General features: G+C 43.3%; 8 protein-coding genes across 27 annotated transcripts in view; 4 read left to right on the top strand and 4 right to left on the bottom strand.

Annotated features, from left to right (window-relative positions):
• The first annotated feature begins 9,931 nt into the window (after positions 1-9,931).
• arf1 (ADP-ribosylation factor 1) lies at positions 9,932-12,822 on the top strand. Its single transcript, XM_076021600.1, has 5 exons — positions 9,932-10,112; positions 10,433-10,596; positions 10,703-10,813; positions 11,757-11,881; positions 12,021-12,822. The coding sequence occupies exons 2-5, from the start codon at positions 10,452-10,454 to the stop codon at positions 12,177-12,179; spliced, it is 540 nt and encodes a 179-aa protein (XP_075877715.1). The 5' UTR covers positions 9,932-10,112; positions 10,433-10,451; the 3' UTR covers positions 12,180-12,822.
• Positions 12,823-13,332: 510 nt separating this feature from the next.
• cunh1orf35 (chromosome unknown C1orf35 homolog) lies at positions 13,333-19,837 on the bottom strand. Its single transcript, XM_076021591.1, has 8 exons — positions 19,485-19,837; positions 18,479-18,629; positions 17,981-18,026; positions 17,782-17,864; positions 17,448-17,520; positions 17,182-17,261; positions 16,966-17,091; positions 13,333-16,241 (listed from the first exon to the last, which is right to left on the bottom strand). Exons 1-8 carry the CDS (start codon positions 19,579-19,581, stop codon positions 15,983-15,985), a joined length of 915 nt encoding a protein of 304 aa, XP_075877706.1. The 5' UTR covers positions 19,582-19,837; the 3' UTR covers positions 13,333-15,982.
• guk1a (guanylate kinase 1a) lies at positions 19,121-27,931 on the top strand. 7 transcript variants are annotated; one of them, XM_076021595.1, is made up of 7 exons: positions 19,151-19,303; positions 22,680-22,855; positions 24,734-24,847; positions 25,336-25,718; positions 26,532-26,616; positions 26,704-26,789; positions 26,964-27,931. In XM_076021595.1, the coding sequence occupies exons 3-7, from the start codon at positions 24,736-24,738 to the stop codon at positions 27,000-27,002; spliced, it is 705 nt and encodes a 234-aa protein (XP_075877710.1). In that variant the 5' UTR covers positions 19,151-19,303; positions 22,680-22,855; positions 24,734-24,735; the 3' UTR covers positions 27,003-27,931. The 7 variants fall into 7 exon arrangements, with proteins under 7 accessions (XP_075877708.1, XP_075877710.1, XP_075877707.1 ...); XM_076021594.1 differs by lacking the exon at positions 19,151-19,303 and adding an exon at positions 20,678-21,170; XM_076021598.1 differs by lacking the exons at positions 19,151-19,303; positions 22,680-22,855 and adding an exon at positions 20,712-21,170 and having other exon boundaries at positions 25,336-25,377; positions 25,483-25,718.
• A 1,814-nt stretch (positions 27,932-29,745) lies between these two features.
• obscnb (obscurin, cytoskeletal calmodulin and titin-interacting RhoGEF b) lies at positions 29,746-78,292 on the bottom strand. Of its 3 annotated transcripts, XM_076021615.1 has the most exons (79): positions 78,167-78,292; positions 75,418-76,513; positions 73,407-73,676; positions 72,836-73,096; positions 72,172-72,477; positions 71,804-72,070; positions 71,586-71,692; positions 71,040-71,208; positions 70,638-70,913; positions 70,266-70,541; positions 69,428-69,703; positions 69,052-69,327; positions 68,683-68,964; positions 67,851-68,144; positions 67,375-67,656; positions 66,956-67,228; positions 66,603-66,875; positions 66,226-66,492; positions 65,876-66,145; positions 65,529-65,795; positions 65,135-65,401; positions 64,933-65,045; positions 64,319-64,472; positions 64,037-64,198; positions 63,850-63,954; positions 62,320-62,586; positions 61,409-61,678; positions 61,061-61,327; positions 60,513-60,779; positions 60,123-60,389; positions 59,758-60,027; positions 59,407-59,676; positions 59,003-59,269; positions 57,636-57,899; positions 57,239-57,505; positions 56,826-57,092; positions 56,345-56,611; positions 55,865-56,131; positions 55,385-55,651; positions 51,245-51,511; positions 50,534-50,803; positions 49,699-49,965; positions 49,182-49,460; positions 48,461-48,718; positions 48,009-48,275; positions 47,585-47,857; positions 46,007-46,273; positions 45,585-45,860; positions 44,890-45,162; positions 44,485-44,775; positions 44,175-44,204; positions 42,748-44,064; positions 41,859-42,140; positions 41,571-41,652; positions 41,356-41,477; positions 41,054-41,251; positions 40,907-40,939; positions 40,740-40,838; positions 40,409-40,627; positions 40,246-40,279; positions 40,058-40,110; positions 39,845-39,943; positions 39,208-39,264; positions 38,229-38,368; positions 37,370-37,570; positions 37,182-37,258; positions 36,931-37,101; positions 36,281-36,440; positions 35,991-36,107; positions 35,735-35,899; positions 35,477-35,635; positions 35,194-35,371; positions 34,777-34,890; positions 34,453-34,620; positions 33,614-33,716; positions 33,398-33,527; positions 33,061-33,154; positions 32,878-32,920; positions 29,746-32,303 (listed from the first exon to the last, which is right to left on the bottom strand). In XM_076021615.1, the coding sequence occupies exons 2-79, from the start codon at positions 76,502-76,504 to the stop codon at positions 31,277-31,279; spliced, it is 18,984 nt and encodes a 6,327-aa protein (XP_075877730.1). In that variant the 5' UTR covers positions 76,505-76,513; positions 78,167-78,292; the 3' UTR covers positions 29,746-31,276. The 3 variants fall into 3 exon arrangements, with proteins under 3 accessions (XP_075877730.1, XP_075877731.1, XP_075877732.1); XM_076021616.1 differs by lacking the exon at positions 67,851-68,144; XM_076021617.1 differs by lacking the exons at positions 50,534-50,803; positions 51,245-51,511.
• A 2,871-nt stretch (positions 78,293-81,163) lies between these two features.
• Positions 81,164-92,139, bottom strand: atg9b (autophagy related 9B). Its single transcript, XM_076021619.1, has 14 exons — positions 91,380-92,139; positions 91,206-91,249; positions 90,833-90,897; positions 90,151-90,321; positions 88,236-88,377; positions 87,164-87,912; positions 86,862-87,015; positions 86,487-86,666; positions 86,155-86,400; positions 85,751-85,983; positions 85,543-85,636; positions 84,849-84,933; positions 84,333-84,493; positions 81,164-83,834 (listed from the first exon to the last, which is right to left on the bottom strand). Exons 1-13 carry the CDS (start codon positions 91,486-91,488, stop codon positions 84,351-84,353), a joined length of 2,415 nt encoding a protein of 804 aa, XP_075877734.1. The 5' UTR covers positions 91,489-92,139; the 3' UTR covers positions 81,164-83,834; positions 84,333-84,350.
• A 67-nt stretch (positions 92,140-92,206) lies between these two features.
• abcb8 (ATP-binding cassette, sub-family B (MDR/TAP), member 8) lies at positions 92,207-96,914 on the top strand. The gene is made up of 16 exons (XM_076021620.1): positions 92,207-92,519; positions 92,873-93,197; positions 93,300-93,455; positions 93,836-93,930; positions 94,015-94,120; positions 94,206-94,367; positions 94,517-94,602; positions 94,787-94,884; positions 94,987-95,092; positions 95,201-95,234; positions 95,319-95,455; positions 95,556-95,650; positions 95,736-95,869; positions 95,961-96,108; positions 96,202-96,452; positions 96,543-96,914. The coding sequence occupies exons 1-16, from the start codon at positions 92,416-92,418 to the stop codon at positions 96,624-96,626; spliced, it is 2,121 nt and encodes a 706-aa protein (XP_075877735.1). The 5' UTR covers positions 92,207-92,415; the 3' UTR covers positions 96,627-96,914.
• A 595-nt stretch (positions 96,915-97,509) lies between these two features.
• Positions 97,510-104,655, top strand: cdk5 (cyclin dependent kinase 5). Of its 4 annotated transcripts, none has more exons than XM_076021590.1 (13): positions 97,510-97,735; positions 98,070-98,158; positions 98,274-98,341; positions 98,428-98,488; positions 98,570-98,626; positions 98,784-98,879; positions 99,013-99,087; positions 100,686-100,782; positions 100,929-101,000; positions 101,137-101,195; positions 101,282-101,362; positions 102,379-104,204; positions 104,281-104,655. In XM_076021590.1, exons 1-12 carry the CDS (start codon positions 97,525-97,527, stop codon positions 102,463-102,465), a joined length of 1,053 nt encoding a protein of 350 aa, XP_075877705.1. In that variant the 5' UTR covers positions 97,510-97,524; the 3' UTR covers positions 102,466-104,204; positions 104,281-104,655. The 4 variants fall into 4 exon arrangements, with proteins under 4 accessions (XP_075877705.1, XP_075877702.1, XP_075877703.1 ...); XM_076021587.1 differs by having other exon boundaries at positions 102,379-104,218; XM_076021588.1 differs by having other exon boundaries at positions 102,379-104,222.
• Positions 104,656-106,848: 2,193 nt separating this feature from the next.
• asic1c (acid-sensing (proton-gated) ion channel 1c) overlaps positions 106,849-131,241 on the bottom strand; it is a 96,750-nt gene continuing 72,357 nt past the window's right edge. For 2 of the 9 annotated variants that reach the window (XM_076021628.1, XM_076021630.1), the window contains exons 2-11: positions 123,391-123,541; positions 120,220-120,347; positions 117,726-117,876; positions 117,550-117,606; positions 116,986-117,139; positions 116,665-116,756; positions 116,330-116,409; positions 115,620-115,691; positions 112,952-113,004; positions 108,693-110,528 (exon numbers count right to left, since the gene is read on the bottom strand). In XM_076021628.1, the coding sequence (XP_075877743.1) occupies positions 110,450-110,528; positions 112,952-113,004; positions 115,620-115,691; positions 116,330-116,409; positions 116,665-116,756; positions 116,986-117,139; positions 117,550-117,606; positions 117,726-117,876; positions 120,220-120,347; positions 123,391-123,541 (1,017 nt within the window). In that variant the 3' untranslated portion in view covers positions 108,693-110,449. The other 7 variants (XM_076021626.1, XM_076021629.1, XM_076021622.1 and 4 more) reach the window with 6 other exon arrangements.

Raw genomic sequence — 131,241 nt, 5'->3', positions numbered from 1 at the left:
TGAGAACTTTGACGCGACCAGACTGCAAGAGGTACCACCCAATAACCATATAAATGGGAGACAATGGGCCTAATTGCAATCAGTGTGCTCTTTTTATTTTATGCCCTGAGCTTCACCCAGACGCTCAAAGGGGACCACTGCATGCATTTCAATAACGTCATGCTGTTGTGGGGCCAGCCAAAGAGACATATACATGGTGAAGTGGCGCAAAGGCCCACACTCAAACGGCACAATGCAAATAGTCCCACAGAAGTCACACTTTTGTTACAGCCAGCAAATATCTGCCTCTTCCTGAAGCCTTTATATGTTTGCCAAGCACAAGAATAACCTGTGACATAGAGTTTGGGTCGTTATTGTGCACGTTTTGTCCAATACTACATTTCATCTGTGTAGAAAAGCTCCAAGCCAAGTTTTTAGAAAGCCAATGACTCCACCGCTAAAAATGAATCCTGTTTGACTGCGCTTCCCAAGAATGCGCTTCTCAATGGTCCTCTTGTTTATGCTTGGGCTCGCACACACCAAAGGTGATGGGCCAAAATAGAGCTACAGAGGGGAGTGCAGTGTGTGGGCATCATCATTTTGTAAATCCCTTTGAAGCCGGCCTTTTGATGTCTGCGTGTTTGCCTGTCTGAAATCAGATCACTCGCTTGGATTTAGTGCCTTTGACACGTTTAACACGTCGGCCCGCTGCAGATTGCAAAACTGTTAAATAGGCATGTATTTGTGACTTGAAACAGATAAATGAAACAGCTATTATGGTCCCAAATTGAAATAGTACTCGCTCAAAACATTGAAGTGATGATATTAATTTTTAACTCTTTTTCTTATAAATAGCTTGTAAGTGTAAAATTCTCGCCTCTATTCTCTAAATAAATGGATCCTGACAGCGCTCACACCTTCAGCTAACACCTCAGCTACTGCTTTATAATTTCAGATCCACCTATGTGTTATTTATCACACAATGCTAATCACTCTTTGGCAACTTTTAGCTCAACATTAGCCAGAGTGCGCGGGGAAAAATAATTCCAAGCAGACAACTCTCCTCAGAGAGACGTAGCGAACGCTTCCCTGTTGGTTGTGTTGAAACATCTCGTCAGTTTGACAGCAATCAAGCAGGCACGTTTTGTGTTTTAACTTTCGCCGCCAGAGAAGGGAACGTGTCAGGTATGTCACATGCCTTGAATGAAGATGATGGGTTATCTGGAGGATTTCTAAAGAGGAGCCCTCCTCGTTGACACCTGTAAAGTAGCTCTGTCCCCTTTTGAAGTGCCTGTTTGTATTGTTCAAGGCAACAAAGGAATTTTGCCACCTCTGGAATAATGAGAGTACATTATTCAAAACCTAGAGATTAGAAAAAGGAAGGCGGCATGGAAGGCACACTCGTGTGCTTCACAGTCTTCATGAGTGTGGATTTGAAAAGCGGCACCTAATACATCACCCAGTATAGCGATGAATGCGTGCACACAAGCCGCACTGGTACTTGCGTGGGGGTTTTGTGTTGGAGACGGGAGAAAGAGGCAGATACAATCACTCATTGGTCACCTTCTCACCTCAGCAGGTTGTCCACCTGCAGATGTATATGACTGAGCACATTCGTCTGTTGTAGGTGTGGTGCATGTCACAGTACACCTCGATGATGTCTAAAGTACGGCTGTGAAATTGTCCATTTGTGCACACTATGAGGCCGCCATGTTAGCAAGTTAATTAATGATGTAGCTTGTTAGGTCTGAGACACTGTGGGCGGCCGTGAAGATGCTAAAATGGGTTTTGGAGTGGGTGGAAGTAGAGCATAGTGCCTGAGAACATGATGACTTTATAGCCTGCTTCGTTCATGTTCAATATGTTTTCAAGTCAGGTCATATCCAAGGTGGAGGAAAACAAATAGCAAAAGAGGATTGCCAAACCATATACCATTTACAAATCTTGCAATACAAGTGATAGATGCAAACAGATAAGACAGCACTTCATCATATCATACATTAACCACACAACTCAAATGAATGCCTGTTAAAAGGTTAAGCATCTTTATTGTCATTATACATGGTGTACAATGAAATTGCAAGATCAGAATCGATGACCTGAGCCACAGAGACTGCAGGCCAGTGTCTGACATGCTTTTGATTTTGATGTCTGATAAAATGAGCATCAGAAAATTAGTGACAGACTTCCAAGATGTCCAAATAGGAAAAATGCATTTTCACTTGCTTGTCTGTGTGGATCCACTCAAAAATTAGAGGCAGAGGTCAAAAAGTATTTAGACAGAGTCAATTTGAGAGAGAGGTTGTTTCTCCAGCAAATTTACTAATGCTCCTCCATCAAAAGGTATCTGTGTTGCTTCACTTCATTCCTCAGCGTTGCCACACCATTATACAGTATATGTCTTTGCCACTGTAGTCTTCATTTGTTTGTATTTACCACTCTGTCTTGTGTGCCATCTAGTATTGTCTGTTCTGGTTAAGTCTGTTTCTATGGTATGTCATTACACCACCGACTACCAGTCTGGCATGCATCCTCCATTGTTTCAGTTGTTCATGTCAACGCAAAGAGACAAAGGAAGGACCCTTCCATCTTTAGTGGCCATGGTGGCCTGGGACACGTCTCCTAGGTTGTTTTCCAACTGTGTGTTGGGAGTGTTGAGACTGGTGGAAAGTCCAGTGGTAAAAGACACAGTGGTTTTAATTCTTGAAAGGACATCTGGAAATAGCAGGACAACACACTGATGAAGCAGCAGAGAATTGGTGATTACGGCAAAATTGGTTGCTTGACGCTACTTGATAAAACAGTATGCATCAAAGTTCATTATCTATAAAAGAAACAAGATGGAAGTTAAGTTGTCTTTTTGATGTATCTGGAAAAAAGTATAAAGCCTTGCACATATGGAAATACTTATTTTTCTTCACAGGAAACAACAAACAATTTGTAGAATTTCTGTTGAACGTTGTCTTTCCTCCTTGTCCTTTCATACATAAGGCCTTCAAACATCATTTTAATTAACCTAATATGAGCCAAAGCAAAATTCAAGCGTTCTTAATAACTGTGAGCCACTCGTGTGCAGATAAAAGTGGACAGGAAGTGGGAGAGATGAAGACGTTTGTGCCAAATGCATCTTCACTATTGAAGATGACTCACCATGAGTGAGTGGGATTGGGTGTATCAATTACAAGGTGACAAGCTGTGGTGAGGAGTGGGGTTATCATTAGCAGGGACTGGCGCTGGCCTCTGGTAGTTCCAGTAATTACCTCACAAAGGGTGGTGCTTGCCTTCCCACTGCTTTTCCCACACTGCACTGCAGGCTCAGAATTCCAATCGGCCCCAGACCTGCAATCTCCTTGGTTTTAGACAGCAAATTACTGACAAGTCTCATTCTTCACAGCACTGTAATTGCTTTTTAGTGCTGCTTTTATTGAGGCAGCCCCAGCCCCCTTACCCTTCCCTCAATAAAGCTAAGTCAGGGAAGGGGCGAAGGGTTAATATAGATAGCATTAGTACCTAATTGGAAGGTCTCAGACATCAGGAACATCCTATCATCTTAATGTTTTCCTTTTTTAAGGGCTATTCTCGAGCAGGACATTAGAAAATAATAAAGATATCATTTGATGACAGGTTTTTTGTGCACTCAGTAGATGTTTTCCAAAGTATTGTGCATTTATTTTATTGCCTTTACATGAGTCTGCTCAATAAAAGCCACGTCTCATCCCATCCATGGAGTGGTAGTGGGCATCTTGGCTACTCCTTGACTATAAACCACTTTGTGTTGTCTTTCCCACCCCTGCGCATTGCTCTCTCAATCTATTACTTTGTGGAAATCATTAGGCTCCATGTCAATACAAGCACAGAGCAGGGAAAACATCTCATTATGGGACTTAAAGAGATCTGTAACATTCTTGGCTCTGTCAAGCTGCTCTTCCTTTCTGCCGTATATAGTTACTTTCTTTTCATTGAAAGGACAAATTCTCAACGTTCCAATGCTGGACAACCAAACAGTCACCATTTGAAATGGTGGAAAAGGGAGAAAGAATTGAAAATGGCCAAGGGATTAGAGGATCTAAACAGGATAAAGGGATAGGAGATTCTTGGTGTGATCTAGTTGGAAAGATGGAGGGTCTTAACAAGGATTTCAGACTTTAGAATTCATTGTTCCATTATTTCACTCCAATGCTGTTTCAACAAAATCGTTTGCCATTTTGTAGCCCTTACAAAGTCGGATTGTAATGACCAGATTTTTTTTCCACATGTACATTTGCATTTATATGTACGTTGCCCTAATTTGGTTTTAAAGAGCCGTTTCCACTTTTCCACTTTTGCAGCTTCTGTTTAGTGTCACAGATGCATTCAATTAGTTTGGAGAATAGGTGGTGGGAGAGTCCAAAGAGTAGCGAAAATGACTCTTTCGCATTCTGTATATCCTCTGCGACTTTGCGTGGTCTTTAATGGGTGAAGCAGTCCTGGGCCAACAACCTGCAATTGACTCAGGTAGCTGGCTAATTCGACCGTGCCTTTATGTGTCTATCCCCCTGTCAGCATGGACAGGTTGACACCTCTGACCCTGTCAGGGTGTCAGATAGCTTGTCAGAAGCCTTCAATAAAGTACAATGACAAGCCCTCTAATACATCACCACACGAGTCCCAGCCAGAAATGAGAGGCTGTAGCCTTTCCAGCCTCGAGGCAGACAGGTGCGTTGTTGAGTAAAACACACACACGCACATGCACGCACACACACAAGAATCACATGTATTATCCCTGGTTATCAGAACAACAACCAACAAAATTATGGGTAAGACGTTAATATGCAAATACATATCGGCATATCTGGAGCAAATGAAACACCCTGGTGAAAAGTAGGAAAACAGCGTGATCACGACTCTCTGCAAAGGGAGGAATCACTTTAAACCCATTTAGTGACTAAAGGATTATCTTTGTGTTGCTTTCATTGGAAAGATCGGTTGTCAGAAGCAATAAAAAACACCTATCATGACCACCTTGAGAGCATGTTATGCCTGTCACTATAGTGCCTCTCCAGGGGCCCCACGGGGCCACTTAGAATCATCTTGTCAGTGTCATGGCACCTGAATGGTGGTGGAAGGAGAGGAGAGCATGTTACAAATCATTCAAATTCAACATGACAACTGAAGAATCCCAAAAGCCAAATCTGGACACTTACCTGGTTTTGATGCCACAGGTTTTGGTTGATGCTGGTTGTCCTCAAGGCTCTGCTTCGACATGCTGTACATTCCAAACAATTATCTACCCCAAGGAGTAACAGGTTCACACTATAATCTTTGATGCCTACTCCGATGGGATATAGCAGGATTTAAAACAGGGAGCAGGCCTGGAACAACCCATAAAAAAATCTGTATACATAGCAAACATGAATCAACTTCAAACCAACCAAAAAAGACTTTCAAAGAATTGTCTTTATCCTCGGCATTGTTTCATCTTGCAATAGCTCGTCATTGCCTCATGTGGATGCTCAAGGCAAGTTTCAAAGGAAGAGGGGCCAACATAGCCTCACGAGTTGCACCCAATGAAATGTCCTTTGGGTTCATAGGTGGTGGTGTAATGCCTTGAATCGAGGTCATTTAAAGGGCGCTGAGGGGTGAGAAGAAATGGGGCATGGAAACCTCACGTCCAACCAAGTCATCCTTTACCAGCAAATCCAGTTCCCTGGCATGGACTTTGTTTTCTTCCCTTACACCTTGCCAGTATATCCACATCCTGCAAGCCAGCGATTCGCATTGTTAATATGCTTCCCTCTCTCACACCAGAGGGCCCCATGTCCTTTTTGAAGAAGTGCGTCGTTCAAGAGCTTGTCTCAACCATCTGTCACGGATGTCCCGGAACGTCCGGCACTGACGCCGAACTTTCAGTCGTATGCTGGACCATTCGTTTCTCCATAAGGGAAAGTGTCATCAATATTTGAATTGCATGAGGCTCAAGGTCCCCGAGATTATTATTTGACATCAACCCCGAAGACAAAGCTAAGCAGGGGTTACAAGAGGTGGAGTTTCGTCTGTCTTACTTTTCTTGTTCTCCAAGTTTGTTTATTGCTCTTTAACCTTTTAACCATAATGCTTTCATCTCCATAAATCGCGTTGTCAAAATCCATGAGAATCATTTTCATGGAGTAACGACTTAATATGGAACATTTCCTCGTGAACTCAGGGCGGAGTGCAAAATGTTATGTAAATCCCCTTAACGACCTTTTCAGGCTTCCGACAAACACCATACAAAGGTGATTGGCAGCCGACACTGGTGCACATTTATCCTTTTGCCCCGGCGTCTCTCTCTGTGGCGCCCCCTACTGTGAGAGGCGTGGGGTAGGGTGCCCAGTGGTACTCTTTGCCAATGGACGAAGCCAGCGTGGATCCTCTCATGGCAGCGATGCTAGCCGTTGTAATAATGTTCGGTTTGTTTCCTCCTTCACACCTCCTTTGGGTTTTCGCCCGACCTATAATCCAGTACATGAGAGCCAGAGGGAGGCATCCCATGCCTGTCCATCCGAGTTCCAGCCGAAACCAGATCCTTTGTACGATTCACACAGCGGCCTTTTGGTTTCCCTTTGGCCGTTTCATAATGTGAGCCTATTATTATTATGATTATGATCACTGGCGTGTATGCAACATTCAAACGTCCGAACAAAGTTCTTGATATGAAGGCCTATAATGCCTTTTGATCAAATTTCTCCCTTTATGTGTCACAATTTATGTGTACACATGTGTTCTTCCCATTTGTCTCCGTCACGCGTTCACGCACACGCACACACACACACACACACACACACACACACACACACACACACACACACACACACACACACACATCAGAACAGCGTTCCCAAGCCCCTTACTGAGTGTTTTTATCCCTGCAAGGCCTTGTCTCAGAGGGGAGTCAGGCCCCTACTGGGCTCTTTACCCGCTTCCTACTGCGAACTCTGTTTGGCTCTTTGGCAGGACTCCTCTTTTCACAAACTTCCATAAATCCATTTTGATGTGACTATGACTGACTGCAACTTTTCTGAGACCTCAGGTTAACATTAAGTTTGTGTTAAACTATACCAAAAAGCCTATTTCTGGCTGAAGAGACAAGTGACGCATTTACAGGACTCAACCATTGCGTTCTCCTCTAAGGTGGTGCATTTGGGTGGGAATAGGTGTTCTGGAGACCCATATAACACAAATGGCACAATGACACATAAATAAGGATTAAAAAAAAAAATAGCATGGTAAACGTGTATGCCTGTGCATATTTGTGCATGCCGAATTGTTAAGTGTGTACCCCAATGGAGTCATCAGAATTTGTTTGTGTGTGTGTGTGTGTGTGTGCGCACGCGCGTGTGCCTGCATGCGTGCATGTGTGTGTGTGTGTGTGTGTGTGTGTGTGTGTGTGTGTACGTACGCGTGAATGAGTGTGCGTGTGCGATATATACACCCCCTACTGTCCCATTTCCAGTTCTCTGTCCACACATCACAACTGTCAGTATCTTGCGAGATATGAAGCGGAAAAGGCGAAAGATGAAAAGAGGAATGCTGCGAAAAATGGATATTACCGCCGCTAACCTGTGGAGCATGAAAAGGTGGATTTAGCCCTACCGCTAGGATCTCCACTGTATCCGCCGCTCGCCGCATGGTACGTTGTAAATGAATATTATCATCATGTCAAGCCACTAAAGCCTGCTTTTCATCTCTTTTTTTTACACACTCCGAATATTGAAATGGAAATCGAGGTCAGGCAGCCGTGAAGATATGGCTGAACTTGTTGACCACTAAGCGTTATTTCTGTCTTCACATGTCTGCTTCAAACTCCACTTGTCATTTCCAAAGACAACAATGATAACTCACCATCTGAGGTTTTTCAGCCTGCGGGTGACTTTTCTGATAAGGCATTATCTCGGATTCCGTGTATTTGAGTTGGCTGCATTGGAAGATTTGGCAGTTATAAAATGAAGTTTTGACAGCTTACAATGCACGTGTTTTCCCTCATCTGTGTCCCTCATCTAGTGTAACACCTGGATGGGGTGCGTATGTGCTTTTTTTTATGTTTTTTTGTTTTGTTTTGTTTTGTTTTTTTCATTTTTTAAACAACAGAGTGGAATGTTTCAATTTACAGATAGGGATATCCGAAGTATTTCAAATCTAATGTTGTTTGGTTTAAGTTTGGTGCAAGTTGCATAGTGGGTTATATTTTCTAAATGACACTGGTGTAGACTTGAGGGGAAAGTCAATCCCATCATTACAGTTCTAATGGTAGGAGTCAGTTGAATATGTTTCGTGTTCATTTATCCCTCATTTTAGGTTGATGGGTGACAGGATGGCTCAGCATTAGATGAAGAACTTTGGCTTTCCTGAGTGCAGTAAAATGATGACCATGTAAGCGTTCATTTTTGTCAGACATCTATTTTCCAACTTAAGCCACTCTTATAGAGCAGAGAACGGTTTTCCAAGAGTAGCCGCCGCACTTGTCATTACCCACTTTGATTTTGAAAACCGTGCTTACCTATTGCTTCTCTCTCCATGTGCAATAGTACTAGTATTCTTAATATTATCATCATTATTATTATTATTATTATCTTACATTTTTCTGACTTTAGCTCTGTCTTTGACTTTGTAAAAGATCAGGTTGGTTCTAAATCGTTTAAACAAAATCCTGGACACCGTTTAATTTTTTGATTATTTATTGAAAAGTTGGTGCAGTGTTTCAATCCAGTTGAAGTCAAACACTTATACATTTGTGACTTCACCAGGCCAAGTAGGCTTTATAAAACATAGCTCGGTATAGAGGTTTTTTCTTGTTTGTTTGTTTGTTTGCTGGGATATGACATTCATTCAACTAAGAATTGTGTTTGGCTTTATTGTGTTTTGGCATTGATGTCCTACACCCAATTCTGTCATTATTCTGGCCCTTCTTTCTTTTTTCCAGAGGGTTGGTGACAAGTAGATAATGTGGAAGTTAGTGGAAGATTCATCATGAAACATAATCATTTCATTTTACCAATCATTGTAAAAGTGAAGACTCTTGGTAATCAACACCAAGTGAATTTGTTGGAATACCTCTCAGACATTTGGCACAGCAAAACGAATGAATTATGGTGGCAGAGGGTAACAGTATTATGAGGCTTCACTGTGTGGTCCGTCACCAGCTCTCCCCTCCTGCTGTTTTCCTCTGCCCTTATCCCCTCCTGCTGCCCCCTCTACTGGGGGTAGTCGGCATAGTTGACCCTAGTTAAAATTCAACCGGGCCAACAATATCTGTCAGGATTTTCCTTATGACCTTATTGGTGTTTGAAACAGAGAGGTAGTGGTGGAGATCAAAAACAGACACCCCTGCACATTTGAATAAATTCAAATTGCGACAAGACAACACAGGTTGTTGCAATTTGACAGTCAACGATTCTCATTTCATCAGCAACATCTAGAGTTTAGACGGTGAAAGTGCAGGGCTTGATTAAGGTGGTTATATTTTATTGTTGTTGCAGCTGGTTATTGAAAAGACTCGCATCTCATGTGGAAGAAAACAGTTATTCACAACTGTTCAACGAAAAACTTTGAATATGCAATTTATCTGTGTTGTAATATAGATTGCAAGCAAAATCTCGAGTATGAAGTAGTGTAGCAGTGACAATATTTGTGTTCACGTTAATTTCAACTCTTGTACCTTCATAAAAAAGTTTTTGTAAGGGGTAATTTAAGTAAATAATCATCGTATAGCCCACATCGCCAACACGGTCTAAGGAGCTGTTTAACAGTAATTGCTCAAAATAGGTGACATTTGTTTCAGTAAACTGGTACGTCAAAATGTGAATATAAAGTTGTGTTCAATTCGCGCATTGACCTCAAGGGGTGACACTTCCTCACCTGGTGATAACGTTGTCTTTTTCTTTCTTTTTTTTTTTTTTTTCTTTTTTCAAATAAACACGGAAGCGCATCCGTATGACGTGTCAAATTCTTTCGCGTTGAATGAGGAAGTGAACGTTGTCAAGACGAAGCGAATCATCTCCGCCAAGCGAAAAAAGGGGATAATTGTCGACATTTCAAACTACCTTGACGGGTGTTTCGCGTTACACAGCCGCTAGCTGACAGTTCTTGTCTGAGACAACTTTTGGCTTTGCTCTAAGGTAAGTTTAAAGTTTTCTCGTGCTCACCTGGGCGTAAGTGTCGTTATTAATGTAATGCGAAGACGTCCTCGCAGTAGTGCACGATATTTAAAAAAAAAAAAAAAAAAAAAAAAAAAAAAAATCCCGCAGCTTCTGCGTCAAAATGTCGATAACTATAAAATCGAGACGTTCAGCTTAGAAATATTTGAACCAACGGTCAGTAATGTAAAGACTTTGGACTGACTTTAGGTTGGGTACGACTCGCCACACACTTTATATTATGCCAGGCCGTCCTCCAGCCAAATCCAAACGTTGTACTGTTTTCCTTTCCACCACCATAGGTTTCCATCACCAGCCGCAATGGGGAAAATGTTCTCCAGTCTGTTTGCTATGTTTGGTAACAAAGAGATGAGAATCCTCATGGTTGGTTTGGATGCTGCTGGAAAGACTACTATATTGTACAAGCTCAAACTTGGAGAGGTTGTGACTACAATTCCCACAATAGGTAAAAAAAAAAATAAAAATAAATAAAAATAAAAAAGAGAAACGTGTTTTATGTTTAAAGTGTCACAGTTTCAATGTGATCTTTTATCTTGTATTTTTCCATGTAGGTTTTAATGTGGAGACCGTTGAGTACAAAAGCATCAGTTTCACAGTGTGGGATGTCGGCGGACAAGACAAAATTCGTCCGCTGTGGCGTCATTATTTCCAAAACACACAAGGTGGGTTTGCTTACACACATTGTTACAATTGAAAATGTCCTGAAATATTAAATGGTTGCTGGATCACGAGATGTTTGCATTTCAAATCTAGCACATCCATCTTCCCAAGCTCCAATAGAAAGAGGTTCCAGTTGGTCATTGATACCCATCACCAGTCAGCTGCCTTTCTAGTAGTGATGACGGAAGGTAGCAAATGCCAGCTGCTACTCTAAAATGCTCCAGAACAGTACGATAAGGTTTTAGCTCTTAAACCTTGATCAGGCATCTCTCCAGTAGAAATAGTTTTCAGACAATATTAATACACGAAAGCTAGTAGGCTTCTTTTAATTGTGGTGAGGGCATATAGCAACTAGCATCAAGCTAGCAACTGTCCTACAAAAGAGAAATATCTTGATGGGACATGGAAATTGATCAATACTAAAGAAAGCTGTTTCAACAAAATAGCTTTTATTTGAATTAGATGGTGTTTTCAGATTAAATGGAGAACATAGCTGAAGGCTTTTCTCAGCGGTCTCCATGCATTCTTATTACTGCAGTCACCCTGAGTTCAAGGGAAAATGCAACTTTAGAAAATGTGTGACTGGATGGTGTCACACATCGAGGCTCAGAGCACTGTGACGCATCGCTTTTGGCACTATGTACAGTATATCATTGGGAGGCCTTGCATAGCTGCCTGGCTAAACAGGTTACAATCAATCTCACCCTTGTGGTGTGGCAGGCTGAGTTTCCTTTATCGCTTTCAGTTAAAGTCAATACAGATCATTCTGACGCTCATTAGGAGAGGTTCTTAAAGGAAACCCAGAACACCTTTGCTTCCTAATTGTTGCCTCTTCCTTGTGATGGCCACTAGAACACGATGAGGAAATTTGCAAATGTATTTGGAAGATTTTTCACTCATTGCACACATATCGCACCTGTTTGACAAATATTGTTCTTGTCCCAGGTGTCATCTTTGTTGTGGACAGCAATGACAGAGAGCGTGTTGGTGAGGCCCAGGATGAGCTTTACAAAATGTTGCAAGAAGATGAGCTGCGCGACGCTGTGATACTTGTGTTGGCCAACAAACAAGTAAGTCTTACTGCGAAAGGGCACTCCTGTCGACTTATCATGTGTAATGACACACAATAAATCAGCAGGAAGAATTCTGTTTCTTCCTGTTTCAAACAGGACCGCATTCTGACATTTTCTGATTATTTATTATTTCTAGGACCTTCCAAATGCCATGAATGTAGCAGAAATCACGGACAAGATGAACCTTCACGCAATACGGACCAGACACTGGTTCATCCAGGCAACTTGTGCATCCACAGGGGACGGACTGTACGAAGGACTTGATTGGCTGTGTAACGAGCTCAAGAAGCGTTAACAATACAATGTCCTCCACCCACGGTTCAGTCTTGCTTTTCAGCAAAACCAGATTTTCTTGTCCATGACTGGAAGCTGTCTTCATCTCAGCTTTTGTCTTTACACACGTGTAGGTTTTGCTGCAGTTGATTTATTCTTGTAAAGCTTTTGGGGTATTTTATGTAATTGGTAATATATTTGGTCAGAGGGCAGCTTGTTTTGTGGTTATAGCATATATGCATTTATATTTATGAATAGTTATTTTTCTCTCTGGTTGTTGTAAGAGGAAAAGAGGTTTCAAGAATTTAAAATCATCTATTGCTAAAAGCAGTGTAGGACTTATTATTGTTATTTTGTGTGTTAAGTGATTCAGAAGAACCCTTTTGGTTTGACTTCTACAAACCAAATTAAAGGCCCAGTGTGTATGATTTAGGAGCATCTAATGGTTACAAAACATTAAGCAGAGAATGTTGATGTGAACCACGGTTTTCTGATGTCCCCCTTGGTCTTGCATCTCTCTAATACCAGCCATGACATCATTGTAAAATTGCAAAACCCATATTGAGCAAACCTTCTGGTCTAGTGGAGGCAAGTGGTGAAATATGGCCACCTCCCCCCCAAGCAGAACTGGGCTTCATCTGAATAAAATGTTATTAGCAAAGAAAGCACAACATTAAATTTACTTATCTTACTTGACTACATATTACTGAGAGCAGACATAAGTATTTTCTCATTGATTTCATGCCAATTGATCCTTTTGAACATTACCCACTGGGCCATGATGCACTAGGTGCAGTAAGTGCATTATCGCTAACTTGAGGCTTTGGCCTCCCTGAGTCACTTTTTTTTGGATTTTTTGAAACACTGGCTACATCTATTTGCACTGACATTCTGCTCTATTAGTACAAATTTACCAGCATATGGTACCTGGCATGTTGGCTTAACTCGCATTGGCAATGTAATCTGCGGATTCCACAAAACGATAAACATCTTTCCACAGAAAACAAACTTCCTATCCCGGTAATTTGTTGTCTGTTTTGGTTGAGGCTTCTGCATTAGCTGTAACACTACAGTGGGTCTAGGAGACCTTAGCCAGAGGTGCTCTTATTAAGCTGTCAGAATAAAAATAGTTTTAGTAGTGATGAAAACCATTTTAAACGGCGAGTTCAAGGTGCCAGTATTTTTTTTTTCTTTAACATTTCTGCACATTGTAAAAGGGAAATGGAAAAAAGCTTTTTATCCAGCACAACTTTTAAAATATCTCTGTATGGAACTGCAACTGATCTTTTTTAATTGTTTGACTATTTTCAATAAAACAGCTTCATTTGGGGTTTTTTAAAACAGCTTTATTCCTTTTTTGGTAATTGTATGGTCAACTTAAGATCTCGTAATAAGAGTTTTATTTTTCCTCCATAACCTAATGTCTGACCGTTTTTTAAATTATTTTATTCTGAAGAGAATATTTTTGACCATGGAGCAATCTTCCAGTTGTTTTTCCCCTGAGCCCGGTTAAGATTCTTCTCATGTAGTGCCTCTTCAGGAGTGGCTTGACACGAGGAATAAGGCACTTGTATTACTGGACACACTTGTCACCGTGGGAGCTGTTGATATATGTATGCATGTATGAAATGTCATGCTCTGTACTTCAAAGAAATATGTTTTTAGATGGTGGTGAAGGGGGGTTATTGGGAGGATCATCACTTCCCTTTGTGACATCACATGTGGCTATTTTTTCCAGCTTGTGTTACTTCTGAGTAATACAAATGAGCTTTTCTCAATTTGGGGTTTATTGGCTTAAAACACAATGTTTTCAACATTGGTGGGGTGAATATTACATGAAAATGGAAGATTGGAATTACATTACCCTAGTCCGACCCTAACCCTTGCCACATTAACAAATGTTCAAATGTGGCAACATTCACAACAAGTTGTATGCTTTGCAGTTGGCACAGAAATATTTCCCAACAGCCAAGCCGAGAACTCTGGGTAAAAGCAGCTTGTCAGGGCTGTCACCCTTGACCTGAGGAGAAATGCGGTGCCCTGAGGTGGTTCAACCACCTAATGTTTGGGTTGAAGCAGTAATGAGAACACACCCTGTCTTACATTGTGCAGGGCTGGCAATCTGGGATGGCATTCTTGCTGGTTGATTACGGTGCTATGGTTAATGCAGCCATGCCTATAAAACATGGTTGGAGAGTATGGCTGTGTTGTGAGGGGAGGGAGCAAAGTCCTGGGCTCCTCCTAGGGTTTCATTGTGTGGCCTCGTCCCCTGCTGCTCCATCATCACGGTTTGTGTGTGGCGGTCCTAACGGTGCTGGCTCATATAAAAGGACCAGCCTGGTTTTTTGCACTCTTCTTTATGAATGCCTTGCTCTTTTTAGTGCGCCCCCCAGGTGCCAGGCAGCAGAATACCCTCTTTCAGACCAATTCAAGGCAAATGCAAACACTACACCCTATTATGGCCGGTGGAGAGCATTCCAATGGTATTGCACTGGTCAGGGAGCCGGACGGAGAGCAGGGAAGGGATTAAGGAGCGATGGCATGACTGGGAAACAAAAAGGATCATTGCTGCTGAGTGGTGCAAGAGGCAGTGAGAGGATGGAGGTGTGCAGTGGTCGAAGTGGTGTCACCAGAATTTTAAAGGAATTTTGGAGAGTTGGCGCATTACTTTGACTCACTCATTTCCAATGTGCAATCGCACACAGCATTTGTCCTTCAAACCATCCATAATGTTTAAATGTCCAATATCACACACACTTTCTGACCTTCACCTTCCAGCCACCTATTATACAGCATATTTAGCCTTCTTATTTTTTCAGACCCTCCTTAGGTGAGGTGTTCCCACAGGGTGAAACAAGAGGAATCAGTCCCCTTGGTGAGGTCACAAAGGGTGGTTTCCAAAAAGTAATGTCTTTCAGTGCATATTTTGTGTGATTGAAGCAAGTGAACAATGTTTTAATTTTTACTCATTTAGGAGTTTACTGACAAACAAAATTCTAATTAATTACATGTAGTATGAGATACTTTAATGATGCATATTTTGATTTGCTGATGACACAGCCGCTCATTGAAAGTTTCAGCTAAATGATTTACAAATGTGCCAAAATGACTTTTCTCTATCTTCTCAGGGTGGTCTGGCTCTCAGATAGGGTGGGACGCTTGTTCAGCCAGAGTAGAGGCACTGCTCCTCTGTGTCGAGAGCAGCCTGGGCATTTGGTGGCACCGGCATCTGGTGAAGATGCCACGTGGGTGTCTTCCTGGCAAGGTGTTTCACGCATGCCCAACCCGGGAGGAGACCTCGAGGCAGACGCAGGGCACACTGGAGGAACTATGTCTCCTAGCTGACCTGGCAATGCTGTTGGAAGTGGCGGGAGATGGGGACTGGGCTTCCTGACTAAGGACACCGTCCTTAGTCAGTTTGAGGTACAAAGACTTGAAAATACAGAAAATTTCAAAAGCCAAGAAAATGATCTGAAATGGTTCAGGTGGATCTTTTACCAAACATCTATACATTCAACGTGTTCCCAGTTTAAAAACAAAATGGTCTATCTAATAAAGAAACTCCAACAGTTGGCATTCCAGCACAAATATTTTTTTTTTAAAAAATCAATAAAACACAATTGAAAACAACACAAAATACACTGATCCCTGATGAGCTTCTTGGGTGAAGAAGCCTTTTCATCTCGCACATATGACCCATCGCCTTCTGCAGGCCACTGTTGCTCTTCAGGGTAAATGGGGTCTGAGGGCCAGTGGAGCTGCTGTAGAGATTTACGTCCCCATTTTTGCGTCTTTGAATTGGAGGTCCGGGGGGTTGGGAGGATATTAGTCGTCCGAGTCTGTGTCGTGGCGCCGCCTATGGCTTTGTGTGGCACCAGCAGGGGCTGTCTTGTGGCTGACAGGGCTGCGGTGAACAGGAGACCCCCCATCAGAGGAGTCTGTGTCGTGGCGCTGCCGCCGGTGAGGGGGGTTGGGGGGCTGTCGCTCGGCCTTTGCTCCCCACCTTGAATGGCTGTCATGGAGCCTGGCTCCGCTCTGACTGTGGTATGATGGATTATGATGGTGGTGGTGGTCCTTTCTCTGTCTGAAGAAAGAAAAGGAACAAATATTTATGTGGGATGGAGTGAGAGGATCCCAAATTTGAGAGCAGATGTACCGGCGCAGACATGGCGACTGATGCAGTGCTGTGGGACAGCAAGCAGCCAATGACACCTGTAGGTGAATACAACTTCCAGGGATGTGTGGACATCTCTCTGTATATCAAGCAATGTATAACATAAACTCAGTGCAACATGATTTCCTGATCCATGGTGAAGCAACATCTTTTCCTGTCAACAGTGTTCTGCCCTGGGTTGCGATTTAAAAGGGTGGAGGACTGGAGGTCCAGAAGCAGCATTTGGGACGGTCTTTTACTGCCCTCTATTGGTGACCAAAATAAGTTTGATCAGGAGTGTGACACATTAAGTACTTGAGGGTCTCGTGTCATGAAAAAATCCCTTTGGCAATTTCCAAAAATGCAGACGTCTACAAAATTTGCTTGAAACATGTAATGCTACAACTTTGGTGTCCAACAAGCATTAATAATACCATTAATACCAAGCATTTTTGCAAGATGCTGAAACAGAGGGCTAAAAATGGTTTGTCTAGCACAAATATTTAGCTAGACATACCATTTTACCTAACGGTTCTATTAATCTTTAAAAAAAATTGTGTGAGGCTGCTTGACTCAAATCCAGGTTGGAAAATAATCCTTTATCGGTAGGACCTTTCAATTGTCAGACAAACAGTCAGAAAGTTTGAAGGTTAACCTCTTTCTGTTGTCATCAGAGTCTGATGAGGACGAGTCTCTTCGTTCCCGTTTCTTTTTCTTTTCCTTCTTCTTCTTTTTCTCCTTTTTACTTTTTTTCTCCTTCTTTTTCTTTTTGCTTTCGTGCCTGGGGTTGATAAAAAGATCAGATTCATTTACATTATTTTGACATGAACCACATTGTCAGACACAAGTGCTTTTTTAAATGTATACTCACGAATGGTCCATTTCTCCCTTTTCTCCACTCTGTGAGGCCTCATTCACCGGGGCTTCCGAGCGCGCCTCTGTTTTGTGATGCTGGAGAGAAAGCATTTTGTAACCTTTCGTCTTGCGATGTGAAATCGACGAACCGTCCTCACTCATCTCAACAATGCATTCCAGAGTTTTCTAAAGGACTTTCTTTAACTGCATCAGTCACCTTTGCAGATCTTAATCATCATCTTTGTAATGCTATTTTAACGGGATGGACAAAATAAAACGTACTGTAAAAACAGGAAGGCCCAGTTTAGCCGCCTCCTTTTCTTTTTGGGAAAGCACCATCTTCCTTGATCCGACACTGTGGACAGACACACACTTCTGAAAACACAGGCAAATTGCATTCTCATACCATTTGTTAGCAACACTGACACTGTCACTTTTTCAGGGAACTCAATGATTTAAAATCCTTTGAGATGGTGAAGAGTTAAATGAAGAGCTTGCTGGGGTTTGTGATTTAAGTGTCTGGACATACTCTTACATGTAACCTATATGTGTATTGATTCCATTTAGTTTTAGATTTGTCGATCTGGATCCCACGTATATCAATCAGTAGTGTCACCTGGAGCTTCCTAAGCCAGAGATGCGGTCCACATTTCTCTCATCACCATCAGGCTCCTCCCTCCTGTAAACGTCTGCAAGGTCCTGTAGGAAATACGGCGAAAATTATTATTGTTTCATCTGTACTGACAGGACATGGTAGTTATATATATTTTAAGTAACCTTTCAAAGCCAGACCAAAAAAAAGGGAAATAGAGCACCTCTTTGGTCAGGCCAGTTGGTTGCCGCTTGATGTTCTTGTGTCCTCTGGAGACAAAATGATGAGCTCATTAGATATATTGTATTAGATATATATTAGATTAGATATATCAAAAAGGTCCCATATTAAACAAAATATCAGAACTTTGTTGTCATCCTGGACGGTGAAGGAGCCTCGCAAAATTGATGATAAAAAAACAAAACAACTCTAGACAACTTTGCTTTGTTGCCGGCCTCCGCATGTTTAAAAGACGACAAAAAACATGGAAGCTGTGAAGTGGTTTCGGAGGGTGGAACAAACATCAAGCTGGGTGTGCTGTCACTAGCCTGAGAGCGGTACCAGTGCCCTTTGTGACATCACACGGGGTTGGCTTCCAGAACTGCATGGAATGGCATTATTTCTGAAACGTCAGGCAAACACACATTCCGTGATGACAACATTGGCCAAATGGATTCTGCATAAAATGGGACCTTCAGTTCTGAGGGCAGTATGTACATACAGGGCAGCCATCAGTGCTTCCTGCTCCGCTGCCTTGACTGCAGCAAGTTCCTCTTCTTTGGTCAAAGGTCTGGTGCCTTTACCGTCTTTTGCATACCATGTGAGATCTTTGCCTTTTTGCCATCGTCCGACCGGTGCCATCAAAGAATTACCTAGAGAAAAGAAAAGCATGACATAAAGACTTGGATCAGTTACAGTTTGTTTAATTGCATGTGTTACTGTTAGTCCAAGCCCCTGCGTTACTCTATACTTATTTTTTTTATTCTTAGTGGTCAGATTTAATTTAGAATTCCGCTGAACGAAAACAACAGAAACAAAAGGACAAGTTCAAAACAAATCAATACGATAATACTTTACACCTGTCACACAAAAACGCTCTGTCCATAAATTCCCCAATTTAAGATAACTAATGAATTATGATCAATGTGCCCCCTATGTATGTTATTTTTGTTTGTTTTGGGTGGACTCTCTCAGCTCTTGTGTGACTTGACTATCACACTGTGGAGATATCTGTAGATTCCTTGGAGGCACTCGCTCCTCTCAGTAAAAAGCCACTGATGATGACAACAAATCTCACGTCGCCGGTTCCAGGTGTGGGTGATTGAGCACAAATGTTCCTCATATCCGAGTCGAATAGCTGCCCATTCTGTGCTACGTGGCGCTGGGCATGTTGGCACGCTGACAGTCAATCGTGTGCGTCCAGAGTGGACAGAGCGGGAGGCTGGGAGCGACAAAAGGTGCACTCTATGAAAAGAGCAAAACGGGACTAATAAGGGTACCGGCTAAAGCAGCACGCCTCGCGTCATGAGGGACTCCACAACCAGAGGTGAGGAGGTGAAACTATAATCCGCTTGGAGTGCCGAGGTACTGGTTTGTAACTTTACTGTGATTTACGGCCATGCTACGGCGGCTGGCGGCACGTTAGCCGAGAGCTACATGTAGCAGCGTGCGCCTCGAAGCGCCGACCATCGGTCGGAACATGGCTGCCTGCGCTGCTCGGGACTCACCGAGATAGTTCTCCCTGTGCTTGTCGACTTTGACGTCGTCCCAGTTGAATTGGTCCTGGCCTCCTCGGGACCCTCCAGATCTCCCAGAACCGAACATTTTGTGCAGACGCCTTGGTCACGTGTCGGGAAGGACTGTGGCGTAAACACACAAGAAACCGCTTTGCTTTAGCCACGCTAGCGCGCGAGCAGCGTAATTTTGGTCAGGCCTTAGGGGTCACTCGTCAGATGTAACGCTAAATTCTGTGCGCGTGCCCAGCAGTGCCTTCAGCTCGCGAGAGTGCGCGCACTTTATATTCAGCGTTCTCCTAACAGGTAGCCGAGGTATAAGTAGAGTTGCAAACCGTCCCTTAAAATATAGAATTGCCCCGTATTTGACAATGAAATGGCGCGTTTTCAATCGATACGGGTTTTGTCCGGTATTTGAGTTGTCTTGAACGCAAATTTGTTTTCGTTCGTTTCTATAGAGTTTGCGTTCAAAACAGTAATCTACGTAGCTGCAATCACAACAACCGTGTATTGTATCAGGATCGCTTGTTCTTTTCAGCTGTATTTATGTAATTCCTTTGTAAAAAGCCATCCATCCTGCACTTTATTGATTGTTGTGTAAAAGTGTGTTGTGTTTAAAAGATTTCAATCCAATTTAATCATTCTGCTTTCTTATGTATACTGGGGATAGCGCAGTTCAAACTATGTGAAGCATATACTTTTTTGAAACCCTATGTTAAGTTATTATTTACCACTACTGGTGAGCAACTGGTCTGTGATGGTCATGGCCGCGAGCACTGCGGGAGGCATCCTATATTTTCTGAATGACAGTTGGCAATACTCTGCATAAGTATTTTTGCTGTCTTGCCTTGAGCAGTTCTAAACCAAGATGTGTATACTCAAAAGGGTATATCTGCCCACATGCTTGAAACTTTAGGTCTCTCGCACATGACTCCATATCGGCTGTTTTTTGTTTGTTTGTTTGTTTTGTTTTTGTTCAACATTTGTACTTTAACTTCATTAGGGACGTTCTTCATTCAGTCGTTCATTCACGAACAACATCATGGTTTTATCTATAAGGACAGGGTCGTACTGTTTCTTTGCATACTCGTGTCTGAACTAGAACCTTCCTTTGATCTTCCAATACAGATTGAGCTATTGAATACTAAACTACACTTCAGTAATCCACTTCCGTGTTTTGCTCCGTACGTCAGGGTTGCTAAACGCCCCACAACACCGGTCTGTTACACACGCCTGCTGATTACCGCCCACACAAGGCAACTTCGCGCAAGATAGGCTATGCTAAGAAACATAAAGCGTAACCCGAGGATTATCCTTTGTTGTGAAGTGTTGTGGATGTCTGACGCTACTTGCACGTTACTTCCTGTTAAGGACTAAACCACAGACACGAAGACTACGTTCACGTGTTTACTGAAAAAAAAAAAATGAGACCGCGTTGTTTAGCCCTAGCACTCTAGAGCTAACCCACACAGCGTTTGGGTCTGCGTTGTCGCGGATGCTTACGTCAACGTGTGTTTCGGCTAACGTTGATGACGTAGACATCTCAGCTCTCGCCGATCAATGGCTCGAACGTCCGAGGCACACATCGGAGGAGAGAGACTATCCTCCCCAGTCGGAACCATTGCCCTGGACTAACGTGCCTCCCGATGTTCATGAGATATTTTGTGAGGCACATGTCAGGTATGTAGGATCAAAGCCATTTCCCGTCTCCTTATAATGACCGTCACCATATTAGTGAAACGAAAGCTTCTATTTATTCATTTCCGGCAACCCAATGGGTTGCTGTTTACGGTGTTGAGACAGATGGTGGCTGGTGGGATCAACTGGCAGGAAGGGCATGCCGATGAAACTTTGCGGGTGTTTCGTTCCACGGTGCTGCTGCTTCGTTGTGGACTCGAACTTGCTATATTCTTCTTCCTGTGCAACGCCCATTTAACGCGTCATGGCGGCATTTCTTGTAGTTTAGTGTTATTGAATGTTAGTTTGACGTCTACCTCATGCCACTTTCCCTCTCTGACAGTAGCTTTACAGTATTAACACCCTGAGTATGTTCCTATTATGCACAAAGTGGGCTGTTGCATTTCAAATGTACTCATTCACTTCTTCATCACTGACTATATGCACACAAAGCAAAGTACTTCCAGATTGATTATGCTGTTGGAAATGTTATTTCACACTTTTCTCTGCTTCAAAGATTTTTATTGTCCCTCTAAATCAGACAAAGTTCACTCCGCATTGATTATATTATGCGTTAGATTATCACGGCACAAGATCACCGGCATGTGATTGTAATAAAACTAGAAATATGGTAGTTATGCTATTCAGTTGTGCAGTTTCTGTTACGTGTGTGTGGAGTTGCAATAGATAATGAGTTTGTGCACTCTTTGCTGGGTGTATGGCTTTTCTAAGTACAGCTCCGAGTGTGTTTGTGTTTTATCCACTGAAGGCTGATGTAACTTGCCATCATCTCTATAAACTAATGGTTTGGCTTTAGAAAGTTGTGGGGGTTTTTTTGTGGAGGCATCGACCCCCACAAAAGGCTTCAGTCACTCACCTCTGTGCTAATTGCTGTGCAGTGATGGATGGGGTCAGGTCTCACATGACTTTGCTGTAGCTTCAGACAAATTTCAATCACATGTGCTTGAGATCACTTGTGATGGGTTGAGCACGCTGCAGTCGTTATCTAGTTGTCGACCTGTGTGACTCTCATTTCCTGTCAGGGGACTTTTGTGTCAGTAACAATGCAAATACACATGTGGTATTGTTAAACATTAGGTGAGTGTGAGTGAGAGAGAGAGAAAGTGAGAGATTTTTTTCATCGCCTGCCCGAAATCTTCTTTTGAGAACAAGTTTATTTAGCCTAGACATCCATTAATTACATAGTCCTACACCAGGTAGAGCCAGGCTGCCTAGCGCAAGCTAATGAATCATTAAAAGGATTTTGAAACAATCTTATTATTATTATAATTATTATTATTATTATTATTATTATTATTATTATTATTATTATTATTATTATTACCATTGATAAGAATGGTAATTATAACAAATAAATCAGCTATTCAAACAAATCGATCAGATTTCTAACTCTTTGGATCCAAGTCAGTTCCAGGAAAGCTGAGCCTTTTTCAGTGTGGAGGGGGGAAAAAGGAAGCCTGCACCTTTAATTAGCCCCACTGTCTTTTGTAGAAACATTCAAGAGGCAATAGAGAACACCTCGTGTCATTTGCACCTGCAAAGACAGCCTCGCTAGAACTAGTTGGTGAAAGAATAGCAGTTCCATTTCATCACTTTTTCTGCATGTTGCCAGACTGCATGGAAAAACCCGATTCTCAGCAGAATCACTCACATTTCTGATGTGTGATGTAAGTAGTCGGCTTTCACTTCCTTCTAGTTATTTTTTTGCACGGTACTTTAGCAGCTTAGTATCAGTTTAGGTCGTAGCTGCAAGCCAGCTGATCTCCCCATGTACCGTTTTTCATTTTTTTTCTCTCCTTCTGTAGAAACAGAAAGATGTGATTCAAATTCACTCCACTTGTGTATCCTTGTGTGTGTGTGTGTGTGTGTGTGTGTGTGTGTGTGTGTGTGTGTGTGTGTGTGTGTGTGTGTGTGTGTGTGTGTGTGTGTGTGTGTGTGTGTGTGTGTGTGTGTGTGTGTGTGTGTGTTATCCTGGCAGTCTAAATGTGACCCACTCCACCCTTTACTTGTTTTGCTGGCTTCACTCGGTGAATGTGCAGTCCTAGGAAGCGACTGCTTTGTGAAGTCACTCACTCACAGCGCTCCAGTGACAACACCCCGACGCAGCTGCTTTTTCCACCCAGTGGCTCTCAGTTTCTTCCTTCTCCCAACATGTTGTCCAACAACAATTTGGCCTGATTAATTATGTCTGAGGGCTCCGTTTTGCAGTCTGGCAGCAGAATTAGACGTCTGGATGGGAATCAAATGGAGGTTTTAAGGACTCTGCCTTTGCCGTGACAACGGAGACTCAGAGGAGGTTCTTCTTGTTACAGATTCACCTGCTCAGTGTTTCAGACCTGGCTCTGCCAGCTCAACCATGTGTTGTTATCGCTCCGCCCTAGTTCTCTCACTCGCTCGCTCTCTCGCTCTCTCTCTCTCTCTTGCTCTCTCTTGCTCTCGCTCTCTCGCTCTCTCTCTCTCTCTCTCTCTCTCTCTCTCTCTCTCTCTTGCTCTCTCGCTCTCTCTCACACACTCTTGCTCGCTCTGCCCACTGTCTTCCGCTTGTATTTCACCACTAATTGATCAACACGATCACACTCCATCTTAGTACCTGTGTGTGTGTGTGTTTGTGTGTGTGTGTGTAGGCTCGTGTTAAGGGAAGGTAAGGCAAACGTGTTTTTTTAACTATGGGATTCTTTGTTGATGTCAGAAGACTGTGTGGCGATTTAAGTCAGTAGCGTTGTTTGCAGAATGCTGCGACTCAGCTCCGTGTCAGGTGTGTGTGTTGGTGGTTGTACAGGAAGTTCAAACGTGGTTTTAGTCCACATATGCAGGCGCCTCGTTGTGTTTCCTTGGCTGACGTGGTGCCTTGCAGCCGTACCAGGAAGAGTAGGACTCTCCAATCGGAGGTGACTTGCTCCTCTGGACGCTCGGCACTTGATTGCGGCCGCTCCTTTGGGAGGAGGCTCTTCTGACTCGTCATTATTTCTGCCACCACTGTTTTGTTTTCCATGCTCGATTGACTCCCAGGAGATTTATCCAGCAGTCCTCCGTCAACAATTTGCTCTCTAGTTTGAACCCTGTTTATTCTCTCCTGCAGTGTTTTTCAACCTTTTTTGAGCCACGGCACATTTGTTTTTACACTGAAAGAAATGTCATGGCACACCACCAAGCAAAAATATTATAAAATGATACTTTGTAGTTTTGATTTATACTCACTCAGTGTGAAACTTGGGCTTGTTTAGATGCAAAACAAAGCTGCTATCATGAGAGGAATTGACTCATTCATTTTAAAGCACTGTCACTCAACAATCGAATGTTGGTGTCTTTCTTAGACCAGTTAAGTGCAATTGGCTCATTTTTACAGCAGGCCAGACAATATCTCACGCTACACTAGTGTGCCGCGGCACAATGCTTGAAGAACACTGCTACACTGCATGTACTGAGCGCACAGACTTTTGTACTTCTCATGACTCATGCCAGAGGATTTCACCGGGTTGACTCGCCGCACCCACTGGTTGCTTCCGCTGAGCCGTCTCCTCTGTGTGTCTCCCTCACTCCCTCAGCGATGGCTGGTCCCAAGCCTGTGGTGCTCACCGGCCCGTCGGGCGCCGGGAAGAGCACTCTGCTGAAGAAGCTCATGAAGGAGTTTGACAACGTGTTCGGCTTCAGCGTCTCCCGTAAGTGTGCATTTGGCGTTTGCTGTTCAGGCGTGAGTGCAGCAAAAAAGGCTTCAGGAGCTTTCAGAAGATGGGCTGCATGTGTGTTTAAAGTTGCTCCAACAAGTAAACCCAGAAAACACAACATTATCTTATTCAGATCCTTTTTCTAGATATTGATGGTCCGTTTTTATCATTGCCATTTTTTCTTAATGTTTTTAAGTTGTAAGGATTTCTTTTCTGTCCGTTTCTTTTAATTCCATTATTCACATAAACACCTTGCATCCAAAACTAAACTCTGGTTTAACACAGCATGGTCATGCGTGCGTCCATCAATTTAAATATGGCAGATTAATGTAAGGACCCATGTTATACAAACTTCCAGATCTTAGTTTTTCAATCCATATTGTGTGTCTTGTGTGTTTGTATTCAACAAGGTAATGAGTTATTTCAGATCTTTATACTCACTTGTGCACAAACTATAACCCGAATGCCTCTCGAACCCTCAGACACAACGAGAAATCCCCGACCTGGTGAAGCGAACGGCAGAGGTGCAGCACAGCATTCAACGCCAAAGCACATTCCTTTCCTCTCAGTCTCTCCGCCTCCTCTAATCTGTAGTCTCTCTCTCTCTCTCTCTCTCTCCCGCTGTTCAGATTACCACTACGTGACACGGGAGGCGATGCAGTCAGGCATCGACAGCGGCGATTTCATCGAGCATGCAGAGTTTTCAGGGAACATGTACGGCACGAGCAAAGCGGCCGTGCAAGCCGTCCAGGCCAGGAACCTCATCTGTATACTTGACATCGACATGCAGGGCGTGAGGAGCATCAAGAAGACTGACCTCAACCCCATCTACATCTCCATCCAGCCACCGTCCATGGAGGTCCTGGTAAGCATGTGGAGATAAAAGGGCTGGTCGGTGGCACTGTGTGATTATTGTTCCAGAGTTGTTTGAAAAAATAAACTTACCGTTCTTTTCCCCCATTGTTTGTTTGTACAATCATCCCACTGGGTTTCAACCAAAACTCAGTTGTCACCCCATTTCCCCCCCGACACCGCCCCCCAAAAAATGTAAGATAGCAGTCTGACTTTTTCATTATTATTTTTTTCCCGAAATTTGTGGACATGTTGAGGTTTTGCAACCTTTCACTCTTGATCATGCTAAGCGATCATATTTTCCAAACAAGTGGAAAGCACAACAAAGGCAGCGGGAAGCTAAACCTGAGCTCCGCAAGGCTCACAAGATCTGTAGTGTTACTGTTTAATTGATCTTGTGTGCATAATCACCATGGAGAAGTGGTAAGTGTAGTGTTTGACCTTGTTGAATATCCTGATCATACGGTGTTCATGACGGGTCGTAGGCGCCTCCTGTACGCAAGTTGAATTGTCTCCCAAGGATGGCTGATGTTCAACACGCTCTAGTATGGACATTTCATTTCATTTGAAGGAAACTATCACAAATGAGTGAACAGGGAATCAAAGCTTGTTTTCAAAAAATCATTTTCTCCCCCCCCTCCGCCCCCCCCCCCCCCCCCCAACTCAACAACCAGTTTATCTTGTCATAGAAAACACACTGCTACCCTACATCTCGACAAACATGCTGCAGTCCCTGTATTTAGCTTCCTATGTGCAACTGGAAACCTGTTGAGCAGGTCCTCATGTTCTGTGTTCATTAAAGGCTTGTTTATTTGTTTCCTCTTAGGAAGAACGGCTTAGAGAGAGAAAAACCGAGTCAGAGGAGAACCTGCTGAAGCGTTTGAATGCAGCCCATGTGGACATGAAGTTCAGTAAGTATCGAAGCGTTCTGCAAACGTATGGTTGTTGTTGTTTTTTTTGCGAGAGATCTAAATGTGGTTGTTTTTTCTGTGCCGCAGGCCAAGAACCAGGCCTGTTTGATGCAGTCATCGTAAATGACAACTTGGAAGATGCTTATGAGCAGTTAAAAAGTTCTCTCATTGAGGTGAGTGTGTGTGTCGGAGACCTTTGCCCACTGAACAAATGGCAATGAGTTAAGCAGTGTTAACCTTACCAGTGGTTTCACGCAAGTCCTTTTTGTTTAACACACAATCACACACTCTGCCCCTGTGAGTTGACATTGCCTGGCATTCAGTCGTGTCTTGTGTTTGTCTCACAGGAAATAAATAACGTCAAGAAAGTGACCATGTCCTCCTAGGAGACGGCCCAACGTCCCGCCATGTTCTCGTCCAGCCACTCCTCATTTTACCTGCAGACCTCCATTCCAGCCGTGAACATTCCCTCAGATGGCGGTCTGTGAGCCTCAGAACAATGAACAGAAGCAAATACATGTTTGGTTTTTTTGGGTGGGACTTGGTTTTTATTAATGTATGACAAACTGAAGACGCTTTTTCTTTTTTTTTTCGTTAAGGCAGGAAATGTGGAGTTTTAAATAACATTTGTTATGAAGATGCTACTCCTGGTCGTGCAGGGTGGTCTGTTGGGGTGTGCCGAGCATTAGTACCACTGTTTGAACAGGTGGTTCAGTAACTCATTCCATCATGTGAAAGTGTTTTTAGTCTATGGGTTAAAAAGACGAAGGGAGACCATCCATCGCCCCTGTTCTTACTGTTCAGAAGATTTGACAGCTGGATAGATTTGAAGGGTGTGTAATGTTTATTGTTTGAATCATCATTAGCTGTTACGCTGCAACACATCACCAATACGGTTGGCAGACAAACACAGAAGGCGTTGTGATATTTACCCACAGGGCCCTGCACATTTATTTCCTGATTAAAGAAAAACTAAAGCACGACAATATTTTGTGGCTACATATGGCTACATGCAAGGCAACTGTACTGTGGACATCTAAAAAAAAAAAAAAAAAAAAAAAAAAAGATTGTCAGATATATTTCATTGTACCTCTGTCATCCTTCTGTATAATGTGTTGCCTTCATTTCTTTGTCTTTATGGACAACTAAATACTACTGTACTCCATTAGGATTAAGTGTTGCCCAAAATAATTTTGTAAGGATAATTGTAGAACAGTGTAACCTTGTTTTACAGTTTTAAACTTGTAACTTTTCTAATGCGTCACTCTTTTTATTTTGCATTTTCACCTGTACATTAAATTGAAGTTCAACTGGCTCTGTCATTTTCCCTTTTAATAAGAGACCATGGCGAGAAAATAAAATGTTTAACTTTTTATTTGTATTTTTTCAAACCAATTTCCTCATGTTATGTTGAATATGTCCTTATTTTCCATTTCCCATTCAGTACATTAGTTTGACTATGACCTTGCTGAGGAAAAGAAATAATTAAGTGTACGTCTTCAAAATCCAGTACACTATTACACTATAAACGTGTTACATTACTGGAAGTGGTGTATTTTTGTGTAATTAAACAAATAGCTGGACTTTAAACTATAACAATGACCCATGTTCTTACATCTGTACAAAAATAAAAGGTTAAACAACATTTATTTCTGTTTTATGTCTTGCCAAGCTTGGATTAAAGTAAGGAAAACCCTTAGTAGAGCCTGATTCTGGATTGCTCGAGGCAATTTGTATTCTCTCTTTCAGTTACATTTTTGCTCATGGATTCATGTGAAGGGTACACACTATGCTTTCAAAGCTATGGAAGACGCACTTGGCTTTAAATAGCCAGTTGAACTTCTGAGGAGTCCGCCTCTCTCTACCTGTGGAAGTGTTCAGCATCTACTTGGTGGCATTAGGTCGGTAGATTAGGTTGTTCTGTCAATGGCAAGAGCTGACTTGTATGAAGCTAAGTTTAAAATAACTATTTCTTTGCTCTGCCAGGTCATTACGGAAGCGCATTCACTGAATAAAAAAAAAAAAAAAAAAATAGGCGCCTAATTTTTTTTATTCAGTGAATGCAATGCGCTTCCGTAGGTCATTGCACGCAACAGGTTTACCATCTCATGCAAGCGTGTGGAAGTTTCCAATTTTACTGCTCTCAATATTTCTAATGCGGCGTTCCTCAAAAATACTTGCGGTAACTCATTAACGGCTTGCAATATGCTGTCCGTCCACGAGGCGGCAGCAAATGTCACACTGTGTAGTCTCAACATTGCCTATACGTTTGCCTACGTTGTTATGTCTTCGAATTCTTTGTGCCATAAAGTAAGACTTAGCAGCATGAAGTGAAAATGAAATTGTTACATTTTATCAAAATACCAGTTTGGTCAAACAGATGTTAGCTGCTCTTTAATTTAAAAAACATACATATCTTTTTTTGATCTCTGGATCCACAGCAGTGGACTATAGTCCGTTACGGCCGCCGCCATGAGGACAACTTCTTGAACCACCAGCAACAGTTTTATTCAAGATGAGGGAGAGGGTGGAAGGTACAGAGCACCAACTGTAGCTCAGAGATGGGGTTGACAGGGTCTGTCAGGGCCTCTTCCTAACCCTAACCCAAACCCAAACCCAAACCCCAACCCCTGCCCTAACCCCAACCCGAACTCCAACCCTATCCAACCGTAACTATAGACTGTCGCTTTCAGTCCCAGATCTGGCCAAAACACACTGGGAAGATTATATGTTATATTCTGGTGTGAAAATAAGTGATAAACACAAAATCTGAATTCATTCCACATGGTCAATTTTTCAGGGGCCAACAAATTTTAAGACTCAGATCAGCAATTTAATGTGAGGTGCTGTGGCTGAGTTTTTGCAGCAGCCTCAGTAGGGGTAAACACAGTGCTGTTCTATGATGGAAGTACGCTTTACGAAAAGTCAACCAATGACAGCACAACAGTTGCTGAGGGTCTATGTGCAGGTTCCAGAAAAATTATCTTGTTTCATTTGTTGACGGTAAAGAAAGTTCTTTGAGGCCTTTGGTAAGGTCATATTGTAACTCTTGATTTTGGTGATGTTTAAATGCACTGCACTTAAATAATTTGTCACAGATACGACAAAACAGAAGACAGGACATAAAAGTCTTTGCAATATATTTATTTAACTTCATTTAAATTAACACTGAAACCATGAATATGTTTCCAAGGACTACTCATGTACAACACAAGCATTGACAAACTGTTAGTGCTTTAATATTCATACATGACAGGGTTCTTGTAGCTGACTACAAAACCTGTGAAATCTTCACACACACACCACAAATCTTCAAGGGACCAGTCTGTGTTCTCTAGGCAGCTGCATTTTCATGCAGTCAAATACCGTGTCACTGACTGCTCAACTGGACTGACATATATTCAGGTTCAGAGAAGCAAATCCATGCAGTCACTCTTATCTAAATATCTAAACCACAAAGAAAATTCCATTGTTATCCTGTAAAGTCACAAGTCACTAAAACGACTCACAACCAATGCCAGAGGCAGGTGTTTTAGTTACTGAGTGACTTCAAAGCCAGTCAAACACAGACATCTGGTGTCAAGCACATCATCACTCGTCAGTCACAAAGCTGTAGAAAAATGTTAGTACCAAACTCAACTCTGGAACTATTGACCATCGAGTCTTAATTGACTTCTTCATGTTCTTTTTTACATGTTCCAAAGAACTTCTAGAAAATGCTGAACAGGCAACATTAGTCATCAGTTCCAATGTTTCCAGTGGAATTGAAGGCACTTGGAATAACCACAAAGTGAGCCTTTTTCTTGAGTGATCAAATCTACGTAAAAAAAATCATTCATTGTCATTGTATTTACTATACAATGAATTACTAATGGTGTGTTTGCATTAGCTTGAAATTATGAATAGATGGAAAGTGATTCATTTCATGAAGATTTTGACATTTTAGACATTTTAAAGGAAATCTGGAAAATCAGAAAACCTTTAAAGGGCCAGTGTGTAATAATTAGCAATAGTGATTACATACCTTATGTATGATCATCTCTCTAATATGCGGTGTGATATCAGGAAAGTTAAAATAATCCCAAAACACCATGAGCACATCCACGTACAGACTAACTGTAATGATGTGGTGGGTCAATGGCATCCTTACAAGTGCACCTGCTCTTTATCAGATTTTGATAAAGAGCAGGTGCAGAAAGAGCAGAAATGCTTCTGATTGGCTACTGAACACACAAAGCCATTTTTCTTACTGACTTTGCAGAGCTAAAATCAAACACATCTATTTCATATTGCATTTTATGCCAAAGGCTTAACTTTTAATGTTACACACTGGTCCTTTAATTACTTGCTCTGAAGCTGTGAAGCACAACTTCAGCGCCGTGCGGCGGTTTCAACAGAGTGGTTCAGGACAGAGTGAAGATTGCACAGCTGGCATTTCTATCTTGTCTAATAAAAAGACCAGATCAGACTCTTATAGAAGGGTTAGCCAGAAGAAATCTGGAGGGAACGGCCCATTTCTGTTAGAGAAGCTGCAGAATGGAATGGTCTGTCAAATGCGCGACATCTTTCTCGGCTCTATATCTCGACTGTCACTGAAGTAGAAACGTCCAGGTTTAAGACTCGAGGGTTTACGGGGCCACTCCGCTGAACTCTGTTGCTCCTACTGCTGCTGATAGTCGCCGATCTGCAGGGTGACGGCTTCCCCCACCGACGTGTAGCTGTAGGTCTGAGTGGACACCTGGGTCTTGAAGCTCTGCTGCCCACCCTCCACCCGCTGCACTCCGGAGCAGTACGAGGGCTTCACCTGCAGCTCGGCCTGGCTCACCTGTATGGGGACGTGCCTCTCAGTCCGGGGCCGGGTCTGCCCGCCGGTCGGAGGGACGGCTGCGGACTGGAAGAGGTTGGCGGAGAGATGCTCTCTGACCCGGCTGAAGAAGCCGCCCTGCTGCCTCGCCGCCGCCGCCGCTGCCGCCACCACGGGACGTCCCACGTTGAGGAGCACTGGCTGTCCCACCGTGGAGCCGCCCACCTCCCTCTGCAGCACGGACACCTCGCAGGGCTTCTCGGCGGGGGGGACCCGGCCGCCAGACAGATAGGTCTCCCCTCGCTCTGGGATGTAGTCCTCCAGGTCCTCCAGGGTCAGGACGCGGCCCCCCTGCGTCAGAATCCTGGGCTCGTGCCTCCTGCCGGGGCTTTGGCCGTCGTCTTCGTCGTCGGGTTCAAAGACAACGGTCTGCTCGTCCTCCGAGAGCTCGAGCGGCTGGCCGCCGCCACTGTCCCCCTGCAGCTGGCTCTGCTCCAGCAGCTTGTTGTTGGAGTTGTTGGAGTTTGGGTTTTCCGGCGGGGAGCGCTTGGCTCTGGACGGGGTGGCGGCCCGATCGGAGGTGGCCGGCGAGACGCCCCTCCTCCTGGGCAGCCTTGGGGACTTGTTGACCTTGTACTCGATGACCTCCTCCACCTCCACCCACTTGGGCTTGCCGTCCGCGCCTCTGGCCTCGGCTCCCTCCGCCTCCGTGACGTACAGGGTGGGGATGGTGCTCTTCCTCGGAGTGGGGATCCTCTTCACCCGGGCTGCCGCCGGCTCCGGAGTGGAGGTCTCTGAGCGGTGGGCGCCCACCAGGGGCAAGCCCGGGGACCTGTGCCTCCTCATGCGTGGGTTCTTCACCACTGTGGTGATAGTTTCCTCGCTGGTGCAGAAGAGATGGGGTGGTTGGGAGGAGGTGGGGAGAGAAAAAACACACGTCAGCGGCACAAAGAGGACGGACGACGTTCGAAAGTGAGCACAGGAGGAGCTGCTGCGACTGAGCCAGGACGCTCGAGAAGGTCACGTCCCCTCTGAAGACCGCCCGTCCTTTCATCATGCTCAAGAGGAACCCTTTGCACAAAGGCTTTAAATACTGCACAGCAGTGCACGTGGGGGAGAAGCCAATGCATGCAAACACACACGCACACACGAGAGAGAGAGAGAGAGAGAGAGAGAGAGAGAGAGGGAGAGAGAGAGAGAGAGAGAGCAAGAAGAAGACGGCAGTTTTCTCATGTTGACACTCTCTCACAATTAACGCAATTAACACCTTAGCTACAATCTGATCCATTTGACCTTTGTTAAAATTCACACAAAAATAAAAATGAGGCTTACAACTCACTGCATCATGACAGTGTAAAAATAGTTTGATAGGCCACCATAGTTCTTCACCACAAAGGAGAGACCTTGGATGTTCACATTTTTAGCAAACTGTGTTCTGCTGCTCACTCGACACTTACATGATGATGGTTCTCTTCGGTATTCTGGTTTCCTGCTCTGTCACTTCAAAGAGAGGCACAATAAACAGACGTTTAGAGGAATATTAGACGAAACTTGTTTTTTTCTTTTCACAGCAAGATGTGCAAAACATAAAGAATAAAAGCTGAAGTTGCTGTTTGGAGCGATAATGTCTCCGCCCCCACCTTCAATAGTGATGGCTTGCTCTCCAGTTCGAGCAACAGCAGAGGGCGGGACTAAGTCAGCCGCACACTTGGCACTGCCCAGTCGGTTCGACAACTGGAAAAGATCAGGCATATATATTTTTAGCTTTTTAAACGTTGATGCTAGAAATATAATTGCTTGAAATATAATTCACTCCTGCATCCAAGTTATCAGGTGCAATTTTTAGACCAAAGCCAAAAGGGTAATTGAGACTGAACATCTCTATGTGTTAAGTGATCATCAACGTGTTGCCACTTCAATAATTAAAACCAAACTGACGTTCTGCTGAGGGACTTTTCAGATTTTTTCTCAACCGACCTCACACTCGTAGTGTCCCAGATCTCTCTCGGTGAGGTTTTTTATCACGAGCACCAGAACTCCACTGCGCGGCTCGCTGTACGTCTGATACTTTTCCTGATCGGTGAGCAGCCGTCCCTCCTTGAACCACCTGCACCAGCAAGCACAGGAAGACGTTTGCACGGCGCATTTTAGACAAAACCTTCAAGTGTTCTGTGTCACGGCTGTGTTCATCACCTGATCTTGGGAGTGGGAGCGCTCTGTATGACGCAGGTGAACTGAGCGTCTTCACCCACCACGCACACGCCGTTCCTCATTTTGTTCACAAAGCGCGGAGGCACTGTGAGATGAATGCAAATAAGAACACATGTTCAAACAAACAGACCATAATGCAACTGGGTTGTTGAGTTAACGAGACAAACACTGATTTATCTCAAAAGACATTTTTGTGTTGTTTTTTTTTTTACTTCTGCAGGATAATCCTGCAGAAGTCATGTACCTGTGTGACTGAACAATAATGCACAATTATGATTGTTTTATGATCTCACTAGGCTGCATTAGTGCCTAGAAAATGGTGAGAGAGTAGACTTGGCTACAACACCTAAGATATGAAGTTAGTTTATATATATGTGTATATATATATATATGTATATATATGTATATATGTATATATATATATATATATATATATATATATATATATATATATATATATATATATATATATATACATATATATATATATAGATATATATACATATATATATATATATATACATGTGTGTGTATACATGTACATATATATATATATATATATATATGTATATATATATATATATATATATATATACATATATATACATACATATATATGTATATATACATGTATATATATATATATATATATACATATATATATACATGTATACACACACAGTGTATATATCTTCCTCTGGCAAGAGCTTTTACAATCTTCCTGTATCTCAATTTTGCGTGGCTAAAAGCTATAAGGCTGCGTTACTATCAAAGCATTCAGTAGTTACACCACAGGTTTGGTATGTGGTCGCATTATTTACCCTGGACGGTGATCTTGCCCAGAGTGCTTGCATTGCCGGCCGAACTGGTGGCAAAGCACATGTATTGGCCGGAATCATCCGCTGTCATGTTGTCCAAGATGAGCGTGCAGGAACCATCGGGGTCTTCGATGATGATGTGGTGAGGGTCCGCCTCCACGGGACGGCCGTCTGAGTCCAGCAAATGACAGCAAGGCAACCTCTTATTCCGCTCGAAGGGGGATTAAACGTCTGTTTAGGGCATGCATCAGCACGCCACATTACATTGCGTCTATTACATAGTATTCAGTGAAGCAGATGGAACATTATGGAACGTGCAGTGCGTACCCTTGTACCAAGTGATCATGGGTTTCGGGACTCCAGTGGCTTTGCAGGCCAGTTTAACAGTCTGTCCGAGCTCAGCGGTACAGTTTGCCAAGATTTCAACAAAGTCAGGTGGACCTGTGGCAGTGAAGTCATGGTTAATAAACGTTGCTGTTCTCAGCAGAAGAATACCATACACTACTGTGGTGAAAAGCGAAAGCAGCAATACAAAAGTGGATGCAAGAAAGAAATCTATATTTATTACATTTTTTTGGATAATTTCTTCATACTCAAGTTTTTGTGAGAAAAATAATTACAATTTTGAGTTTCTTGCAGGTTAATTATGCAGAAAAAGAAATTGTAGTATACTACATGATGATTACACACTGTAAGGCACACACTGTTTGTGTGTGTGCATGTGTGAGTGTGTGTTCCACTCACTCCAGGCAGGCATGGTGTATCGCTGCTGCAGCTCCCTCAAGTCTCTCAGCCACGAGTTCTTGATGACCACCGTTCGGGCCTGCAGGGTGTATTTCCTCACAGAGTCCTCACGCTCGTGCCAAATCTCGAAGGCTCGGTCGTCACCCTCCACCGTCTCATTCACATCGATGTTATTCAGCTGCAACATGACAGAGAGAGACAGGGAAGAGTTAAAAAAGAAAAAACAAACGCTGTGGTGAAAAAAAAAGTTCTGGGAAGAAAAGTTGTAGTTAGAGTGAAATACCTTCATCATGTTCTTAAAGACATATGACTGCGTGTCAGTGTTGCTGTCTCTCTTGGGTTTGCAGATGATGCAGTAGTTCTTGAACAGGAAAACGTGGCGGTGGTGCCCCCGAGTGGATGTCCTGATTCCCGGAGCCCCTTCCCACACTTGGAAAGGCCCCTGGTTTATAAAAAAAAATTAAATGAAAGAAAAAATAAAAACAAACATCAGTCACTTGTCAAATTCGCTCACTAAGAATGCCAACGTTACTCCGCCTACCTGTCTGATTGGCTCTCCCAGCACCTCCAGCGTGGCGGGGTAGTTCTCAATCATGGACACGTGGTGGGAATTCTCGGAGCGCTGCGGGAGTGCAGACACCATGGCGTAGGCCTCCTCCAGCAGGCAGCAGTTCTGTCCGTTCCTCGCCTTGTTTCGAATGAGCTCCTGCGCGCGACAACAAGTTGGAATTACAGTGCGAGTGGCGCGCGACTCACCGGTGGAAGAGCAGAAGCCAGTTGGGTGTGGAGCGTGTCACCTTGAGGATGGACTTGTACTTCTGGATCCTCTCCAGCGGTTGCTGGAGGTAGGCGTTGATGCTGCGCACGGCAGGATCTGAAGGGTCTGCGCTGGCCTGCGCTTTCTCAGTGCGCTCCTACGATTTAGTGAGAAACACATTTATGGATTAACTACTAGCATTTCTTTATTTTCAACTAAAAACTTTTAACAGCAAATCTTGAAATAATAAAAAAATATAGCGGCACAATACCAAATAAGTATTTGAAACTTTGCTAGTAAGTCAAATAAACAGCGGATTGGCTGTACAACCTTGAAGAAGTGGTGGACAGTCTTGTCACTGACAGCAGACTCTGCCTGGCCCTGGCCCACTAGATACAGTAGGTACTTCTCAAAGCCCTCCTTGCTCTTCAGGAAGCACATGGCCACATCATCATCGGTGTCGCAGTCGCTCAACTTAGGGGAGAAGGTCCTGAAGATAGAGGGTCAATAAGTATGAACGCATTTGGAACAAGTGATTTTTAACCCCCCTTAAACCAGTAAAGGCCGACCCATCAAAAAATAGACAGTGTTTTCTTTGTGAGAACTGAAATGTTTGTGATGATTTTTGTGTCACATTTGATACATTTGGTGTCTTTGGCAAGTTTGTAGAATCTAATCAATGACATTTTGGTCATTAATTAATCAAAAAGTGTGTTTGTATTGTAGTAATCATACCGTAGATTACATTAGAAAAGGTCATATGACTATTGTGGAGAAAAGCTCCTTGCTTTCCTGCAGTATTAAATTTGATACATTTTAACACACTTTTACTGTGAAACATTGAATAACTTACTTTGTGAATATACATTCTCTCAATGTGGACAATGTTTTTTTGTTTTTTTAAATCTCTATTCCACACTCCACGTGTGTTGATTAGATAGAGGAGCGGCACAACGTTCAGAGTCAAGACGTGAGCTCACCTGCTGTGGAAGGATTTGATGTCATCGATGTTCCTGAATATGGCGTCCTTCTGGCTGCTGACCTCTGCTGGTGCAGCAGCACTGTTTGCGTCATTCAGATGGTGGAGGGTGAACAAGTCTATCTCTTTCACAAACTCTGTCTCACTGTTCACCAGCTCCTGGATGAGATGGCTACAAACACGAGAGGTCAGGGTGATTAGTTGTTCTTTTGTGCCAGCAATCCATTGGCAGGTGTGGCTAAATTCACTCACAATAACTTCTTCTTGTATTCTCCCTCAGAGACCTCCTCTACATTAGTCTCTGGAAGGTCAGCCGTATCTGCGGAGAGCTGCAAGAGCACGCATCATTAGTGCCTTCAAAACGTTCCTGAAGTTGAACTCAAAAACGATAAGATGGGATGTCAGAGTGGCGGGTCTCAAACTTTGGATGGGAGCCGTACCCGTAGCTTCTTGTCCAGGTAGGCAGGCGACACCCAGCCTTGGCGGGACGGCGTGGTTTTGGTGGGTTTGGTCCGGACTAACCATTTCAGGGGGTGAGCCGAGTCCAAAACCTCGACATACTGTCCCTCCTTCAGAGAGATGGACTCTTTGCTGGCCATCTGGGGATTGTAGTCAGCTGTTGCTACGTAGATGTCAAACATCTGTAAACGTGTAAAGAAGGCTTGGAATGAAAAACAAAGCTGTCATTTATTTCTATGTGTGTACGAGAAATAAACACAGGAGGTCTTTGATTACTTTAAAATGCATCACTAGATGAAATGAGGTTGTGTGTCTCTACATGTTGCTTGTGTGGCCATCATTCTAGCATTTTTTGCTGCTTTTTTGCCGTTTTGCCGCTGATCTTCTGCACCGCTAATCATGTTAGCAACAAACACCTCCTGTCTCGGAGGCTACACTGGATTCTCTGGCTAGAAACATGCGCTCAAGTCACTGTTCAAGACAAAGAGGAAGGTTTTGGATTCCGCAGCATGGAGACGTTTTGTTTTTCTTCTGCTCTTCATTTCCATTGGAATACACAGCCCCCAAAAGTGTCCTTTGTTGCAGTTCATACCAATCATGAAACTGAAAAGTAGTTCCAAAGATTGGCAAATGTCACTACTCACTTACTACTGTATTGACAGAGTGTTGAAATGAGAATTGTGATGGGACTAACCTCTGATTATACTATAAAGTTTGCAGACATATGGCAGCAAGTTAAAAACATGCAGTAACATTTCAGCTTAATTGTGCAAAAACAGATGAATGAAAATGTAAAGTCCCAAGGATCAGTGTGTTTTTGCCCCCTCCCTTAAATCTCACCTCTCCCCTGGCATCCCCTTCATCAGACTCAGAGGAAGAGTCAGCAATCAGGGAGGGGGGCCGAGAACGGCCGTGATGAGGCGACGGAGAAGGAGTCTTGGTCTCATCATCGCTGTCAGCACCTGGTACACGTAGCGAAGCTGGGACACATGGATGAAGGCACGGTCATGGAAGGAAGGAGACAGCAGTACATACAGTGCAGTACTCGAAAACAACTGTACCACGATAACAGTCTACAAATGAAATTTATGAGGAATGACAAAAATGGAACAACATACTTTTTTTAAATGAAAAAACAAAACAATTTGACTTAAATTTGGTTATAGTTATTGGCATCAATTTCAATCAGTCTGCCAGGACAAGGCCCAAACGGTTAATCTCTCTGGTCGCTTTACTTGGTACATGATGCAAACTGGTCTTCTCGAGAGGTGGTCAGTGTGTGTGGAAATCCCAAAAGATCAGCAGTTTCTGAAATACTCAGACCAGCCTGACTGGCATCAACAACCACTTCAGCCAAGTCAACCATTGACCTTCAGCAAGTCGGCCGCCATGAGTTGCTGCCCTGTTATTGGCTGATGATTATAATAATAGTGTTTAATCACAGACCTGCACCTGGGTAAAGGAGCCAGTGAGATGGTAAAACTGGATAAGGACTCTTTTCAGACATCGACTGGTAGTTTGTCTATTCAAAATTTGGCAAGAGCAAAATCAACAAGGCCTATTATATTTTAAGAGATTTGCTCTGCTTGTTAGTGTTGTACACCCATGCAAGAATATCTTATACATTCAACTCTAATCTTCACAAACATGTCTGTGGTCATATTTTCTGAATGGTAAAAGTAAAAAAAAAGTTTGCTTGTTCGTTCATTCATTTATTCATTGAAAATATGCAAATAAAAATGTGCTGGAGTGCAATCTTCCATAATGTAATCTCTTTGAGATATTTTTATCATTACATGACGTAAAAGCTGATACATACTGGTTGTTTTGGGCCAAGATTTCATCCACTGGAGCACTTCTTGATTCTGTGCACTGTCTGAATAACACATTTATTATTGGATGAGCTTTTTTGGGGGGTAGAGATGCTCTCCTGGATTTTAAAGTGATGATGAAATGATATGTGGATTAAAATGTGAGAGATTTGATGGGATAAACTGTCAGACAAAACAAAACATGCATGAAAAGTTATGCCCCACAAGTCAACTTTGGTGTCAACCCTAAAAAGAAAGTCCCTTGGCATCATCCAAAAAAGGGACTGGGTATGTAACAAAATACTGTGTCATGTGCAAAAGATGCATCAGTAGTTAGTTTAGTTCAAATACAGTTAAAATGCACACACACACACACACACACACACACACACACACACACACACACACACACACACACACACACACACACACACACACACAGCGTACAAACAAAACAATACTGACAATAACAGAGGACATTGATGTTAGAAATTATATCAGGACAGGCAGCCAGTAAGATCCAAGCGTCCAAGTCCTTTCAAAATAAGAGCTTTGTCTGGGATGCCACACACGTCTTTGCACTGCTAACTTTAATGTACCGCGAAATAAACCCAAATACAGAAAATAGCTTAAACCTCTACATACCTTGGGTAAACTTTGCTGACACCATTTCAGTGATCTGGGAGGTGAGCTTCATGAGGAATTCCTCTGAGCCTACTTCACCCAGGTAGGAAGGCTTACCCTCTTAAGGCACACATGAAGATGTTGGAACATTGACAATATTGCATGTGTGAAATATACTATGAACTAGATTATAAATATTGATTTTACTAGGAAATGAAATATGCAATGTCTCACCCTTTCCATTGCCACTCTCCTCCTCAGGAGGGCTGATTTTAATTTCAAGATCCCTGATGAGGAATAAATGTTGAAATTCAATGAAACAGTATATTTGTAAAAGCTGAAATTCTACTATTGTCACAATAGCCTTCTATGCTAATTCTAAATTCATTTTTTTTTAAAAAACTAATAAAAAACAAACTTACTCTGAGCCTTTGGTCTCTTTCTTTGGTTGTGGTGCTGAAGAGGAAGAAAGTAAACAGAGGTGGAATTACTGGAGGTCAATGCAAACTGATCAACAACTAGGGCTTTTCAGCTAAAAACAACAACAACAACAACACTTTCCCCAATATGATTCTGTTTCCTTACTGTCATCAACCTCCAGGTGGGCGGTGCAGATGGACTGTCCGGCCCTGTTTGTGGCGATACAGGTGTAAGCACCAGTGTATTCTGTGCCCACATCCATCAAGATGAGGCTGTGGTGGCACCCTGAGGCGGCTATCTTGTATCCTTTGGTGTCGGCTTTGATCCACAGGACATCTTCTACTGATTCCTCCTTTAACCAAGACACCATAGGAGTCGGAGACCCTGGAAACGTCAAGTTGCATCGAGAAGTTTTTAACCATCAATAGCATGCAATAGCCCAAATGAAATCATGAAGGGATGTTTTTCACAACACCAAACTGAACACACCACACACCTTCCACTTTGACAGAGAGGGTGATGCTGGTCCCTTGCTTCACCTTCCTGTTACTGAACCTCTCCAGGAAGCGTGGTGGCACCAGTGGCTCCTTGGGGTCTGTTGAAATATGGCGTCAAAGCAGGGTTGACATGAGGTCACATATTGAGGAGCATGCATCACATTACCTCTTTTATCTTTTGGCATCATCTCCCCTGGACCTGTTGCAAAACACAAGAGTTGCTCCATCATTAAGGATCATTCAGAGATCTTAGCGACATTGTTTTGTTTTTTTAATGGAGAAACGTGGTCTCTTGACTGTTTGCAAGACGTACTCAGGACAATCAGCCTGGCAGAGGAGTAAGCCGAGCCGGCCTCATTGCTGATGTAGGCAGAGTACTCCCCCATGTCCTCCCTCCTCACCCCCCGGATCTCCACGCTGTGGACCTCTCTGTCTGCTCGCAGCAGGATCCTTTCAGAGGACCTCAGAGGGTGGCCGTCCTTGAACCAGTACACCCGTGGTTTGGGGAAGCCTGGAGGACAGCAGAGTGTTTGCCAGTAAGTCGAGCTGAGGACGACGCCGTGCACGACACTGTGCACGACATTCCGACCATTTAGCAGCGTTTGACAAACGTACCCTTTACTTTGAGCTGCATCTTTGCAAACGGTGAACCTGGACTGACGTGAACGTCATGAAGATCATCCACGACTTGAGGCAGCTGGTCGTCTTCAGTCACGGATTCAAAGGTCTCAGTCTCCCTATATAAAGACAATGTAATGAAAAATGAGTGTGCGTTGACGGAAAAAAAATCTTTTAACGATCAAGATTTGGTTTTGAAAGCTGCAAATCACCTGGACACGTAGCCAATGGCACTGACATAGGAGGACGTCTCTGTGGCATCAGCAGCAGTGTCGTAATCTGAGCTGCAAGACACTGAGGCACAAGATCAATTTACAGCAGTTTTAGTCGCAAATATGTTTAATTTTCACACCAGCGCTTTTCGAACTAAATTTCTCCTTTCTTGGTTACGTAGTCGGTTCACTTTCCCTATTTCATAAATATTCTACAGTTGTAAAAAATACATTTTACCCAATCTCAAACATAATCATGAAATGCTTCATGCATCCATGTGTACTCACTGTCAACCCTGAGCTCAGCCTTGGTGGAGGCGATGCCACTGCTGTTCTCGGCTGTGCAGCGGTAGACGCCCATGTCAGTGGGCAGCACAGTGGTGATGATGAGCTGGTGGCAGCCCTCCTGGTCCTCGTTGATCATGTAGTGGTCGTTCTCCTCCAGCACTTTGCCATCCTTGTACCAGCGCACGGTTGGGGGAGGCTTGCCGATGACGACACAGTCGAAGCTGACCGGGTAGCCATCAGGGATGTCCTGACTCTGCAACTCTGTCAGGAAGACCGGAGCAGCTGGGTGGCGGGAGGACATGTCGAAAACGGTTAGAGGTTGACGCATAACATGTTGGATTCTAAGAGACGCATCTGGGTGTGAAGAGTATTAAAATGCATTAATCATACTTGAGAGAAAAAATAACTCACATAATAAATAAATGTAATACATTTCTAAAAGTTACATCCAGCTGTATGATAGGACAATCGTTATATATGTTATGGTCTGTTTAGTGTTTCCTCTTTTATTTTGATAGTCTCGTTTCCCCTTGTGCATTCTGTACTTTACTTGCTGTTCTTGGTTTTCTGCTTTTTTGTTGCCCCATGATTTTCACCTGTGCCTCGTTGTCAGTCCGGCCCTTGCTTGTTCTCACCTGTGTTCCCCTGCCCTCTGCAATAATAATAGCATAGTCCTTGTCTCTTTGTCTGTCTTTGTCCGGCTGTAATCTCATCCACTGTAGGTTGTCTTATTGTATCTATGTCAAGTCCAGATCTTTTGTCTGTTTCAGTTATCAGTTTAAGCCCCCGTTTTTGATTTGTTTATTTCCTACCCCATGAGGGCACCTTTGGTTTTCTGGTACTTTTCTGTTCTCCACACGCTACTTCCCAGTGACAGTGTATTTCTCACCTGGTGCGCCGCTCAGCAGTGCAGGAGGCTCTCGGTCCTGCGTGGGAGTCTCCGTGCCGTCCTGCGTGTAGCCCATCTTCCTGATGCGCAGCTCCACCTTCAGGTGTCCCGCCTCCAGGATGGTGGTCTCCACCGGAACCCCGTGGACCGTGAACATCTCCTGGAACCTCTGTGAGGCCACCTCGGCATCGGTGCGCGAGTCGAAACGGATGTAAATGTAGGTTTCGTCCTCCCGGTAGGAGTGGGGGTCCGGGGGTTTCAGGTCTCCCTCGTCGGCGCTGACAAACGGCTCCTCCTCGACGTCGGGCGGGAGGCGCGTGCGCAGCAGGCGGCGGAGGCGTCGGCTCGCGCGCCTCAGCGACTCGTCCATCTCGCTGCCGGAGGAGCTCTCGGCTTCGCTGTCGGCGCTGTAGCCCACCGTGAGCGGCCGCCGCCCCGATGAGTCTCTCGCCGTTCCCACCGTGACTTTGCCGCTGTGGGAAGACACGCCGAACTTGTTGGCGACCTCACACGTGTAAACCCCTGTGTCTTTGGTGGTGATGGCGGTGACGACCAGCGAGCAGGTGCCGTCGTTGTAGATGTCGATGTGGTGGTGCTTGCCGTCCGCCAGCGCCTCTCCATCCTTCAGCCAGCGCACCTGGTCAGGTCTGCCCTCTGTCACACACTCCAGGTGAATGGTACCGTTGGGTTCCTTCGTTTGGTCCTTGAAGGCCTCTTTGAAAACAGGGCGCAGGTCCTTGCCGGGCTTGTGGCCTTTCTTGCCGGCATCCTCTTGTTCGGGCTCACTCTGCTTCTTGAGCTCCACCACTTTGATTTTGTCTGCTGACGCCTGCTGTTCACGTTTCTGCACGACCGTGGTTGCTTCTACCCTCGTCTGCTGCACGGTTCTCTCCTCTGCCATCTTGAAATGCTCATAAAACCTCTCCGCGGTGAACGTCTCCACCTCATTGGTGGCCGTGACGGTGGTCACGCTGCTCTTTTTTAAATAGGGTACGACCGAGGCCACCCTAGAGACAGACTCATCCTCAGAGCTGGCATGCTCCGTCTTTTTGTTGGACACAACGGCTTGCTTCTTCTCCTCTGGCTCCGTTTCCACCTTCTTAGGCTCCTTCGGGACCTTCTGCTCTGATTTCTTTTGAACGCCTTTTCCATCTTCCTCAGGTTGTTCAGAGATGGAGTCCAGAGTCGGCTCTCGACTCAAGGGACGCTTCTTGGCCGATTCTGCCCACAGGTCATGCAAGTCGCTCTCCTCTGCAGCCTCTGGAGGCAGACTGGGCTGCCCCAGTTCCTGACTCCCTTCTTGTTTGGCTTCTACAACTGCAAATACAAATGTTAGTTAATGGTCAAGAAAAAAACCTAATCATTCAAAACTTATGGCTGAAAGAAACTGAGAAAAAAATCCACAGAACCATGGAACAACGTCTCACCTGGGGAAACAGGTGCTTTTGTGGCTGCCTCTGTATAACAGGAAGTAATTGAGAATGTCATTAAAACATTTTTAGATAATTCACCTTTAAAATAATATTAGGATCACATCAACCATGCCAACTGTAAACAAATGACAATATAATAACCACAGACGCGCATTATGTTGAAGGTGAATACTAGCAGTGCACTGGTGAGCACTGGTACCAGGGGCCAGAATCAATACCGACAAAAAACTGCAATGCCAGAGCCCTGGTGAAAGTGGCACACCCAACAGCACCATTTCATGAAGTCAAGCAAAAATCCTCTCACCGAGCTGCACAGTCTGAGGCAACTCGACGGGCTCCCCGATCCCAGCTCTGTTGATGGCGGCCATCCGGAACCTGTAACTGCTGCCAGAGCTCAGATTTTCAACCAGAAACTCTGTGTTGTTCACCGGTTGGGAGAGACAGGGGAGCCAGAGGGCGCTGTCCACCTGCCGCATCTCCACCCTGTAGCCCAGGATGGGACTGCCTCCGTCGTGCAGTGGAGTGAACCATGAGAGGCTCACCGAATCTTTAGTCTTAGTTAGGACCTCGGGGTCTTCCGGGGGATCGGGTACGGCTGTTTGGGTGGAAACAGGTGAAAGTCTGTACTTTTCAGAGTATTTAAATAAAATCCCTTATATTGGATAAAGATTCAGAGTAAAATGCATTGCAGGTTGAGACAAATACTGACTGATGATGGTGAGCTTGGCCATGGAGATGGCATCTCTGGCAGCAAATGTGATTTCCTGCTGTGGTAGCAGTGGCGCCTGTCTGAGGACGAGGCGATACGAACAGCCGTCGGCCCTCATGGTCCAGAGGTCGCTGGACTTTATCTCCACTCCGTTGACATACCAGGCTGCCTCTGCAGCTGGGACAGGCTCAGTGAGCTCCACACTAAACTCCACCCTGTCACCCACCGCGGCCACCTTGTCCTCCAGAGCCTTTGACACATCCAGCTGCCAGCCTTTTGTGGAAAGAAATGTTAAAGTTGTTCAGTTCAGGTTGATCACGATATATTTATATTTACTTACTTTCTTTCCCTACAGTTTTACAATGACCCTAACCCTAACTAAGTGAAAGAGGGAGCACGGTGTATATTCCTAGCAGATGCTGCTATGTGATAAATGCTGTCCTATTATGCACATTATCTCCACAACCATCAACACATAGGATGATGCGGGGCCCAAAAATCCCATTGAGGTCATATCAGACGTCTAGCACTCTAACGCTTAGAATTAATCTCGGTCATTATTATTTCAATTTTGTGGTAATGAGCAGTTTTACGTGTAACTAATTGATAAATAAATGTTTTATGTCTGAAAAAAACCCCACATTTTTCATTTTCATTCAGTCTTTTTTTTTCATTCGTTGGTTCAGCTTATTCACCTTTGACAGAGAGTTTGGCACTTGTGGTTGCTGTGCCTGCCTCAAAGGTCACCGTGCAACTGTCTTTGAGGGACAACTCCTTCAGCAGGAGCAGGTGCCGGCGGCCGCTCTCAAATGTCACAATCTCAGCACTGGGAGATTCCTTCACTGGTTTCCCGTCCAGGAGCCAGCGGCAGTTTATGCTCTCGGGACGAGACAGGGCGCACTCGAACAGCGCTTCGCCTCCGTTAAAGGTCTCTGCGTCCTCCAGACCCTGGACAATGGTGATGGGTTTGGCTGAGGCAAACATATGGAAAAGAAGAAGTGAACATTTGAGAAAGGGCAGCGTTTTCCAACGAGGAACAGTATTTGGCAGTGAGCTATGAGAAGCAGAGGAGACTGTGGGGGGGGTTGGTGCTCTTTCCATGTGGAGGGAAGCTCACCTTCCACATGAAGCGAGGCCACCACACTGGTCCCCTCTGCCTCACAGGAGTATGTGCCCCTGTCGTCAGCGGACACATGGCTAAAGTACAAGCGAGCCACATTCCAGTCCTGCTCCACTACCACCCTTCGGCCATCGGGCCTCAACGGCTGCCCGTCTTTCTTCCACTGAGCTTTGACCGGCCTCGAGAACTGGCAGATGAACTCAGCAGGTTGGTTTTCGACCACCCGAAGGTCCTCCATATCGCTCACCACTTCGACTGTGGGATCTGAGGTTAGGGGTCAGGGGTCACAGAGTCAGGGCTGGGCCATATATCATCATACGAATGAGACATGCCAGTTCTATGCGTTTACAAGAAAGTATTTGCAAACCAGCACTAGCTGCATGTGCAACTGTAAGGCATCATGACTCTACAGACATTGATTTGTATGAATTTCTAAGCATTTATTAATAGAGTGTAAAAAAGCCCAGGAGCCAAGATTTCGTGCCATGGTCACAGTCAAGGGACCAAAAATTGTTGGCAGCCAGGTTAGAGGTTATAGTGATTAATGGTGATAAGCAAGGCTGATGGGGTGGGACAATGGGGATTATTTAGCACTAGGCGGCCTGCATGGATGGGTGGAGCAGCACTTTTTTTTTTTAACAATAACAAATAAACCAATGTTCCCATTCAGTGATTCACAACTCGTCTTAGCTTGACTGTCAACAGAACAAACCAGCCCACTGCTTGTATCAGATTTAAACATCACAATCCAGGGTTTTACAAACGTTTCAACACAAAACAGTCACAACCATCATTTATGGCTCTCACAGTAAAAACCTTTAACTTGTAGGGTCCCGAATTGCCAAAGCCGATGGCACTTTTGCAGAACTGTTGTGGCTAATACAAATATTCACTAGCACTTGCGATTCCATGAATGCAGTACCAGCACACCACTACTGTATATGATAACAACACTACAATTCTATGACAGTTTATGGAAAAGGTATTTTCGAACTCAATGGGTGTGTCTCCACGTTAATTTTCAGCAATTGAAAACTGGAGATAAGCACTGGACAAAAAAGTGGCTAAACATCAGAGCAGCAGCAGCATGTTCACATCAGCTGTGCTAACAGCTAGCAGCAGCACCAAGTTCTGGTTCCCAATTCTAACCACATAGGTGTCCATGTAAATTTTCTGCTTGCTGAAAAGGCTTGCAGAATCTTGCAGAATGAAGATTTGAGGACTGAGTTCAACCTAAATGCACAACAAATTCCAGTCCCAGCTCACTGGGCAACACAGAGTCCACCCTGATCGGTAATCACAGAGCAGACTAAACAACCATGCATGACCACATTAAACACTGACATCCAAATAACTGCAACATGAAGAATGGGAATAATGATCGTGATCAGCAGTAATTTTTGCTTTCAATTATTGCATATTAAAAAGAGAAAGGTAGTAGTGGTGCTGCACCCAGTTGTGCATTGAAGATGGTGATGACTTGAAAGCATGAAGCTTTTTTCATGCACAGTAAGGCACCGAGCCTGCAGTTAGATTGTCTCAAACTCCACTTAAACATAATCTGGGCCATGATACCTTTGACTAAGAGCTTGGCAGTTGACATTAGATTGCCAGCTTTGAAGGTGACAGTGCCCGAGTCATCGGTGGCCACGTTCTTTAAGGTGAGCGTGTAGACGTGGCCCTGGCTCAGCCCTAGCTCACTAACGGGGCTGTTCTCCAGCACGGTGCCGTCCAGCCACCACTGGACTCCACCAGGTGGCCGACCGGAGAGCTGGCAGGAGAAGGTCGCCCACTCACCAACAAAGACATCGGTGGTCTTAAGCCCATTTACAATAAAGACCTCCTTCACTGCAGAGTGAAACATACACATTTGCACAGACTTAGTACCTGGATTACTAGCAGCATCAGTCTGTAGTGGAAAAAATGTAAGTCTGGCAGAAAAGTGTTAAAACAAAACAAAAAAAGCCCGGACAGATGTATCAGTTTCAAATATGACTACCTTGCACGACCAAAGATGCCGTGGTGAGCTGGTCTCCTGCGTCACAGGTGTAGTAGCCATTGTCTTCAGGCACCAGGTTCCGTATATTGAGCTCTCGAACGCAACCTCCCTGCCTCATCTCAAACTTCTTACCGGGCTGGAGGACCATGCCTCCTTTCCTCCACTCAACTCGCACGCCTGGCTTAGACAGTTCACAGCGAAGGGTGACATCATCACCCTCTGTGGCATCCTGGTTTTTGAGCTCTTTACGGAAGAACACGGGGGCACCTGGTGAGAGTTTAAAATGTGAAATGTTTGTGTCAGATCATTTTTTTGTTTGTTTTTAGTGATGCCAGACTGGAATTTGGGGTGAAAGATTAAAGATTAAGATTAAATTCAGTCCTATCTCGGGCCCTCATTGTTGAGTCTGGTTAACAGCAGTTGTTTTCTGTAAGTATGACATTATTCTTTACCTTCCACAGTCAGAGTAACGTCACACTGTGCATCTCCAGTGTCACAGGTGTATGTTCCCGAGTCTTCGGGCATCAGATTGTGGATACGCAGGTGGTGAAAGGCTCCGTTGCTCTTCAGGTCATACTTGAGACCTGCTTGGATTGTCACATTGTTTCTCTTCCAGGTCAAAGTGGCCTTGGAGTCAGAGATGGTGCAGGCCAGAGTGACAGTTTCCCCTTCTAAGGCCAAAGTGTTATGTGGCTTCTCTAATATTAGCACTGCAAGTGTTGGAAAGTAAAACTAGTTTTAATAAACATAGCACAGTATTTTGAACATTACTCTACTTGTGCACCGCATGCCCTCATACATATTTTTTATACTAAGTTGAAAGTTAGAAAATTGACAAAAACATATTCTAAAAACGCATTCTATCATTGATGGTTATATAGAAAACGGAGATCATGTTTTTATTTTATTTTAGATACAATTATTGTACATTATTTTTCAGCTAAGGTTAAGGTTGATCAACAAATCAACAATCATAGAGAATGCATGGTTGTTATTATTTGTTAGTCTTATTTTGACACCATATTCTTTAAGTCAGTTAGATTAATGTTGGGAAAAAGAAGATGTTTTCAAATTAGGATGACAGAGACAGCAGTGTCAGCAGGTTTCCATTCACCCAGAAGATGCTTTGTGGTGAGTAAAGGCATTCTTCCACGTCCACGGCGTCAATGTTACCTTTAGGCTTCTCCTCCACTACGAGACAGGCCACACTCTTCTCCTCTCCCAGGACGAAGGCAATATCCCCTGACTCATCCGCAGTCACCATCTTCAGGGCCAGGCGGTGCACTCTGCCCTGGAAGCTCATTTGATTCAGATCGTTGTTCTGGAGGAGGTTGTCTCCGAGCCACCACTCAGCGTTTGTGATGCCCGAGTGTGACAGCTCCACCTCAAAGACGGCATCCTGCCCGGTGGTCACGGTGGAGTCGCACAGTGGCCGGAGGATGCGCACGCGCTCTGCGGGCAAACGGGACCAAGGTCAAAGGTAACTCTCCGAGGGGTCACAGTCAAGACCACCCAGACAGTTCAGCCTCAGGCAATAGATGGAAGTACATTTTACAGGAAACACCCAGCTATTTTGGTGACTGCAGCTACATAAAAATCAACTCCCTTCATCTTCTGTGTTTTCCAGTGGAACGAGGTGATGAAACCATCCAGACTTTGGTAATGGGAGGGACGAGGAGATGTTAATTACCTTTCACAGTCACGGAAGCAGAAGTTCTCTTGTCCCCAGTGTCACAGGTGTACTCTCCGCTATCCGTCACGTCCAGCCTGCGTATGGCCAAGGTATGGGTGGTGGCTCTGTGCTCCATGCTGTACTTGTTCCCTTCAGTGAGCAGTGTTGAGCCCTTAAGCCAGGTTACTTTGCAGTCGGCGCTCGATGTCTCGCAGGTCAGGGTGACTTCATCTCCTTCTTTGAACTCGCAGCTTTCCAGCTCCTTCTTGAATGTTACCGGTGCAGCTGCCGGGAAGAACCGTTACACGTCTGGATGAACGACTTGATGAACGAACGATGTCTTTGGTGATCAAGGCCATCACAGGACAACGTGTTCTCAAAAGCAAGACTCTCAAATCCACCATTTCCATATTATAAGTTGGTTTAACCAAGAGAATGAAAAAAAGCCTTTTGAATGATATAACGCTTTTTACCATGACAGTGATAGGATTTAACCTTTGATTAAAGCATGTGCAATGCAAAGGTGACAGGAAATTAGAACTGAGAATGTGAGAGGTCAATATCAGTGTCCTGTCCCAGCCATAAAAATAAAGCCTTTTTAATCTACCACAGTCAACCATTCTTCCGCTAGAATGAACATCAAGGTAGGATATCGCAAAATACCTGGGTAAAAAAAGTGCAATGCACGAGACATCTGGAAGAGCATGCAGTAAATTTCAAGCCAATATGTATCACAAGAGTGACTCATTTTGAAAAGGAGGCCAGGCATACCGCATAAAAAAAACGATGGATGAACGCTGCAATTATGAAAAAAGGTGCAAGTTTTCTTCAGTCCCACAAAGATTAATCTTACCTCTGACGGTTAGAGAAGCGGTAGAGGTGTGGTTGCCCACCGAGAAAGTGACTGTTCCAGAGTCAGCTTTGGTGACACCCCTGAGCGTGAGACTGTGTGCGTGGCCCTCGGCTTTGATCAGGTTCATTTCATTATTCTGGAGTGGGACATCCTGAAGTTTCCACAGGGCCAGGGGGGCCTCGGCGTGTGAGACCAGACACTCGAAGTGGACGTCTTCGCCCTCGAACACAACGCAGCTCTCCAAGAATTTCTGTATGCTGACCTCCACCTCTGTTTGACACAATATATTTCAGCGGAATGTTTTAATGGTTGCCGTGTCAGGTGCAAGACACCGTCAGGCAGTGCAGAAAGTGAACAGGGTGTGATTCAGTAGAATAAGGAAACTCTGAGAAGATGTTATTGTGGGTGTTAAGAGAAAGACAAGAAACACGGTGTGTCGAGTCTCGTGAGGAAAGACTGGAGACACAAGACCAGTGGTCAAAGTGAAGAGGAAAGCGTGAGGGAAACATCAAGTGTCTTTAAAACACAAAACACAGGATGGAGACTAGATGCTGCTAGAGTTTTAGGTGGATTCAAGGAGGAAGACTCTACCGGGTAAAAAAAGAAGATGCAGGTCATGTTATTGTGGCGGGACGACCAAACACATGCAGGAAGACTCAAGGACTCAGGGTGGTGAATGAGAAGTACGGTCTTCAAGTGAACAAGTCCTACCCTGTACTGAGAGGACAGCCGATGTCCTCTGGCTGCCTGTGTCACACGAGTACTCTCCCGAGTCCGCCGCCTGCAGCTTATAGACGACCAGCTCCACGCTGGTGCCTTCTTGCTTGAGGTGATACTTGCTGCTGGATGCCAGAACTTTGTCCCCAAATCTCCAAACTACACAGGCTCCCGGCTTGGTGGTCTCGCAGCAAAGTCTAGCGCTCTCCCCGGCCTGCCTTTCAAGCTGCTGCAGGGGGGTTTTGAAAAGCACAGGCTGGGCTGCAGGAGAGGGAGTTAAGAAAATACTGATGACTGTTTGCTGATTTTTTTTTAGAAAAGGATGAAAAAAATGTTTAATAGTAATAGCGAGTCAAAAAAAGACAAAAAGTCAAATTCACTCTAAACATAATTGCTTTTGTTTTCACGTTAGGCACAACAGATTGATTAATATTGTCCCGTTATGCCCTCATATTTTGATTCTGCTCTGATTTTGATCTACAATATAGATCAAATCACAATGGCATTTAATAAGATATATCTACCTGCACTTTTCTTTGCTTTCTTTGTACTCCTGTACGTTGTACAATTGTACTGGATTTATTACCCACTACTTTCTTGTACTACTGTCAAAACCTTCCTGCACACAGTATATATGTATACAGATATATACGTATATCTATATATGTATACATGTATACATGTATACATATATATATATATACATATATACATATATATATATATACACATATATATATATATATATATATATATATATATATATATATATATATATATATATATACATATATATATATACACATATATATATGTACATAGACACAAATATATAACATGTTTATCAAATAATGTGTATATGCTGTACATTTATATTTAACTCACTGCTAAGCACTTCTGGTTGGATGCTATGACAAAAAAAATCTAATCTAATCTAATCTAATCTAATCTAATTTAATCTAGAATAATATTTACTTCACAAGAATTCTAAATTGAAGAGTTGTTAGCTTACTTCAAAACAGAACAATACTGATCAAAAATTTTTTTCATAAATCACGCATGGGCAGATCAGTATTTAGTCATGATGTGGATTGACTTGCTAAAAGGTACCAGCCAGCATACCCTTCACAGCTAGGTGTGCAGTGCTTTGACTGACGCCCGTGTCACATGTGTAACTGCCTGAATCCTCTGGATCGACGTCGTGGATCACAAGTGTAGCCTGCTTCCCTGTTTGCCTAATGTCATACTTTGCACAGGGGCAAAGACAGAGTTCTCCTCTCCTCCACTCCAAGGGAGCACCAGCTTTGGAGAGCTCGCAGCGCAGGCTCACACTGTCCCCTTCCTCCGCCGTTTGGTTTTCAAGCTCTTTAGTGAAAACAACTCTGGCGGCTGAAGAACGAAAGGGGAAACGATCATAGTCTTACATGGAGTGCGGGTTCAAGGATGACAACGAGGAAGCGTTGTTCGGCGAAAGAAAAGTGGAGTAATGAAAGGATGAAAGTGGGATGAGAAGATGAACATGGTCTTCGTCCTACCATTCACTACCAGAGATCCTGAGCTCACTGTGGCCCCTGAACAGCAGGAGTAGCTTCCAGAGTCTTCAGCTGACACGTTAGAGATTTGCAGCTCATAAATGACTCCTCTTTCTACCATGTGATACTTTTCTCCATGTGTGAGGATCAGCGTAGGCCCTTTTCTCCATTCGACGAGGAGTCCAGGCTTAGAAAGTTCACACTGAAGAGGGACAGTGGCTCCCTCCTCGGCTTCATGGTTTCCCAGGTCTCGAGTGACCAGGATGGGAAGAGCTAAGGATTAAATTAGAGCAGGTGCTGTGAGGTAAGTTGCAGTAGTGTTGTGTTGTGTTGTGTGTAAATGTTGGTTGACAGCATGACTTTTGAACTTACCCGGCTGTTCTTCATAAACATAAAAATAAAAGTGAAAAATTAAAAAGGTGCAATGACTGGCTGCTTACATCTGCACGCACACATACTCACTGTCACACAAAAAGTGAGATTGATACTCGAATTTACAACAAGATGTTAAAGAAACATTAATCTTCTAAGTCTTGTTAATGGCTCCTTTTTATATATATATATAAAAAAATCCACAACAGACCATAACACAAATCTGACTTTCAAATAAAAACGCAGATAAAACATCCAGATCCGCAGACTAGAAAACTCAACAATGGGAACATAATAAGACTGTCAGAAATAAACTACAACAACAGCTAGAGAAGGACTTTCTTCCCCTCACTCTGTTTTACGTTGTTATCATCACTGCTTCACAAACAACAGACTCTTCCATCAGACCATATACACTGAGCTGACTGAAATAGCACCAACTTTGGTTGCAACAGACGTCTAGTAACTGATAGCCACAAACCCAAAGAAAATACCACATCAACAAGAAAGATGACGCTAAAGCAAATACCAAAAACAGAATTCCCAACGGATACACAAGCAGCAACGTCACTTTTGTTGGTGGGTTTTCTGTAAACCATCAGCACATACCTTCAACTTTCTTCTTGGATTCCCGCTTCTCTTGTTCAACTGCAGAGGCCCCTGGCGAGGACGGGGACTTCTCTACTGCCACTGCAGCTTTTGGTAGACAGACGTCATGTGTTTTAATCTGACATTCAAAAGCTACTGATCAATGTCGGTAGACCACAACGAAGACACAGACCAAAAGCAATGGACCAAAGAGGTCCTTAAGCTTCAAAGTCCTGCAAAACATGGCCATGCAGTGTGCAAAGCAGTCAATAACAATTTTTGCCAACGAACATGTTGAATAGCATCTTACACTATATAAATGTTCAAGTGGCCTCATCTCCTCCTCTACCACCTGCATATGTATAATTGACTTGTAGTTCTAGAGTACCTGTATTGAGCCTTGCCCACCATGTGATACAAGACAACAAGAAAGCACAAAGCCAACAAAGAGCTACGATCCCTGAGGTACCTTCTTCTGGTTTTCTCGTCTTTTGCTTCTCTGTGTCTTGCTTTGCATCTTTTGCAGCTATTTCAACTAGAATTGAGAACAATATTAACCTGATAATCACTAACTGATTCAAAAAGCTAGTGACAGAAAAGACACGCGTGCGCGCACACACCCACATCACACACTAGATGAATGAAAAAAGGAACGTCACAGACCAAAATGTTTGATAGCCAACAAAATTCAATACGTTCTCCTCCCACTTGCTGTTTAGGAATGTGTCCAACAGGTGGGAGAAAAAAAGTCAGCCTCCACACAACAAAATAATCCAGAGAGAGCAGAGCAGAAATGTGCAGACTCAGACAATCATTCAATGATAAGTCAATAATAAAAGCTGTATAAAACACCACGTAAGCCACGGGTAGCGCGAACATCATCAACGGACCTGCTGTAAACGCTAGCACAGGGAACAGCCTGTAAATGCCAGAAACCAAGAGACTGACTCAAGCCAAACATACACCATTTTGCACATGTTCACTCCAGCCCACAAGTACGATTGCCCAACCACACAGTTGAGTCACAGGCGGACAACAAGCTGCAAAATGCCATCCTGACAGAGACAGCGGGGCGAGAAAATGTGTGCATAGAGACAAGTTTTAACCATATTGTCAACATGCACAGATGTCTTCCAAGGGTAGCAGGCAGACTGGGCAGAACAACATAAAGCTCAGTATTAAGTCTCTGTATTGTCACTATCCTTCCATACCTTCCTGTATTACTTTGACCTGCAATTCTGATTCCCATTTAGCAGCAGGAGGAGAGGTTGAGAGTCTCACAGCTGAGAGGAAATGATTTAGAATGGTGTCACAGGAATTTCACCAAATTGCATTGGCTTTCAACAAGGACGGGTATTGCCACAGTTAAAGACTGCCATTCAAAAGAATAAAAGAGGGTCACCTAATCAGGATCATAAACTCTGAAAAGACAGAGTGTGGTGTGTTTGCTAGGGTTGGGGTTAGTTGCCTTTGGTATTAAATAAACACACACAAACCTTTACTGATAGACAATGAATGTCTAGCAAGAGGGAGATCAAGTCAAAATATCACCATCATGGTTTACAGAAACCAAAAAAACATTAGATGCATTTTTTTGGATTAAAAAATTGACAATCATCAATAATAACATAAACACTGTTACCCTTAACATTGAGGCTGGCTGTGGTCTTCTGGTCTCCACACACACAGCTGTAGTCTCCACTGTCTTCTGGTAACGCTTGGCTGATCAGGAGCTCAGTCACTGTCTCCTTCTCCTTCATCTGGTACTTTTCTCCAGACTTCAGGACCTTTGTTCCTTTCTTCCACTCCACTGGAACTCCAGCTTTAGAGAGCTCACAGCGCAGAGTCACACTGGCCCCCTCCTCGGCCTGCTGACTCTCCAGCTTCTGCTTGAAGGTCACTGGTTGGGCTGAGCAGGTATTAGTTATTTTAGGAGTTAGTGGCAGGAGATAAAGGAAAAGAATATCCATAAACCATAAAGCATAAGCATAACAGCTTTTTTTTTGTGTAGCATCACCTGCAGCCTATAAAAAAACAGGTCTCATGGATGAAACTAACACCTGTCGCAGAGTGTTTTCATGAAGTGTACCACCAATAAAATCTTCAAGAATCTTCTTCCTACCCTTAACATTGAGGCTGGCTGTGGTCTTCTGGTCTCCACACACACAGCTGTAGTCTCCACTGTCTTCTGGTAACGCTTGGCTGATCAGGAGCTCAGTCACTGCCTCCTTCTGCTTCATCTGGTACTTTTCTCCAGACTTCAGGACCTTTGTTCCTTTCTTCCACTCCACTGGAACACCAGCTTTAGAGAGCTCACAGCGCAGAGTCACACTGGCCCCCTCCTCGGCCTGCTGACTCTCCAGCTTCTTCTTGAAGGTCACTGGTTGGGCTGAGCAGGTATTAGTTATTTTAGGAGTTAGTGGCAAGAGATAAAGGAAAAGAATATCCATAAACCATAAAGCATAAGCATAACAGCTTTTTTTTTGTGTAGCATCACCTGCAGCCTATAAAAAAACAGGTCTCATGGATGAAACTAACACCTGTCGCAGAGTGTTTTCATGAAGTGTACCACCAATAAAATCTTCAAGAATCTTCTTCCTACCCTTAACATTGAGGCTGGCTGTGGTCTTCTGGTCTCCACACACACAGCTGTAGTCTCCACTGTCTTCTGGTAACGCTTGGCTGATCAGGAGCTCAGTCACTGCCTCCTTCTGCTTCATCTGGTACTTTTCTCCAGACTTCAGGACCTTTGTTCCTTTCTTCCACTCCACTGGAACACCAGCTTTAGAGAGCTCACAGCGCAGAGTCACACTGGCCCCCTCCTCGGCCTGCTGACTCTCCAGCTTCTTCTTGAAGGTCACTGGTTGGGCTGAGCAGGTATTAGTTATTTTAGGAGTTAGTGGCAAGAGATAAAGGAAAAGAATATCCATAAACCATAAAGCATAAGCATAACAGCTTTTTTTTTGTGTAGCATCACCTGCAGCCTATAAAAAAACAGGTCTCATGGATGAAACTAACACCTGTCGCAGAGTGTTTTCATGAAGTGTACCACCAATAAAAATCTTCAAGAAACTTCTTCCTACCCTTAACATTGAGGCTGGCTGTGGTCTTCTGGTCTCCACACACACAGCTGTAGTCTCCACTGTCTTCTGGTAACGCTTGGCTGATCAGGAGCTCAGTCACTGTCTCCTTCTGCTTCATCTGGTACTTTTCTCCAGACTTCAGGACCTTTGTTCCTTTCTTCCACTCCACTGGAACTCCAGCTTTAGAGAGCTCACAGCGCAGAGTCACACTGGCCCCCTCCTCGGCCTGCTGACTCTCCAGCTTCTTCTTGAAGGTCACTGGTTGGGCTGAGCATATTTTGATTTGTCAGCAGATAATGATCAAGGAGTTGGGTGAAAAATACTTCATTTCCATGAATCGCAAACTCAACACATCAAAATTCCATTAAAAGAAGCTCAGCCTTTCCAAGTGTCTTCAGGCATTCTCTTCCTACCCTTAACATTGAGGCTTGCTGTGGTCTTCTGGTCTCCGCACACACAGCTGTAGTCTCCACTGTCTTCTGGTGACACCTGGCTGATCAGGAGCTCCGTCACAGTCTCCTTCTGCTTCATCTGGTACTTTTCTCCAGACTTCAGACCCTCTGTCCCTTTCTTCCACTCCACTGGAACCCAGGGTTCAGAAAGCTCACAGTGCAGAGTCACGCTGGCCCCCTCCTCGGCCTCTTGGCTCTCCAGCTTCCTCGTGAAGGTTGGTGGAAGTGCTGTAATTGAGGTCACATTACTTCTTTTCAGATGGCTAAAGACAAAAAAAACTTTTCCAGTAAAAAGCTCTTTGGTGAAGAAGAGGCCAAACAAAGACATCAATCAGAAGAGGGCCTGAAGGCTCCATACCGTTGACTTTCACAGATGCAGATGTCTTCATTTCCCCACAGACACAGGTGTAGTTGCCGCTATCCTCCACATTCAAGTTCTTAATCTCAAGCTCACAGAAGGCCTCCTTCTGCTTCACCTCGTACTTCCTCCCAGTTGTGAGGACCTCAGAGCCCTTCTTCCACTGAACGGCAGCAGATTTTGATAACTTGCAAGAGAGCGTAACAGTCTCACCTCTGTTTTTTTCCTGGCTCTTGAGCTCCTCTGTAAAACTGGCTGGCAGGGCTAAATCAAAACAAACATTGGCTTGTTGACGGAGTGTGGGAAGTAATTATTGCAGAGCTAGTGAACTAATTGTTATCCAACACTGGCTGAACAGTGCACTTCATGAAAAGATGGTGAAAACTCACAACACAACAACAATGAATGGTGCATCATTGCAATTAGTTAGAAGTCTTCAAACAAATAAAACAATCATTTGTAAGGGAGGACATTCAATTGTGGACAAGACGGTGCATTTAGGGGCAATTCACTTCAGAATCTAGATTTGTTGCACAAAATCTAAAGAAAGAGACAACCACAGCACAATAACATGGATTAATACATGAATGCGGGTTAATCCTGACAGCAAAGAAGATGTCTGTGCTGTGCATAAGACACTGGGTTTTGTGATCATTTTTTCCAAAGTGATCAACAAACAACCTTAAAACAATAACATAGTCAGAGATGTAGAAGCAAACTTATACTGGTGGTTCTATTTAACTGGCCTCATGCAATTAACCCTCTAGTTCCGACTCTGCACCCAGCAGTTTCTTTGTAAGTATATATATGGGAGTATATGTGAGAAAACTGCAATCAGCAAAGTGTGTAGTGCGAGTGAGAGAGGAACAGATGAAACGAAAGTGCTGGAAAATCTGCAAGACTGAGCAACTTGCCTGATGCTTGAAAAATAAATGTTGTTTTCCATTAATAGACCAAGCATCACAATACAAGTGCAATAAAATACCATAGATTTTAACATATCATATATACCTTCAATTTGTCAAATGAGTTACTCCATTCATCTACATTCATCTATCCATTTTCTGTCATTTATCCTGCACTCCTGCACAGAATTGCAGAAGGACTGCTGCAGCCTATCCCTGGCCACATAAAGGTGAGCCGTACTGTGGCAGAGATGCACGTTCATTATGGGGCTGACACAGTAATCATTCTGACAGACAATTAACAAGTGCTGCCAATTTGTTTGCATGGGATTTTGAGATGTAGGCAAGAGGTTTGTGCGAGTGCCTGGAAATAATTCATCAATTCTGAAAACATACATGCTAAATATTCTAGTCGGGCAGGACAAATGTCTGTCAGGCGCACATCCATCGGCACATTCTTACCATTGACAGTCATCTTTGCCATGCTCTTGGCTGTGCCCACATCACAGGTGTAGATATCTGAGTCGTTTTCCTCCAGATGCTTGATGGTGAGAGCCAAGACCTTCTCTTTCTGGGACATCTCATACCGACCTCCGGCTGTTAGCTCCGTGTGACCTTTGAGCCACGCCACACAAGATGGCGTTTGAACCGTCTCACACTCGAAGGTCACAGAACCCTTTTCCTCCGCCCGGCTGTCCTTCAGTGCTCTGGTAAATTTATGGATCGGTTCTGTTCAGAAGAATAAATGCTTTCAAATTTTATGCAGCGATATATTTCATGGTGGTATGACCACTGAAAACTCGTACTTGTGCTTGCAAAATATGCTAAATTCCTTGGAATCAGAAATCCACAACATGACTCGTTACCTTTTATTTCAAGCTTTGCTTTAGTTGTTGCACCTCCAACAACTTCACAGCTGTACTCCCCAGAGTCTTGGGCAGTGACGTTACGGACTGTCAGCCTCATGACCTTGTCCTCTTGGTTTATGTCATATTTCTGACTCTTTCTAATCAATTTGCCCTCCTTGGCCCAGTTGACAGTAGAACCAGTCTGTGTCACCTCACAGGTGAACACGGCGTCTTCACTGAGAAAAGCAGTAACATTCTCCAGGCCTCTCGACAGGGACGAAGCTTTGCCTACACGCAGGGACAACAGCATTGGGAGTTTTTCATACTGACATTTTATTGCCTGGTCTGTTTCCTGACAAAGACACATACCTTCAACCCCTAGTGTCGTCTTTGAGCTCAGGTCTTTGATGGTGAAGACCACCTCTCCGGCATCAGCAGGAACAACGTCCTTTATGGTCAGCGTGTATTTACGACCCTTAGTGGCAATTTTAAAGCGCCCTCCACTTGTAATGGCCTGGCCATCGAGGCTCCAGGAACTCTCCTCTGCACTCTCACGGGACAGGATGCACTCAAAGGTACACGTCTCCCCCTCAAACACTTCGGCGGCCTTCAGCCACTTTGTGATTCCAATGCCGATCTCTATGTTTGGGACAAACAGCATGTATTGTGTTATTGCAATGCCAAGCAACATCACGAGGAGCAATGCAGGTTATTGTGTATCTGAGAGCACTGACCTCTGACAGTGACCTTCGCTTTAGAGACCTCTGTTCCGAGGTCACAGCTGTACTCTCCGGCGTCTTCTTTGGTCACATCCTTGATGATCAGTCCCAAAGACTTGCCCGTGTGAAGGAGCTCATACTTTGGTCCAGCCTTCAAAACCTTGCTTTCCTTTCTCCAAGTTGGAGAGACCCTGGGCTTGGACGCCTCACACGCCAGAGTTATCATGCCCTTCTCTTCACCGATGACGTCGTCAAGAGACTTGAGGAAGACAGCAAGCTTCTCTGGAGAGGAAAGATTGTGATTCATCTGAGCAATTCAAAAAAGTAGCATTAACCTGTGAATTCTGGGTTTAATGTGTTACAAAGTTATCTGTTTTTTCATCTATCCATGCACAAAGATCTTACCTTTAACTTTAAGTGTCACAGACTCTTTCACCTTGCGCACTTGAAAGGTGATGGTACCGCCGTCCTGAGGTGCCAAGTTCTTCAGCGTGAGCTTGTGGACCTTGCCTTCATGGGCGATGGTGTTGACCTCGTTGGTGAAGAGCACCTTGTCGTTAAGGAGCCACTGCACCTCCTCGTCTGCGTAGTTGATCTCGCTGACAAACACTGCGTCACTGTCTTCGTCCACCTCTACATCGGCCAAGTGCTTGGTGATCTTAATGTCACGCACTGGGTAGAAGAATTGCAGCTAATTTAGTTTGAGACGCATTCATTATGAAGTGACAAATACTTAAAAATAGTCACTTCTGAAAGTCAAGCTGAATCAACCAAAGGTTTGGGCGAAAACAATGACACCAAGCTGAAGCAGCAGCTCATTGTGTTTTTGTTTCCTGGCAAGATTAGGGAGCTCACCCTTGTCACCTCTACAAACTCACTGCATTTACAAACTAAAACAGAGGTTGAATTACTAAATTAAATGTGCCTGGCCAATGTAAAGGTCGGAGCTGTACCTTCAACAGTGAGTGTGCCTTTGGAGACAGCAGGTCCAGACTGACAGCTGTACTCTCCACTGTCTTCTTCAGCCAACCTCTGGATGGACAGCTGAGCCCTGGTACCGTCCCGCTTCATGTTATACTTGTCCGATGCCTTTAGTGGTGCCTGACCTTTGAACCATTGAACTTCCTTGGGTGAGGCTGAAAATTTGCAGCTGAGCATGGCCGAGCTTTTCTCCTTTGCCTTCACATCTTTGATCGGCTCCGCAATCTCGAGAGGACGCTCTGAGGGTGAGGAACAGAAGGTTTGTATGTACTTATCATCACAGCAGCAGTTCATGCACTAATGTGACACAACACGTTTACCTTTGACTGTGAGTTGTGCAGAAGATTTGCTCTTTCCAGCTGTAAACTGCACAGGCCCTGTCATTGACGCTTTGGTCTTTTTGAACGTGAGACGGTGCATGGTTCCCTCCTTCTCCAGCTCCACGTCAGCACTCTCCTGCACAGCTGCTCCGTTCAGAGTCCAAATGGGAGGTTTCACCAGCTCCATACTGATTTCAACCTCAAAAACTGCCGCAAAGGGTTCCGTCACCTCCACAGGGCTAAGCTCCCGCACAATGCTTATGGACTGCTCTGGAGGGTGGACACAAAGAATCAGTCACAAATCTATAGAGCAATATTTAAAAGTGCTTCTGACAGTATGCAAGACACACAGTGCACTGCACACGGAATCTTCACACAATGTTTCTGATTTACTTTGGATTTAGTTTTGACATCCTGTTTTGGACACATGAAATAACTGTTGTTTCACAGGAAAAAGTTTTTTATTGATACTGTCTATTGCTGTTATGTTTCAAGTTCAACACATCCGCGGTCCATTTGCCTTGTCACCTTCTAGTTGCCTGTGTAATTACTGCGGCCAATTTTGAATAATTCATTAAAGTCAGCAGCAACTGAAAACACAGCAATCAACTACAAAGGCAATCAATCAAAATGTTGTTAATTTGTAAAGGACCAATTAGTACATTAATCAGTATAGAGGGTCAAATCAACACAGGAGCCTTTAAGCGTTTCTTCAACACTGAGAATTTTGTACAATATCTCATCTTTCCTGATAAATACAAAAACACAAAAAACAAATCTCACTGATTGGAAGTCTGATGGCTTGTTCAACTTAAAGAACATTGCTGATTACAGTCATAACCATGAATGTCTTACAACTGATGTATTTGGCGCCAAATACAAGCAACCGTCGTCATCTCCCATTGTGTTACCTTCCACAAGGAGTTTGCAGGATGTTTTGTCATCGACGGCGTCGCAGGTGTACGTGTCCTCATCGCCCTCGACCACGTCGTTGATGGTTAGTTTTCGGTACACGTCCTCACTTCTGATCTCGTACTTCTCGCCGGCTTTGATCTCCGTCTTGTTCTTGTACCACCTCACTTTTGCGCTGGCCCGAGACACTTGGCACTCAAGGTGACCGCGGTGTTTGTACATGGCAATCTTATCCCTGAGTTTCTTCACAAACTTGACGGGCAGCTCTATAGCAACAACAATACTGAATCAAAGAGAGAGTATGTGCCAAGAGGGCGGCCTAAGTCTATTTCAAATTCCAATCTTTGGCACTACGCAGACCAAAAAATGTATATGGTCCCATCATGCTTTCACAAGGGGAGTTCAAGCAATTGCTGGGAAAGTGATGTCCTCTGAAGAACTCTCAGTACAGCGCACTGATGTAACCTCGTAGGAGCTCATAGCAATCCAATGACATCCCAAAAAACAGAAGGAATTTCTATTTAGATGACTGTAGGGTGTGAACAAGCTCTAGCAAACAAAAGTGTGTCTTTTATAATTTCCAACTGAGCCAAATGAAATGCAGAGACAAGAGTTATGGTAAGAATTATGCTCCAAGCTCAGATGGCTACCCAGCCCTAAAACTGGACCATACACCTCAATATCTAAGCGTAAAATTAAAAAAAAAGTGACTGTTTAGATGTAGTTATTAATATCGTGACTTACCGTATTTTCCGCACTATAGAGCGCACTGGATTATCAGGCGCACAGTCAATAAATGGTCTATTTTCTAACTTATGTAATATATAAGGCGCACCGAATTATAAGGCGCATTAAGCGAAACAAAAGCATCAGAGATAAGTCCGTCAGACTTTATTAACTGCGTTCACAGTAACTCTAAAACTTGTTTGTAACAAATAAAAAACAGAATGATACCGCTAGAAATATGTTACCAACGCGAGTTGAAATCCACCGGAGGTTCTCTACCACGGTTCGGAAGGTGTTCGATTACGTTCCATCAGTGCTTGATTCTACAGCACCGCCGGACTCCTGAACACTGTCTCACTTCATCTACGCGATCTTCATCTTCATCTTAGTGTATAAGAGGCTTATGTATTACTCCGCGATAGCCGTAATGCTGCGAGCGGTGCGGCTTTGTAATTTACCTAAGTCGTACTACGGTAAAACACTTTGACAGAGCGCCGTGTACCTCTCAAAATTGCTTCGACGTCAGCAAGCACAACCAGAATCAATCCATATATAAGGCGCTCCGGATTATAAGGCGCACTGTCGTTTTTTGAAAAAAATCAAGACTTTTAAGTGCGCCTTATAGTGCGGAAAATACGGTACTGCTAGACTTTGTCATAAAGAATAGAAATCATCATGCGCAACCACACAGAAACATTGTGACGCTGGTGATGGTTAGAAAATTAATGCAGCGATATAAAGCGTGTTGTTACATGAGTTATTTGCTGTGATGTTAACATGTACTGCATTACAGCCTCGTTTACCTTTCACTTTAAGCTTTGCAGCTGAAGATGCCTTTTCAGCTGTGAACTTGATCTCACCCATGTCTTCGGGAGAGACGGACTTAAACAGCAGCACATAGGTTCTACCTGGAATAAGAAAAGTTCAACTCTAGTAAGGTGCAGTGAGTACAAGGTCGGATGATTTACAGTGGATTCCTCGGAGTCGTACCCTCTTGTCTCATCTTGATGTTTTCGCCAGCTTTGAGCTTGGTACTTCCTTTATACCACTGGCAGTCCACTTCATCATGGGAGACCTCGCAGACAAACGCTGCACTCTCCTTCTCCATCACTTCCACATCCTCGAGCTTCTTAACAATCTTAATTTCCCTGGCTGCAGAGAGAAAAAGGTTGTAAAAAAGAAAATATTTCCACAGGCTTGAAATTGTCATGGAATAACTGATTTTGTAGGAGCTGATTGAGATGCACGCTTGACAGCATCAGTCATAATCACCGTGAACCGAGAGCTTGGCAGAGGTGTTGTCGTCGGCAGTGCGGCACACGTATGTGCCTGCGTCCTCCCGGGTGCATCGGTTAATGATCAGAGTTCGCTTTCGCCCCAAGGAGTGGATTCCCACAGTCTTTCCTGGTTTCAGTTCAACGTCATCCTGCAAATGCGGGGATGTTAAACACTGATGTTAAAAGGATCCTAATCTTTTCTCCTTCATCTACAATACAACGGAGGAAAGTTTTTAGACATTCATAGAAAAAAACAAAAAACAATATTGTGTTGAAATTACTTTCACCTCTCCAAATGATTTTTTTTTTTACAGTGACCAACAATTAATATTGTACACATGTACGGTTCTGTCCATCTTGGAATTGATTATTTTAGTGAGATAATGGCCCTCGCCACAAATCCAGTGCAAGTGCAAGAATTCAATTGTTGGTACTTTTCTAGTTAACAATGAACCCAAAAATCATTTCAATCAGCTTACGGCAACAGATTTTAAACTACAAAAGAGGTTTTCTTTTGTCCAGATATTTTACAATGATAAGTGAAATAGTGTAAAATCTCATGGGTGTCTATAAAAAAAATTATTCCACTTTTCCACTACTATTTCTCACCTTAAACCATTTAACATCCGCGTTCGTTCTGGACACTTCACATTCAAAAGTAGCCTTCTCCTTCTCTTCTGCGCTGATATCCAGGATGGGCTTGGAGATCATCGCTGGAGGTTCTGCACAACCAACATGTTAGTTAGAATGGAACAAGGCTACGACTCTCGATAAGCAACAGTTTAACCAGCCGACTATGCGGAGCTCTCACCTGTGACAATCAATTTGGCAGACACGTGTATTCCTTCTGCTTGGAAGGCAATAGTTCCTGCATCCTCCATCTTTAGGCTGGACAGGGTTAAAGCGTGTTTTTTCCCCAAAGCTGTGATGCGGCAGCTTCCCACTGACTTTAACCTGTGTCCGTCCCTTGTCCAGGAACCTTCAACATCAGCCTGGCTGAGTTCAACCTCGAGAGTGACCGTCTCTGTCTCGTGCCCCTTAGTTTCTGTGAAGCTCTTGATGACTTGGATCTTCTTCACTAAAGGGGGAAGGAGAGCTTTGAGTGTTGACATGCATGCAGAAATGTGTCAATGGTAATATGACTGGGAAACAACAGGGGATATTTCATATTTGTAATATAAAAAAGGGATATATTTGGGTCTTACTCTCCACATTGAGTTTGCACTGAGTTTTGTCGTCCAGCGTTTCGCAGGAGTAGATGCCCCGGTCAGCCTGTGTCACACTCTTGAAGACCAGAGCCTGTTTGGCTCCATCCAACTGAATCTGCAGGTTTCCGGCCGGCTGCAGCACCACGCTGTTTCTCATCCACCTGACTTCCTCTGAAGACTTGCTGAGCTCCACCTCCAGCCTCACAGCACTCTGCTCCTCGGCCGTCACATTTTCAAGCTTCTTCTTGAACGTCACAGGCTCGTCTGCATGGAAGATGTGCCAATTAGGGAGGGAGTTTCACAGAATTCCACAACTCACTTCCATTTAAAACCTTTATTCTTACGCTGCACTTGAAGGGTGGCTTTGCAGCTTTTGCCTTCTGCGTCGACGCTAATTTCTCCGGCATCTTTTTGGGTGACGGCGGTGACGGTAAGCGAGTGGCTGCCGCCGCCCTGCTCGATCTTGTACTTGAGGCCCGCAGTGACGGGTACGCTCTTGTGGAACCACGTCACGTTGGCGTCTGCCGGTGTAACGGTGCACTTGAAGATGGCGTCTTTTCCCTCCATCGCGGCGACTTTGTTCAGCTTGACGGTCAGCCGCACTTGTCTGGGTGCTGAAAACACATGGGACGACTTGTAATCACACCGAGCGGAACGTTCTCTGCGTTTAGAGCTCCAGCCGACGATGAACTACCTTTTGTGGACACCTTAGCCGAGGTCTTGTCGTTCCTGCACTCGCAGCTGTACTCGCCCTCGTCCTCTTTGGCCACGGCAGTGACGGTGAGAAGCCGCCGAGGACCGTCCGTCCTGACGCAGTGCCTGCCTCCAGGCTTGACCTCATGGCTGTCATGCTTCCAGACAACATCTCCCGAGGCTTGATTGAGTTCGCACGACAGACTGAGCGTACCACCCAACTCCACCGCAGCAGGTTTCAAAGGGACGACAAACTTCACAGCTGGCTCTGAGGCAAAAACACAAGTTGTAGACGTAAAAAAAAGAACAACAACGTAACTTCAGAGGTTTATATTAACCATGTATGATGATGTTCTTAATACATGTTGAGAGATTTACCTTTAACTTGAACTTTGAACTCTTGTTTGTCGTCAGCGGTATGGCAGGAGTACGTGCCACTGTCCTTGGATTCTGCCGCTTTTACAACAAGGGTGCGAGAAAAGCCCTCCTTTCTCATTTCGTACTTGCCGCTCTCTTTCAGCTCCACGCCGTCTCGGAACCACTTCACACTGCCGCTCTCTGCAGTCAGCTCAGTGGTCAGGGTGACGTTTTCACTCGCGTTAACCACAACTGCGTCTTGGCTGGGCTTCTTTTGGAACTTGACAGCCACATCTGAAAAAAAAAATGGAATCTTTTCAGTGCCTTGCGCGGACGAAAATCAAACCTGCGTCAGAATATGAAATCAGTGTCACCTGTCATCTGCAACTTGAACAGCAGCTTCTGTGTTCCTGCTTCGCATGTGTACTCTCCCGCGTCTTTTCTGTCCATTTTTTCAATCACCAACTCGCGGGTCTTGCCCTTGGACTCCATGTGGACAGCTTTGGTAGAGGTCAGCAGCTTGCCGTCCTTGTACCACCTCACCTCCGTCGTGGAGTCAGACACCTCGCAGCTCAGGGTGGCCTTCTTGGAGAGAGAAGCTTTCACTTCTCTCTGCAGTGACTCCTTGGCAGAGAAGCCTGGCGGGGCTATAAGAAAGCAGAGGAATACTTGATTTTTATACCACATCCACAAAATAGCGGATTAGAATGAACAGATATTCTAGTCGAACGGATTCTTTTGGTGTGTAACACAGTAACAAAACTGCGTTAGTGACACGTCACGTTGATCCTACCTTCCACTTGTATCTTAAAGACCAGCTTCTCCGTCCCAGCCTCACAGATGTATTCTCCAGCATCCTTTTTCTCCAGGCTTTCGATCACCAGCTGCCGATTTTTTTCCTTCGCCTCAGCGTGGATGGCCTTGGTGGATGCCAACAGCTTGCCATCCTTGTACCATTTCACTGCCGTCTTAGAGTCAGCGACATCGCAGCTCAGAGTGGCTCTCTGGGAGAGAGTGGCTTTCACCTCCTTCTGGACTGATTCCTTACTGGAGAAGGCAGATTTTACCTGCATCTCTGCAAAAGTAGCAAAAGTGGCATGTCACTTCCACATAACTCAACAAAAGCATGATACAAGTAAAATTATTTTACAGTTGTATTGAATTAAATACTATAAACTGACAGTGGGTATATTGTGCTGCTAAAAGAACAACAAAAAACAAAAACAATAAAATAAAAATCACCTGCTATTGCCCTCATAGACATCATACCTGTCACCTGCACTTTAAATGCCAGTTTGTCAGCCCCAGCTTCACATATGTATTCTCCAGCGTCCTTCTTCTCTACGCTCTCAACAACCAGCTGGCGAATCTTGCCCTTGGAGTCGACGTGAACTGCTCTGCTGGGAGTCAGCTGCTTCCCATCTTTGTACCACTTCACCTCCGTTCTGTTGTCAGCGACCTCGCAGCTCAACGTGGCTTTCTGTGAGACGGCAACTTGCACCTCCCTCTTGACGGACTCCACGTTGAGGAAAGCAGACTTAGGCTGGGCTTGTGGACGCGTGCCTATAAAGAAGCGCGGTGGATGTACACTTACCCATAGAAAAAAGACGTCCCACTAACTATACATCATGTGAGCGCAGCCAAACTAGGCGTAATGCACCAAGCAAAGCTGTTGTCTCTCCAAAGAAATGCAACAGATGGAGCCAATCAACTCGTAAGCTGAACACTAATTGGTCATTGCAAAATGCTGAATGTGAACAAAAGCTGACAACCAGCGGAGCCACAAGAAACAGGAGATGCTACGTCAAGCAAATCCATCACAAAACATTTCAACCAAAGTGCATAAGATCACCAGATAATCACAGGACACCAAACTTAGCTCGCATTAATAAAGCTAGCGTGCTCTTAACCCAAAATATCCTGACTGAGGCAAACAAGAACACAGCCAAATCCCTCTCAGACAGACAATCACGCACCAGTAATATCACAATAAGAGCAGATGTCACAAAAAATGTGCACATTTCACAAAGTAATACGAAAAACGCACACATGAACACTGTGAATGTGTCAAATGCAGTATGACATGCTGCATTTTTTTTACCTTCCACATGGATTTTGAAGAGCAGCTTGTCCCCTCCGGCTTCGCACACGTACTCTCCGCCATCCTTGGTCTCTACGCTGTCGATCACAAGCTGCCGGGTTTTACCTTTGGACTCGGCGCGCACTGTCTTGCTGGAGGTGATCAGTTTGCCATCCTTGTACCATTTCACCTCAGCTTTGGTGTCATTGACCTCGCAGCTCAGACACGCCCTCTGGGACACAACACTCCTCAGCTCTCTCTGAACAGACTCCTTGTTGGAGAATGCTGCCTTGATCTGGGCCTCTGTGCGGAGGAAAAATAAAACACTTGTGTTAGCATTTTGCAGTGCTATTCATGTGCACGAAGCTTTGATACTGTGGTCCTACCAACCTGCCAACTGGAGTTTAAAGACCAGCGTCTCAGTCCCAACTTTGCAGAAGTATTCGCCGGCATCTTTCTTGTCCACGCTGTCGATCACCAGCTGACGGCATTTAGCCTTGGACTCTGTGCGCACAGTCTTGCTGGAAGTCAGCTGTTTGCCGTTCTTGTACCACTTCACCTCAGTCTTGGAATCGGCCACTTCGCAGCTCAGCGTGGCTTTCTGGGAGAGAGAGGCTTTCACCTCCTTCTGGACTGACTCCTTGTTGATGAAGGCTGATTCTGGCTCTGGGAGCAGAGATGTGAGAGGGAAAAAAGTGTTTTGTTATATCATAATTAGGAGCCAAACCTGATGACTGCTATTCTTTAGATATATATTTGTCCTTACCTGCAACATGAATCCTAAATAACAGTTTGTCAGTGCCGGCCTCACAGGAGTACTCTCCAGCATCCTTCCTCTCGACGCTGTCTATCACCATTTGTCGACTCTTTCCTTTAGACTCGGCATAGATTGCCTTGCTGGAAGTCAGTAGCTTGCCATCTTTGTACCATTTGACCTCTGTGTTGGAATCAGCCACGTCACAGCTAAGAGTGGCTTTCTGGGACAGGGTGGCTTTCACTTCCTTTTGAACCAGCTCAGTGTTGAGGAAGGCTGACTGGGCTTCTGGGGTTTGCACAGACGGGAAAGACACAGTAACTCAGTGAGATTAGTATTGTAACATATAAAATAGATATAAGAAACTCAGCTGATTCATTATATCTTCAGGTGTTCACAACAAAATCTAAAATGAAAAAAACACAATACAAAAACTATGATGTAGGGGGTTAAATGTAAACACAATAAATACAATGGTAAGGAAGGAAACTGCAAACAATGTTGTTGAGCTTGTTTTCCTGTGATCCACATCATCTAATGTCTCTCCAATACCAAGTACAGTAAAATGATGAAACCAAACGCAGATCTACAGTCTGAACGATTACAGATTCATGACGGCACAAAATGGCCACCCCCTTACAACTTGTAGTAAATGTTATTAATATTAGCAAATGAAAAGCTATCAATTATCAGAAAACATATGTGTTTTGTTTTACTGTCCATTTCATTCTGCTGCATGTTCTACTTGGCCTCTGAGTCAATGATACTTGACTTGATGATACTGCAATGATATTTAAAGACTGTTAAACACTTCAGTGTATGAAACAATTAATGACTGACACCCTAGTACCTGACACCAAGATCCTGAAGACCAGCTTGTCACCACCTGCTTCACAGTAATACTCTCCAGCATCACTCTTCTCCACCTTTTCCAGCACGAACTGACGAGTGCTGCCTTTGGTCTCTGAGTACATCGACCGACTGGATATCAGCAACTTGCCGTCTTTATACCATTTCACTTCAGTCTTGCTGTCCGAAACGTTGCAACTGAGAGTGACTCTTTGGGAGATGGAGGCTTTCACCTCCCTCTGGACTGACTCTTTGTTGCAGAAAGCAGCTTGAGTCTCTAGCAAAGTAGAATTAAGAAAACATTATGTGCATAACATGTAATATGTGTATATAAGCTGCATACTGATATCGCAAAGTTAGCACAAATTCTCACCTTTAATTTTGACTTGGAATGTGACCTTGTCGGTTGCTGTCTCACAGGAGTAATGGCCTTCGTCACTTTTCTTGGCATTCTTGATGATGAGCTTCCTCTGAGTCCCTTTGGAGACGAAGCTAGTTCTTTGGTCCTCGGTAATCTCCACCTGATCTTTCCTCCACACCACGACGGCACTGGCAGGAGATACCTCACAGGTCAGCTCAAGATCCCCTTTGAGCAAAGACGACATTCCCATGGGCCCTCTGGCTTTGTTCAGAAACTTGGCAGGCTCATCTTGAAGAAAAAGAGAAAAGGAAAGAAGAGGACGCGAAACATCAGTAGTGTTGTTAAAGTGAAATTAAAAGCAGCATTCCTTTGACTCTGCAATTACATTAGAGCAGTGATTTTGATGAGCCACACCTCTAAGAGCGAGTTGCAGGGAGATTCTGTCCTCAGACAAAACGCACTCATAGATGCCAACATCTTCCTCAGTGACGTTATGCACCACCAAGATCCTCTTGCGGTCAATGCTCACATACTCGTACTTCTTTCCTATTTTCACCTCTCGCCCATTCCTCATCCAGACCACCTGAAACACAAGCGCAGTCAATAGAGGGACAATGGGATTAAATGAGAAATTTATTTTACTCGTGGTTGCATTCATAAAAAAAGACTATTATATTACTATCCCAGCTGGTTTGTTCTGTAGAAAATATGGAATGTACTTTTTTGTTTTATTAATAATTTTGCTGACATTTCTTCTCCAAATTTAAAACACCATTTAAATTGTTTTTAATTAATATGTGCAAAAATATCAGATTCAAAGTAAACCATCAAGATTCTTCTCTATTTTGCCGTTCCTTCTCACTTTTCTAAGCATATATGCATCAAGAGACTCTATGGATCTTTAAAATAAAGCATTGAAAATGATATGAAAAAAATAAACAAACAAATAAAGTCACAGACCTTTGCATCGTAATCCGACACCTCAACAGTCAGCTGGGCAGTGGCTTGTGCGCTGCAGGTCACCACCTCCAGCAGCTCAGACTTGTTGGTGAACCTTACAGGAGGAGCTGAAAATACAGATGGAATTTAACTTACAGGAAACTCATTACCTAATGAATAACCAATTATATTATATAAAACATAATGCAAAGTGTTAAAGTATATGTCATATTTTATACCCTTGACAGACATGGTGCAACTGGTCTGCGAGCCTCCACCCACAAACTTGATCTGCACACCATCCATCTCCATGGTGATGAGACGAATAAGCAACGTGTGTGTGTTCTTGGTCCTGGTGATGAGGTAGTCGGCACCGCTGCGCAGGAGGCGCCCATTCAGGGACCAGAAACCAGAACAAACCGCGGACAGCTCCACAGACACAGAGAACTCCTCGCCCATTATTGCCGTGCTGTTCACCAGCCCTTGTTTAATTTCAGCGAGAGGCTCTGCAGAGGGAGCAGACAAACCGCAAATAAGAAGACAGCATTCAAATATGTCAAAGCAACGGCATCTAAATTAAGAAATGTCACCGAGTGATCAGTCTGACCCAAGTAGAAGCTTCCTGGCACGTCCAGGTAAGGACTCTGGCCAAAAGCATTGATGGCAGAAATGCGGAATTGGTAGGTGGCCTCCTCGGTGAAGTTGGAGATGCTAATTTCTGTTGTCTCAACGGCCTCTCCAGCGTTGCATCTCTGCCATGTCTTGGTGCCAACCTTCCTCCTGTCCACGATGTAGCCCTTGATAGGCACAGGGCGGTCGCTGTCAGGAGGAGACCACTGGATGGTGATGGAGGACTCAGTCTTGTTCTGCACCACGGCGTCCACTGGAGCGTCCGGCGGATGTTTCCTTGCAGCTGGAGCACAGAAGTCAATTTGTGCTGTTTATCTGAACTATTTAAACTGGGTTTTACTGCTGTAGCTTGTATCAGTGAAGGTCTAACAGCAGATTGTGTCTCTTTGGAATTTATTTGCTGATTTCTATCTCAAACAAAGCAGGCCAACCAGCAATGACAGCATTTTCTGAACTCTTATCACAATTAGATTTGTGTTATTTAAAAAATTAGACCTGTGAGATATTGTCCAGATTGACTGCAGAAAATAGTTAAACCACTGACAAACTACAAAACTACAATAAATAATAACAAACAAAAAAATTGAAAGACCAAATAGCACTGTGCTAAAACGTGATTTTGACTCGTGCTTCATCCTCACCAGTGACAGAGAACCACGTTGACGTCTTGCAATCTCCAGCCACGAAGGCCACTTCACCTGAGTCATCAGCCTGGCAATCTCTAATAGTCATCGTATACTGTCTGAGCACGCAGGCGATGGAAATTCGGGAATCTTCCTTTAATTTCTCGCCATTGCGGGTCCAGTATGCATCTGGGAAGGGGTGCTCCAGTTCCACACAGAAGATGACGGTGTCACTGACAGGAACTATGGTCCTCCGAGGGAGCTTCTTGGTAATGTTGCCTGGAGGAGAAGAGAAGAGAATAGAATAGTATCTTTATTGCTTGCCAGTCTGGGAAATTGACTTTAACCCACTTACACATAATATGAACTACTAGACAAATGGTAATCTAATAAAATAGCGAGTAAGTAGACAAGATAAGAATGCAGTAAAACCAAAATATGGCAAAAATAATATGTTAAAGTATAAACAGAGTGTGTTAGTGTGTAATTTCTATTTAAAACTAAATTATGTACAATAAAAAAAAAATCTCTACAAGTATTACACATAACTTCACAAGTCAACACCACTGGACCATTGGACCAGACATACCCAGCACAGTGAGTTCAGCCACAGTCCGACTGCCCTCCTTCATCTCACAGATGTAAACGGCGTCATCGTTGGTGGTGACATTGTGGATGGTGAGGCGGCGCAGGGTTCCCTCTTGTTCCATGTGGTATTTGTTACTTTGCTCCAGCCGCGTCTCCTCCATGAACCAGCTAGCTTGTGTGGAGTTAGCGGGCAGCTCACACATCAGCATGGCCGACATCTTCTCTTGTACCTCCACGTCCTGCAGCTTCCTCCTGAACGGCACCTTGGGCTCTGACACAGTGAACTCACAATCAGCCACTTGGCACTTTGCTAATATCAGCCAACAACCCCAGCATAGCTTTCCAAAAGCTACTCCAGACTGTCCATTGTATTTAGATATAAATATACACGTGCATTAAAGATAAATAGGAAAGAGGATTTTACATTATTTTTAATCACAAACCCAACACAGCGTCAATAATCTTGTGATCTGATTTAGAAATGTCTTACTATTCTTTTTTTTTTGTTAAAGCCATTATTTGTCCCTCCTGATTTAGACTTGTTGAAATAAAATAAAAAATCAAATAATAAGTATTTGTTTTGATAATTCAAATATATCCATATTTTTTCATTTAATTATACTATAACATCATTTCTTATTAATTATATATTTTCATACAGCTTTTTTTATTTGTAAACAAGGTTAATTTGCTTAAAGTGCTCTGGCACCAAAAAGCGAGGGATCCCCGCAAAGGACAATTTGGGTTTGCTGTGATTCTGGCTTTCCTCAAAGCCTTCTGTAATACAACTCCAAACATAAAGTACATCCAATCTTGGACCTGAGCCAACAGTTTTAACTTGTGGAATCCAGTGTTGAAACAAGGACACACCTCTGTGATTTACAGGCCTTGTAAACTGAAGTCTGCCTCCAACCAAAGCAGAAAAAACAAGTACTTTAAAATAGATGGCATATTGCCTTTAAATAATGAGTTTTTTGTTAGCAAATGTAAGGGTAGTGAACCATAGTGAGTCGAATTATTTTCAGTAAAGTCTAACTATTTTTCTTTTCTTTTTTTTTATTAGATTTTTTCTTCAGAACAATATTTTCTGGAAGTATTTTATCAGTATCATTTTGTTATTGATTTTATTCAAACGTTACAATTATGCAAAGTGGAAAAAGTGAAAAATTACCCTTTAGATCAGCAGAAAGGTTACGTCTAGACCTCAGCGCCACACTCAGTGCAGCTCTACCAGCGACCAGTAAAGAGACACAACTCTACAACTTTCTCCTTTCTTCACCTTCAAAGTCACACCTGTAGCGGTGCCGCTAATCTGCTCCAAGTAAGCGAGAGACCATTTTAAGAACTGTGAACTACTCCTCACTGACAGAAAATAGATGCAACGCTAGACCCCCCTACTGTATGAGCTAGAATTCAATCTTGGAGTGAGAATCCCGACACATCTAGAGGTTTAAATAAGGCTTTGGAAGGAAACTCTTGCAGTGGCCAAGAGCTGACACTTTTCCTCTGCACAAAAAAAACATTTTCATTGCCAGTACAAATAGATATGGCTACATTCAGCAACAGAGTGAGAAGCAGGAGCGCTGCAGTACATTGTGTGAAACAGTACAGTCCCAATGCCATTGGCTCTGTTTTCACTTTATTGAGTCACTAATATATTGCGTGTGTTGTGTTTTATATCCAAAAAGGGTCCCAAACACAAAATCATTAAACATTAAACATTAAACATTAAACTTTTTAACGTTTTATTCTCCTTTGAAAAGCTCTCGGGATTCACTGGCTCAGGAATCACACAGCACTAGAGGTTGGCAGGTTGTAAAGGACAAACACTGCCTGCTCAAGCGTTGTGATCAGGGCAAAAGTCAGATGCTTCCTTTGATTCTATTTTTAAAAATATGCTACATACTGTAGAATGGCAGTAAAGCAACAGCCAGCTCCATGATGTAAGACGGGACAGTTTCCCAGTGAGTAACTTCAAACAGATCACTATCCATATTTAATAATTGTCTTACCTTTGACTGTGACCAGCACCGCGCTGTAGGTCTGCCCAGCCATGTTGGTTGCGTTGCAGGTGTAGAAGCCGTTGTCACTCTGCTTGCAGTACAGGATCTTGAGAATGAAGTTCTCCGCTTGGTCTTCATAGATGACGTGTCTGCGACCCTCGCTGATGTTCGTCCCGTCCTTCCTCCAGGTGATGTGGGGTTTGGGGTGCCCGGTCACAAAGCAGCTGAGCTTGGCGTGCTTGCCTTCGGTCACCGTGCAGGTGCGGGTGAAAACACCCTTGGGCAGCATTGCCAGCGCGGACGCCCTCAGCTCGTGCTCCAGGCTCAGGGAGCTCAAGCCGTCCCTGATGTTGGCGGTGGAGGACAAGGAAACGGAGGAGATTTTCTCCTCGGCACGGTAGCCGGAGATGTCCTTCTTCATTTGATCTTTGCGCTTCTGCAGGTGCGAAAGGAGGGAGAGGCTCTTGTCGACAACCTGCTGATTGGAATTCTGGGCGTCGACGACGAGAGCCGCCGCAGCGTGCGCTCGGCCAACGGCGTTCTGGGCCCTGCAGGTGTAGGTGCCGCTGTCCAGGTTGCGCACACTCTGGATCCTCAAGATGCTGGCGTTGCCCTCAGAGACTACCTTGAGTCGGTTGCTCTCGCTCAGGTAGCGTCCATCTTTCTCCCAGTCGAAGGTGGCGTCGGGGTGGGCGGCGACCCGGCAGACAAAAACAGCATCGCCTCCCAGGCCGACGTGTGTGGTCACAGGCTTGTCCAGGAAGACAGGGGCCCTCTGGCTCATCTCCGTTGGCAGCGCCACCTTCAGGGTCACGGCGGCGTAGGCTTCCCCGACGTTGTTCTTGGCCCGGCACATGTACTGGCCGCTATCTTCCAGAGTTAAGTCGTAGATGGTGAGACGGTACACGTCTCCATCGTCCACAGTCTTAAAACGCCCCCCGGACATCAGCTTCAACTTGTCCTTTTCCCAGGTGATGAGTGGAGTGGGGCTGCCCACGATGGTGCAGCTCAGGGTGGCATCTTTGCCCACACACCATGAGAAAGCCTTTGGACGGGTTAGAAACCTGGGGACGCCTCCGAATAAGTTTGGATCCATTGTATGCTCCTGTAGTGGAAAACAAGAGACACACAGAAGATGAAGAAGGCTGTACTGCAACTGGTTTTGATGGTATTTTACAGTAAATTGTTGTTTGAAAAATACCACATTTTGTGTACTTCTGTGTACTGTACACTGTACTTTTATGTATTATGTGTAGGTGCAATTTTGAGTTGTTGCTATCTTTACATAATTTGTTTTTCTGCACTATAATTTTTAATGTTGGAAACTGTTCTTTTTCAGATTGTTTTAAAAAACAAAATGTACTACATGAAGTTTAGTTAAATCGCGCTCTCCCCCTGTGTGTGTGTACACACACACACACACACACACACACACAAACACATACATATGTACGTATAAAAACATTTCCATATTTATATATAAATATGAATGGATGAGTGGATAACCTATGCACATAATAAAAGGAAAGTCATTTTGCAACGTAATTTATCCACAGCGACTCTGAAAGTGGATCTGCTCTGTATGTTTGATAGATTTTACTAGGGGATACTGTCAAACTGAAAGCATGGATTAACATAACATTAAAAGGTTGGCTGTAAAAGTAAAAGCAAAATCTGCCAATAACACAAAAATTGTGGTAAAAATATAAAAAAGATCATTTTGATCGACCAAGGCCATTTGTTATTTGATAAATGAAGCAAATGTATATCCCAGCTATGAGGCCTTGAGTGATTAAAAACAAAAGTGACCATTTGTTTAGCAGCATTAGAGCTCTAACGCAAATGCTGTTTTTCCAATGTAACTTCTGGCAACACACTAAATAAAGAGGAAAGACAGGTCACAAGCAGCCAAACTATTGGAGTTTGTTACATACACTCTATAAATGTGTTAAGATGCGAAAATAGACAAAGCCAGTAGAGGTGGGCACATTGGCTGGCTGACTGGCAGCCACAGTGAATGCCAGTGAGCAGCTCACTGCTGCCCTGGCTCTGCAGGCATTCACCCACAACTTCAGTAACTTCGTGCCAGAAGTGGCAGCCTGTTTAAAAGGAAAACAGTTTGTTTACACAATAACAAAGAAGAAACAAAACAAGGGCACAAAACGTGTTTATGTGCCTTTCAAATAGTGACATTTGGCAACTTTGTCACCTCTATCGCCCCGGATAGCCTGTCCCCCCAAAATAACCTCAGCTGTCAGGGCCCGTCTCACAGACTCTCGGTCCATTTCCATTTGTAGAAGCGAAAGGGACATCAGCTGCTTGATAAAGCTGCCACGTTAATAACGCGATGTGTCTCCCGCAGAGATAAACGAGGGTTCGACAGTTTCGACGAAATTCAGGTGGAATTCACACGCGTGTGTTTTATGAAACTTGAGAAGAGGGAACGAAAAATCATCAGAAGTCGCGGCGTGTAATTTACGTCACATTACACAACGCTAGCTTAGCCGCACTGAAGTCCTCGGGTAGAAGACTACACTTGGTTTGGGTTATTAACGTCAACATTTTTTTGTTTGTTTGTTTGCTTGTTTGCTTGTTTCAGTTCTACACGTTGGCTTAGTTTTTTAGCAAATGAATTTAATTACACTCATTTAACTTTACTCAATTAGCAACAAGCAAATGCCCAGCCCATCACGATAGAACTAGTAGCACACATTAGTGTCAAATCTTTTCTATTCAACGTCTGACTGTAACTTTTCACCTGGGATCTTCAGTCGCTCAGGTGAAACAGGCGCTGAACCATGTAGTCTGTCCAAGATGTCCGAGTGGCGGGTTATAATCCCAACATCAGGTTAAGAAATCCGAGACAAAAACGGCACAAAAAAATGTCTTCTTGTATCTCGTATATCCGTGAGATGGTTGTAAATTGACAGCGGAACATCCCCCGGTCTCCTGCGGTGGGCGGCGGACTAACGTCGGGCTTGTGTATTTCTTTCTCTTTTTTTCAACCTCTTGTCCGGTGGCCTGTGATGCCACATAGCTGACGTGCTTATTTTAGTGCAGCCTCCTTTCCAAAATAGACATGTCATTTACTGTGTGGAGATAGGAGCTGTAGTGGGTGAGCTCGGGGGACCAGCAGGGCCTCCAGTCGCAGTGAACGAACGGCGTTCATGCTGAAGTTTATCGCCTGAAGTGATTTACACCTGTGCAAGGACGCTGGTGATTTAATGTGACAGCGCTTTATCGTTTGATTAGTGGGTCATTTCGAAAATGAGCACACTGATGCGTTTCTTCTTCAATCAAGACAACTCAGTTGTTAATCTACAAATACTGCAGGGCCTTGTGAGCAAATTTAATTTGTTCACAGATAATTGGGGGAAATAATATCCCATTAATTCATTCATGTTTCATTTGTTAAAAACAAACATCTACAGATAGATAGATAGATAGATAGATAGATAGATAGATAGATAGATAGATAGATAGATAGATAGATAGATTCCCCCCCATAGTCATAAACAGTATCTGTATTGATCTCCGCACTGCACTGGCACATAAACTTTGCACAGGCTTAGCTGCCCCCACACATTACAACACCAAGCATACACTGACTTAACTCTTATCTGAAAGAAGTGAAATATGTAGTAGCAGATTAGGGCTTTCATTGAAAACTGAGTGGGATTCTTTTTATTTATTTATTTTTTTTTTAATTTATCATGTTAATTGGCAGGTGTGCCTAAGATAAAATCAACATAAGCTTCCATGACTTACTTCTGTTACATCTTACAGTAAGAATTCCAAAGTAATTTTTTCAGTACAATACCGTCTCTAAAACATGTCATGGGTCTGTCATTATTCCTAAAACGCTGATTGTATTACTTTGATGTGAACATCAGGACGTTAATCTAAAATAGTCCACAGAAGTTAAATTCAAATGTATACAACCTTGATTTGATAGCTGTTAAAGTTGTCATCACCTTTTGTTTTTTTAAATGTGAACATAAAAATAAAAAAATATTTAATATATGTGCTTCCATAATCCATCCATCCAATTATTTAGTGACCATAGCAGCATTTTCTGCGACAAATTAATTGATTCCTTAAACAAAACACCCCACTGTTATTTGTAGAAACTAGACTGTTTTAAACAAATACCAAAAATTTATATGAATACATAAATGTTTATAATGTATATGTCAATACACTTTACGTATATGAATGCATGTGTGCATGCATGCACGCATTTCCATCTTTTGGATTGAATGTAAATGTGATCTGAAGTTTTGGAGTGGACCCTTGGCTTATAGTACAATGTATTCAGTAATCACCATGTTGACAGCTGCAGTGGCCAAGTGGTCAGTTCCAAAATTAGCTTATGACTTTAGAATGTTCAAACACAGTAATAATGGCAATGAGATAAAGTTATCTCCGATTACCTTGCTGCAATGATGGAAACACTGAGCAATCTTTGACCATGACATAATCATGACACAAACTCTGTTGCATTGGACTGCCACTTGTATGTATTGCATGTATGCATTTCTACATTCACTGCAGATCTTTTAAAAAATAAAATGTAAAGACCCTAAAAGAAAATGGGACCGAAAAAGTCTTCATTCTTTCTCCATGCTCTCTCTGTCTTTCCAAGTGGGATTTTCCCCAGCGACAGTGACTGACAGCAGCAGGTCGCCTGGACCCTGATTTAAACTCCCGAAACTCTAGCAGACAGTAATCTACTGTTGCTATTCGCCTTTGCTTCATCCTGTTCGAGCAACAGTTTTTGTTTGTTAGTTTTTGTTGTACCTTAAGCGTACACATCAACAACAACAACAATAATAGTAACACAAAAAAAAACAGAAGTTGTAAATGAAACATTTTGCAGAAACAAGTCACTTATTTTCTATTTCACAGATTCTGTTTTTCTAAGCATTTTTTTTTTATTTCTAAATTGTTAAGTAAAAGAGACGCAAACAGTGAATTTAATTCACAGCACAGAATGTAATCACCTATGGAAAGTCTTTCTTAGCCAGCCAACAGCCCCACACGTCACATGAAATACAACACAGTGGTTGGCAGAAAGACAGACACACACAGGAGCCCAATATGTGGCACTGCATGACCTTCAATCTGACTCCTATCCATTTCAAGCAAAGGACATGGTTGTGTCATGATTACATCCAGAAGACGTGAGAAGCAAGACATGCAGCATCAAATAGTGATGACCAAAAATAAACAGCAGATGGCGATGTCTAGCAAACTCTCGGTGGAGGAAGGGATTTTTTTTTTTTTTTTGAGGTTGGAATTCATGCCCAGAACTGTTACAATAGCAAATAAATGAAATACAAACAACAGGACAGTACCATATGCATTATAGATGGATTACTACCAGTCGTTGCCAAATTATGAAGTTTTCAAAGTTTTTTTTGCATCAGTATTTTCAACATTTTGTACAGTTGTGCTACTGAATCCAAAAATGTAATTTTATTACTGTCTATTAAATTATTTTCCCGCATAGGGGTGGCCACAGCCAATCACTTGCCTTCATCAGCGTCCTCTTTTCCCACACTTTTTTAATTTTTTTTATTTTTATTTACTACATCCATAAATCTCTTTGCTCTCTCTGCCAGTTCCAACCTCAGCAACATTCGGTCGATATATGTACCCCCCTTCAGTCTCGTCCGAAAAAAGGTTCGAAAATTAAAACTTATTTTTATTTTAAATAAATATCACACACAAAACCACACATGACATAATTAAATACACTCAAAATATTTTTTATTTGCCTCTCTACTCTCACACAGAAAACAACACATAATGTAAAGCTGTGCAGAAAACAAGTTCTTTTGGCATGTTTCACTTTTTCAGCTAGTGTTCCTTAATTTACAGAACAAAATAAAAACCACCAACAACAACAACACACACGCACGTTATGTTTTAACATTTTAGGATGAAAACTTAGCACCTTGTTCCAGCCGCTGTGATTCTTGGACTGGTGGATAGTGGGTAAGAAACCACAGTACAGTTTGAAGCTTGGCTGTGGTGACAATGCCAGCCGCAAGGCAGACTCCTGCTCTTCTGAGGATACTGAGGAACAGTGCAGTGCATCTTTGGACACATGATGAATACGTGTGCTGTCAACAGACTGACACAAGATCTCAAGTTTGCAACCCATTTCGTGAGGACTTAATGACACCATGAACGCAACAGAAATTGAAATACTGTACACTGGGCGTGCTGCTAAAATGTGAGAAAGGAAAGCCTTTGCCACGGGATGGCTTCTAAAAAGGGTGTACACCAAACCTTAACACTAAGGCACTGCTTGAAAACAAAATGACAGAGAGGTGTACATGTGGAGCCTGTCTGCTGAGCTCAAGTGTCTCTATGATAATAGGGTCACCGCACAAACGGACAGCGGCAAACGACACCCATGTATGCATATCGAGGATTGACAAAAACCCACACAACCACCCTTTCAGACGAACGTTTACTGAGCAGAGGTAACAATGACCCGGTCACAGTGTCTTCAGGTGGCTGATGACATCACAACACGATTCCGATGTGGTTTTTTTTTAATATTTTTTTTTTATATACATATATATACAAACAATGGTAAGAGGTTATTCAGGATGGAGAGCAAATCCTTTAGATACCTGCCTCTTCTAAAATGTCAACTGATGCAAGTTCTTTTATCCTATTTACACACATTTTAAAGAAAAATATTTAATGTCAATCAGTGCAAATACTCGGATTTCCTATCAGCTTAATTATGCAGTTGCTGAAAGAAATTTCTCCCACAGATGCACCCACTAAAGTTTCTAAACACGCAAAACGGCAAAGTTTCACTTATATTATTTCAGGTCTTGCAAGCACGGAGGATGAGGTGTTATTATAGTGATCTATGCCGCAAGTAATGAAAAGAAAAGAAGAAGCAAAGTATAGCAATGTTCTTGCAACCAGATTGAGATTGTATCCAAGAGCCAATCCCATTCATCATTAGGCTGCTGGACTTTACATTTTTAAATTAAATTGGACAATTTTATCTCTTTCTTTGTCTAAAAACATACCACATTTTAGTCTAAGATGGTCTGAGCAAATAACCTAAATATTTCTTCTTTTTTAAATAGATAATGGTCCTAAATCAATTAAATAAAAGGGATGGGGAGCTGGGGCACGGGATGGAATAAATAAGTCAATTTGGAAGTCAAGCCAATGCTGAGAGAACAGCCATGCAATGAACGATGCAAACCTAAGCCCAATGCCACAAACTAAGAAAAAAGCTGTTCACAACAAGGACGATTTTTTTTCTCAGGCATTCTGGGAAAAGGGATACTTATACCAAATGCAAATGTGCACTGCAATGGTTTTACAAGCAATTCACCCTGTTTTGCAATAGGAGAAGGGGGCAACAAGAAACAGACATTGATGATCAGTTGCTGTTCAAGAAAAATGGGGTGACCATTTCCCCATTTCAAATCACAAAGTAGTTAAAAGGTGCATCTGTACATTAATGAACTGATAATTTACACAGGAATAAATACAACGTGGAGGTATTGCAATGAGTATTGTTTTTCTTCTCTACTATTACTGAGGTAATAATGACAACCACAATTTAAATATGCATGTGTTTATATTGGTGTTAAGGCATTTGGATGACTTGGTTCCCAGCTCAAGCAGCCTTCAGAGACATTCTAGATCACAAGTGTATTTTGGGCCAATCAATTCAATTTTAGGGAAGGTGATGTGTCGAAACATCCGCTGGGTTAATATTAATACTGAATTGGTTCTGTATTTAGGACCACTAAACAGACAGCAGCATAAGAAGAGCATGTGCCTGCTGATCATTTGTCAAAATCATAAGTTATTTTTTGCCAGATACGCAGTCATCTCTTTATAATTATTATCTTCTATATATATATACACGTATATATAAAAGAACTGTGTCTTAGTATAAAATGATACCTTAAAAAGCATGAGTCACAACTAACAAAAGTCTATTTGCAAATCCTCAGAGTCTAATAGCACAACTTAAAATATTGAGTTCACTTCTCAGGCGATGCTTATATTTCAGGCAGCTACAACTCGCTCCGCAGTCTGAAGTCACCACGACAGCCCGACGACTTCCATTAGGCCTGTAAAAATCTGATACTTGCATGATTCCTGTGCCCACCGTCACATGGTGATCTTGGCAAGAGAGTCTCTCCGTGCAACTTGCCTGTATGAGTAACTGAGGAGACGAGGTGGACGGAAGACATATGGTTTCCCTGATGCCTGACGTGACAGGATGAGGTGTGAAGGTGCAGGGAAAGTGGTTTTTCTTTTCCTATGTTGAAAGGTGATTTTTTTTTTTTTTTCAACCACATGGTCCATGCTGAAATTCTCCATGACAATCTAAGGCCACAAAGCTCGTAGAATAAAGTAAAATGTAAACGCTGGAAAAAGACAGAGAGGAGAACGTTTTGGTTACATATTCAGTGGGGGACAAAAATGATAAATGGAATAACTGTTGTAATCGCACACATAAGCAAAATTTATTTTTACCCCCCCCCCCCCCCCCAAAAAAAAAGCTGGTCCTTTCGTCCAGATGTAAACATGTTTATAGGTCACTAAGGTTTGAGCTTTCAGACAAGTTCACTTTAAAACCAGCGACTGTTTGGGCATTTCTTTCTTTCCCTTTTACTTTTGACACCAATTTTGTTTTCTTTTTTTCTTTTGTTGCAACTCTTATCTCCAAAAAGAAACAGCAAATAAAAGGCATAAATAAGACATAACTAAAACAATCCTAGTTATACCCTTGTACTACTCTAAAGATAAGACTTTCCAAGCCAGAGGCTAAAAGGGAAAAAAAAAACAAAAAAACAAAACGCATACATGTGCACAAGGCCAAGCAGTCTCACAGGAAATAGAAGCAAAGAATGGTAAATATGTACCTTATCACGAGAGGCACTTCAAAAACCACTCTGAGTGCCCCATTTTGGAGTAGAACCACTGTTGATCTCCTGCTCCTCTACATCTTCCTCCTCTTCCTCCTCTTGCCAGCGAGTGAGATGGACAGGTGCGGGCGTGGAAATGCTGCCGCCGAGGCCGGGACCTGAGTGTTGAGAGAAAGTCTTCCTCATACCTTGCCGACCTCACACAAAGTAATGACTTAACACTAACCTGGCTGTCTTTTTTAATCCATCACAAATGTGACATTATGTTGCCATATTTGACTATGCTGCTTGTTGACAAAGTTTAAAACACGCAAGAAGCTGCAGTGAGCAGCAGGCATGCCGCTCTGATGCTTGGCTTTACTGTGAGGGTAAGTTCTGCTTCTTGACATTTCTGTCTTGTGCAAGATTAATATAAATATTAAAGCAGAACATCCAACCTTTAAAATAACAGTTGTTTATTTTGCATAGCAACTTCAGCTTGGTTAGATGAAAATACCCAGCCACGTTATTTACCAGAGTGTGCATGCAGATCTCTCAGCGGGAGTGGATTCTGCCAGTTCCCTGAAGGTCTCTGTGGGTGGGAGCTCAGCTGGTGGAGCTGTCAAGAGAAGCAGGCATCACCGCAGTGCACAACTAAACCATCCGCTGAAAGCCTACAGTGTTCAAACTACAATTCACTGACTTAAAAACATATGCCCTTGAACAATCAAGGCATAAAAAAAACTTTGAACTTGCATTATAAGTGAACCACAAAAAAACATGAATAAATTAAAATACCAAAATCCTACTTCAACGTGTGTTTTAAGTCAAATATGCTCCACCCTAGAAATGTGAGAAGTGAGTGTCTGAAACACCTGCCCTGCGTGACATTAGGTTTAAATTGAACAAGTCAAGTAATTAATACATTTAATAATCATTTTACTTTGATTATTTTATAGTTATTAGAGTAGGTAGGCAAAATCCTAACTAAATTAACTACCCCGGTCTTAAAAAAGCTGGAAATGGGTCTGGAAAGTGAGTTGCAAGAGGAGGATAACAATTGTGGATTTATTCAAACTCCTGATCACAGCTCAAGACCTGGCTTTACATCTGGAAAAACTGGCTGCATGCTCAGCAGTAGTCGGGAAATGGTGCTCATTCATTTCAATAAATAACAATTAAAGACATAGAAAATCCACAGTCGCAACAGCTCACGGCAGAATGTTACCTCATGCATGTAGATAGCATGGAGACTCATTTCTGCTGAGGCAAACTCCGAGTGCAGTGTGTTGCTTCGCATGTAGGAGCCACTGTTAGTCATACTAAAAAAAAAAGGGGGAATAAACAGAAATGTTGAAATCATCCTGTCAGGTGTTTAACATGTTAACGGCTAAATAAACACAGCAATATGCGTGTTTGGGATGTGCAGAAAGTACCTGTCGGTGACGGTGCGATCACTGCGGTACATGGTGCTCTCGGGGGGGAGAGAGGAGGGCATCAGGCCGTGAGAGCGGCCGCGACTGGGATGGTGCGAGGTGGAGAGAGAGGCCAGGACACTGGCAGCAGCAGTGGCAGCCGTGTTGGGTGAGATGAAGCGGTGGTCACGCCCTTGAAGTCCCGAAGCGGTCAGGACTGGGTGGGCCAGGACGCTCGCCAACAGGCTCTCGGGCTGAAAAGAGCAAAACGACATTAACACTAAACAAAGAAGAACAAAACTGAGAATGCAGTTATTTTTTCTTATGTTTACGTTTTCCTTCTAAAAATGGCTTTATATCTTAAAATGAACGCCTGAGAAAAAAAAAAAAACAACTAAAACTGAAAACTAAAAAGAAGTTCTTACTCCTGTTGCCGACTCATTAGATTGCAGAGACGTGCAGAGAGGAGCCTGTGAAAGCAGCAGCTGGGTGGAGGGGCCGCCCTGGGCGTCGTGTTGCACTTTTTCCTTCAGGTGGCTGATAAACACAGAGCTCTCCTGAGGCGGCTGCCAGCGTGGGTTCTTGATGGTGAAATGCATCAAAGACAATTCCGTCTTGCCATTTTCAGCCTGCTGGTATATGGAGGCCTCAGTCTGGGCACCCGAAGTCCACTGTAAAGACAAGTTAAGATTAATATGAATGTGAACTACATCATGGTGCTGATAAAAGCCGAAATGCAAACGCAGTGAAATAATACCGTCGGGTTGCCGTGACGCCTGATGTCCATCTGCGCAAAGGAGCAGATGTCCCCAACTCCAACCACCTCCACTGTGAAGTTCCTGAAGAAGTCGATGATTTCCAGAGACTTGTTCCTCAGGTGGAAGATGAGAATGAAGGGCGTGATGATGGGACTGAGCAACTCCTCCAGGATGAACACCTGATTGGACAGAAACAACTTGGAATAAGAAACCCAACACGTCTTCACACATTGCCATATATGAGATATTCACAACCAAGCATCTGTGCTTTGAGACGGCAACCAAGTCGATTCAAACTTGTCCAGGATGAGTATATGAGCCAATTTTGTCTTTAAATATGTTGAGTAGATTCAGACAGTTTCTGCCGCCCTCACCGCTTTGTACTGGAACAGCTGTGCCACCTCGTCACGGGTCTCGCTCTTGTTAGCGTTGCCCCTCCAATGATCTGGCATGTAATGAATGTGTGCCAGCATGCACTGCAGCAGCTGTTCCGGACACCACACCATATGCTCATCTGGGATGAAGGACCTGGCACAGGACAGGTGAAAAACAGACAATTCAGAAAAAAAAACATTCCCATTAAATCAAATAAAGAAAAATGAGAACAAGTGAAAAGCACTTTGCCTACTGATGGCTTAACTTAAAGGGGAAGGAAAACACAGCTCAGGAAGCTCACCTGGTGATAGTGATAACCACTCCCAGGACAGTGATGGCCGTCAGAATGTGCTGTACTGTTAGAACATCCTCATCATAGACTGTCAGCGCGATGAGCACGGCCAGCACGGAGCCCGAGAAGAAGGCAATGTTCTTTGCCAGCACGGTCAGCAGTGGTGACGTGAAAGAGTTCATGTATTTGGAGGTGGGTTTGTAGCCGCGGCCTAAACGTCCGTGCAGCTCGTGGTTCAGCTCGTTGAAGTGTCGCAGGTACAGTCGACCGAACAGCGACCAGCGTCTTGCACCCAGGCTTCCGGGTTCCCTGCGGATCACTTCCGTGTAGCTGAAGAACGCGTACAGGATCTGCCAGACCAGGATGAAGGGACACAGAAGCAAGTTGGCCAAGCCAATCAGCAGAATGACTCGGCTGAGCTGCTGCGCCAGCTCCAGGCGGTTCCCGCTCTTCTTGTACTTGGGGTGAAGGCTCCACTTGTTCTGAAACAGTGAGCCAGGACCCCAGAAGAGGATAAGCTCAAAGTTGTACTTGAGGCCCTGGGTGAGGAACACCACGTTGCCCAGCAGGGGGAACTGCAGGTGCACTGGCAGCACCGACTTGTTGATCATTGCCACCATGTAGTTCTTGAACCGCAGGATGCGGTGATAGATGTCGAGCTCCGTCAGCTCTTTCTTGTGTACGCACATTTGCTGCTCGCGCTGCAGCAGGATGAGTTGGTTCTGGACTTCCTGCCATGTGAAGTTGCATAGTTCATCCTGAGACAAGGAGACAAGGAGACGGTGCATAATGATGGAGGAGAACTGAACTGAACAGAACTTATTACAAAATAGAATAAATCTTTACTGCCTACAGAGGAGGAAAATCTTTGGCTCACTAAGACATGCGAGACATTACTGCAAAAGAATAAATGCAGATTCCCAAAAAGTTCAAATACAGTGTGAGACAAAGTGCAATACAGCAAAGCAATTCAGGCCATTGTGTCTAGAATGGTTGCCGGATCAACTTCTGGTATGTTTATCTTCATGCTATCCAGATGTCTCTTTACAATAAGTAATACTAAAATTCTCTATACACTTACCATTCTGATCTTCAGTGCTTTGATATAGAACTGTCGGATCTCCCAGTAGCTCAGGACGTTGCAGAAGACTTTCACAAGTCTATAGACCCAGAAGATGGCGGCCATGATGAGGAGGAATATAATCCAGCCGTCTCTCTGTATGCTGGAGAAGAACAATGAAAGCTACTTAGACGGCGTCATTCAGGCGTGAGCATTGACATGGATAAAAACAGCAGTGGATCTTTTTTTAATTCAAGCGGTCACTCATAAAACTTCAAAGCAGCAAATAAAAAGGTAACAGCATCAACACTACAGTGGTAGAAAAAAGTTTTGGGACACATTATGCATTTGTGATGTACTGTATTGTGCTAAGAATCATTCTTAAGTCTCCAAGAGCACTTTATACTAGTGCAGTATGTGACGACCTCTTGGCCTTTGACCTACTTTCTATTTGGAAGCAAGGGATCTGGGAAGCAGCTCACCAGGAGAGCTGGTCAACACCTGCGTTGGTGGCAAGGCTCCGGGATAAATGGAGCCCAGCTTTCTTTTTCCTTCCCTGCTTAAGGTACTGAGTTTGTGTGAAGCTGTGATCAGTTCTCTTTTTAGATTTTTACCAGACGGTTTTACTGACTTATTTACACACTACTGTGGAATTGACACACAGACCTTATTAATTCTATATTAGATAATCAAAATTGATTTTCTAGTTTAAAGTCATGTGTGGTCTCCATCTTTAGTCCTACCTTAGAGTCAGCTCGTGACAAGTAGTACAAGAATTTTGTTTTTTTCATTTCTCTATTAGCCAGAATCAACAAAATAATTTCCATTTGTTTGTGTGCATCTGATGCAGCCAAACATTTTGAATAACAATAAAAAATCTCTAACAAATATTTAATGACAGTAATTAGGATTGAATAAAAATGTAAGAGTGTCCGAAAACTTTTTCCCACAACTTTATGCTGTTGTTTGCCCAAAGCCGTGCTGGATGGAAAAGGGTCATGATTGGCCTATGCTCTACTGGGAGGTAGAGGCCTCAGAAGAATGCTGTTGTTTACAGGTTCAGAATGAGGCTGTCATTTTGCCGTTAGGAAGTTGTGCAATTTGCCATTACATATCATAACAGGCACTCTGAACTTTGTTCATCATACCTACAAACATACACGCTCCAGTTTCCACATCTGTTTCAAGGTCATTTGAAGCTTTAAACCTCGAGAGCATTTCATAGCAGGTCATTTTGAGATAGAATCGACAAAACATATTTTGTGCTTAGAGCATTTGGCTTTGTAAGGGAAACCAGAGAGGGTGGAATGAAGATGACGGAATAGGATCCAAACTATGTGACAAGCTGTTCTTAAATTAGAATTCCAAACTGCTGTGCAACATTAACATTCATACAAACAACTATTGAGCCATCATCCTTGAACAAATAGAAGAAAACAAGGAAAAAACTGGAGTGTACCTTCAGATTAATTTGAGCAGACGACATGTGACAAAATGGGGCTTGGGGAGACTGATTCCCCTTCTTTGCAAGCACCGTCATGTGGTCGTTGGCTCACTGGTCTGAGCTTGTGAGTGTTCCAGTGTGATGTTATAAGCTATCAATTACATTGCCCTGTTTTTCAAAGCCACGCTCAGTGCAGCGTCAACAAACGACCCTCCACGTTATGAAGCATTGTAGGAATTTTAAAAAACTTCAGAAAAAAAAATTCTGTGTTAAAACAGGTCTTGCTGCTACTGCTGCTGCTAAACGCATTTCAGTTTAACCAGAAAAAAAATCAGCAGACACTCAAGAAGTGGAGAAGAATTAGTCTGATTGTGATGAATGTTCAGGAAAATCCCTGTGTCTCCCTCCACAAACTGGCCTTTAAACTTAATTCATGACCCAGAGGAAAAACCCACTGACGCATTGCATAACACTGAGAGAAACACAGGATACCTTTCAGTGCACTGCTGGGTTGGAAGGATGGCATCTGGAATCGTAACCTTGTTTCGGTCCAGGGGGTTCTGGCCTGGCCCAGTGTGGTTGACAACCCGATTGGCAAACAGGACATCGTAATCCACGCAGGTGACGAGAAACGTTGTGAATGTGACCACAAATAAAAATTGACTGTTGGAATGAGATAAAAAAAAAGGGGGGGGGGGATTCAAAAGCATGTTATTATCATTATTCTATTACAGCATCATTAGCATTACAGCACTTCCTAATAAAAATTCATTTGATTATGGAACTTTCCTGTTTTGCTTGTGCGCACAAAGAGAATGGTTGATTCTGCAGATCATATTATTTAAGATCTGATATGATATGACAAGATATAAAGTTTTCCCATACAGAGTTACAGTGCAAGAATTGTGAAAAAAAAATTTAAAAATATGAATAATAAACGATGACATAAAATGCAAAAAAGGATCCTGTCTGCAATAGACTTAATGTGAATTGTGAGTAGACGCTTTGAGGTGTCAATTCTATGCCTCAACCTGTCCATGGTTAAGGAAGGGCACACTCAGCAGGAACACCACTGAAGTTGCAAGTGAGGCCTGTGCCTTACTATGCACAAGCTTCCCTGCTCGTATCAAATTCCAATTCCAATTACACACATCAACTATTGCACAATACTTACACAAGTTCGAAGACTTCAGTCAACAGCATACAGGAAAAACCATTCTTTTGATGAAAATGATAAATGTGCATAGATTGGTTAAGGAAAAACACAAAATACAAAGTTATTGGCAGCACTGCAACTGTACATACACATGAATCAGACTTCAAGCGTACAAGACAAGTTCTTTCCCCAATGACATTCACACAAAGTATATATGCAGACATAACACAGACACTCAGGGTGCAAATTATTCAGACTGCATTTATGTGGCAAATAGCCAGTGACTAATAAACACACACGCGCACACACACACACACACACACACACACACACACACACACACACACACACACACAGGTATTAACTTAATGGGTGATAATAAAAAGGATATCCTGATGAAGAAATTATCCAGGTTCTTGATATGGTGCCATGAGTCTGTAACAGAAATTAAGAAATTAAAGAGCCAGAAATAGTGTTGGGATTTAGCTATAATAGATATATTTTTTTAGGGGTGAGGGGGGCTTCAGAAGTGAAAAAGATCATGTAGTCTTCAAAACATGTTTACCTTTCAGGCCTTCGGGCACATGCAGCAGTAAATCCTCCTCCCCTGCTGGCGACTCCTCTTCCAAGTCCTCTATTCTCTGGTACTGCTGGTATGTTTCAAAGTTGGCCATTATGCTTCACATGCTCATGGTCTCTCCCAGCTGACGGACTTCTTTGCTAAAAGCTGTACCGCGCGGAATTCCCTCGCCCTTCCTTAGTGCATCATGTCCGCAGCTCGACGAGTTCAGCTCAACATACGTTAGCAACGGCTAACAATTAGCTGGCTAGCAACAACGCGGATGGACAAAACCTTGTGAAAACGCTGCGCGAGCGCGACTACATTTGATATACGTACAAGCCGCCGAACACAAAGCTCACTGACCTCCTAAATACTAAATAAAAACGCGTTGGCTACACGTGTTACATGCCACAATCCAGCTGAGGTAACAGTCTGCTGGCTAGTTAGCCTGTTGATGATTCAGCCTCTCTTGCAGTCCTTGGTGATACAGTTTGTTTTGTCCAGACGTGGTCCTTTCATCCACGGGTCTTTAGTCTCGGCTCAAAGTCAACTGTGAGCCAGACGGTCGGTACTCGAGAATCTGAATTGTTTTCACGAAAGATACTGCGATCGTCGGCCCGCCCCTACATCTCTTTGTCGCTTTCTTCAAATACACCTTGCCGAGAGTGTCCACTGTTTTTGTCTTCCACAAATTTTGTCAACAAACACCATTTACGTCACATCCCATTTCCTTGACGCAATTTCCGGTTACAGTGTATTACATATATTTCCACTGAAATTTTGTTTCTTTTGGGGGCAGGTCCATGTCTAAGATGCTGAAAAATTAGTAATTATAGATGATAAAATTACAATTATGAAAAAAATTGAAAGGTCTGCGTCTTAAACAGTTAATCACAAATCTATGACCTCCTCGTTAGACGCAGAAATGCACTCTGGGTCAGAGTCAATATGGCAACCTACTGGTTGCCCGTGGATTACTGCAGGGCTTAACGATATACAACGTCTAATGGGCTTGTAAACTCATCACTAGGAATCAAACATGTTTTATTTACTGTGTTGTAGAGCAAGCATAACTGCTGCGGTGCGGCCATTGCAGTTATACCCGCGTTACAATAAAACAGCTGACTTGAGGAACGTCTTAAGGTACAGTAACATGACCGAGCTCCTCCTACCCACTACCCGTATAGCCGTATTAAAGTCCACCTGTGCTGTGCCGTTATGGCATTTGGTACTGGAGTTAGAGCAGTTACTAGTAACAGTTCCAGTTTTCACTTAATTACAAACGATCGGCAGACACCAAGTGTATCTTCTTTGATACTCAGTAAATGTTGTTGTGCTTATGTTACACCATGACATTCACTGTTAAAGTAAATACTGGACTTTGTACATGACCCATATATACATTTCAATTCCTTTACAAAATATTGATTGATAAGAAAACTGTTATTTTTTATTTGGGCAAAAGTTATTATTCTAATGTTCTCTTCTGTATACAGGAATCACACATCTGGGTCTAATGCGTGCAGCTCCTCGCAGCGGCCCCAAAATGCCGTCAGCCGTTTCTGGAGCCTCTCCCAGAGAGCCGTCTGCCGGTCCAGTCCAACATCCAGACACCCCAGGGTGGCACTCAGATTCATCCTGGGACCGGCAGTGCTCACTGTCTCCACACGATGGGTCACCTCCGTGGCCTACTGTGAGGCGGATGTGAATAACAACATCCCGGTGGCAGCCACATCTAAACACACTGCGCCTGAGTTTAAGTGGCACATCCTCTGGGAGTTTGTCAAACCCCAGTTGTTTGCTCTTATCGGCGCCATCGTGGTGAGATTCAAACCGTTTACTTAAAAAAAAAAAAAAAAAAAAAAAAAATCATGCTACCTTGATGCTGTTTAAATGTGCATTGACCTGTGTTTTCTTTTTCAGCTTGCGTTTGGTGCAGCCATCTTGAATATCAAAATACCCTTATTGCTCGGGGATCTGGTCAACGTTGTGGCACGATACCTGCGAGAACACACTCCAAGTTATGTCCAAGAGATCAGAGGCCCCGCACTGAAATTACTCGGCCTGTATGGTCTTCAGGTAAGCTTTGGAAAGGAAAATTAATTTATTGCTCTTTGGTTTTCAAATAAAGGGACTTCAGCTATATTCTAAAGTAACCTTAATTTGATGAGCAATTTATCAGCAGTGAGTCTTGTGTGTTGCATGTATAATAAGTAGCTCATTGAACACAATGACAATAAAATGCATTCTGATGTACAGTATGCTCTTAGATTCACTTTGTGAAGCATATAATACATTTCTTTTCAGTGGTTGTCAGATATGTAGCATGCAAAACTGTGGCATGTCATTGACTGATTGATAATAAAGTACCATTTACTTTCTTTTATCTGATAACTTTTCTCCTGCATAAAGTCAACATCACAACAGATTTCACAGCTGTATCTTTGGTTATTTGCCAGGGATTGTTAACCAGTGGCTACATCATCCTGCTTTCAAGGGTGGGAGAGCGGGTGGCGGCAGACATGAGGAAAACCCTCTTTGCATCCCTACTCAGGTACAAAATCACATAAAACAGGACAAATGCAAAGGCTTGCAGCCTGATGTTCTTCAGCGTCTTTTCTTTTTCCTTTGTTCTCAGGCAAGATGTCGCCTTCTTTGATGCCAATAAAACTGGACTGCTGGTGAACCGTCTCACAGCTGACATCCAGGAGTTCAAGTCATCGTTTAAACTGGTCATATCTCAGGTATGAGGTGCTGTTTTAAATTTGTGTTGTGAGGTAGCAAACTCTAAATTTTAAGCTGTGTAACACCTGGTTTCCATGCTTGCAGGGCCTTCGTAGTGTCACACAGACGGTGGGATGTTTTGTTTCCCTCTACATCATCTCCCCCAAACTCACGGGCTTAACGGTGATTGTGCTTCCCTGCCTTGTGGGCGCCGGCGCTCTCATTGGCTCCTTTCTCCGCAAACTGTCCCGCAGAGCGCAAGAACAGGTGACGGAGCGCTGCCGCCTCACTCAGAATCTTAAAAGGCTTGCAAAATCACAAGGCACATCATTAAACCAGATGTTCTATTGCAAAGAAAACCAAGCTGGTTGTTTTCCAATTGAATTAAGTGAGCTTCATGCATTATGTTGACAAAGGTGGCAAAAGCAACAGGGGTGGCAGATGAGGCACTTGGCAACGTGCGGACAGTGAAGGCTTTTGCCATGGAGGAGCGGGAGCTTCAGTAAGTAACAGTCAAAAATATGAATACATGCTTTATTTGCCAACATTATTCTGGAAGCAGTTAAGATTTATGTTTTCTTAATGATGCTTTCCTTTAACCTAAGTGGGAGCTCGACGCGTTCGTCAGCACAATTGTCTTGTAATTATGCTCATAATGACTAATGTTCTTTTATTTTCCCTCGCAGGCTGTATGCGTACGAAGTTGAAAAATCCTGTGAAATGAATGAGAGTCTCGGTGCTGGGATAGCAGTTTTCCAAGGACTCTCAAACGTTGCCCTTAACTGTGAGCCGGAGCAGACAGAGCAGACTGTAAGATACTACAAAGCTTGTGGTATCGTCCTGTTGATGATTTTTTTCTCTTTTTTAAATTTTTTTCAATGAACAGGCATCGTCCTCGGCACTATTTTCGCTGGAGGGACTTTAATTAGTAATAATGAAATGTCGGCTGGGGACCTCATGTCTTTCCTAATCGCCTCACAGACTGTTCAGAGGTAAAAGACAACGCTTGTTCCACAATCTTTCTCTTTTTCTTGACATTCAAAGATGTGTGTCTGTTGCTGGTGGAAAGTTGTTGCTTAGTGTGCCTTCTTCATGCCCAGGTCTTTGGCCAGCATCTCGATCCTGTTTGGACAAGTGAGTGACGGAACGTTAAAAAAAAAAAAAAAAAAAAAGTGATTCTTGTTTGTCATCCCGGTTAATCTGTCGCATTTGCTGCAGATGGTGAGAGGGATCAGCTCAGGGGCTCGGGTTTTCGAGTACCTGTCTCTGAAGCCGACCATCCGGATCTCAGGAGGAGGTCGCATTCCGTACCATTCGCTAACCGGAAGGGTGGATTTCATGGACATTTCTTTCAGGTTCCTTCCAGAAAAAGAAAAAAAATTTTTTCAAGAGTTCGTGCCATTTTACAGTAACTCGGTAACTCTACAAAGCAATCAATTTCTTCTTGTGCTTCAGCTACCCAACCAGACCTGGACATCAGGTCCTGAAGACCTTCAACCTAACGCTGCCTCCGTCTAAGACTGTTGCCATAGTGGGAGAATCTGGAGGAGGTAATTCTTATGAAATGACATGTATGGCTGCCATGTGGCTAATGTGATGTTTTGTGTTTAGTAAGAGTTCATTATTTCCCTTCAGGAAAATCCACCGTGGCCTCCCTGCTAGAGCGTTTCTACGACCCCACCAGTGGTGTGGTCATGCTCGACGGCCTGGACATCCGCACACTCGATCTGTCCTGGCTGAGGGGGCAAGTCATCGGATTTATCAATCAGGTATTGGCTGATTGATAAATCTGAAACAGTCGACAGTACTTATTAATAGCTGTTTAATTCTCACGGCTCCCTCCGTTGTGTGTTTGCACAGGAGCCGGTCTTATTTGGATCATCAATTATGGAAAATATCCGCTTTGGGAAACCGGAGGCCACAGATGCCGAAGTCATTAATGCGGCTAAGCAGGCCAACGCTCACCGCTTCATTACAGGCTTCCCAGATGGCTACAACACACTCGTTGGTGCGTGATTATTGTCCAACATTCTGGAGGGTTACATTTGTTTGGCACGTAAATTTCAAGATCAACACTCTTGGGGGCGGGGGGGAACCACAGGTGAAAGAGGCGTGACGCTGTCGGGCGGCCAGAAGCAGCGTATCGCCATCGCCCGCGCCTTGATCAAGAACCCCAGCATCCTGGTGCTGGACGAGGCCACCAGCGCCCTGGACGCTGAATCAGAGCGGGTGGTGCAGGAGGCACTGGACAGAGCCACAAGGGACCGCACCGTGCTCATCATAGCCCACCGGCTCAGCACCATTCAAGGGGCCGACCTCATCTGCGTCATGAACAACGGCCGCATCGTTGAGGTTAGGAAGCCGAGTGTTTGAGGCGGGTCTTGCCTCCACCCGCAGATGTAAATTCATGACTTATCTAATAACGTTCTCTTCTCTCTTCAGGCTGGGACTCATTCGGAGCTGCTGAGCAAAGGTGGACTTTACTCCGATCTTATCCGCCGGCAAAGAACCGAAGGCCAGAAATGAACCGAAGGCCTGAAATGAACAAAAGGCTTCTTGACTTCCATGATAAGACTACTATGAATACTGGAGTTTTTTTTTTTGTTTTTCTTTAATGAAATTCATAGAAACGGGTTCCCAGAGAAAATGTGTCTGCATAGATTTGCTAGAACTCTGTCTGGTTTTATACGATAGGATCTTATATTTATGCAATTAAATATAATACATGGACCAAGTGGATGGGCATACAGCGATTAACATATCACACTACTGTACAGTATTACACTTGAATAAAAGCACCACTTCATCACTGTCTCTTTTGATTGTGGATGAATAGATTAAACTTGGGTATCAAACAATGCAATGTTGTTTTCATGAGTAGTTGACCGTTTCAGGTTAGGACATATATCATTTGAGACAAGTACATTTGTTAAGTTAAATGATGTCCATGAAGAGATTTTTTATTTTTATTTTTATTAGTCAACACAAAAGCCAAGTGCTTGACATTATGATATGGTGTGGCCTTTCTGGTTGCTTTTGCTTCTTGAACAGTGCCACCGTTCTTGCTTGATGGTGAGCAGTAACCACAGGATGTGCCTGTTTAAAACGAATCATAGCTAAACATTCCTGTAATTGAAACAGGGTAGTTGGAGTGTATCAATTAAAAATGGGTCAACCGTTTCTTATTTTTAGATGATGGTGAACATAAGTCAAACTATTTTAAGAGTGAGTTTTCAGCACATCGCAATGCCATTATGGGAAAAACACCTCACACTCGTGCAGGTTAAAACTCAGAGAACCTGCCATTTTCTACACAACCGAGTTCGGCTATTCTAATGAGTTCAAATTAAGAGAAGGCTATAAAATGTCTTCCTCTGCATTTTGCCTGTATTGTCTTGCATTGGGTCTGTTGCAGTTCACCGTCATGCCACTAGATGACACCACGACAAGCGTTGCTGCTGCTGCTGCTGCAGACTGCTCTGGAGCAGCAAGTGCTAAGGCTAGCTACCGCTTTCACAACATTATCGGCTCCCTCTGTGGCTTTAATTACAAGTCATTGGTTACCGAGCCTGGTAAAGGCCGGCTCCCCTGGCCAACAATGCAGAAATATGAAAAACTTGAAAAAATCGGAGAGGGTAAGTTTTCCCCACTTTTATATCGGCATCTATGTGTGTTTAAACTAGCGTTTCAATTGTGCTAGCTTTAGCCGCCGATTGCACGGATAGGGTTGACAGGGTTTTATGAGCTTTAAGCCTGTGTAAATTGAGCGTTCAGCCTGTTCGCGATATCGAATGTGTCATGTGCAATATTTACTCACACGAATATGCCATTGACAGGAAATGCCAGAGAATTATCAGGCCATTTCTCACGACAGTGTTGCTGGCTAATGCTAGCGTGTTTGTACGTTGCTATGCGATTCATCGAGACTGTAATTGTGCTCATCGTCTCTTTACGTTGTCTGCTCCACAGGCACATATGGAACAGTGTTCAAAGCGAAAAACAGGGAAACACACGAGATAGTGGCTTTGAAAAGGGTTAGGTTGGATGACGACGACGAGGTACTTTATCCGGATATTATTTACATTTCGTTGCCTGTTAGCGGTGTGTAAGTGGGCGAGTGCAAGGGTTAGCTGATTTTTTTTTTCCTTTTTTTTTTTTTTTTTTTTTTTGCAGGGGGTGCCAAGTTCTGCTTTAAGGGAGATCTGTCTTTTGAAGGAGCTGAAGCATAAGAACATTGTCCGGTCAGTCTGTTCACTTCCATAATGCCAGTGCATCATCCCTCCTGTATTAAATCAGCATCAATTTAAAACATTTGTGTCTTCCACAGATTACATGATGTTTTGCACAGTGATAAGAAGTTGACGTTGGTTTTTGAATATTGTGATCAGGTGAGATGGAGTCCTTGTGAGCTTGCACTTTATTTGATGCATGCCTTGTTGTGCTCAAGCCTGTCTCTTCACCGGTTGCAGGATTTGAAGAAATATTTTGACAGCTGCAATGGGGATCTAGATCCAGAGACTGTGAAAGTAAGAAACAAGTCCATGACAACCATTCGGTTTGACCGCATGCATGTGTTTATCAGAGCAGTCACTTACACGCCACTGTTTTCTTTTTATCTTTTTAATCGTCTTGCGGTACTCAAAGTTAATGTCTTGATTTTCTTTCCCCTGCTCCCTATTGCAGTCATTCATGTACCAGCTGCTGAAAGGCCTCGCTTTCTGTCACAGTCGAAACGTCCTGCACAGAGATCTGAAGCCGCAGAATCTTCTCATAAACAGAGTGAGTGTTTGCAACGGACGCCGCTTCAGAGTCGTCGTTGTCGTCGTTGTCGTCGTTGTCGTCGTTGTCGTCGTTGTCGTCGTTGTTGTTGTTGTTGTTGCTTACTGACTGTCATGTGCGTCTCTGTCCTCAGAACGGGGAGCTGAAGCTGGCTGACTTTGGGTTGGCGCGAGCCTTTGGCATCCCTGTCAGGTGTTACTCAGCAGAGGTATGTTGTCCCGCATCTGGGTGCATTTACCGTAAAGCCGCATGCACCGGCCAAAAACGCAGTTCAATGCATTACACTACACATGCTAAGACAATTTATTTCTTTTTAAAAAGAATTCAGCCTGGAATGTGGCAAAACAAAGAAACCCCGCAGATCAGCATCACACAATGTGTGTCCCCTCCACTGCACATTAATCACACAACTCTACCAACCTGCCATGAATGTAGCCTTCACAGCAGTATTTTGACACTGCATTGTTTTTTTAATCCAGTCATAAAATAATCTATATTATGTCATAAACAATTTTAGCTGGCATATTATCACGGGGACTTGACTTGCCCCGGGGTGACTATAGAAAATATAATGAAACACTTTGAGAATGTGAAACTGCACCATGGTGATGAGATGCATTACTCTCACAGTAGCATTACTCATTTCAACTATCGGCTTGCACTGTGAAGTTAGTGCAGTGCTTTTAAGATATATGCAAATAGAGCACTTTTGCAGAGCTCCCTGACTTATTGCAGTGCAAAAATGTGTTATTCAGATGACTTCCCCAAAAGTGGGCGTCTATATCAAACATGATGAATTAGGCCTAAGTCTTCATGGCTTGCTGCAGCAGTTTTCAGAATTGTATATGTATATATTATTTAGATATCGGCGTTCTTCACTCATATAAACTGTATCACACAAAAAGCACATTTAATTAACAAAAAAACATCATGTTCTTAACTTTACTTATAAATGAAGTCCATGCACTACTCTTTCTGAACAAAAGCATTGATAACTTCATCATAGAAGCTCACGAGTGCCCCCTACCATGAGGCAGGAGAACTGCGTGCCTCACTGGCTCTTTGCAACAGTTTGATGATCACTCGGCACAAGAAACAGTAACACAGGCACACAGTTGTTGACAGAAAACACTGTACATTGGAAATTTAGTTCATATAGCAAAAGTGTTTAAACATTTTAATAGCGACATACAGAGAGGCAGAAATACGTCTCACTGACTGCAGAGCACGCCAGCACAGTGAACGAGTCATTGCACCGTCTATGGAGAGGCACAGCAGGCTGCTGCCTCACCACACGTCTCTTCTCAGTATTTGAACGGTAAATGTGGAAAATCCAGCGATTTTGAATAAAAAAAAAACATTTTAAAACTGGTGAAGTTAACTGAAAAATATGATTGAAGTACAAATCACTGGATATACACACACACACACACACACACACACACACACACACACACACACACACACACACACACACACACACACGCACGCACGCACTTCCTCATTGTCTCTGGAAATAGAAACTTTCCGTGGTTTGCTTTTAATTTTAGCTCGGTCTGTCTGAACAAGACTCACCAGCAGTTTGCTACAATGTCAGAAAAAGAGAAGGCAATGGGAACCAGATGGCCGTTCAGAAATGACCGTTTAGTGACAGTGCTGCCAAATTCCTCCCTGGGAAATGTGCTTGAGTAGGAAATGACACCCAGAGGACTTCGGGCTCACACAGTTATGGCGACACCAGTTTGGTTCTGATTAATTTGCGTCGTCAGTGCCCCTCTTGCATCTCCATCTCTTGTTTATGTGCAGGTTGTCACGCTGTGGTACCGGCCTCCAGATGTGCTTTTCGGTGCTAAACTCTACTCTACCTCAATTGACATGTGGTCCGCTGGGTGCATATTTGCAGGTTCGTTAATGGTTGTTGAAAAAAAAGGATGCAAATATATCTCCCTCATCTGTTTGGAGGTTTTTGGGGCGTCGGTTTACTCGAGTTTTGTGGAAATGTGTCCAACAAGCCGCAGTCTGTGAAACGCTCACTGTTCCCTCATTCAGAGCTGGCTAACGCTGGAAGGCCGTTGTTCCCCGGGAACGATGTGGACGACCAGTTAAAAAGAATCTTCAGATATCCTTTAACAGAAGTGAATAGGTTATCTAGAGATGTATATGTACTTTAATGTATAGGTCATCCAGACAGAGCTGATGAACTGCTGTGAAGTCCTGACAGGGCGGCCGCACGTTTCTCTTTAACTTTGAGTTACATTGCTGGGAACGCCGACTGAAGAGCAGTGGCAGACGATGACAAAACTGCCAGACTACAAGGTAAATGATCAGCTCGAGTGGATGCTCCTCTCACTGTCACGCTATCCACTCCACCTGCTGAAATACACTCCCTTCTGATCCTGCAGCCGTATCCCATGTATCCAGCCACCACCTCCCTGGTCAACGTTGTTCCCAAGCTCAGCAGCACAGGACGGGATCTCCTCCAGGTAACATCGGCTCACATGAACCGCATTCGTGCAGACTTCAGCATGCTTGTCCTGATCCTGCTGTTGATCACATTTAGCACTCAGTGTTTTCATGCGCACACAGAAACCTCCATATTCATGCCCCTCTTAGCATAGAAATATTGCTATCCTGATCCTTTCTGATCTGGTGTGATTTCCTCATCTTATTTGCACGCCTGCCCCTGTCTCACGGCACAAACTATGCTAACGTTTGCACTACCAGTCAAAAGTTTGGACACACCCTATGAATTTAATGTCTTTCCTTTCATTCTCACGACTATTGACCTTGCAGTTTCTCACTGAAGGCATCAAAACTACGTATGAACCAACACGTTTTATATTTAAATTCTTCAAAAGAAGCCACCTCTCATAAAAAGAATGTTTGGACTTATTTATTATGTTTGTCTTTGCTGCATAATTACATATATCTCGCTCATATATTTGATGTCTTCAGTATCTATCTGCCGTGTAGAAAGTTGTAAAGATAAAAAAAAAAATTGCATGAGAATGTTTGTGAAAACTTGTGACTGGTAGTGCAAGTTCAGCACAAGCAGAGAAGCGTTGCTTATTCCTGGCTTGGCACTATTAAATACCTACATGACTGCGCACCACTGGACGTGGTGGCAAAATGTATTGTATGCTTGTGTTGCTGGTCACTTGACCATGACTGCACATGCATCTATGTTTCTTCAGACTGCTCCATGCAATAGCATTCAGGTTTCTGAAAACCATCATGAAGTCTTAGACCAGTCTGTGATCAGAATGTGATGTTGGCATTCACATGAACACATAAATCAGTACACTTGGATGTCCTTCTCAGAACCAGGGTGCTCAAAGCCATCCAACTATTGTTAATAAAAAGTTGGACTCGACCAAAAATAAGAGCAAGTATTATTGTATTTTGCCAAAAAAACAAAAAAACCTAACTCCACATCATGCTTGTAAGAAACGTAATGTTGTTGCGCACTCACTTGATGTTTCCTGTGTTTCTTACTCAGAACCTGCTGAAATGTAACCCTGTCCAGAGGATTTCTGCAGAAGAAGCTTTACAGCACCCCTACTTTGCCGATTTCTGCCCACCCTAAAGGCCACACTGCTCCTCCTGAATGGCGCGGCCCATCCTCTGCCAACTCATTAGCTCCAGTCCCAACCAAACAGAACAAATCCCCCCCGGTCCTCAAACAGACTCTCTCCTCCCCGCTTCAACTCTGCTGTGCCTCAGTGTACAACTAAATCCAAGTGGCTCTGCAAGGTTTTAGCTTCTTTTAGGTGACAAGTCGCATTAAATTGGTATGTTATTTTCTTCCAGAAGTATGAAGTGGCACAGCGTGCGCTATGTCTTTCACTGTATTTTATACCAGTACCAATGGGCATCAACAAAGAAGACGCAACGGGCTTCTTCTAGCAGTGAAGTTTGAATGAAGGTCAAACTTAAGATCTGTAGTTATTATTCTTTTTTTAAAAAAAAAATCTTTTTAGATTCCCTTAAAATAAGCTGACCAATACTAGATCAATCATTTATGTTTGATAAATTAGTAAATGTGATCATAATATATGAGCAATAATGTGTTCTTTATCAAATGAAATACCAAACTACTAAAACTTGGTTATTCCAGCCTCAGTCTATGGCGTCTGCGCAGCTGAAACTCAATTCCCCCTTTTTAAAATCAATTGATTTGACGTTTTCATATCCACAAAAGCTGGAAGAAATTCTGAAAAAATAAACACATTTCTTCTTTTTGTGTGTGTGTAACTAAATCCATTCCAACATGACCTTTACATTTGGTACTGATCTCTGCATCTAAACAATCTCTGGTTGAGTTGCAGCAAATTTCAATGGCACACTCACCTTTATAAAGCACCCCCTGGCCCCCAATGCATTGTAAACAGTATGCTTGCCTATTAGCATATTTTGATTTCCTTATTGGTTATAACTTCACTGACTAGACTAAAGTTTTGCTGTTTATCATTATCAGCAACAAGTGAGAGCAGTTGAATCACTTCCACAAGTTCAAATCATTCTCCTAAACAAATTCAGCAATACTGGAAAACACACCTGAAAATGACAATTTATGATGTTATTTCCTGCAAAGACGGCTTGTATTACTGATGTTTCACATATCAACAGTTCAACTCACTGCCCCACTACCAATTACAAGATTGTATAATAGCGTGGGAAGCTAATTCATATTTTTTCCCCCGAAAGCTTTTTATGTCTGCTTTTCTGTTTGTCATTTGTGCACTTTGTAACTGACTATTTTGCCATTATCAAGATTACCGCATACATTATAATGTTCTATTAAATGCATCACACTGACAACCAGGATAGTGTCCAAGGCGGACCAGAGAACCACTGTTGACAAATCCTTATCAGTAGTACCATCATTGTTTTTGTTTTTGTTTTTACCGACCTTTAATCTCACAATGCAAAACAAAACAAAACTATTTGCTCTTTATCTTTAACCAATGATTGTTTTGCGCTATCAGTTGTTTTCAATCTGTTTTCATTTCGGATTGTTACAGTTGCTTCCTGCCCTGAAAGAGCCCAAATAATCAGTTGCATGGGAGAAACGTGAAGAGGATTTTCTTTTCATTTGCCAATGTAAAACAATGGATGCATGTATTTATTAACAATAGAATGTAAGCTTATGGTTCTTTGTTTTGCATCTGTTTTAAATGTAGCAGCTTCATTTTGGTGCAAAAAACTTTGGAATGACTGTGATACTCTGACATTTAGAATTTAGAAGGCTCCTTCAGGATGTATTGTTAGACAGGTGTGTGTGTGTGTGTGTGTGTGTGTGTGTGTGTGTGTGTGTGTGTGTGTGTGTGTGTGTGTGTGTGTGTGTGTGTGTGTGTGTGTGTGTGTGTGCGCGTGCGCGCGCGCGTGCGTGCGAATGAAGTAAAGATGGAAACAAATGAACAATAACTCGCATCATTTCCTCACCTTCAGACCAACTGCTGTAGACCTTAGACCGCTTGCTACTTTTGAATGGACAGTGGGGTTTGCACTTTCGCTTGTACATTTTAGAAGAGCAGAGTTTAGTTCCTTTCACCGTGTTTGTTCCCGCCAGTAGTAGAAACTTGTTTGCTTTTTTTGAGATTGGGGGTTGTTCATTCTTGCAAGCAGCGGATGACCGGACTTTCCCCACAAATGGGTTTCTCATCTTTCCTCCTCAAGCGGAGCCTGTCAGTCTGTTGTGGAAATGAGGATGTACATATTTTCTTGTTCATGCTGTGTTTAATGATTGAGATGAAAAATAAACGTATTCTCAACAGCTATGTGTTCTGACTGGTTGTAGGACTGTCATGTCTTGAAAACAACTTGGAGCAAAATGTCAAAGTTTTTCAGAAGAGTGCAATCTGTCTCAGTCTTAATTAAATATACATATATAATAAATATATATACATATATGTACACAGATTTTTTTTTAAATCTACATTCTTCTGGCTTAATTGTTTCTATGGTCATAACATAGTCATAACAGAGATCTGCAAATTTTAACATTCAGAGGGATTATTCAAAATGAAAGGAAATAAGGAAAAAGAAAAAAACCAGAAGAGATCATGTGGCGCATTAGAGGATGAATCCTCATCCTCTCATGTCAACCCTCATCAGCTTTCTGCAATGTTCCTGCCATTTATTTGGTTAATGTGTAATGTGTGAGAACATGGCCACAGGCAGAAGGCTGTACACGATGAATATTCATTTATTTTGCAGTATGTTTTCTTACCACTAGATGCTGCTAAATCTCGCACACTGGGCCTTAAGCAAATCAAATATTTTCATGCATCTCATATCATGTATGCATCTATCCTGTCCATTTCAAAGTGTTGTTTTTTTGTTTTTTTTTTTCAAGTGGTGCAGCCGTAGCTGGCAGGCAAAGCTGAGTTGGACCCAAATACTTGCATCTCATAGGGAAACCTATGTTGACAAGATACAACATAACACCTGTTTGAACTACCAGCTAAAGCTGATGCTGTGTGAAGGAAAGACAAATGTTTTCTGGGAAATCAGATGTAGGAGTTATTTCAATGATTGTCAACGATTCAATTTCAACATTTAGTGATTTCAATGGCTGAGAAACATTAAGACTACTTGTAGCGAGATGGTCTCCAGTCCATCCCTTCCTCCTCCCTCTCCTGCCTCATCCACGTCATTGTGGATCCTCAGTGCTGATTGTGGGGTGGAGCCGCCCACATGATGTAGCCGTCCAGGGGTGTCTTTTCTCGGTTGCTCTCGTCTACCTCGGGGCTGGTGTCCATGTGTGGTGCTGTGTGCCAGACCTTCTCCACGTCTCCACAGTTAGCGTTGGTCTGCTTGCTGGGTGTTGGGAAACGGGGTTGTTGGTGCTGTTGGTCCGTCCTGTGTGGTCCACTCTCCTCAGCGTTGAATGGCGCCCCGCCACTCTCCCTCTCCTCTGTGGCCCGGTTGGACCTGGCTGCGCTGCGGTGCTCCATTCATTGGCTCCGCACCAGGTGCACTGGGACACTGCTGCGGTCTTGTTTATATTGTCTGCGTCTCATGACGTGAGGTTTGGTCCCTCTGGCTTGTGTTTATTCCCCGAGCTTATTTCTGTTTATCATCAGTGAGGCGCCATAATAAGCTGCCCCTCTCTGTTACTGTGCTCTGACCGATAATCAATAATCTGTAGTTGGGTATTTGGATCAATTCATTTCTTTTTTTGATTTTTGAGTTTGCATGTTTCCTTTCTTTGAATGAATGTTAACTCATTTGTTTGTGTTTTCGTCTGTGTTTTTTTTTATTTATTTTTTTTACTATTTTGCTTTGATTGTTTTATTTGATTAACATTTGGCTTACTTCATTTGATTAACATTTTGAATTGTCTTATTTATTTTCCGGAGTCCACCACTCATTTGTTAAAGTGCATTTATTTATTTTTTTGTTAGAGTATATGCGATTGTGGTGCTACAGCATTAGAAGAAAAAAACAAACCCTAAACATGATGGTTGAACTGTCTGAAAGTCCCTTTAAAATAATTGTCTTAAATAAAAAGTATATATTGTTGCATATATCTTGAACCCACATCTGTTGTCTAATTGAGTGCAACCAACCCCCAGGTGGCGTTGTCTTGCCAGCACTATAATTGCTTTAGGTCCAATTAACTAATTCTACTTTATTCTAAACCCCCACCCACTGCGCCACATAATAAAAAACAAAATAATTGGAAAGTTTGTAAGCAAGACCCATTATGCCACTTTGACACTGTGAATTTAACACGCCATTTTGCTCCATTTTGTTTGCCTTTCCTAAGTTGAACTCAACCCACTTAGTGGCTCAGAGGATCCAGGATGGAAACACAGATGTGGGGAACAAAAATCTCCATTAAAAACAACCAAAAACTGTTCATGTTGTCTTGTAAATAATTCCAATGTGTTCCTGCTGAGCACGCAGTGACTCCAGTGACTTTTTGTTGACTTCAGACCAACCACCTCACACAGTGTTGAATCTTAACTATTTAATGTACAGATCAAGTTAAAATCACATATCTACAGAAGAATGCACAGGATAGCGCACGGAGCCACATGAAGCAAGTTTCAGTTCCCCGGATGTTTGTACCTGTGAAAATCCTGATGGATGGACCAACTTTGAAGGCACAATTAAGCTTTACCTCCAGTCACATCTGGCGCACTTAACCCATAGAAATAAGCATAAAGGTATTTCAACCTTTTGCCAATGTCTCTTTTAGGGCTATTCTATTAGCCCTAAAAGCATTTTTTTTAATGCTGTTAGGACTGAGTGTGGAGAACACTTTTGTTTCATCTGGCTCCAGCAATACATCAGGACTTTACAAAGTGAATAACATGGCTAAGATTACACTGAGAGAGCAGAGGATAATAGGATAATACACATGGCCATGCAGAGAAGATAATGGGCTGATGTGGTATTGATCAGTAACTGGAAAGTGTTTCAAATCCATGTGGTGGGCGACCGAAACAGACAATACTGTCTCATATTCAGCCGTGTCTGACCACATTGGCCAATTCACATACACTCAGCTGGTCTCTGACTGGTAGTAAGGCCAAAGGGCTGGGGTGGGGGGATTATCCACATGTCACATGTCATCCACAGTGTGCAGCAACAGGAGTCGTCACAGCAACGTAGCATCATGGGAATAGCATCATTGTGTCAGGTGAAATTGGCTTGTGCTGACGTAGCTGGCTAGCGGTGGTTAGCATACAGTTGTCGTATCTAACATGAGGCTGTGGTCATCTACAGTCCATCCGCAATAACTATTCAAGTAGGAGGCGAAAATTAGGGAGAGCAACCTCTGCTGGGTGTGAGTCAGTGCACTTATTGCTCTTTACACATCAAAAGTGAATCTTTCTCTTTTTTTTGTTGTTTCCCGAAGTCCCACTTCAGTTCTATCCACAAACTTATCGGGCCATTCCCATTCATGCTGCACCTGTTAACGTGCCACATGTAACAGTGTGTGCCATTAAAGGGATAACCCACTGAAAATTGGAATGGATTCCTTATTTACCACTTGACCCCATGTTGATGGAGGTTTTGAGGATATCTTTTGGAACCACATGGCTAACCTCGAGTTTCACAGAGGGAAAGAATTCCACCCAATGATAGATAGCCAACCATCTCATGCAGAATAGCAGCTAGCTAGCTAGCGTACCTGAACTTTTCCATCCTCACAAGAGCCACGTGAGTGTGGCCACAGCTATGAATGTTGCTGTGCATATTTTGGCTAAACACACGGGGTGGCACCAGTTCAGAACACCCAATTGGACTTGACACCTTGTGGGGTGTTTAGAAAAGACATTTTTCCAATATTGTTTGTTTTTTGCAGTGATTGACCGCAATTTACATCTCTTGGGTGGAATGCGTTACCTGTAAGAAAAAACCTCAAACAAAACAAGAACATGTATATGGATTAGAAAGTGCAGCAAAGCCTCAATCGTCGATAGTAAATGGGAAATATTTCAATTTTAGGTGCGTTATCCCTTGAACACCAGAGCCATAAAAGGTAGTTACGACCACAGATGTCCCGTCATTGGCTTTCAAGTGATGGCTGATCTCCAAAAGGTTTGTGCTTAACATCAACAGTCATCTAAAAGCACAGAAAACAGAGTTATAAAGCTACAGCGTCGTGGCACTATTCACTTGGCTGCCACGATGTAAGAACAACACAGCTCTTCTGAGGAGCCTCGGGGCCAACGGCGAGGATATGTAATCGTAGAGGTCTGTAACTGCAGAGTCCAGGATCTGAGTAGCAGCGGACATTAACCACGAGAGGAAGTACACCCACACGGAGGTAAGAAGGAAAGTTGTGTACGGGAGTAAGATGGGTAAATATAGAGTTTATTATAATCGCTCATTTATACATCACAAACTTGTCTTTGTGACTTATTACATGTTGGTAGTAATAATATTAATAACAAAAGGACACAATGGTTAAATTGTACAATGTATCTTTGTTGTAAATCAACTGAAGTGAATGAGGCTGCGGGGCACTTGATGTTTTGAGGCAGAGCTAATGAAAAGTTTCCGCAGTCACGTTACCATCATGGGAAACTCACTCACCCCCCCACCCCCAGAATACAAAGTTCAAATTCCCTCTGATTTTAAGAACAGATGAAAAAAACAAACACTTTTATATATGTTTATATTTATATTTATATATATATATATCTTTATCGATATATAGAGATATATTTTGACCAATGTCTGACATGGGTGGTAGAGAATTTCTTCATGGCATTAAACTGTTGGTATTTACACATTTCTGGCGGAACACGGCCGCTGCCGAGCCTTGAGGTCTGTACCTGTGTCTCATAGACAAGAGATCACCATCAGAGGGGGATTGTGCTAATACACATCTTTAAGACACAGCGATGGGAAAAGTAGGAGAGGACTAATGAACTAAAAGGCAATAAAGAAAAAAATTTAGGAAAAGCCTGATTGTTTTCGTTGTCATGAGTTCATCTTTTCAAAATAAGCTTAGAGCTTGCATTTTATTTTGCAACAGTCGGCACTGCAACACACCTGTGCCGCCCACCCAGCCCTGAAAAGTAAAATACAAAAAGAAGCAAAAGAAATGCCAGCTATATAAAGATAAAAAATATACAATCAACAGCCTTTCATTGGCCTCCTTTTTTTCTTTATTGGAGCTTAATGTATGTAAAAAGTGACGCACCTTAAAATAACCCCCCCCCAAAAAAAAAAACCAAAACCATCCATATCTAGTGTCTCCGTTGTCCTGGGATTCAAGTGGAACAAAACCAGATGTTTGAACACACACATACAGTCAAGCTCCCCTGCTTGCTTTTCATTAAATCAACACAGTCTTAGGAATGAGACTATTTTGTGCCCCATAATCAGCAGAAGGCAACTATGAACACTTGTCTTGCGTTTTGACTCAGGAACGAGCTGCTCGTCTCACCAGCCACCGCCACTTTGAAGGAAAAAAAAAAATTTACACCGAAAAAAATGTTTTCCTCCCCCTACAGAGGGCTCTCCTGTTCAAACTGCAGACAAGTATAAGGTCACTCAACGCAGCATTTGTCAGATGCCGGAGACGAACGTAGAGAGGAAACCGCATTGCTACAAATACTAAATTCACACAAGTCCACACACGTCAGAGAGCCACTTTCAGACACGCCAATCTTCATCGACTGCCGTACTTCCACAGAGGAGAACGCAAAAAACAGAGACATGAATAAATAAACAATGACGCCTCGACATGGCAGTTAAACCTGAGTTCTGTTTTGGAAGTGGTCTCTCTTTCTCTCATTTTTACTCTTTTTTTTTATTTTATTTTATTTTATTTATTTATTTTTTTAATTTTTTTTTCTTCACGATAGTGTTCTACTTCTAATCAGGCATTGATAAAAGTCTACTACTGTTTTATGTGTTTCAGCTGTTTTCTGTTTAAATACATACATTATTTTCACAGTTTGCTGTCCAGTCCCTGCCCCCCCACCCGCGCCCCACACCGGTGGGGTGGGGGAGGGGCGAGGAGGGTGGAGGGGTTGGGGTTTGGGGAGGGGCTCTACTGCTGCCGCCACATCATCAACAGGCGAACTCCTCAAAGTTGCCTAGAGTCGGGTGACGAGGTAACATGTTCGGCGTGAATCCGAGACTGTCCGAGTGACTCCGGAGGGTGTCGCAGGTGCTCTGCGGAAAAACAGACGGGGGGAAGGAGGGAAGACGAGTTCAAACGGGTTAAGGGAGGGGGCGATGGATGAGGGGGGGGGGGCGGGGGGGGGACATGGTGGGGGCGGGGCACAAATAAAAATGGAATCACACGCGGCAGCGCCAGGTGCACGGCGGAGAGAACAGAGAGGGGACGGACAAATCGGGAATGGGGAAAAAAGAAAAAGGGGGATGGCATCAGACACGAGGTGCACAGAAACATATGAGGTCGTCAATGAGGCAATGAAGGCAACAGATTTGTAAGGTCAGCCACGGCGCATATGTTTCACAGGTGAGAGGAGACAGAGAGGTGGGTGGAGGGGAAGAGGATGAATGACAGGAGGAAGAGGGGGAAGAAAACAGTAGACTTTTAGTCCCGCTGTCGCACTTGTGTTGCCATTCACCATTATCTTTACGGCTCCACGGGGAGGTTTACCGCTGTCTCGCGGATCACGACCATCGTTGGCGCCACCCAGTGGACCAGGACCATTTTTTTTTGTATCGCCTTCAAAGTCGATAGCATCGAAAGAAGTAACGCGACGTTAGCGATGCTACCTGGCTGTCATATAAAATGGACCCATGTACTGCTATGGGGGAACAAACAAGTCTCAAATGTCTCTTTTCTTTTTTTAACCAGTCAGCAAATGTGTCGTTAGTTCCCGCAGATTTGCCCTGCCTGGGGGAGAGAAAGGACCATTATTCAACGCGGCGCCGCAGAGGCGTTTGCGTTCCCCTGGAGAATCCAACCAACTCGTGTCATAAGCTGAGCCGACAGATACAGGAACACACCGAGGTGACTTGATGTTACTGCAGCGCCGTGTAGTTCTTCTGCCTTGACATGATGGCTCCAAAATCAATAATGAAAAAAAAAATATATATATACATATATTTGTAGCAGGGAGAATGGCACCCCAGCCACTGGCGCAGCAGCCCTGGCTGGCCTGGTGTTTGACTCACTGGCCATTTATTAGGAACAGATTGGTAGAAAGAAAGTGTCTAGTGAGCCTGTTGTATTTACAAGGCTGAAGGCGTTGATCCTATTTTGCGGACCTTGACTGTGGTTGTTTGAGTTACTGTTGCCTTTCTATGGTCTCCAACCAGTGTGACCTCTGACCCCTGACATCAACAGGACATTTTCTGCCACACAACTTTCTGTTTTTGCGATCATTGTCTGTAAACGGTAGAGATGGTTGTGATGTGGTGAACCAACCAATTGACCAATAATATGTAAGACACAGAACCAACAACCCCATGTACCACATTCAAAGTCACTTAAATCTACTTTCTACCCTCCTTCTAATGCCCAATTTGGACTTTAGCAAGTTGTTGGCAACTGGCTATTTGTGTCAAGAAGCAATTGAAGACACCACTAATTAGAACACACTGTCGGGTCGTGCTTTGCTGCTCTATTCTTCTCTTTCTTCACAGACACTGTCTTCTTTGGTAATTCTGCCAGTGCAAATGTTGAGAAGCAAGTGTACTAGCCAGTTTTCATAGCAACCAAGAGGTGTTTTCTATTGTTGTATGGAGTGTTGCCACTAAGCAGGGTGTGTTTATTGTGCTGGGCCGGCAACCAAAGGCAACCAAAGTTTTTTGTGTCAATGTATTGACTTTAACTACCTCTCTAATCTTAAACACTATTTGGTCCAACTTACCTCTAAATGTCAAATCAGGCAGTTCACTCAAACTTATTTTTCCGTCCCACGTACAAGCAATCAATTTGGTAGAAATGCATCCATGTCCAAAGCTCCAGCTGATTGGAGTCACCTTCCTGTTGGTATTAGATCATATTCATCCTAAAGCTGCTTTAAACAAGCCCTTTTTCCTCTTTGGAACAACTTGTTTATGCTTTCGCTGAATCTATCACCAACCTGAGGTTGGCAACTTGTCTGACTGATTGTTTGTTTGTCCTGTCTTTAATTTTATTTTTCATTTCGGTATCTGTATTTCGATTTATTGTATTGTACTGTTTCTTATTCTATGTGTTGTGCTTTATTGGGTTGTACGTATTTCATTTTTTATTTTTTGCTTTATTTGTTTTGAAATTGATTGACTCTCTCGAAAATGAGTTGCGCCAACTCAAGGATAAACCCCTTGAGTTTATCCTACGAAAACAACTTTCCTAACTTTCCCAATGGCAGGGGAGACATTCTTGCCCGTGCACAAGCTGAGGAATAACAAAAATGATTTTGAAACAACTGCGTTAAGGCAGAGAAACTACATAGTGCTGCTTTAACAAACGCTGACTACATTTGGAAGCCCATTTGCCTTCTGTGGTCGACGGCTAGCTAAAGCCAAGCGAGCGCTGTGCAGCCAGTAAGGGAACGATGCGTGTGGCAGCAACAGGTGTGTATGAAAGAGGGACAGCATGGGAGGGAGCAGCTATTATCGATGGGGTGTGCTACCTGGGGGCATGATTAGGCGTGACACCAGGGCTGGTTGGGTTCTCTGGAAACTCCTGGAATAGACATGATGAAAAAGAAAGATGGGTGAGGGTGACTGAAATGAAACTAAAAGACAATGCAAGTGCTAATCCATGAGACTCGTGAGGGGAAACCGCACCAGCATCTGTCTTCCTCTTTGGGAAATATCAATGAATTACTGGGATAGTTCTAATAATTTGCAAGGTGAGAGAAGGTAAACATGGAAAAAAATGTTGCGTGAGTGTCGGTGGTTAGTAAAAAATATGGAAGACAGACTTAAAGCAGAGTCGAATAAACCTCCAAATGCTTCTCTTTGCTCTCGGGTTGACTGTGCGGAGACGTGACAATTGACTTTGTTGGAGGGGGGAAAAAAACATGAGGTAACAGAAGAAGGGGAGAAGGATGGTGATTTAAGCAGGTGAAGATGTGACATGGATGAGGCAGAAGACAGTAAATGTCAGACTATGAAGGACACCAGAAAAAGGAGGACATTTTCCAACGATCAGGCCGTGGGAATAAACACCGCCATGAGCGCCCTTGTGTGTAGAAAAACTGCTGCTTCAAGAAAAAAAAAAAAAAAAAAAAAGAGCTGACAAGAATAACCTGGAGTATAATTGTGGAAACACATCCCAAACTCTTCTTCATCTTTGAAAACAGAATTAACCACTCTTCTAAAAGTTTGCCAGCGCAACAGCGATTGAACTAAATTCTGAACCCCAGGGCAGCGGAGCATTCAAGAACACAACACTCAGAGGCAAACCTGCATCTCTGGCACCGATATAAAGGAAAACAAGGAGAGTTTCTGCTGGTGATGGAAACTCTCGGGTTTGTGCGACAACACAGCTGCAGCAAACTGGTGCTCGGCTTTCTGTGACGGTGCTCGTTAGACTAGACGCAAACTGGCAGATGCAATAATGTGAGACTTAAAGCACCTGGCAGGGTTGGACTGCGTTCAGCTGGCATGCTTTGTTGAAACAGCACCAGAGAGGAGAAAAGTGCCCGAGATGAGGCTGCCTGGCAGTTTCAGTGCCTTTGGCTTTAGTTTTGTTCATCCATAACCACTGGTTCCATTGACTTTGTTTAGAGGATGATTAAAGTTAAGGCTATGACACTTTATAAATATATATATATACGCATTCCTCTGATTTTCATTTTATTTTATGTGCGCTAAGGACATTTTAATGATGTTTTCCGAATCTGAACTACATTTTTTATCGGCATGGGGAGCAAAATGTTCATTGATTCGTACGAGCGTGGCACTCTAAATCTTAAGCAGATAGATTTCTCCGCCTCAGCCCGGCTGTAAACTTTACACACAGCTTGAAGAGCTTTACAGGGTGCAGCAAATGATTTTGAAAGAAAGGAAAATAAACTGGACTAAATCAATGTCCTTGTGGGACTTCCTGGTAATTATTTATCTGTCTATTAGCTACCAGAGTAAATGCTTCCTGCTCGGGCAGTGAGGTTTAGCCCCTGTAGTGGCCGAACCAAGAGGACATTTGCACAGTTGGATGAAGCACTGACTTAAGGTGCATAAAACCAATCTGTTTAATAGTTTTTCATTAAAGAAGCAAACTGATGTGTGAATAAAATGCACATATCCTTTACAACTGCGGCCGTTTCCGTAGCGGACGTAGTTTGTTGGTAAATGCGTGATATTAATGAGGCAATTTTAAGTGTGACACTTGCCCAGCAGTGTGCAGGAAGAGTGCAGATACCGCTGTGTTAAGGCCACCGTGCTCGGCATTACCATGTGATTTAATGGAGAACATACACACCTCACATCACTCCTGTTTCCATTTCGCTCTCAAAATGGGTTTGACTCCCTCAAAGGCTTTGACAATGAATTGATCATGAATTGTTAATAAAATACGCCAGACCTTTATATCATTTTCTGCCTTCGACTCGTTCTTCTTCCCTCAGTGCCAATTTGCTCTGATCGAACCCGCAGACGGGAAAAGATGAAAAAAAAAAACTTGACTAAAGTAGACTGTAATTACATGGCTGAGGGTGAAGTACGCAGCGTGTACAGCTAGGTAGCATAGTTTGAATACTAAAAGACTGGCTAGTGTGTGGATGAACAAAGCAATATAATGTCAGATAAAAAGCAAACAAAGAAAATACTCACTGGATTCTATACATTTGCATGTCGAGCCCCAAAAGTCGACTTTTAATCTTTAGATCAGAAAATCGAACAAACTCAAAAAAACCAAAACCCTGCCTATTTGCTGCAGTATGGAGATGCAGTCATTGCTATAATATATTATGTATATATGTATATATATGTATATATATATTATAGCAATGCAATTTTACAAGGACTTGTATGTACTTCATCATTTTACATATAAAGAGCACAGAACTGTAGTATACAGATTATTACGAACACACACACACACACACACACACACACACACACACACACACACACACACACACACACACACACACACACACTTTTTCAGCAAAAATAAAATATTATTGGGAAAATGAGGAAACTAACTGAACTGTATTGTGGCTCTCTGGTGCTGGTTCACTGAGAGCAGGCAGCCTTTTGTTGTGTGCTGCTGCCCTCCAGTTTATCTACTCGCTAATTTAAAAACCACATGTGCCTCATACAATTGAATGTTTTCCAGGAAGGTGAAATTACCAGATTGTCGCTCTGACAACGTTGTGGCCGTTTCTTTCGTATGAAGTAACCCAAAACCTTATCCTTGAACACCTGAAAGCATGAAATGGAGAAAAACAAACACAGCATAAACATTTTAAAAGCATTGACAATGAAATTCAACCCACATAAAATAGCCAAAAGTCAGAGAAAAAAGTGAAAACACATGAACACAAGTTGTACTTGTTTCGTAGATTGTGTGCAACTGACTTATTTCTAATACTATGTATATACTGTACAGAGTACATTTAATAAAGATCTATCTATCTATCTATCTATCTATCTATCTATCTATCTATCTATCTATCTATCCTTTTAAGCAGGTCTGGTACAGTTAGCAGTTTGAAATGTGATTCAACTTTAATTCCAAAATATAAGTTCTATCAAACAAAGCATGTGCACAAGTACATTAGCAGATATAATCATAAACCATTTAAAGGTCCAAATCTCTTATTTTCCTGTTTTATTTATCACCACCTTGTCTTTGACAGTCTTAGAGGGAGGCTGTATGAGGCTAAATATGTTGTTCTGTGGTCTACAGTGCTTTTTTTAATGAATTGTGTGAAGCTGCTCTCCTGGAGTTGGGGGTGAATGATAGAATTTAAAAAACGGGGTTTAATATGGAACCTTTAATGAAGGAATTAAAATAAAATATTGAATTTCAAATTCATAGAAAACAAACAAAACTTTACCTCATACAGGTAGTCAAATATTTCTAGTATTGTTAAAACACTGGCTCCGATAAAGAGCCCCATCTGACCTCCAATGTCACCTAGAAGAAGAGAGATAAACACATATTGACCGTCACTGAACATTGGCGTATGAAATCACTCCCCTCACTGTCACTTCAATCACAATAAAAATGTCATGGCCTTAATAGCACTGGTCCCTTGCAAGGAACATCAGATTTTAATAATGTGTTTGCGAGTTCAAAGACGCCACCTCAAAGTGGAGCTTGATCTAAAGTGTGCGGCAGGGTGCTCGCTCAGCCAGCCAGGCTGAATGACAGTCAGTGTGGGAGTCTTACCGAGCAGCCCTGCAATTTCATAGGCCTTCTTCTGCTCAATCTTCTCATAGTTCAGAGCTTCAAAGAAGATGTCCAAGACCAATATATTTTCTCTGCAGAGAAGACAGGAAAGAGCACGCAGAGATTGTTTTTTTTTTGTGTTAAATCTCGACTTGTATCACAAGACGGCTTCACACATTTCCTGTGTCGCTATCTCTCATTATTGTAACATTGAAGGTGAACGATGGAGACCCAGGTCATGTGATGCCACGCCACCATCCATCAACAGAAAAAAAAAAATTCTAATACATAAATGACTGACTGCGACTAAACGATACTTACCCAATGTATTGTTCAGTTTTGTTGAATTTCTTAGCCAGATATTTAGCAGAGGCCTTACTGGGGATCTTAACCATGGACAGCTCCTTGCCATAGCGAGTCATGTTGCAGGGGGTCTGACACACACAGTAATCGTTGTCTTTCTCTACCAAAAAGTCTGTGGATGATCAAAGTCATTCAAAACAATATCGTGATCACAACCTGCACACAAGCGGACCTTCATTGGCCGCCGCTCAAAACGCGACAGAAGGGACAACGTATTCGCTACCATCGTTCACTTTCCATGAAAGCAGGTAATGACTGAGGTTAAAACACTGAGGGGCGTGGAGGGCTGCGGGATTTATTGGAGATCAGCCGAGCACGGACACGTCACAAATCCTCCTAATGGAATTTTTAAACAATGGTTTTACTTTATCACCCTGCTCTGGAGCCACACTGAGATTAAAACAAGTTACAGAAGTATAATGCATAGGGCGGCGTTGGTCTAACGGCCCTGCCACTGATTGAGCACTTGGTTGAAATTCAGACATTAATGCAAATGAGGAGCGGCAAAGTGGTGGGGCTTACCTAAAGCAGGGTCGGCGCAGTCTTTGTACTGCTCAGGTGTGCAAACTGTGGAGGTTCCTGTTCGACGTGGCATAAAAAAAGCAAATATTTACCCCAACTGAAAGTCAACATTGAGCATTTGTTTTAATTCCCCTTTTTGAACATTTGGTATTTCAGGCCGTTCTCCGAGTCCCTACCAGGCATGTGAACCATCCTGCAGTTGCAGTTCTCCAGCAGGTAGCGGGTTTCGCAGTCAATGCGGCAGGCTGAGATGCTGTACGTGGAGAAGTATTCAGAGTCTATGGGGGTGGATTTGCAATCTCCCCATGGTGGTGGGAGGTACTGAAGCTGCGGGGGGGCAAACAGAAAGTGTCTCATAATCTTAAGTAACAAAATCGGGATGAAAAGCATCCCAGCAAATCAAACGATGCAGGCCAGTTACAGCAAATAAAGTTAGAAGAGTTCAAACTTCACAAAAACCACCACCAATACCAACAACGACGTGAAAATAAAACACAGAAGCATCTCAATGGAAACATGTGCACTGACATAAATACTGGCACTAAATGTCAGGTCAGACCAACATTACTTGTCATGTGAGGCGACAGGCAGACGTCATGCAGAACGGTACTGATGCAGGTCTAGTCCCCGGTAGAAGGCAGAATACCATGGGATTAGAGACAAGCTTGGAGGGGAGAAAACTTTCAAAATGTGTTCTTTTCAGACAGGACACCACAAATTAATGGACAAATTTCGCCACCCCGAGGACAGAGCTCACAGAGGTAAACAGTTCACAGTATTAATTAAAAAAGAAAAAAAGAAAAAAAAAACGGACGTCACAAATACATGACTGGTAGAATTTAACAGAAGTCACAGGGAGATAATTATGTATTTTTTATTGTAAATAAAAGAAACAAATAATGAGAACTGAAATGAGAACACGTTGTCTTTATTACTATTACCAGTGTCTTTTCTTAGCCCGTGAGAGAAACCACTTCAACGATGAGGTGGAGGGGTGGTTAGCGCAGAGTGTGCCATCTCATTACAGGTTAATCTAATTAAAAGGCGGAGAGCACTCACGGGCAACCCAGGGAATTTTAAAATATCCTAATGAGGGACGACTACTGGCTGAGCTTCAAATATTTTGGTTCATCTCTAAACGGCGGTGGTGCTCTCTGGAATTTCTGTGCATCTATTCAGAGCTCTTTCACACTTTAAAGCTCCCTTATGATTGCCATGTTCAGATCTTGATTTTACAGCCAAGACTCTGGTTGCACAGCCTACTCATCCTAAAAACTCTACAGACCTCCATAAAACAGCATATTTAGCCCTCTGTTTACAGCCTCTTGTAAAGTTTAGCTCCCTGCTCACGCTGACGCTTTGTTCCAAGACTGTAGCTGGCCTTCAAAAGCACGTGGAAAGTCCACGAAACACCCGGCTGGATTATTTCCCTCATCTGAATGAAGTTTCCCAGAGGCATTCCCGTTAGTGAAGGGTGGATTTCTCTCATACTGCTGTGTAGTCCACTGACGATGCTAGAGACATACTTTATGGCTAGAAAAAGTGAATTGGGACAGTATGCAGCTGAGCTAATTTGTGTTAGGTTACTAAATATTGCGATACAGTTTTGTACCTGTACCACAATTTATGACTAACTTTTAATTTAACTTGTATACATGCTTTAATGGTAAAAAAAAAAAAAAAAGAAAAAAGAAAAATAGTACAGATGAATTTAAAGACACTGCTTGAAGCCCTTTGGCTTCAAATATTCAAGCAAAAGTATATTTATCCCTCTGTTTAAAGTCTATTGCAAAACTGCTGAGTTTAAGCATCCCGTGAAAAAAACAAGGTTGCTGTGTTGGACCTCCCTTTGCAATTGGACGGACTTGTATAGTCTTACTTAGAGCAACTTTTAGGAAGACCCCAAACCGAAAGTCTTGTTTGACCACGTGACTTCACACGACAGGCTTCATGCTGACAAACTTCCCCAGCAGCGCTGCTGTCACTGCGCGGTTCACCGTAATCTCCACCAGGACCACTCTGGCAAATTGACAGTCATTTATTCAATGCAAAGTGACAGACATAGAGCCATATTCACTTGCAATGGACTTCTACTGCGAAACCTAATTAGGCTGTTATTGAAGTCCGCCTGGAGCCCACAGAGTCTCATAACTGGAGGTACAGCGGGGATAAAAACCATGGCGCAATAAATGCTAAGACTTCAAAACCGATGCCAGAATCCTCGGAAGTAATGAAAGCTAATCAATCACATGGTCCAGGTCCGTCCAGATGACATCAGGGAACGTTTCAGCAGGGAACACATAAAAGCAGAAAAAACGAGACGGAAAGAAAGAAAGATAACACAACTGGTCGAGGACGTGGAAGGGTGAAGCCGGACAGGCTTTAATGACGATACAGACTCAAACAAAAAGAAGTTCAGGCTGCAAAGGTTCACACATCGGAGCTGCTTGCCGGTATTAGCAACATGGACAGACTGCAAAGGTTGCATGTGGTTGCTTCAGCCACACAGTTGAAGGGGACAGATGGATCCATTCCTCAGGAGGTGGTGGGAGACAGAGGGGGAGGGAGAGTTGCAACTGAAAGTGGATGAACTCGGTGATGGGTGTGTAGCTGTCGGGACAACACAGTATTGTTGTGGCATGCAAGCAAGTCCAGGCAGTCATACGCTACCCGCTGCTCTTGGGTGGAAACAAAAGTTTGGAAGCCGGGGGCGACGCCGAAGCCCAGCTCGTGGAGGAAAGGAGGCTCTGACTGAGTGTGAAGCTGTACCTTTATGCCGGCCTCATAGGACGTCTCATCTAGGGTGGGCGGGGGGTGGGGGGTGGGGGTTGAGGTAGGGAACACAGCCCACATCATTATCAAGGTAACAAGAGCAGCAGAAGCGCAGGCCGCGGGGGCACAGCAGTGAGCAGAGTGACGTTGCGGCAGACGTCATTCGGCCTCTCGTTGGCTGCGTGCTCCAAAGTCTTGAGACTGGAGGACGCCACTCAGCTTTTCACCACTTACCTATAATTCCTGCCACAAAAAAAAAATGTCAGGGAGTCTCACTCAGCCCACGGACCACGTCAGGAATTAAATGTCTGCGACAGGAGCTTCAGAAATGAAAAGTCTTTGTCAGCGCTGAGGCGCTGCGAGCAGCGTCGGCGCTCCCGCCAGAGAACACCTTCATGACAACTTCATCATTTCTGCCATTTCTGTCTCTCAGCCCGTAAACACGCCCTCGAGCTGTCGTCAGCGTGGCCCTGTGATAAATAGCAAACCTAATGTTTGGTATTTCTTTTCGTTACTGATATTCTTCATAAGGCAGGGTTCGTTTTTTTTTTTTTTTTTTTTTTTTTTTTACAGACATTTGAATGATGATAAACTCAATTTGTTTTTACAACTTAAAAAGGATGTGCAGTACATGTTTGAAAACAGTTTCCCCTCCAAAACAACATTTGTCCTCTTTGTGGTGTCCAGGTGCCTGTATTAATTTAGACCAATCATGAGCTCCAACCATCCCATGTTATTCTGCTAAAAAACAGACAAAGAAGAAAGAAGAAAGGGTGGGAGATTTCTGTTAGATTGCTTCACTCAAGTTCATGACTTTAGTGAGGACGTTACCTTCAGGAGCAGAATCGTACAAAGCAGCCTCGCAGTAATGACACTGACTGGCTGCTGGAGTGGCTATTATCTCAAGAGTTCACTGGCAGTCACTGTGGTCTGGAAATTCAAATGAGGCTGCTGCCAATACGATAAGATTTTGCAGTGCCAAAAGTGGCAAATTTGGAATATTTTCTGATGTCCTAACTGTTTGGCTTACATGCTGCTTGAGCCCAGAACATTATTTAAAAAAACAAATAAATAAATAAATAAAAAACAAAATCTGACGTCGACTTGGCAACATTAACTGATAACTGATTCACAGCTGCATTGGACTTCAAAAGGCAATCCATGTAGGATCACCATTTGTTGATTTTGCACACTGGCATCCTCGATAATTCATTCTTATCTCTCCCTGATTAGACTTTAATGATATTCCTTGTTGTAAGCAGGGCTCTACTGTACCCCAATTATGATTTGAATCGCGCCACATTTGTAATGCGATCTGCTGCAATTAGTTCATCTTTCCACAAGATGACAGATGTGTGTGGAAATCCTTTGCCAGTTAATTTCAACTTGACAACATTTGTTCTTGTTCCCTTGTACTGCAGTGCGTCTCGTCAGTGAAGCATTCTGAGAGACTTTTAGTCAGCCTGATTGTGCCTGAGTGCGACAGCCAGGAGATCATTTTTTGCAACAATGCCAGTGATGCAAATCCTTCATTATGCGTAAAATTAATTTACCCTTTCTCGGAAGGGTGTAATGTTCTCCATGTTGTCTTTTAACATTCTTGATTCTCATTACTTTTTGCCATTAATGAGCTGTTAATGGTTTAATTTCCCACCGTTTATTCCTGGCTTCCCTGAAGGCATCAGTTGCACAGTCAGTTGTGGCAGCTTTCGACTGAGGGTTTATTTCTGGACTGCGTGCTAAAAATACTATGAGTGAAAATAAACTCCATGCTGCCAGATATTCTTGCATGCTGTGGAGGTGGAGTTTTCTTTGGCTGAGTTAAGCACAGTGAGTAGTACCACATCCAATCATGACTTGGCCCTGCTCTGTAAATATTTTTCTTTTCACTGCAGTGTCAGCTCTGCTTCACTGGATTACGGAAATACTGTCTGTCACCTTACTGTGCAATCAAGGCACTCTTACAGGAAAACAATTTGATTTTCATACAGAGAGGTGACGAGCACGAACCGGAGTGGATTTTGCAGACAAACATAAAATGAGGCGGAGTGGAAAATAAAAAAAGAAAATCGTGGTTGGAGAGGAGGAGGAGGCTGAATGTTAGATACCAGTTGCTGCTGACAAGACACAAAAGTTTGAAAACCGGGGGCCACACCAAATCCCAGTTGGTCAATGAAGGGCGGCTCGTCTTGGCTGTGGATCTGAACCTTGATGCCTGCTTCATAGGAGGTCTCATCTGTGGATACAGCAGGCCATAAAATGTAACAGCAAATTATACGGACGCCCCTGGAAACCTGCCTTTGGGCTGTGGCACCCAAAGCCAAGTGCTGGTGAAGCCCGTGCCGGTGAAGCCAATTAGCGGCCACATACTCACGTGTTAGCCGGGTGGACCAGTGCAGAACAGCTCTACAACCCGTGATTTATTACAGGATGTGTATTTTACGAACGCAGGGCTCAGTGGCGCGGTTGTCTGCCGTAAATTAAAGACAAAGGGTCGGTGAACGCACTTTATTAAACATGATGTCAGTGGCGGATCTGGTGGAATGTATCAGGAGAAAATGCGATTAAACGCGCTCGTTTATCATCTTGTGCCCGTGTAAGTTGTTCAAACATTTAGCGGCCAAGTCGACAAGGTGAAGCCCTGTGAATTCCTGATTTATATGGTTGCACATGTGGCTTGTTCCAACTTGCAAACCACTGCACTGAATAATTAATATTTTGAGTGTGGAACGATGAACACCTCACAACTCGAACAAGCGCAATAATGGTGTCATGGGGGAAGTGGCTTGAAGGCGTGTGTGTGCTAGCTGATGTTACTGTCTGCCAGCAAGCTAATGTGTTCTTTGCTATCGAGGCATATTTTATTCAGGCAATGGGGGTGGTTGTTGCTTGGTTTATGACTATAATTAAACAGAAGGCACTTTATTGGTCACATATACACTAATTAAAATAAACAGTTGTTCCCTGCATTTGACCATCTTCAAAGGAACAGCGGTTCGCTGCTGCTGCTGACTGCAGTTGCAAAGAGTTTACACCGGAAAAGAGGTCAGATTGGAAGACTGCGCTGACCTGTTTCTCCCCAAACAGGGAGGTACTCGTCCTGCTGGATGTCCAGCATGATCTCCAAGCCGTTCCCCGTTCCGCCTTTCAGTGTGGTCAGCAGAGGGTTGCCGTCTAATCCCGAGTTGAAGGTGTAGCATTTTCCGTAGCGGGTGTAAATCTGCAACACAAAGAAAAGAGGCATGAGGATGATAGACACAGCTGTGTAAATACAGTCGTACCCTCTGTACTGCTGCTGGGTGTATAACAATTCAGCGTGTAATCGTGCAGAACAGATAATCATGGCAGAGACTTTTGCAATTATCAGAGAAGTAGGCTTGAATTCAAAACATGCCGCCTCTGATTGACTAGAATTAATGAGCTGTCTTCAGTACGAACTACAGTAAAGATCAATCTTTATCCAATTTTACTGCAAATTTCCTATGTGAGCATCGGAATGACTGCATTATTTTGCGATCATTATATAAAATATATCCAAGGCATACACTTTGAAGACACACATCTTTATCGACAAGTAAATCTACAAATTGGCTCCGTAAGAGACAATCCAGTGGGTTCACTTACGGCCTCTGGTGGTAGATTTTAAATCTACCACTGAAGCTCATCTGTGCTTCCAACAGCAGGTTTGTTATGATGTATATATGTTTATATATATATATATATATATATATATATATATATATATATGTATATATATATATATATATATATATATATATATATATATATATATATATATACATATATACATATATATATATATATACATATATATATATATATATATATATATATATATATATATATATATATATATATATATATATATATATATATATATATATACATATATATGTATATGTTTGATTTTTTTAAGTCCAGCCTGTACCCAAGCAGGAAAAATAAATAAATAAAGAACTGAACTTCATTAAAGTAGTGGGCATTTCTAATTTATTCAATAATTTGGATAAAAGCTAAGAAAGTTTGGAAAAGACCTTGAGGCATGGGGTAAATTTATGATCATAAGTCCATAAATTTTGAGATAAGGCCACGAGACTGTGGGACTGATTAGTTCTGCAACACTCTGGCTGAGGAATTTTAATGGCTATCCTTCAAGCTTTTGAACAAACCTGCATTGATTAAAGCCACGCCAGTCCTATGTCACGTTTAGGAAGGGTCGCACGGTAACTGACGACCCAGATGATATTTGCATTCCAGTCATAAAGTTGCTAGAATGAGGAACCATTTAAATGGTGAGGGGCCTAAGAAGGGTCTACAACAAAATATTAGACTTTTGAATACCATCTCGTCAATAATGTGGTTTTTGATTTTGTTTTCCAGGTTGCATGTTTGAGCTGAAGAGACTGTTGTTGTCATAGCAATACCTGGATACACTTTTGTTGCAGGCAGCCGTCCAACAGCAGTCAACCTGTTCGTTGGCTTCCTACCAAGACTGACCTGTGGCACTGACTTGAAACCGCTAATTAAATGAATCAGTATGACGTCTTTGGCTTCCACATAAAACCCCGTGGAACAGATTCGATCGGAGGTATTACTATGACCTAAGTTGGCAAACAGACCGAGGTAACACACATCAGAAACACTTGCGACTGCTCTGAAGGCTCCATAACAATCCGACCGTCTGGTTCTGCCTTTACTACACACAATACACACTTTACAACTCAAACAAGGTTCCACTGGGAAGGAGGTGGCAGTAACATGGCTGCTGGTAAAAGTCCAGCCAACGCTGCAGAACTGATCTCCGGAGATCAGAGCCAGTCTTCCGTATCAATTCTCTGAGAGACTAACAGGCATTTGACAGATAAGACAGCGCTCCACTCCTTTCTCCCCCTGCTGGTGATATAATGAGGCAGGTCCGCAAAGTGAGTCCTTTGCGCACAAGCAACCAGCCGCTTCACGGCAGTGTAGGTTTGCTATGTGGTCGCCTTGTACACACGCTGCTGTTGTTCACAAGTCTTTGCAAAAGTAATGTGGCCTTTATTCATCCTGATCTCATAGTTCAATGCGTTGCACACAATTGACACGTTTGTCATGGCAGTGGGTATATTGAGTAATTTCGTTGGCCATTTCTCTTAAAAGTAAATTAGTGAATTTCCCATTCGGCGTAAGAAAACTATAGACTGCATGTATCCACCACTTCTGCCTTGACTGTTATAGATTACTCTCAGTGATGTAAATGAGACACTGGGATGAATTTTTAAACAAGGCCGCATGCTGCCGCGTTGCCTTGCAATGTTTAATTAGACACGCTAAAATTTTAATTTGAGCTGATTTATGACGTCTGAATTATTAATCAGTGGAGGAGCAGGATGAATCGAGAACTCACCGAGTGGACTGTGCAAAACCATGAAGATTGAAAAAAAATTCTGTTTTTTTTTTTAACAGCGATTCATTTTTACTCTCACAGTCAGGTAGCAATGAATTGCTTCTCTTGAATAAATTGAATTTAATAAGGAGAAAAGCAGAAAAAGGTAATAACTTTAAGACACCTTGAGAGCGCCTCCTGAGGGCTGGCTGCGAAATGGCTGCATTAATTATTAACACACCTACATACAAATCCTGCCAAACACCTCTGCTGTTTTTTTTTTGTTTTTTTCCCCGGGGTACATACAGTGCTGAAGTTTTTGGGAGTGCATGTTTCTCCGCGGTACCGGCACCCCAGCAGCATGTCCTCCAGCTGGTGTCCCAGCCGTCCCAGCATCTCCGTGGTGTTAACCTGGTAATCGGGAAGTGGGCTGTAGTTGCTGAAGTCCAGCAGGCTGAAGAGCCCCGGCTTGCGGCTGTCCCTGATGATGGACACGCTCTTCTCCATCAGTGTGTGGTTAGGGTACATGAGGTCCATCCAGTAGCCGCTGTGGTACAGGTCGTCCCTGGTCAGCGTGGACACGCGGAACACATTCTTATTGCAGAAGGTGACGGCTGGGAAGGACATGTTGTGAGCCCACACCATGTAGATCTTTGTGATGGCTGGGTAGGACATCATGTACATGATCCGATTCCACGACCACGTGCACAGGAGACCGATGCACACAAAGAAGGCCATGATCCAGGTGACTCGCTGCAGTTTGTTCTTGTTCGGGGAGAAGATGAACTTCAGACCGTGGATCTTGGTCCTAGTGATGAAACTCACCGTGATCTCCTTCCACGTCGTCTTCCTGAGCTCGGACTTGTTACTTTTGAGGGGCGTCTCTTGAGCATCCGCTGGCCTCCGTGGACCCGGTGAGACACTTTCAGCCGAGGGTGCTTCAGCCATGATTGCCTGAGTCAAGCCAGCCGGCCACCTCTCAGCCTCTCAACACTTTTTCCCATCAATTTAAAAGCCTCGCTTTGCACATACTTGTGCTTGTCCCCAAAACAGCGACGGGAGTCTTTCAGCATGCAGACGTTTGGCTGCTCAGGCTGGAGAACAATCTTCCGTAAAGGCGGGAGGAGAAGCAGCAGCGTTGTTAGTGAAATGAATTTTTACGTTCCAGATTCCTTTGTGAGAAAGTCAGCCCAATTATTCCACTAATGAAGTCCACCATCACCATCGCCGGGGCTTCATCCATCGACAGGCGGGCGTGACAGCAGCCGATACAAGCGACGACTTCACTCCCGCAGGCACCCACTTTGAAAATCCAGAGACGCTTACCCCTGTTGCTCAGATCTTCCACTCCTCCATCTCTCCCTCCAGAGCCAGGCAATACTTGGCTGCTTCCTGTCCTTGCGCGGCACAAGCTGCCCAAAAAAACACAAGCCCTCCCTCCGTTTTTCTTCCCTAACACACAGACGCCTTTCCAGCGTGTTGACTTGCAGCCCGCAGAAAGAAACACACAGAATGTTGCCCCTCCGCCCACTTTCTCTCCACAGCCGAACGGAGAATGAGGTGGAGCCAGTGGATGAAATTGTTTTCCCCCGGTGATGGAGTAGACCTCCAATGGTGGAGAGAGGCGGAGAGATGGTATCAATCAAACTAGAAATAACTGCGATAAAATTTTTTAACACTGACTGTGTGAGGGGTAAATTTTCCTAAACAGCAAAGGACCCGCAGCCTGTTCGTAGATTCTTTTTTCTTCATACGCTGATAAGCAACAAGAGGATGAAAGCAGTTCTTAAATAGCACAATACCCCCTCTCTAGAACACTTTAGATGTGTCCAATTCGTCTTTATGAAGTTTCTTATTTTTTCAAAAACCCTGCAAAGCGTGCTGACATATCCTGCAGCGTGCAGGTGTGACTTTGTCTGACGTTTAGTCTGCCTCGCCTGTTTAGGCGAGACTATCAGAGGACTATGCTGGCAAAAACTTCAGCATGAGCCTCACAGCGTTGTTTTAACAATTATGTTGGCTGGAATCTCATCAGTCCGTAATAAGAGAATTGGCTGCAGCTGTGATGTATGCAGTAAGGGGGTATTCTTGGAAAAAATATGATGATGATGATTGTTATTATCATTTTTTATTGTTGTTGTGATTGTTCTTCTTCTTGATAATAATAATGATTATTAGCAAGATTAAACGATAGATTAAAGAACACATTGAAATTATGGACAAAGGTACGTATGCAAATAAGAAAGTAGGTGTATCTGACATAGTTTATAGCCAAGGCAGTTGGAGATGACGGGAGACACTGAATGAAATCCATAAAAGGAGCTGACAGTTATACTTCCCTCATTCAGCGTAAGCAGCAATAGCGATTCAACGGAGAACACTAAATGAGAAAAAGGATGCTGACCTTGCAAAATAAAAAGAAACGTGTACAATTGGGTTAAGGGGTTAAATAAGTCTGAATAGAACAATGGGATGTGGGAGGAAGCAGACACAGGGAGAACATGCAATCTCCACACAGAAAGCCCCCAGGCCTGTCAATCTAATTCATAACCTTCCCACTGTGAGGTGACAGTGCTAACAGTCCATTCACTTCATCTCCAGCCAATTTAATCAGAACTGAATTTCATAATAAAGAAGAGGGGGAAATTATGCAGAACAGTTTCATGTGTTTCCACAGTTGTGATCATCACGCACTGATAACATTAATGAACGGCTAAATTATGACAAGAGGAGCCAGATCCAAAATTGTGGAAAAAATCTTCCATCTTTGTGCTCTCAGCACTTTTTGGCAGCAAAACAGCCCAGTTAATTACCGGAATCATGCTCCACTCTGTGCCCAGGCCTCCCCCTTCCCACATTTCTTTTTTGGGGCGCACTTTATTCATGCTTTCTTTTTCACTATTACTAAATTAGACTTTTTGTGTCGGCTTGTAGTTAATCTTTCGGTCGGAGAAAGATCCAATCAAACCGAACAATAAACTTTTTTTTTGGCATCAACAAGGATGACTATCTCTCAGTCCCAATAACAAAAAGAAAAACACAAAGGCTGCATGAGCGGCAGACAAATAAATACATCGCACAATGCCATCTTATCAGAGTTGCAGCCCGCTGCCTGCTCTCCTCACTGATCGACTCACAACATTGATTTCCTTTATTCCGGATTTCTCTGGAAACATGTCGATAGATATGGGGCACAATTAACTGTTGAGTTAAAGGCTGGAGCTCTTTTGTCCTGCACAGGCCCGATGGAGGCGGGAGGTTCAATGAGACCGCGTCAGCACTCTGATCTGCTGCTCAATTTCATTAGTCACAGCTCCAGAGGTTAGCCGGGCAACGCATGACAATCATCATTACTCTTCTCAACATTATGCCCTGTCGTTAGCAGCCACTCTGCACCAACGGGCTTTAACCTCAGTCTTTCACTGCCTTCCGCTTCGCAAGTCTACCAAAAGGAACAAACTGCTAAGAACCATTCCATTTACAGTTTATTTATTTATCTAAGGAAATTACCTTCATTTGACTGAACTTTGTATCTGAACTTAAAACAGAAATGACCACATTCTTAACTCGTCAGGGACTGCACTTAAAAAAAAAATCAAACAGATTTGCATTTGTTTTGCCCGAAAATATGGAAATACAGTATATGCAAAATGAGTAATAAAAGCAACTCAGTCTAATGTAAAACAAAAACAATAAATCAACCAGCAGTCCTGTGGCTCTGTCATTGGCTGCAGACAGGAGACCTTTGAGACAGTGGTGGAGAGGAGGACGTTGAACAAACTGTTATCCATCATGGAGAACCTGGAACACCCTCTCCACCGCACACTGGACAGACAGCGGATCATCTTCTCCAAAACACTGAAACAGCTTCTGAAGGAATGCTTCAGGAATTCCTTCCTGCCTAGAGCCGTTACCGTCTGGAACTCTTCCCCCTGCGTGACAGATCATTTTCTGGTTGTTTTCTGGACTCACTGGCAAACATTGCACAAACGGTTTATGTACAATGCATCTGCTCTTGTTTGTTGGTATATATTGACTTGAATGTCACTTGTAATTACTGTATAGCTTATTCTTTGTATTGTTTTTAGTGCTGCAACAGTGTAGGTTCCCAATTTGGGATCAATAAATGATATCTATTCTATTCTATTCCATTCTATCCTGCAGAGTTCATTCTTCAATCTGCCAGGTGAAGCTGTTGGTTTGCCAGGAAGTGGGGAGGCAAAACATATTTGGTGCACATCTATAATGAACACATGTTCACCTTCTAATGTGAATGTGATGGCCATGTAACTTAGAAAGGTTTTTCTTGAGTATACACAATGACTTTTGTGTATAATCAGGCAAACCAACTCAAACAAATTTAAGTCCGTGGTTTATACAATAGCAAACAGTGCATGAACAGAAATCGAATGTATTTCAGCTCAACAACAAAGAAATCATATTCATATTAATCACTTGAAATATTTCCGTAAACTGCAGATTGGCCAGTTACAATTCTAAATACTGGAGGATATGTCTCAAAAAGCAACAGTGTGAAACAGTTTCTGCCAGTCTGAATACAACACAACAAATCATATGAAGAAACAGAGGGTGGAGCTACAGCCTTCTTTGTCATCTGTTCACTGTTGTTTGTTGTTGAATAAAGGCAGAGCAGATTTGTAACCACAAACAACAGCAATTGTCTGCACGATCGACCTGGCCAGTAAAGAAACGCAGAGGGCGCTGTGACATCACTTTCTACTCCAGGTGCCATTACAATGTTAACTCAGTATACCGAACAATGTGCTTTTCCATAAAATCGATATCCTTGTATTGTGCACACAGCTCCATCAAAGGCCTTAAGGTGCGACTGTAGTTAACAGAATTCAAATTTGATTTACACAAACAGAATACTTTACAGGCGTTTTAGCTCTTGGCAAGGTTTCTGACTTGGAAATGGAAATGGAAAAAGAAGGTCAACATTTTCCAAGCCATTCCATATAAAATTACTAAACTTGGATTTCAGGTACACATTGCAGCATGCAAGAGCTTTACCCTGTCTGATCTATAGTTTGCGTAAACTGTGAACTATTTGTTAAAATCCCCCCCCCCCGTCCTGCCATCACTCTGGAATATTAATCTCTGCGGGCAAACATGAGTGATTCTTCCCATCTGGAAAATTGCCATGCACCTCACTCATGTTTCTACTGCTCTCACAGTTTTCATTGTTATCGTCTCAGGGATGCATACACTTTTTCATCTGTGCCTCGATGTTGGAGCTTGTAATTAGAGGATGATAACATTTACCGAACAGAAAGGAGCAGCTGATAGCTGTTTGACGGGCGGGGATGGGCGGAGCTGCTGCAAAGATATGTTCACGCACGTTTATTGGCCGAGTCCAGGAGCACGCTCGCTGATCCCTGAGACAAGTCAGGGGAGTGACACTGGCCGTCCCCTTTCATGTCAGAGCGAAGCAGAACCCCCGAGGACTCATTAGAAGATGAGTGCAGGGTTTTCTTTTTTTTGGACTCAGTCAATGGAAGAGCTCCTTCAAG

The sequence above is a fragment of the Nelusetta ayraudi genome, unplaced genomic scaffold (genome assembly GCF_046127955.1).
Source record: "Nelusetta ayraudi isolate G7.1 ecotype Tasmania unplaced genomic scaffold, CSIRO-AGI_Nayr_v1 ptg000011l, whole genome shotgun sequence".
NCBI classification, from domain to species: Eukaryota; Metazoa; Chordata; class Actinopteri; order Tetraodontiformes; family Monacanthidae; genus Nelusetta; species Nelusetta ayraudi.
This window is presented reverse-complemented; position numbering and strand designations above follow the sequence as displayed.

Excerpts from the sequence above, each read along its gene's own strand:
- arf1 (XM_076021600.1), top strand. The coding sequence starts at position 10,452 with ATGGGGAAAATGTTCTCCAGTCTGTTTGCTATGTTTGGTAACAAAGAG. Across the intron at positions 10,597-10,702 it reads GACTACAATTCCCACAATAG|GTTTTAATGTGGAGACCGTT; the intron begins GTAAAAAAAAAA and ends TTTTCCATGTAG. Across the intron at positions 10,814-11,756 it reads TTATTTCCAAAACACACAAG|GTGTCATCTTTGTTGTGGAC; the intron begins GTGGGTTTGCTT and ends TTCTTGTCCCAG.
- cunh1orf35 (XM_076021591.1), bottom strand. The coding sequence starts at position 19,581 with ATGTTCGGTTCTGGGAGATCTGGAGGGTCCCGAGGAGGCCAGGACCAA. Across the intron at positions 17,865-17,980 it reads CAACTGGCCTGACCAAAGAG|GACCTTGCAGACGTTTACAG; the intron begins GTGCTCTATTTC and ends TATTTCCTACAG. Across the intron at positions 17,262-17,447 it reads TGGGCCTTCCTGTTTTTACA|CATCACAAAACAGAGGCGCG; the intron begins GTACGTTTTATT and ends CTTTCTCTCCAG.
- guk1a (XM_076021592.1), top strand. The coding sequence starts at position 21,137 with ATGTTCATGAGATATTTTGTGAGGCACATGTCAG. Across the intron at positions 24,848-25,335 it reads GTTCGGCTTCAGCGTCTCCC|ACACAACGAGAAATCCCCGA; the intron begins GTAAGTGTGCAT and ends TCGAACCCTCAG. Across the intron at positions 26,617-26,703 it reads CCATGTGGACATGAAGTTCA|GCCAAGAACCAGGCCTGTTT; the intron begins GTAAGTATCGAA and ends TCTGTGCCGCAG.
- obscnb (XM_076021615.1), bottom strand. The coding sequence starts at position 76,504 with ATGGATCCAAACTTATTCGGAGGCGTCCCCAGGTTTCTAACCCGTCCA. Across the intron at positions 41,478-41,570 it reads GCCATTGGCTACGTGTCCAG|GGAGACTGAGACCTTTGAAT; the intron begins GTGATTTGCAGC and ends GTCTTTATATAG. Across the intron at positions 40,111-40,245 it reads AAAGAGACCAAAGGCTCAGA|GGATCTTGAAATTAAAATCA; the intron begins GTAAGTTTGTTT and ends ATTCCTCATCAG.
- atg9b (XM_076021619.1), bottom strand. The coding sequence starts at position 91,488 with ATGGCCAACTTTGAAACATACCAGCAGTACCAGAGAATAGAGGACTTG. Across the intron at positions 91,250-91,379 it reads TGTGCCCGAAGGCCTGAAAG|ACTCATGGCACCATATCAAG; the intron begins GTAAACATGTTT and ends TTTCTGTTACAG. Across the intron at positions 90,898-91,205 it reads TGGATAATTTCTTCATCAGG|ATTTATCATTTTCATCAAAA; the intron begins ATATCCTTTTTA and ends CAATCTATGCAC.
- abcb8 (XM_076021620.1), top strand. The coding sequence starts at position 92,416 with ATGTTTTATTTACTGTGTTGTAGAGCAAGCATAACTGCTGCGGTGCGG. Across the intron at positions 94,603-94,786 it reads ATGGAGGAGCGGGAGCTTCA|GCTGTATGCGTACGAAGTTG; the intron begins GTAAGTAACAGT and ends TTTCCCTCGCAG. Across the intron at positions 94,885-94,986 it reads CTCAAACGTTGCCCTTAACT|GCATCGTCCTCGGCACTATT; the intron begins GTGAGCCGGAGC and ends TTCAATGAACAG.
- cdk5 (XM_076021590.1), top strand. The coding sequence starts at position 97,525 with ATGCCACTAGATGACACCACGACAAGCGTTGCTGCTGCTGCTGCTGCA. Across the intron at positions 98,159-98,273 it reads GGTTGGATGACGACGACGAG|GGGGTGCCAAGTTCTGCTTT; the intron begins GTACTTTATCCG and ends TTTTTTTTGCAG. Across the intron at positions 98,342-98,427 it reads AAGCATAAGAACATTGTCCG|ATTACATGATGTTTTGCACA; the intron begins GTCAGTCTGTTC and ends TGTCTTCCACAG.